Source organism: Alexandromys fortis, unplaced genomic scaffold (assembly GCF_014885135.2).
Source record: "Alexandromys fortis isolate MF-2015 unplaced genomic scaffold, M_Fortis_MF-2015_v1.1 scaffold_87, whole genome shotgun sequence".
Lineage (NCBI taxonomy): Eukaryota > Metazoa > Chordata > Mammalia > Rodentia > Cricetidae > Alexandromys > Alexandromys fortis.
Window position 1 is genome coordinate 8,027,567 of NW_026067971.1, and position 103,527 is coordinate 8,131,093.

The 103,527-nt window shown below is 45.9% G+C and overlaps 3 protein-coding genes across 8 annotated transcripts; 1 reads left to right on the forward strand and 2 right to left on the reverse strand.

Moving 5' to 3' along the window:
• Positions 1–11,808: 11,808 nt before the first annotated feature.
• Gak (cyclin G associated kinase) lies at positions 11,809–66,582 on the reverse strand. Of its 4 annotated transcripts, none has more exons than XM_050155839.1 (28): positions 66,291–66,582; positions 62,129–62,190; positions 61,255–61,314; positions 60,362–60,476; positions 57,668–57,810; positions 56,236–56,361; positions 53,880–53,969; positions 51,904–52,039; positions 51,393–51,505; positions 49,430–49,520; positions 47,991–48,114; positions 44,624–44,673; positions 43,935–44,083; positions 42,822–42,944; positions 41,088–41,221; positions 37,688–37,882; positions 37,132–37,249; positions 36,616–36,695; positions 31,282–31,475; positions 29,608–29,754; positions 28,104–28,502; positions 27,493–27,624; positions 26,309–26,431; positions 23,878–23,994; positions 14,357–14,569; positions 13,893–14,038; positions 12,491–12,667; positions 11,809–12,348 (listed from the first exon to the last, which is right to left on the reverse strand). In XM_050155839.1, the coding sequence occupies exons 1-28, from the start codon at positions 66,433–66,435 to the stop codon at positions 12,247–12,249; spliced, it is 3,804 nt and encodes a 1,267-aa protein (XP_050011796.1). In that variant the 5' UTR covers positions 66,436–66,582; the 3' UTR covers positions 11,809–12,246. The 4 variants fall into 4 exon arrangements, with proteins under 4 accessions (XP_050011796.1, XP_050011795.1, XP_050011797.1 ...); XM_050155838.1 differs by having other exon boundaries at positions 27,493–27,663; positions 66,291–66,576; XM_050155840.1 differs by lacking the exon at positions 29,608–29,754 and having other exon boundaries at positions 27,493–27,663; positions 66,291–66,580.
• A 382-nt stretch (positions 66,583–66,964) lies between these two features.
• On the forward strand, positions 66,965–83,034 carry Tmem175 (transmembrane protein 175). Of its 3 annotated transcripts, XM_050155845.1 has the most exons (13): positions 66,998–67,111; positions 71,605–71,628; positions 72,016–72,051; positions 73,170–73,401; positions 73,568–73,606; positions 76,121–76,218; positions 78,104–78,155; positions 78,426–78,461; positions 79,100–79,183; positions 79,506–79,670; positions 80,591–80,669; positions 80,952–81,087; positions 82,219–83,034. In XM_050155845.1, the coding sequence occupies exons 4-13, from the start codon at positions 73,258–73,260 to the stop codon at positions 82,883–82,885; spliced, it is 1,500 nt and encodes a 499-aa protein (XP_050011802.1). In that variant the 5' UTR covers positions 66,998–67,111; positions 71,605–71,628; positions 72,016–72,051; positions 73,170–73,257; the 3' UTR covers positions 82,886–83,034. The 3 variants fall into 3 exon arrangements, with proteins under 3 accessions (XP_050011801.1, XP_050011802.1, XP_050011803.1); XM_050155844.1 differs by lacking the exon at positions 71,605–71,628 and having other exon boundaries at positions 66,965–67,111; XM_050155846.1 differs by lacking the exons at positions 66,998–67,111; positions 71,605–71,628; positions 72,016–72,051; positions 73,170–73,401; positions 73,568–73,606 and adding an exon at positions 73,412–73,518.
• Positions 83,035–83,422: 388 nt separating this feature from the next.
• Dgkq (diacylglycerol kinase theta) lies at positions 83,423–97,330 on the reverse strand. Its single transcript, XM_050155842.1, has 23 exons — positions 96,952–97,330; positions 94,644–94,723; positions 92,971–93,070; positions 92,602–92,687; positions 92,400–92,525; positions 92,017–92,170; positions 91,866–91,940; positions 91,685–91,785; positions 91,315–91,544; positions 91,143–91,233; positions 90,641–90,695; positions 90,445–90,506; positions 89,989–90,139; positions 89,530–89,568; positions 88,682–88,797; positions 87,045–87,196; positions 86,684–86,832; positions 86,395–86,573; positions 86,036–86,136; positions 85,799–85,945; positions 85,589–85,700; positions 85,352–85,504; positions 83,423–85,076 (listed from the first exon to the last, which is right to left on the reverse strand). The coding sequence occupies exons 1-23, from the start codon at positions 97,202–97,204 to the stop codon at positions 84,978–84,980; spliced, it is 2,811 nt and encodes a 936-aa protein (XP_050011799.1). The 5' UTR covers positions 97,205–97,330; the 3' UTR covers positions 83,423–84,977.
• Between the last annotated feature and the right edge of the window lie 6,197 nt (positions 97,331–103,527).

Genomic DNA, 103,527 nt, shown 5'->3' on the forward strand with positions numbered 1-103,527 from the left:
ATTTAGTGCTGTGGGACAATGGCTTGTATCCTGTCAGTTGTATTTTAATAAAACGCTGATTGGTTGGTACATTTGGCAAATTAAGGAAAACACACTATCATCTATCCTAATTTTGTGAGTCTAAAGTTTTATATCTAATCTATCTTTCATAATTTGAACTATCTTTCTTCAACTCCATCAAAGACTCCAGAAGGACATAATATTACTTTAATAAACAGGAAGTGCATTATAAGCAACTTCCAAAGTTATAGAAATGACAGAGACACCTCACTGCCTGGAGAGTCACCTTAAGTTCCTCTGTAATGTTGGAGCATCATCTTCAGCCTACAGGCCCATAGTATCTGGCAGACTTTTCCATGAAGAAGGAAATCTCAAAGAGAGTTCCACCTATATTGGCAATGAGACACATCTGCTCCTGGCAGCACCAATCTACTTCAAGAGTAAGATGGGCATCAAAAAGGCTCTTCATGGAGTTTGTTAGCCATTTGGGCAAGAAACTGCTCTTGCCTGGACTGCTTGATGGTATGTGGTATGAACTGGATATGCAGGACCCAGAAAAAAAAAATGACTGCTGAAGTTAAAGAAGGTGAGACAGCCCTTCAGGGTTCCTGCTTCATCTTCTGCAGGACACAGAAGAAAATGACTGACAAACTGCCAATATAGGCAGATCTGTCTTTAAAATTTCCTGCTACATGGAAAAGTCTGCCAGATACTATGAGTCTGTAGGCTAAAGATGGATGCCCCAACAGTACAGAAGAACTCTGGGTGACTGCCCAGGCAGTGGGATGTCTCTGTCAATTCTAGAAGTCTGGAAGTTGTTTACAATGCACTTCCTGTTTACTTATGTAATATTATATCCTTCTGGAGTCTTTGATGGAGTTGAAATTATAATTATAGTTTTCCTTAGTTTTGATAAAAGATAATGTAGATATAAATATAGTAACTAACTCTTACTTGATAACTGTTTTGTTATATTTAACTTTACTACATTAAAGTTAAAACCTTTTTTATTTAAACATAAAAGGGGAGATGATTCCCTTCTGTATGCTGTGACTACCATTGGTTAATAAAGAAACTAGCTTGGCCTGATAGAGTAGAACAGAGCTAGGTAGAGAAAACTAAACTGAATGCTGGGAGAAAGAAGGGTGGAGTCAGTGAAAAACCGTGTAGCCCCACCAGAGACAGACACCAGAACTTTAATCGTTAAGCCACAGCCTTATGGCAATACACAGATTAATGGAAATGGGTTAAATTAATATGTAAGAGTTAGCTAATAAGAAGCTAGAGCTAATGGGCCAAGCAGTGTGGTTATTTTGGGGCCGAGAAGCCAGAAACTAATTAGTGGCCTCCTAGAACATCCTGTAGCTTTTCAAGTCTTTCCCCAGGTGTGTGGTCTCAGTACCCTGGCACTTAACACCAATGGTTACTTCTTCAAATCTCCTGAGAAGCTTTAAGCTGCATACTAGGGGCTTCCAAGGAAATGGTTCCAAAGGCCTCCTTACACCCTCTAAGAAGCGTGACCTTCCTTTCCTCCACCCTGAACTACCTTGTCAGCTCAGCCTGTGTGCTTACAGAAGAGCCACTTCTGTCCCTAGACAATTCAGACTCACAGAAATAGCTGAGTGGTTGGCTGAGGATGTCAGTGTGGGGAACTAAGGTTGAATGGATCCAAGCAGCTCCTACCTTTCTGATGCCATGGAAGCCTGGAACAGCCATCATGTTCTAATTTCCCTCTGTTCCCTGAGACCTGAACCTCACTCCCAGGAAGATCCTAAGCTAAAGCAGGATTAAGAGTGAGATGTGGACACATGCTGGTGGGGCGGGGAAGCCTGGAGGGCCTAAGGCATGCTAAGGTTCCCTGTTCCTGGCTGAGGTCTCATCCATTATAGCTAGGACACTTCAGGTCATGCCCCATGACTGTCATTCTTCTAATATTTGGAATTTCCAGTACTCCATTTCCTCCAGGCTCAGGGCTGACTCAAGATCAGCAGCTTGCCTAGGCAGTAAGGCTGGTTCTCTAGCTGCAGGGCAGAGCCCCTGGCTTCTTAACACTTGTCTGGGAGTGTAAGTCAAGTAGCCTCCTTCAATGCTGTGATTGAGCTGGCTCTTGAAGAGCAGGCTTCAGGGAGACTCTCTTCAGATAGGATGTGGGTTGGCCTGACTGTTGAGCCTGGAGAGGAGTCTGCCTGATGGTGACTGCAGTGGATGATGAAACCTCTTATAAAGATGCAGATGAGTGACAGGGTAGGAGAGGTGAGCTAAGACTTTCTGGAAGGCATATACTTCTTTCTGCTGCTTCTTCTCAGGTAACACACAGATTGAGGCCATGTCACATGCAAGTATTTCTGGACTGTCACATAGCAGAGAGGCAGTGTGGGGAGCCATTTTGGCTCTGCTGCAGCAAAGCCTGCTGCACTCATATACTGAAGCTCTGGCTCAGGTCTGGCTTCTCATTGGTGCACATGGGCAGAGATCTCCTGACCATTGGGGCTCAGTCCACGGCATCAGTTTTTGGATCCAAGTCTTGTCATGTTGTATTTGTGGTGTGGCCAAGTCAAAGCAGGGATGAATGGGAGGTATAGAAAAGCAGCTGATGCTGCAGAGGGTGCCTTCCCTAATGAAGGGGGGGGGCATCCAATGTTGAACCTCAGCAACGCAGTAACTTTAAATCAGTCAGGTGGGAGATCTACAGCACCATCCTGGCCTTTCTTTACCCTCATCCCATAAAGCCAGTTGGTGACTGTCACAGCATTCCACTGACACCCAGGAAAGAATATGAAGCCAAGTTGTAGGAATATTTTTCAGTATTGGATATTAACTTCTGTGAAGTAATCACTCTACAAACTGTATCCCCAACCTATGGAACTGGTTAAGAAATGTTTACTTAAGATAACTTTCTGGTAACTTAATAGAAAGACAGGTGCTGAGGGAAAGAATATATATCCAAGTGTGGGTGTGGACTCCTTAAAAGAAAGGCATATTTAAGTTTCTATAGTAACTATATAGATAGATGATTTTGATGACATCTGAAGTTATCTTTAGGGATGGCCAAGGAATCTTTCCCTTTTCATAAATGAGATCATATGGTGGACCCTGTGGGACACTGTATATGATATGGCTGGTAGCTGGTAAAGTAAAAGCATAAGTGACATGCTTAAGCAGATTGTTTTTTATTTTAAATAAAGTTTACGGTCTTGTTTGGGAGATTCCTAAAATCCTGCAGGTTTGTAACTTGGAAATACTACACACTATATGCTTAGGCTTTAAGCATGGATATTATTTTTTTTAATTTTATTATTACAATTTATGTGTATGTATATGTGCCTGCTTATCTGTATGTACATCCTGGAGGCCAGAAGAGGGCATGAGATCCCCTGAAACTGCAGTTACAGTTGGTTGTGAGATGCCTGATATAAGTGCTGGGAAGTGAACTCAGATCTTCGGCAAGAGTGCTATTAACCACTGAGCCATCTTAAACAGCCATAGCCTTTTCATTACCTTTTTAACAAGACAGGATGTCCCTATGTAGCAGGCTGGCCTAGAACTTTCCAAGTAGACCAGACTGTCCTCAAACACAGACATCCTTTTGCTTCCACCCCACACCACACATACAAGTGCTAGGAATTAAGGGTATATACCACCACTCCTGGCTGCTTCATTATTATTTTAATATTCTTGTTTTAGATATCTCTATGTAAAAAGAATATTGGTGCTGGAGAGATGGCTCAGCATGTAAGAGAGATCTATGCTCTTGCAGATGATCTAGATTTAGTTACCCACATAGCAGCTAACAACTATGTGCATCTTCAGTTCCAATGGATCTGATGCCCTGCATGTGTACATGCAAGCAAAACACACATGCAAATTTTTTTAAAAAAATTAAAAACAAAGTAAAATGGACATTTTTTTAATGTAGGCAAACTTCACGGCAAATCTCATTAATTTTCCTGGAATTCTTGACTCTCAGCTCACAAGGATTTCAAGCAGGCTCTGGGGTAAGGGATTTCTTTCTCCTTCTGTGTATCTTAGTTAGGGTTACTGTTGCTGCGAAGAGACACCATGGCCACAGCAACTCTTTAAAAGAAAAAAGCTGGGCTGGAGAGATGGCTCAGTGGTTAAGAGCATTGCCTGCTCTTCCAAAGGTCCTGAGTTCAATTCCCAGCAACCACATGGTGGCTCACAACCATCTGTAATGGGGTCTGGTGCCCTCTTCTGGCCTGCAGGCGTACACACTGACAGAATGTTGTATACATAATAAATAAATATTAAAAAAAATCATCCAAAAAGAAAAAAGCTTTAATTGGAGAGGCTTACAGTTTCAGAGGTTTAGTTCATTATCATCATGGTGGACCATGTCAGCATGCAGCAAGCAGACATGGTGCTGGAGGAGCTGAGAGTTCTACATCTTGATTGACAGACAACAGGAAGTGAACAGTGTCACTGGGCATAGCTTGAACATAGGTGACCTCAAAGCCCACCCCACAGTGACACACTTCTTCCAAAAGGCCATACCTACTCCAACAAAGCTAGACCTCCTAATAGTGCCACTTCCTATGAGCTTATGGGGACCATTTTCTTTCATACCACTACATTCCACTCCCTGCTCCCCAAAAGCTTATAACAATATCATAATGCAAAATGTGTTTAGTTAGTCCAACTTCAAAAGTTCCCAAAGTCTTTCACAGTCTCAACAATTTAAAATCCGAAGTTCAAAGTCTCTTCTGAGATTCATGTATTCTCTTAACTGTAATCCCCTATAAAATAAAAATGAAAAACCAGATCACATACTTCTAATGTATAATGATATACACTACTGTTCCAAAACATAGGAAATGGAGTATACTGAGGAAATACTGGACCAAGACAAGATAAAAAAAAAAAAAAAAAAAAAAAAAAAAAAAACAACCCAGCTCGGAAACGCCAAACTCTGCATCTCCACGTCTGATGTCAAAACACATTTCAGATCTCAATCCTTTCAGCTTTGTTGACTGCAACACACTTCTCTCTCTTGGGCTGACACCACTCCCTGTTAGCAGCTTTTCTCGCCAGGTATCCCATGGCTCAAGCATCCCCAATATCTTGGGGTCTCCAAGGCAAATCCGTGCTTTAACTTCACAGCTTCACACAATATCTTCTCTGGGCTTCCATACAGGTACACCCCTGAAATGCCTGGCCTCTGTGGTTTTCCTTAGTTGTGGAGGGAGATCCCATAACCCCTTTCTTTTACCCTTGACTCTAAAGCCAGAACCATGTGGCTGAAGTTGCCAAGTACTTGCTGGGGCTGAAACATGGCCCCCTCATTCAATTACAGCTTCACCAGCTTTTTGGTTTCCGTAGTTTCCTTCACTACCTAAGCTTGGCTGTCCTAAAATTGGATCTGTAGACTAGGTTGGTCTCAGACTCGGAGATCTATCTACCTGCCTCTGCCTCTGGAGTGCTGGGATTAAAGGCATGCACTGCTGTGGGACAATGCTCTTATACACTATAAAGATTTGTCACTCATATTGGTTTAATGATATGCTGATTGGTCAGTAGCCAGGCAGGAAGTATAGGTGGGGCAAACAGACTAGAAGAATTCTCGGAAGAAGAAAGGCAAGAGACACAGTTGCAAGCCAGACACAGAGGAAGCAAGGTGAGAATGGCTTACTGAGAAAAGGTACCAAGCCATGTGGTTAACCACAGATAAGAATTATGGGTCAATTTAAGTTGTAAGAGGTAGTTAGTTTGGCCTGAGCAATAGACCAACAGTTTATAATTTTTTATAATTAGTGTCAAGTTGGGAGTTAGGGTTTCTATTGCTGTGGAGAGAAACCATGACCACAGCAACTCTTACAAAGAAAAACATTTCATTGGGGGCTGGCTTAGAGTTTCAGAGGTTTAGTTCATTATCATCATGGTGGGACATGGCAGCATGCAGGCAGACATGCTGCTGGAGAAGGAGCTGATTGGCAGGTAACAGGAAGTGAACTGTGTCACTAGGTGGACTTGAGCACAGGAGACCTCAAAGCCCACCCCCACAATGACACACTTCCTCCAACTAGGCCATATCTACTGCAACTAAGTTACACCTTCTAATAGTGCCACTCCCTATGAGTTTGGGGGACCAATTACATTCAAACGACCATACTGTGTTCCCTTAGTTTTCCTTATCTTTCACCCTAACGCACAGACATGCTTGAGAATTGTAACCTTGAAGTGGATTGCTTGGGCCCTACTCCTACTGGGTTGCCTCTTGGATGCAGAATAGTACTCATGTGTCTCCAAAGTCCCTCTAGCAACCTTGAATGATTCAGTAAGATGACAGAAAAATTACCCAACACCAGTCTGGGAATGGGTTCAGGAATCTGCCTGTGGGTAATATCCTTGTAAGACATTAGTACAGAATCAGAAGAATTTGAGGTCCTCCAACAGGTTTTGGCTTCAAGAAGAAAGACAAGTTGGACTAGGGTTCTGGCCCACCCCACCCCTCTGCTATTAGCTCAGGCAGGGCTGGACTTAAGACAAGTTCAAAATACCACTTGTCTATTGGCTGCTGGGAAACATATAGAGCAAAGAACTCCTCAGGAGGTGTGAAACAATGTCTGAGATGGGCATTCCTCAGCTGGGGACAGAGGCCAGTTCTATACTAGGCAGGGGAAAGATGCAACGTTGTTCTCTGCCTGGAGCTAAAGACATGATCTTCAGACATGCTGCCTAAGGCTATTAGGAGGTATGGCTTTGTTGGAATGGGTATGGCCTTATTGGAGAAAATGCATCATTGTTGGAATGGGTATGGCCTTGAGGTTTTCTATGCTCAGCATACTGCCCAGTCAGTCAACATCCTGTTGCCTAAAAGATGTAGGACTCTCCAGCATGTTTGCCTGCATGCTGCCACACTTCCCATTGTGATGATAATGGACTGAACCTCTGAAACTAAGTGAGCCACCCAATTAAATGTATTCTTTATAAGAGTTGCCATGGTCATGTTGCCTCTTTTAAACAATAAAAACCTTAACTAAGACAGATTGCCATTCAACCTTAGGTGATGAGAAGGCCTGAATTCTCTAGCCTAGGGGCAATGACTTTTCCATGTTCTTCCCAAGGACTCAGCTTATTGTCTAGTCACTTTTTTAGTCTGTGTGTTGTACAGAGTAAGGCTCAGTATTCTTGGATCGAGGACTAGGGCCCTAGACTACCTCCACATTGTTGCTCTTAGTACATGGTTTCTTTCATTCCACACATGGTCTCTGTAGGGCTTTGTATGTAGGATCAAGGTCAGAATTCCAATGAGGGGCTCAGGCAATTTTAAGTGAATAGAGAAACGTGCATATGTTAAGCCCAGCAGGGAATTCTCTGGCCCTCCCTCAGCAGGACTGACACTATCAGATGGGCTCAAGTAGCCTATCCCTCTGCTCTGATAGGCATGAGTAGCAAGCCTACCTAGAAACCATTAATTATCACATCTACACAACCTTGGCTGAAGGTAGGGTTGGGTCTGGGGTTCTGGGTTGAACCTTTTAGTCTTAGTCAAAGGCCTGAGGATCAAAGTGGGAGCCTCAGCCAACTGCCCTATGTGAGCCCGAGTTCCCTTTTGGTTAATATAAGAACATCTCACTTGCTTCTCCTACACTTGGCAAGACCTTAGTGATCTTTCTTGTGGACTGGGCACAGCCCTGCAGTGGCTCATACTCAGGGAGGTGGATTCCTTGAATCCCAGCAAGGATGCTGTGAAGGTTGGGCATAGCAAGAGTTTACAGAGCATCAGACTCATCCTTTTGTCACTTACTGGGATCCCTTTGGGCTCTGACCCCTAAGTGCTGTTTGTTGAAGGAGGTGGCAGTCTACCAACCAGAGCATTCGTGGCCCAAGGCCCTACCCTTATCTATTAGCCAATCTGCCTGAACTTGCCCAGCTCCAGTGCTGGTACTAGAATCAAGAGCTCCATCAGGCTGTCATTGGTGAAGGGAGGTTGTGAGTACCATATAAAGGGTTTCTGGGTCTCTGTGGGGGCCAACTCGCATTGTCTTTTAGTCCCCAAATTATCAGCTAGTCTGGATACACTCTACCCACCTCAGGGCTTTTGCTGACTGTTCTCCAGGCCACTTTTGGAGACCTTCCCACCAGATATAGCTATCTATCTACTTTTTAGGTGGGTTTTCTGTTCATCCTTCCTACCTGGAGGCCAGGGCCATAAAAGCAGGCCCATACTTGCACCCTTAGATCCCCTAAAAGTAGTTCCCTCAAAATATGGGGGATTATGAGTGTTTACAGACTAGTGTGAAAGCGCTGGTTCTATCCAGCCATGTGTTAAGGCCTTGCTAGACAGATCTGTCAACCTAGAAAGCACTGGTTTACCCAGCCATGTGCTAGGCGGTGTAAGAGGGTCTTCTATGTGTTGCTTTCATTGGTTAAATAAAGAGACTGTCTTGGCCTTTTGATAAGACAGCAGCTTAGATAGGCAGAGTTGACAGAAGAGAATGCTGGGAGAAAGGAGGCAGAGGCAGAGAGCCGCAGCCATGAAGCTAACATGTCAGACATGCTGAATCTTTCCCGGTAAGCCACGGCCTCGTGGTGACATACAGATTATCAGAAATGGGTTGAATCAAGATGTGAGAGTTATCCAGTAAGAGGCTAGAGCTAACAGGCCAGGCAGTGTTTAAATGAATATAGTTTCCGTGTAATTATTTCGGGGTTAAGCTAGCCAGGTGGCAGAAAGCGGCCTGCGCTCCTCTTACAACAGCTAGGGCCTTGCTAGACAGATCTGTCAACCTAGAAAGCAAAGATAGTTCTTGGCTGGCAATCAGGTAGGTAATCACACCATGCAGGAGTATTTCAAGAACATTAAGTGTCTGGGCTGTGATTTGTTATCTGTATATTTTTCTCCTCCACATGTGGGTGTTTCCGAAAACCCATTTATGAGCCCCAATTCCTTTTGGGTGCCAGTCTCCTTGGGTGAAACTTCCCTGTCTTGCAGTCAGCGTCTTTTCTGTTCCTTTCCTCATTCTGCAATGAATTAATAATCTCTATAACCTCTGGGAGGCTGGGCAGGTGACCTGCTGCCCCTTAGTTACAACCATGGTTCATGCCCCAAATGAGGGCTTCCAAGGGTGTGGCCAAGTACAGTGAGGACTTGGATTTTCCCCAACCCCAGGGAGGGAAGTGTTAAAACCAGTGAACTGTTGAAAGAATTTGAGGTTCAACATTCAGGCCTGGGGTAAGAAAGGTTTGGGAGGCCGGGCGGTGGTGGCGCACGCCTTTAATCCGAGCACTTGGGAGGCAGAGGCAGGCGGATCTCTGTGAGTTCGAGACCAGCCTGGTCTACAAGAGCTAGTTCCAGGACAGGCTCCTAAACCACAGAGAAAATGTCTCGAAAAACAAAAAAAAAAAAAAAAAAAAAAAAAAAAAAAAAGGTTTGGGAGCACTCTACATTGTAGGGTTGGCAGAATGGGAGCTCGGATACTCCAGCAGGGGTGGAACAGAAATGCAGATGGACATAAGGCCTAGCACAACCAATGTCAGTGGGGAACCAGTGAGGTTGGGAACTTCTTTATAGTTCCAAGGACTCCCAGAGTCTACCTTTTCCCTATCACTGGAGGCTGTTTGCTACCTAATGGATCCCACTGAGCCCACTGAATATTCCCCAACATGATCAAGGAGCTTTATAGCACCTGCCTGAGCCCCACCAGGTCCTGAACTGGGAATCCTGAGCAGCTTTGAAGTGAAACATCTCGGCACCTATTCAGGCTGCTCATTATTTTTTAAAAGAGCAGAACACTAAAAATAGCAGCAACACAAAGGAAATAGGAGTCATTAAACAAGGGAACGAAAGAATGAAGCTTGCATATTTCAGGGCCAGATTAAAGGGGAGGGTGCTTGGTGTCAAGCATCACATATGGGGCACCCACCCCAACTCAGATTCTGGGCCTGCACTGGGCTAGGCTAAGTGGCAAGGAGGGAGGGCTAGGTCTGCTGAACTGGGGCTCTGAGCACCAGAGGTGGTCATGGAACCAGGGCCATCATCGTGTTCTGGGCAGTAGTGGCAAACTTCTACCTTCACGGTGCTGGAGCTGGGACCATTTGGTATCCACTCTGGTAGTGGTGCCTAGGATTTCCAACACTATTCTACTAGGACATCATACTTGCTTCCAGGGTTCTGTAAACAGTAATCCCAACTAAAAGAAAAACATATTCCTCTGCAGTGGACCCACAGTGACCGAGGTGACATGAGAGACCTGAAATGGAGCAGCCCGTGGGAACAAAGGATAACCCCTACAACAGACAAGCACTTTAACTGGTCACTAGACTGGCAGGGAATGGCCCCTTCTTAGGCTTCCATCTGGATGGATGTGGGGTTAGACCCCATTGTCTGTATTAACTAGCAGTCACCTTACCACCTCTTATCTGCTCTTGCTTTGTTAGCCCAGTCAAATGTGAACCCTCATTTCTGCAAGTTAAGAGCACCGGGTATTGTTCAGCAGCTAGTGGATCTGAAGCTTCAGCCAAACTTGTACCCATGGAATGTCACTGGGACTCTCACAGACAAGTTATCTTACATACACATTATAACCAAAGGGCTACCATGCACTACAGGACTTGCATATTTATCCAGGCTCCAGCTGGCATCATACTGAATTAATGACTTACATCTAGATAAAGAGGCCACACAGGGACGTGGCAAGTGTTCAGCCAACATAATTCCTTGGGCACCTGTGAAGAGATGCTACTTACAGACTTCCAGGGGAAGATGAATTAGTCACACCTGGCTGAAGTCACCATCCATAGCCCAGAAGCCCTATGATAAAGTCTATGATGGGGGCAGTTGAAGAAATTACATTTAAATTCCCTGAATAATAATGCAAAGTTCTTGCTCTAATCCTGCTCAGATCCAGAACAATCCAATGGGGCAGAGAAATCTCAATCTTGAAGGCAGAAGGGGCTCTGAGTTCTGCATCTGTATGGATCCAAATGGACACAACTGCAGTCATGGTGAGGTGTCTGTGTCATGACTTCCCAAGTGAACCTGGTTGGCTTTCCCTGCAGTTCCCCAACAAATTACAAACAGAACAGATCATCAGAGTGCTTTACAAGTAGACCCAGAATTTTGACATTAACTTAAGGTAAACCTGGAACGTCCAGTCCCGGTCTGGTCAGTGTTGTCTTAATCAATACATATTTAGGTGCTTCAGATTCAAATCATGGGGACTGGGGGTCTTGTTGCATCCTTTTATTTTGTCCCCAATAAATACCACTGCAGTTATGGTTGTCTGCATGCCTATTGGACTGTTTTGAAGCAGTGTTCCTTACTCTAAACTGCACTCTGACCATGGACGGTTAGTCCAAGGGGCAATATCAAGCCACCTGCCCCATGGCTGTGTCTTGTCTACACAGTGACGAAGGCATTTCTTCTGTCAGTGACTTTTAGGCCTGGACCACTGGCTTGAGGTTTCACTAGTCCTTAGAAAATGAGTGAGATCCAGCCAATAAAGCAAGTGTCCGAGAGTAGCATGACCCAACAGCCCTCGGAATGTGGAAGTACACTAAGACCCCTCCAAGAACTCTAGTTATAAGCTGAGATGAAGAACAGCAGCATTTTGGAAGGTGGTGTTAGACTCCAGGCCCTGGGAAAGGTCCAATGCTGTAGACTAGACTCCCATTCGATCTCTTTCTAGAACTTTCCTTTAGCAAAGTGTTTGGAGAAGACAGTATCAATGCTGGTCTTTGCAGGCAATTCTCAGTCGACCTCAAGATCCTATAATATATCCTAGGTGAAAAACTGAGGACAAACAGGTTACCAGGTACTAGGTAAGAAGTGCTTTCCAAGCCAGAGACTGCACCAGCCATCAGAAAATAGTTTAATTATGTACAGATGATTGGTGAACTGATCAGAGTAGGGTGTGAATGCCCCCAGATTTGAAGAAGTGACAGGAGGGCAGTGCCGGCGACATGTGCCATTCAAGAGGTGACAGCCACCAGACACCAAGTAAGTCACAAACCGTGACAGCTGTGGAAGGAGTATAAATCAACACTTTTCCTCTGGGACAAGAAAAAGAAAAACAAAACAACAAACATCAGATCTGAGGAATGCTTTCTCTCCCAGCCATGGAATGGTATTTGTCCATGATGAATGCAGGATGGCTGGGAGTAGATGGTCCAGGCCCCTGGGGCCGCATCACCTGCCACACCTGCTATGGTCCCATCTGTGCATCAGTCAGGCCAGCAGCATTCGGGCGTCATGAGCAGCTCTTGCAGTCACAGCAATCACTGGCCTCAGAAGAGAGGCCTTGAGCCCTGGTTCTCAAACTCAGACCATGCATCATTCAGCTCCATGAAGATCATCTTGGCATACTGCTCGTATGGCTGCCCAGTGGCCTGTGGGCAACAGAGGGAGAGCCAGACTGACCACTCAGCCCACTCCCTACCAGCACCTTTCATGCGATATAGCCAGCAGGGAAAAGGCTCCTACAGGACGAGAGACAAGCACAGGGTCCAGAAGCCCCCTCCATACACTTACTTTATCTGGATGCACTACCAGCACTGCTCGGCGGTACTGCTTCTTCACCTGCTCTGGAGTCACCAGGTCAGCCATACTCACAGGTGTCCAGCGGCTCTCCCCATCCCACAGTACTGTGTGCAGCGTGGACAGCAGTGCACGGATGTTCCTCTCCTTGCCTTCAATCCACTCCAAAAGCTGCAGACACCAGTGCATAAAGAACCTCAGGAAGAAGCTGTAATTTAGGAGACCTCCCTCCCTGCTATGTGGATTGTGGGGTGGGAAAATCAACGTAAGCAGCAAAGCAAGTACTGAGGGATATTCAGATGCTGGAGAGGGTGGGGGCATCATTTCAATGGTCCTGGGTCCTAAAGGGAAAGACAACCTGCAGGCTGGGGAGCAAGCTTCTCTGAAAGCCCCCTGAAAACATGGTTTGGTACCTCTCTCTTTATTCCTATAGGAGAGCAGGGAAGCCATGGCTCCACCCTACTCACCTAGCCCCTCTTTCAGCACTGGGCCCACCCCAGATCATACAGACCAGGTGGGTCAAGCTACACATCTAGGACAGAACTGAGACCCTTTTCAGCCATATACAAAGACAAAACCCTAATCCCTCAATACAGCCGCCTGACCGATGCACAAGGTTCAAAGAGGACAATTGGGTCCCTGGCAACCTTTCAGGTAGTTTGAAAGGAAACGGCTTCACTGTACCCTAAAACTGATCACCACACAAACTTAAATAGTTACATTTAATATGTAGAGTGGAACAACCTGACCACTGTACTATGCTGATTCCTTCTTACTGCACAGTGAGTGCCCCAGGTCAGAACCAAAAACCCAAACAAATCGCAGTCCTTAAAAGCCAAATAAGCAGGGTGGTGGTGGTGCATGCCTTTAATCCCAACACTTGGGAGGCAGAGGCAGGAAGATCTCTATGAGTTTGTGGCTAGCCTGGTCTACAGAGTGAGTTCCTGGACAGTCAGAGAGCTGTTACACAGAGAAACCCTGTTTTGAAAAAACAAACAAACAAACAAAAACAAAAACAAAACCAAACAAAAAAACAAACAAATAAACAACAACAAAAAACCCCAAAACCCACAAAACAAAAGTCAAATAAACCTTGGTTTGGATGGGTACAGGTATGAGCTATGCCCTCTTCAGCTCAAGGCCAAGGTCAAACATGACCAGAGGACTAGAAGTCCTGTGTGGTGCTTGCTTCCCTCCCCTCACTGATCTCAGTACCATGAGTAGCACTATGAAATGCAAATATCAAGTATATATCAGACTGCCCGGGAGTATGGCTACACATGCCACACTCCTCTATGTCCTATTCCAGGGGCCTCCAGGTGCTAGGTTCTCACACAGAGAGTCTGACTGGAGACAATGAACTTCACAGTGTGGTCTGGTCCCTGAGGGTACCCACCTTCAACTTTAATGGGTCTGTGTCTCTGGCTAGGTCCTGTTTCCGCATCTCAGCCATGGTCTTTGGCCCCTTCTTGTCAGATTTGGAGAAACCTTGATTAGGCAGCAGATCTTCAAAATCATTTTCTGAGACTTTTGGCTTTTGGGCTAGGCAAAAAAAAAAAAGACATTTTTATAGACATTCTGCCTGCTTTTACCTTTCTCCTTGAGTATGAGCTGTCCTGATACCTGGACAGAAAAGAAGAAAAACATGGCTTCAAGGCCACTGGTTAAAGGCCAGTGAGAATTAGGAGAAAGGCTAGGTCTGAAGACACTAGCACATAAATCCAAATCTACTTTCTTGGGGCAGTCTCAGTGAGCAATATAAATACAACTGTCTTAGCTGGCTCTGAGGGGAGAAATAGAATGCTCTACTCACAAACCTGTAGGTAGTTGTCTAAATCACCAGACAGACACAGGACTTACCAAAGCTGGGCACACGGACACCTCTCTCCTCTCGAGCTCCAATCACACTAAAGTGAGACCTTAGCTGTTCAGAGGCTCTGGGGGCTGGCTTGGCCTGGGGGGTCCATGAGGTTCCTGGGGCTGTGGGACGACTTGTCTGCCAGGAGCTGCTGCTTTTGGGAATGGAGGCTGATGTGGTAGCAAAGGCCCCTGTAGGAAGTCCAGCAGGCAGGCCTGAGGAAACACCACAGGACACTTATAAGTCACTTAGCCAAATGGTGAGTTGCTTCTTCTGTGGCTGAGGACAAACTGCTGTCACTTAGTTGATCTGCTCTACTCAACAAGTAGATAGCCCTGAGTAACCAGGGATATACACGTGTGTTGCTCAAACACTTCTAGATGCCAGGATACTCTACATGCACACCCACACAAGCTTGATATCCCCATGTGTTGAGTGTTCTATGGAGCTGTCCCATTGTGTGGACACTTCCTCAGAAAGCTTCTCAAATGTGGGGCTGATTTTTTAACTCTCTGTGAAATAACTGAACTCAGAGAAGTCGCTAGACTCCTGCCAAGCCTAGAGCACCTTCAAAGAATGTCCCCAGCTGTGAAGTTCCTCTGTGAAGGTTGTTGTTATTTGTCAGTATCTAATATCACCCAGGAGATGACCCCTGGGCATGTCTGTGGGGGATTATCTCCCCGCCCTGCCCCTGACAGAGTTTCTCTATGTACTCCTAGCTGTCTTGAAAGACTTTCAATTGATGTGTGAAAATCCATCTTAATTGTGAGCTCATTCCGTGGGCAGAGGATCCTGGGCTGCATGGAACAGAAAAGGTAAGCTAAGTATTAGCGTGCATGCATTCATCTTTCTCTGTTTTCTGACTGACTGTTAATGTGATCAGCTGATTCAAACTCCTGCAGCCTTTTTATTGCCAAGGAATATTTCACAGTATGAAAGAGACTGCTGTTTGTTTAACCTTCTTCCATACAAGAACATTTATTCAGAGTTTATTTCCTTGGCTATTACCAACAGCTCTTCTCTGAACACTTGTTTGATTTTTCTTTGTAGAAATATAAGCCCATTTCTCTGGGATAAACATTGGGGTCCTATGGTGTCTGCATGTTTACTCCTGTAAGAAACAGACCAAGAGTAGCTGTATCATTTCACATCCTTACAAGTGTGTATATATATTATAAACCCAGTTTCTATGATCCGTGGTGATGCATGGCTGCTGCCTAAAACTTCTGGCAGCTGACTCAACACTGTCTCATGTGCTTATTGGTGTGCCAGAATTACTGCTGATGGAACCTCCCTACCTCTTCTCATTTCTCCACCGGATTACCTTTTGTTTTTCCATTAGTTATATATTCTATATAAGAGTCCTTTGTCAAATAGTTTTTGAAATGTTTTCTTCCCACATTTTGCTTGGTCTTTCCACAGTTGAAGGTCTCAGGTCTGCGCTGTCTTTTGCTAGTAGAGCCGCTCTGCCTTATATTCCATCTGCAACGGGCTGAGGCTCAGTATATAGCCGAGGCTCCTTTTCTTGCCTGTACAAGTCCAATGACTCTAGTTCCATCTGTAAAAACTTTCACACACCTTTGTCTTCCCTGGGTGTATACCTGGGTCCCCTCTGCCATGCATTGGTGCCTAGCCTTTTGCCAACACCAGTCTTGGTTTCTATGGCCAGACAGTGTACCTCAAAGCCAGGGTGGGGCTTCTAGACTACTCTCAACTACAACAAGCCCCAAGCATTCTTGTCTATCTGCTTTTTCAAATAAATGGCAGCAGTGGCTTACCAGAGGCCGAGGGAGCATACAGCAGGTGACAACTAGTGTTCAGCGAGGCCAACTCACTAGACGAATGACGCTCTGATGGGGAGCCCTGCTGGACTGTAAATGACCAGCCGTTTCTGTCTGTAATTATCTCGTGTGCTGCCACATTCCTCCTAATAGCAGCTATGGGGGTTTCCCCACTGCTTGTGAGTCTGTCTCATCTATCTAGTACATTTACTGGAAACACGTAGCTGTGAATGATCTGGAATATGACTTCTGCCTAAACTGTATAATTTTGATGAATAGAAATACTAAGATATTTTTCATTATTCAGACTGACATAGGAAAGTAATAGTATTCTTAGTCACAATGATATTTAATTTTAGACTTCAGAAAAAAATGCAAAACAGACTAGCTGCCCCTGCAGAGAATACACAAGGATGAATTCCCAGGTGTTTATTGCTTATTCAAGGCCAGAGACTGAAGCAACTTTAGTAGACATGACTTTCTCAGCAATGGGCTTTCTGAGCATACTCTCAGCCTCAGTTTATGTTACAGGACTCAGGGGTCAGACAACTAATTGCTACTGTTAAGTCCTGAATTTTAATGTCATTTTCTGTCTGGGATTCCTAAGTGCTAAGTGCAAGGCCAAGGGTTTCTCACTGGCCAGTCAATGTGACTTCCCCAGCCTGAGAAAGCCGTGTGACTTATCTTGTGTTATGAGACTGGGTCAGGCCCTGAAAATGTAACACAGTTGTGCAGGGTTTGGCTGTGGAGAGAGAAGCTGCTGTGTAGAGCAATGAGGAGCCTATGCAGAGCTTATTAGGGAGCTATATAGAGCTGTGTAGAGGTGCGCGAGAGATTTTGAGAGAATTTTTTCAAGATGAAGACTAAGAGGGGGTTACCACCAGAAAGCGTGTGCTGATTTCCCTTTTAGATAGATAAGTTCAGTTCTCACTGCATTCATGGATTTTGTTGTTGTTGTTGCATACCTTGGTGCTGACGGGAGGCTGACCCCAGTTAGCAATACTAGTCTATTTGCTTTCCCAAGTATATGTGACAATGAACTGGGCTAGTCTACAAAAATCTTTGCTGTGATTTTGGTAGAAAGAACATTAGATGTACAGATCAATTAATATAAGGCAAAGGGGTATCTCTGGTGAGCCAATCTTGTAATCTACAAACATTTGGTATCTCTCTGTCAATCTCAACTGCCATGTTTTTACTGCAGTTCCACCACACTGGCACTGTTTCCTTCTGTTTATATTTAAAGGCTCTTGTATTGCTGTTTTGAGACTTGGTCTCATGTAGCCAAGGTTTGAACTCCAACCCCAACTTCCTGAGTGCTGGGATTACAGCTATAAATAAGCCTCTATCTCTGCCAGGTCTAAAGCTTTACAAAAAATCAACTATACATAGTGTTGTATAGTTATATAATTTTGGTCTCCTTGAGCTGTCCTAGTAAACTTAACAGCAACAGACTACCATTTGGTGATCTTAGGTATTGTGAACTTTTAACTTAAAGTTCTAAGCCTTGTAAATTTCCTCTGATCTGACAAGCAATTATGCTACCTGCAAACAGGAAAAATTTAATTCTTTCCCTTCTATCATATGTAATTTCTACTTCTTGTCTCAGGTTATTAGTTGGGTCTCTTAATAAGTAGACTAGTATGGGGGCATCTGTGCTGCTCCTGGGTTCAAGAGTCCTTCATAGTATGTCATATCTGATACAATTTGTGTGCCTGCTCTGAAGATACTCTCATCATTTGATGCTGTTTTTTTTTTTTGAGACTGGGTCTTTCTGTATAATGACTTGGCTGTTCTGGAACTCACTCTAGACCAGGCTGTCCTTGAACTCACAGAGATCTGCCCTCCTGAGTGCTGGGATTAAAGGTGTGACGTGGGATTCGTGGGATTCTCCTCTGAATACTGTGAATATGTTCTATTACCATTGGTTAATAAAGCTGCTTTGGTGTATGGCAGGGCAGAATAGAGCTAGACAGCGGGGGGTGGGGGGGTGGAGGTGGAGGGTGGGAGGGCGGGAGTAACTAAACTGAATGCAGGGAGAAAGAAGGCAGAGTCAGGGAGATGTCATGTAGCTGCTTAAGACGCTGGAACCTTACTGGTGGGCCACAGCCTCATGGTGATACACAGATTAATAGAAATGGGTTAATTTAAGATGTAAAAGCTAGACAAAAATACGCCTGAGCCACTGATCAACAGTGTTGTAATTAATGTAGTCTGTGTGTGATAATTTGATTCTGAGAGGCTGGAAAACTAAAGTGCAGTCTCCATTTACAAAAGTGCATTACCACCACTTGGCTGCTGCCGGGTTTTAACAATCATCCTATCAGAAGCACTGGTAAGAGCATGGCGTTGTTCTTTGGCTGATAAACATGGTAGATGCTACTCTCTGACTCTGGAAAGGCAGATCAGATTGGTGCTCCCTGAATACGCCCCACTTAGTGGTAGTTGCTGCCCTTTAATCCTCTGAAAAATTCTGTGCCCTAATGTTGTAAGGGTCCATGTCTGTCTTGAAGGAGGTGGCTTGAGGCTTTCTGATGTGGGAGTGTCATATCAATCTGTTGATTTCATTGGCTGAGCAATAAAGAAACTGCTGGCCCTGATAGGTTAAAAGATAGGTGGGCGGAATAAACAGAAAAGAATTCTGGGCGGAAGAGGAAGTGAGGTCAGACTCTGCTCTGCTCCCTGAGACTCAACAGCTCTGCTTTCTGGAGCAGAGACACCATGATGGACGGAGGCTAGAATCTTCCCGGTAAGCGCACCTTGGGGTGCTTACACACATCATTAGAAATGGGCTAGTCCAGGTGCGAGAATTAGCCTGTAAGGGCTAGAGTTCATGGGCCAAGCAGTTCTTAAATGAATACAGTTTGTGTGTTGTTATTTCGGGCATGAGCTAGCCAAGCGGCCGGGGTGTTGGGGACGCAGCCCCGCCGCTCCTATTTCAACAGATGGCGCCCAGACGTGTGGCTAACTGAATCCACAAAAAGCCTGAGAAAGCTTGGGAAAGAATGGAGTGAAGCATGTTTTCTTGGTAGCAGAAATTTCTTGGGTCTGCTCCGCTTGCTAGAGGCAAGCAAGCGCTCTCATCTAAGAGAGGCTTCCTGACTCAGCTTCAGCTGCAAAACCCTGCAGCTCATTAAGAGGTCCTGCCACGAAACACTTAAACGGTGTTGGTGAAAAGCTGAACGCATGCTTTTCGGTTTTCAGCCGTAGCAGGAAAAAAGTTGTGCTGTTTAAAAATGCCGGCTTTCTGGGCCGTCCTGCCAGGGCAAACTCTGACTGAGGCAGGAGGGCCAGCTACAGAGAGAGGACTTGACTGTTGTCTGTTGTAGCTCGCTTGCTGGCAGGGACCTTGAAACGCCATAGAATTGTGCCTATAAACGCGGCTACAGCCTGTATCTCCGCCATGAGGCTGGAAAGCTAAGGAATGGACTGGATCTAGCTGGCAAAGCCACGGCTTTAATCCTACTCATATTGCTCAGTAATTTAAAGGCTCCTGTGGTCAGAAAAACAGAGAGAGATACAGTAAAGAGATTCAAAGATAAAGAAAATGTTTAAATGATTTACAGTGTGTTAAAAATATATGCAAGCTAAAAGTTAAAAGTTCTTAAAAAAAAGTAAGAAAAAGAGAAGTTGTGTGTGGTAGTACACGCCTTTAATCCCAGTGCCTAGAAGGCAGAGACAAACAGATCTCTGTGAGTTCAAGGTGTGGTAGCAAACACCTTTAATCCCAATGCCTGGGAGGCAGAGACAGGCAGATCTCTGAGAGTTCAAGGACAGCCTGGTCTACAGAGTTATTCCAGGACAGAGATACAGAGAATATAAAATGAAAGTAAAAATAAACTTAATAGAGGTTAAAATAAAGCTCACAAAGATGGAAAATACACAGAGAATCTTGATACTGTATGCTATTATGCTCTCTTTGAATTGTTTGAATGCTGAGGAAGGAGCAACAGATGCTAAAAGATATTTGTTTATAAATGCTGCTGAACTAATCCAACGTAGAGATTTTAATGCCTTGGCTTTGATATTTGGATCTAAGGACGTGATGCTTTCAAAAGGAGTTTCTTATTTTGTTTTCACAGAGGATGAGACCCTGTTCATTTCTTCTATTCCGATATGGTATGATGGACCACGCCCTCCTGAACGGTTGCTGTGAATACCTTCAAAAAATTGCTTCGCTCAACTTCCAACTGAGATGAAACTAGCACACAGGTTATACCACAAAAGACCTAATTAACAGCGCCCCCATTCAGCAGGAAGCAGTTTGGAGAGAAAAAACTACGCCCATGTTCCCAAATATTGTTTACAAATGTTCTTTTACATTTAAAGGGGGATATGATATAGATATGAATAATTTGCATTGGTATGGATTTTAAGGTCAATTTTGTTATATGCATTTTTGATCTTGATTAAGGTATTGTGTTGTGTAGTTCATTTTAAAATGTAATGTATAATTAGGAAATATAAGTTGTTAATGAATAATCATTAATAATAGTTAAGTTTGTAGTCATGTTAGTTAAGATTTTCTAGATGTGCATACATATATTTTAGATAGGCATTCTTCATATTTTTCAAAGATTATAGAATATGGCATTTTAAATGTTTTAATAACTTAGGACTTCTCATGACAATGAGACACTCTGCTCCTGGCATCACCAATCTACTTCAAGAGGAAGATGGGCATCGAAGAGGATCCTTATGGAGTTTGATAGCCATTTGGCAAGAAACTGCTCTTGCCTGGACTATTGCATAAACTGGACACAGAGAACCCGCAGAGAGAGGACTGCTGAACTTGCCTAAAGGTGAGATGATCTTTCGGGGTTCCTGCTTCATGAAAGAGTCTGCAAGACATTCTTCAGGACAAGCAGATAGTGACTGCCTTTGAAATTTCCTGCTTTGTGGAAATGTCTGCTGGAAACTATGGGCCTGTAGGCCGAAGATGGATGCCCCAACGGTACAGAGGAACTTTGGGTGACTGTCCAGGCAGCGAGATGTCTCTGTCATTTCTAGAGCTTTGGATGTTAAGTTAAAGCCTTCTTTTTTTTTTTTTTTTTTTAAACAGAAAAAGGGGAAGTGATGTGGGAGTGTCATATATCAATCTGTTGATTTCATTGGTTAAGTTATAATAAACCAACTGCTTGGCCTCAGCTTGGAACATAGATGGGAGGAGTAAACAGAATAGAATTCTGGGCGGAAGAGGAAGTGAGGTCAGACTCTGCTCTGCTCCCGGAGAGACCCGACAGCTCTGCTGGAGCAGAGACGCCATGCTCAGCTCTCCCAGGCAGCTGCAACCCACGATGGACTTAGGCTAGAATCTTTCCGGTAAGCGCACCTTGGGGTGCTTACACACATCATTAGAAATGGGCTAGTCCAGGTACGAGAATTAGCCTGTAAGGGTTAGAGTTCATAAGCCAAGCAGTTCTTAAATGAATACAGTTTGTGTGTTGTTATTTCAGGCATGAGCTAGCCAAGCGGCCGGGGTGTTGGGGACGCAGCCCCGCCGCTCCATATTTCAACAGCTTTCTTTCCTGAACTGTCTAATTTGGCATATGCACTTTGGAAAGTCAGTTTCCTCTCTTCTAAGCTTTCTAAAAGATTATGTGGAACTGGTCATATAAACATTTGGTAAAATTCTCCAGTGAACTCATTGGAGGCTGGGGAGTTCCCTTTTAATTCATTCTTCATAGTGACAAACTATTCAAATGCCCTGCTTCATGCCTGGAGTTTGGCAGTGGCTACCTGTGAGGTACCTGCATATCTGGATGCTGCCAGTTTCCCTCCTAGCACTTGACTTTATTCTTTCACCACCTTCTGGATCCCTACAGATCCTGACCATTCCCGACACTGATGGCGTGTGCTATGGTTCCTTTTTGGTCAGTCTCATAAATTTTTTACTGCTACTTTCAAAGAAGCAACATTTTGTTTCATTGATTCTTTCATTATTGAGCAAGAATCTCAAATAGTTCAGGCTAGCCTTCAACTCATTTATGCAACCAAAGACAACCTTATACTTCTCTGATTCTTCTGCCTCTACTTCCAAGTGTTGGAATTATAAGTGTACCACCACTACACTTGATTTGGTACTAGAGTTTAAAACCAAGGTCTTGTATACCGTAGGCATGCATTTTATTAAGTGACATAAATTCCCAGTCCCTGTTTCATTTATTAAAAACATTTTTTTCCCTTTTCCAGATTGCTATAGATTTTGATCTTCTTTCTCAAACCCCTTGAGGTGTCATTTGTCATGACGACATATTCCATCTTTCTCTGTGTAGTCCTGCAACACTCTCTATAGACCAGGATGGTCTCAAATTCAGAGATCCACCTGCTCCTGCCTCCCAAGTACTGGAATTAAAGCCCACTAGTTCATCTTTTCTAGAGCATGTAACCTACACACTCTAGCACCTCCAGCTGTTATGTGCCAGGTCCCTCTAAGATGCAAGGTATTCCCCTTGTTGCAGTGAAACACGGCTATTTCCTGGGCCTCCCTGCTGACACATGTGGTATTTAAAGCACCGTTTTCCTTTGTATTCTTACCATCACTGATTTTCTGAAGGCCAGAATACACTGTGATTTCAATTCTTTTATCCTGTTGGAGGAACCTGCACTCTGTGCTACCAAGTATGGCCTAGGACAGTCAAGCAGCCATTGTGATGAATGGTATATATTGCATTTTCATTTGTGACTTGGGCTTGCTGAGTTTTCAGCCTGGTTTCCTTTAGGGCTGCTGTTTCCCAGGGTGTAAAAGAGCTGAGGGCTAGCTCTGTACAGGACCAGACAGGTCTCCTTACCTTTCAGAAGGCAAACACTTTTCTTAAGAAGATGCCTACAGCCCTACCCTGTGTTCAGACGCATCAACCCCAAATCCACATAGGGAGAGGAAAAACAAAGATATCAGGCAGAAACTCCTAGAAGATCCAAGAAATATAGTACAATTTGGAAAAAAAAATGGAGACCATTAAGAAAAAAAATAGCACAAAGGATGTTAACAGCATGATTAAGAGAAGAACTCCCCATTCAACCTAAGAACAGAGTGAAGTCAGAGAGGAGGAGAAGGGGCAGACAAGGGTCCACCCAGAACATCAGTTCTGGAAACAATGAGTCACAGGATAAGGAACTAGAAATGAGGATGTCAGGTGCCCAGTGTGGTGCTACAGCTGAGCTATGGCCAGCCATGCTTCAGTCAGTGACATCACTACTACCTGAGACAGAAGCCAGAGCAAGCAAGTGACCTGCCAACAAGCATCCTGACAATATCCTACATGCCTCACCTATATAGCTTAGTGTACTTCCCGTCTCAGAAGCTATGAAGAAGAGGTACTGACCAAGGAGCCAGGAGTCCTAGGGAGATTCACCTGAGAAAGCAAACCTGAGTGAGACATTATCTGTACAATTCAGCTTGTGAAGACAGGAGACACAAATGTGAGTCAGCCCCAAGACAGGCATGGATGCGGCAAGAGGTGACCGACCCTTATCAAGTGCATGCTGATGCTACACCAGTACTCAGCAGAGCCACATCAACTCCTAGACTGTCCTTACTTCCTGGACACACTATAATCCTGAAGTCAGCTGGTGCACTCACTGCATGGCCATGAGGATCATTAGTTCTAGCAACTCCCATTTTTAGTCTTTCAGTCAGTGGGCATTCAGAATGGAAGCAGACACAAGCTCCCAGGGTCCCTGGACACAGTAGTAGAAGGTGAAAATGAGCCTCTTGGCACATAGGGTTGGCCCCTCATTACCTTGGAGGCTAGAGCTGAGATCACTGAGATCAGCAAATGGGTCTAGGCTCTGAGACTTGGTTTGGCTGGGGTGGTGACCTGGTGGGCCTGGGTGACCTCCAGAAGAGAAGAGGGGACCTGGAAAAAGGATTAAGGCCATTAGAATTGCACAGTATAGAATGAATAACAGGGTTCCAAAGTCCCTGATCCCCACTCAAGGTTTGGTAATTCTTTAAGGACAGTGAGCAGAACACACAGGCACACCTGGCACAGTGGCTAGCACCAGCATCCATATTGTTCCTCATGGAAATCACTGAACATTTGGTACCAAGAGCCAGAAAACGTCCTCATTGTTTTGACTTCATAGCACTACTTTTTATAATATATCTAAAATGTGACTTCCTTTATGATATAATAATGTAAATTTGAGACTAGTCTAAGCCTAACATCTTGAAATAATTATTGTGTAACTACTCAAAATATTATCTAGTCATTAAAAATGATGGCTATGGAGATGGACAGATGGCTTGGAGGCTGAAAGCGCTTGTTGAGTAAAGACACATGGATAAAAGGGTATACTGTATAACTCACTGTGGCACACTACAGCTTCCATGACATGACTTTTTTTTTTTAAATCTTAAATTTTAATTTTGGAGGAGTTGCAAGGGCAGAGGGCAGATATGCAGATGTGGAGAGGTAAATGGGATCGAGATGCATGATGTGAAAGACAATAAATAAATAAATCATGAGGACCCAAGTTCAGATCCCAGCACCCATGTAATAACATTTGCACCCATAAAAAATAATCCTTAAAAGAATGAGAGTTATCTCTGAAGAGCAGGCAGATATCTATTGCTTTCGAGGCCAGTCTGGTCTAGTGAGTTCCTGGATAGCCAGAGCTACACAGTAAGATCCTGTCTCAAAACAAAACAAAACTATTGTGGCTCAGTAGGTTTTTACTTGCTATGTAAGCCTGATGACCTGAGACTGATCCCTGTGAAAAAGCTGGATATAGATATATGCATCTGTAATCCTGGCACTTGGTGACCAGGAAGTAGAGTCAGGAAAATTGCTTAGAAGTTTGCAAGCCAGTATGTGCAGCAGAAATGAGAGACCCTGCCTCAACAAGGTGGAAAGAAATGATTCCAAAAAGTTGTTCTCTGATCACCAAATGTGTGCCATGGCATGCACACGTGCTATATAGCAGGTGTAAATCCACACTCACATACAAATACATGCATATAATAATTAAAAAATATGAGCTGGCTAGATGGCATAGTTGGTATAGGCATTTGCTGCCAAGCCTAATATCGTGAGTTCAATCACTAATACATTACAATCCCTGGGGCCTGGATAGTAAAAACAGAGAATGGAGTTACCCAAGTTGTCTTCTGATCTCTGCATGCCTGCCATGACAGGCACACTCTCCCCTGCATTCCCCTAAAAATAAACACCATGTAGAAGCCTTTTTAAAAATTAAATTTAAAATTTTTTTAAAAAATTCCCAATGTAAAAAGGGAGTAATAAAGAACATGAAATAATCCTGTCTAAAACAAAAACAAAAATACCCCACAACCAAAAGCATACAAAGTAATAGTCAACCCCATCTTTAATAAAGAAATGCAAACTGAAAGCACCTACAGGGGCTAACAAGTGGCTCAGCAAGTGAAGAGACTTGTTGCCAATCCTAATGACTTGATTTGATCCCTGGAATTCACATGACAGGAGAGACCTGAGCCCCACAGATTGTCCTGGGATTTCTACAACGGCATTCTGACACACGTGCCAACTCATACACACATTAAAATAAATGTACAACTTTTAAAAGATGCTTACTAAACTAGAAAAATGTTTTAAATTTATAATATAACTCTGATGAGAAACAAAAGATAGAAATTCTTGTTCCTGAGCAAATAAACTGAGGAAATAGTATTCAAAGGGGGATGTGGGTCAAAGACTTTGCAAACAGAACTATTGCATCAGAATGTGTCATGTCAGCAAGGTGCACAAAAAGATCAGATGGATATTCACAAATATGAACTACTCCTTGTAATCCACGTTACCCACAGGGACCGTGGCACACATGACAGTCTTTCTAAGGGTCCTTCAGAGAACACAGAAAAACATGAGGGTAAAGTGTGGGCAAACAAACAGGGCAATCAATTACACACAAGCATGGAAGTATGCTCCGAAACATATTTGCCTTCACGAAAAAGGAACAGCATGGAAGAGCAGGAGGACCAGACACGACTGTACTCAAAAGTATGAAGCAATTATCGAGTGTCTGTGTTCCCATCGAACAAACAACAGAGAATTCTGTGGTCACCACACGTTGGGCTGACTGGAAGGCAAGCAAGCCCTCTTCATCCTCTTCTCAAAAGGGCATGTGGAGACTCCATGTCCACAGTAATCATCTTGAGAGCCCAGCTAACAGTGGGGCCCATGGTCATACCTTCTGGTACTGGCATGGAGGCCGGACCGGGCATAGCAGTCTCAGCCCAGGTATCCCATCCTCCGAGCAGATCTGGGTGGCTTGATGAAGCTATCACCTTGTTGGGCTCTGCTTTGAGATCCCCTGGAAGGAGCCAGAGAAAAGCAAGGTTTGGTGTATGTGCTGTCTCACTTCACATGATGCTTGGCAACCTCTCTCACCTCCAGACACAAGCAGAAGGCAACCTACTGGTCCAGCAAACAACTCAGGGGACCAGTATGGCTAAGCAGTTGAGGCCATGCCTTGCTCAGACACCTGGTAGCTGGTATTGTGAACTCAAAGGATTGGTACTCGGAACTGGCTGGGCTAGATAGTCCTGAGGATGTAGCAGATAGCCACTAGGCTGATCAGACAACATCTTCACAGGGCAGTGATAACAACACTTGTATACTGCCTTTCTGAAAGGGCACTCAGAGCCTTTCTGCCTTTCTCTAAACCTAACATACATAGCCCATGATGAGTAAGGGGCTCACAACCATGTTCAAAAACTCCCTAAAATCTGGAACTGGTCCTTGTGCCCTCTGCTTGTCAAGCATCCACCCCAGCATGGCACAGTCATATGTCACACTTTCCACCACAAGGCATTCAGGGCAGTCAGTTGTCCTCTGGAACATACCCTAGTAGACCATCGACTCTGTGAGGAAAAAGAACTAAGCTTTCTCGTCAAGATTTGGCTAGAGTGAGAGCCTGGCCTCTCCTTTCCCAGACCCCAACTTCTGTCTAAATGGGCCATGCCTGCTGCTCCAACACACACACACACAAGCCTTTATACGTCTTGTTGCCTATTCCTAAAGTCACAGCCACAATTCCAGAGTCAGAGAAATGCCCACTAAGAAGGCCTGTAAACAGCGGTGGAACCTGTCCCAGATTTGAAGAGACAGTTAAAATTTGAAAACACAACTTAAAGAGATGAGAAAAAGACACCAATGTGTCCTGTCAGGCTTTGAGATGCCCTCGACTTTGGGAAAGTCACCAAGGGGTATGCTAGCCCCATTACACCATAGCTGCAGTAGACAGAAGGCCCTGTTGCCCACTGATCTATCCCTGAGCACTATCCCCAGGGGCCTGTAGGAAGTAGGAGTTCCTAGGCCCTTCCAAGCACAAGCCTGTGGCTTCTATGTAATAGTCATCATGGCCATACTCACCTAGGTGCAGGAAAGTAGTGCTGGAGGATGGGGGCGGGGCACTGTGGGTGGATGGGAAGGCAGCTGAGGAAGCTACAGAGTCAGGATTGAGAAATTCTCCAAAAAGATCAGGCTTGGAGCAGGGCTGGGCATCTGAGTTGGATGACAGTAGGAGTTGGTCAAATGGGTCCACTAGGAAACAGAGGGGGGCAGGGACAAGCATTATACCTTAGCCTGTATCCTAGGAGCCCTGCTCTGAGGTCTCTACTTTCCTCAACATATGCACTCAGACCATTCAGCAGCCTACCTGGGGATACATGGCCCCCCGCCCTAATGCCCCACAGCTTAGGACTCTCCCATGGACAGAGCATCACCCCTGAAGCCAAAGCAGGCAATCTTGGCTTATGAGTAGGAACTGATGTAGCCACGAGCAATTTCTCCAGAAGGCAGTTTCCCCCCTCCAGATGTCAATATAAGTGAAGATCCTTTTTCTACATGGCAGGAATGGTTAACCCTGATTCATTACTATGGAACCAATTTTATGCATAACTGAAATGTACACCAGTGTCCTTGTAGGGTGTTCTGTACCCCAAGAAGAAAAACTGGGCTTGCCAGAAGCAGAGGAGCCTCACCACCAAGCAGGTCACCAGGAGTTCCCATTTGAGCAGCATCAGATGGCTCAAGAAGGCAGCTCAACAGGTCAGTGTTGCTGGAGGGGACCCTGCAAGTCTGCAAGGGGGCAGCAGGCACTGAGTCACCCTCAGAGTGCAGGCCCAGGAGATCCACACCCTCTTCCTGCGGTGCAGGGTCCTGTTGGGCAGCAGGCATGCCCACATCAAATATTAAATCTTGCTGTCTGGTCCCAGCTGCCAGCCTTGGTGTGTCTTCTCCAGACCCTGGCTCCCTCTCTTCACTGGGGAATGGAGGCTCTTCTTCATCTGACATTTCACTTCCATCTCTGTCTGCAATCAGGACAGACTGACTCTCCTTAGGAGAGGTATTATCTGCACCAGTCTCTGGTTCTTTTTCCTCTGTGGAAAGAAAACCATCGGTTGATTGACTCACATGCTGGGGTAGCTGTAAGAGAGCAGAAAAAGCTGACATAACCAGAAGCCTCAGTAGGGCCCAGGTTGCAACCACACAGCCAATACCAGGATCTTCATGCCCACCCCTGTGGCCAACCTTGGGCGTCAGAGCACATACCTTGAGGCTTAAAATTCACAGACCACCCACCCTGGAACCACAATACTGGCTTCTATCCAACAGCAAAGAAGCCAAGGTTCTAGGATTTTTCTTCCATTTCCCCAGAGCCCAACTTCAAAGAGGTCCACCTGCTAGCCTCTCCATCTCTATGGATAGCCTTGGTAAATCACAACCTAGCAGGGGACATACCATAGCATTTCTTAGGGGAAATGTCATTTGCTGAGTGAGTGGCAGTGCTACACCCTGGGATATGTCCAGGAGGCGAATGGTCAAGGTGAAGATCCTAGGTATTTAGTTGTAATAACTAGGCTATAAGATATGAAGAAGGGTCTAAGAAGCTCAGCAGAAACTAGAGGCAGTAAAACATAATGTAACTCCCAAATGGAGAAGTGATCAACCACCATGGTTCAGTTTATCCTTCTACTGAGGCCCCTTCTCTGCTTCTTAAGAACCTCTGGGTCTGCTAATAAGACTATGTGTACAGAGACTTGGTCAGTAAATAATTTCAAATCAATAATGAAGTTGATACCTCAGGCTTTATGGGCATATACATGTATGTGTGTCTATTGCTATCATAAAAGAATATACAAACTGTTCTTAATTTATGTGCCAGGCACACAGCTAAATGTGTAGCTCAGTTGTAGAGGATTTTCAGACATGCATGAGGCCTGGGGTTTGGTCCTCACCAACACAATTCCTCCCACAGCAGGCCAAAGTGTAGGATCTGCAGTCCCTCTAAGGATACCTCAACTCTGCTTGTCCCTACGAAGTTTAATCTAAGTACTTGACCTTAGCATATGGCCCTTGCAGAATGCTCAACTGTGTGGTTAATAGAACCTGATGTCAAAAGTTAGTGGTGACAAGTGAGTTCAGGGGCATTGGACAGACTGGTCCCCAAGGAAGGATGAAGGATTAGCTGTGCCCTATGCCTACCCTGCCAATCCAGCGTGTGAAGAAAGTGGTTGGTGTCCGTGCTGCTGCTCTGCGGTGAGTCCGACTCTGTGATCTCAGCCTCCGGAGACCCTGCCTCAGCGTCATACTGAGCTGTGGAGCCCGGCTGCCGGGGTAGCTCTGGCTTCCCTGCCAGGAAAAGGCTGGCATCAGGCTACCTGTGCCAGGCACAACACTGGGCAAGGTACAGCCAGAGCAACAGGGCAGGTAGGCCATAGGGACACCCGTACCAGTTCCTTGAAAACAAGGTCTGGCTGCAGGCAGATTCCCACCATCCTTCTATTCAGATGCTGTGTCACATCCATGAGCACACACAGCATACTCACAGAACACACACACACACACACACACACACACACACACACACACAAACATATATATTCCTTTTAAGAATACTTAGTTGTCTGCAGATTAAAAATACAAAATGTACAAACCCAGATGATAAAGAAGCTGCAAGCAGCAAGTCAAGCCCAGCCTGTCCACTTTTTGTAGAAACTGGGTTGACATAAACAGAGGAGACACCTATGCTGAGTGGAGAGCCATGCCGAAAGCCACAGGTCTTGCTTGTCCCACTCTCAATGGAGCATTTACATTGTCATCCCCAGAGCATATAACCTGAGTCAGCTTATGGTGCGAACTTAACTCTGGAGGGAATCCTGTTGAAATAAGAGCGGCAGCGGGGCTGCATCCCCAACACCCCGGCCGCTTGGCTAGCTCATGCCCGAAATAACAACACACAAACTGTATTCATTTAAAGAACTGCTTGGCCCATGAACTCTAGCCCTTACAGGCTAATTCTCGCACCTGGACTAGCCCATTTCTAATGATGTGTGTAAGCACCCCAAGGTGCACTTACCGGGAAGATTCTAGCCTAAGTCCATCGTGGGTTGGAGTTGCCTGGGAGAGCTGAGCATGGCGTCTCTGCTCCAGCAGAGCTGTCCGGTCTCTCCGTAAGCAGAGCAGAGTCTGACCTCACTTCCTCTTCCGCCCAGAATTCTATTCTGTTTACTCCTCCCATCTATGTTCCAAGCCATGAGGCCAAGCAGCTGGTTTATTATAACTTAACCAATGAAATCAACAGATTGATATATGACACTCCCACATCAGAATCCTTCCAGTCACAGCTCCTGGCTCATGTACCGAGAGAGCAACAGCATCTCACTCTACAGCAGTGATTCTCAACCTTCCTAATGCTGTGACCATTTAATACAGTTCCTCATGTCGTGGTGACCCCTAGTCATAAAATGATTTTTGTCGCTACTTCGTAACTGGAATTTTGCTACTGCTATGAATTGTAATGTGAACATTTCTGGAGACAGATGTTTGCTGGAGGAGTCACGACTGACAGGCTGAGAACAACTGCTCTAGAGTTTGTTTTCGCAGAGCAAGAGAATAGATTTCCCTGCTGGGCCCATGTCAGGCCCAGGTATTTCGTGTGGCTAATGAACCCATGAAAGGCCTCTGGATCACAGTGTTATGTGTCACCTTTCTTGGTACCATAGCTGCACCTTATCAAACAATGAGTTTCTGCTACCTTCAGTAGCACCTAGGAAAGCACAGATCAGGAAGTGGTGCCCAAATCAGGGGGAAAGGACCTGTTCCGGTAAATCTTTCCTAGAAATCTAAGTACACTGAGAGAGTCAGGGCATAGCTTACCAAACTTAGACAGGATGTCCTGCTGCTCTTCCCTGCTTGAAAAGAGAATCTTGGGGTTCAGGCCCCGCAGGCTCGTATTCTCCCAAGGTGGAGCTTCTCGGCTGGGCCTGTCTCTTGATTCCACCTCCACCTCCAGATTTACCTGGAACAGATCTGGGTACTTCTCCTGAATATCACAAGCGTCCAGGTCATACCTACAGGTACCGAGAGGGAGTGTGTGAGTAGTGGCCAGGATGTTTCAGAAGTCCTTCAGCATCCGCAGAAAGGGTAACAGACCGCTGGAGAGGCAGTGGACACATAACCATCCCTACCTGTGGGACACAAGGCACTTACAGCAGGGCTGATGTACTCAGGATCACTCCCCAGGTCCCGTAGTGTCAGGGCAGGGTTTCCCTGGCTGTTAATGTAAAAGACTAATAAGCTAGATTTCTGTGTTCTCCAAGTCTATGGGAGGCTAAGTGCTCAGAGAGACTACAGGACAGCTGCTATGACTCCTACATCCAAGAAGACAGGGAAGCAAGTTCCACAAAGCAGACCCATAGCCCTGACCAGAGGAGAGGCCCTAGGTCTCACTCCTCACCCCTAAGCAGACACATACTACAGATATCTGCATGTTTCAAATCAGGTACTCTGAAATCTTAAATAGATTTTTACAAAAATATGTGCCCCTTGGCAAAAATCCCAAATAGATAATCATAAATCCAGGACCTCAGGGATTCAGTTATTAGAAACTAGGAGTAAGACTTGCTGATGATCCAGGGAGGCCACTTGGGCTGTGAGAAGAGGAACAGGCAGAAAGCAGGAAGCTGGGAGGTCACAGGGTCTTCAGACATCACAGCAGCCACCCTGCAGGCAGCAACCTTAATCATTTTACAAACTGTCCCGACATGGTAGCTCCACCCTGCTCTAAGAAATCCTACATTTTGAACATCCCAGAGTCACAAACATACCCTGGTTTTCACATTTGCCACATAATATCTCTGTATGTTAAAGTAAATTTTGTACCTACTAACACCATTGCCAACAAAATCTAAGAAACGTGACCTATTTTCAGGGGTGTCCTGGGTGCCAAGGGAGGCCATGTATTCCTGGTCCCAAGGGCTTCTCTGAATCTGTGACTGTAGTTATCTATACTACTGTGCAAGGAAAGCTGGGGAGGTGGGGAGGAAAGAGTGGTGACCTGGGTGGCAAAGCAATGGTTCATTTTGTTTCTTACTATTATAAAATAAGCATGCAGGTGAGCCCGCGAAGTTTATGGCCTCCAGTTTATGCTTCCTGCCTGGGATGCAGAGGGCTGCATATTAGAGAGCACAGGCAAGGTGGCTTGGCTCAGTGACAGGGGTTTTCCCTCCAATTGTGTCTTTCAGCTGGGACATAACTCAGTAACTACATGGGGCTAGGCAGAAACAGCTTACATGTAGCTGATGGCTACCGGGAGGAAAGGCTGAAACTTGCCATCAATGAGGATGGAGGGACAAGGCAGGAGAACCCACGTATTCTATGTACTTGGCAGGCTCAGCCTCTAAGACACGTCGATGACACTTCTGGGCACAGCTCATTTCTAACTTCCTTGCCCAACTGACCTTGAGACTGCCCAGCCTAGCCAGCAGGGCAGTGAGGGCACAATGAGGGTGTGTGAGCAGGGGCTAGGAGCTGGGCTTTAAGACACAGCTCACAGGCCCTGGAAGGTGGATACCAGTATGTCTAGGCCCCAATGAGAAGTGAAGGGTATTCTCACACATGTAGTACATTGTAAACAATATTCTGACTTGTGTCGTGACTGTAGTATGATGTACTGAAACTCACCAGGGACCCTCACTCAATCACAGGACAACTCAGAGACTGACCCACTCAAGCTGATCTGATGGTCTTGCAATTCTTTTCTACAGCTACAGTTCAGCTGCTCTGAAGAGCAATCTGCTGCACTTATATGTAGCTTCCCTTGTCAACACCCTTGCCTTACTGCAGGCTTATGTACTCAAAACATACTTCTGTGTTTGGAAGCTCCCCCAAACTCAAACAGCAGTACCATACACTGGATACTTCAAACAAGAGAAATCAAGTTTGTTTTTTCATTTTTTTTTCCCTAGTTACTGAAGTTTGAGAAACTCAAGTCACTGTATTAAAGATCTATATAATGATTTATTTACTTGTTCTGCTGGCCAAAAAAAGACATGACAGCAAATGTAGTTTAACCATTCTGTTAATGGGTGCTCACAAACACATGAATGGTCTGCCGTTGCCTTCACTCCTTTCATCACACCACACTGCTTCCTCTCAAAGCACTGCATCGCACCGTGGTCCACACCAGCTGTTGCTGACAGTGACTAGCTCTTTAGCCTGTGTTTCTGAGGTAGCGGCCATTCTACCACTTTTAGCCTTTTTAGTCATCATTGCATGTATATTTCTAAAACACGGCTCTTGTAAACTACACACATTTGAGGTCTCTTTTTAGTTGAGTTGTTTGTTTAAACAACACGATAGCATCATCTTTCATGTGGCATATTTTGTACATGTGGAATCAGACTGGGGATGGGTTTGCTTATTTTCTGTCCATTTCCTCTGGCTCTGTTTCATTTCTCCATCCTGATCTTACCTAGATTAATCCTATCTGTGTTCCATTTTTCTTCTCCTCTATTTTTATTAAGCTCTTTACTGCTTTCTGTGGAATCATAACATACTTCCTTAGCCTACAATTAGCACACTGCTGACTTTCAGGCCTCAGAGGCTAATGAGGAAACATTTCATTGGTTGTCTCTCCTGACTCTTTGGTGCTGCTGTCATGTATTTTACTACAAACAAATCTTTTTTTTCTTTCTTTCTTGAGGCAGGGTCTCTCTATACAGTCCCACCTATCCTAGAACTGGCTAAGTAGATCAGGCTAGCCTTGAATCCACCTGCTTCTGCCTCCTGAATGCTGGAACTAAACCTGTGGGCCAACATAGCCAGTTCCAAACAAATCTTAAAGCCCACAATAATGCATGGTTTTTTATGGTAATCAATACACAATTTTACCTACTAAAGGGAACATCCCAATTTTCCTCATATCTTATAACTAGTTTCAGGCTTGTTTCCAGTTTGTCTGTCTGCCCTTTGGTAATAACTATTCCTATTTCCCTGAACACATCTGCTAAGCTAATCACACCATCCAAGGGCACTTTCCCTAGATACAGAATTCTCATACTTTCATCACTCCTAAGATGTTACCGCACTGACTTCTGGCCTCTAGTTCTTCAGTTCACTAACAGATGTTAGTCAGCCTGGTCCCCATGACAATCATGACGGCTGCCTACCATGTGCTTGTTATTGTCTAGCTGTTATCAGTTTTACTATGTTCTGAAGCAGGGGTTTCTCTTGCTCTTAGAAAACCCTGTATAATGCAAAGACCTGACACCCCACGGGCTTACATGTCTACTGCTCTCCTAGGAGCTGAATCTGTTCTTCTCCTCTGACTTCAGATTTTCAGGTCCAGCCTTCCTTCATCTCCCCTATGCCCAGTCTCAAGAATTTATTCTTTACAATTCACTGTGCCTGCTCTGCTGCCAGCACATTTCTCAAATTCTTCATGTCAGTTTTGTTTTCAGTTCTGGAATTCACATCTGTCTTGTGTCCATGTTCCTGGTCTGCTAAAATCTTCTTTCCTCTCTGATTTCTTTTTTTTTTAATTCCTTATTATGTTTTAATGTATTTATTTTGTATGGGTGTGTATGTGTACATGCACACAAGTGAGCCTGAATTAGGACAGAGGACAACTTGCAGGAGCTGGTTCTCTCCTTCCACCATTTGGGCCCGTGGAATTAAACTCAAGTCATCAGGCTTGGTGGCAAGTACCTTTACTTTGCTGGTCCTCCCCTTGATTTCCTAAATAGGTTGTCTTGAAACATTTTGTGCTGCTGTAATACTATCAAGACTGATTTAGAGAATAAAAGCTTATGCTTTTCATGGTTCTGAAGGCTGAGAGGTCTGAGACTGGTGGCTGCATCTGGTGAGGGGTCCTAGATGGCACTGGCCAGACAGAGTATCCTAGTCCAGTCCTCTTCCTCTTATAAAAAGCTAATGGACAGGTCCCTACCTTCATGGCCTCATTTAACCTTAACAGCCTCCCAAAAGCCAGACTCCCACACAACATAGTTAGATGAAGTTTTAATCCTCTTAATAATTATAAATGGAGATTAAATTCCAGCATGAATATTTGTGGAGACACTCAAACCATATTAGTATTAGTCAGAACTATTAAAAGTTCCTTCTCATTAACTCTAATACCTAAATCATATAACCTTTCATCTACATTTTCTTTAATCATTTGGTCTTAAAAAATAATTAACCAGGCCTCCACCGTGGCTGAAAATTACAGAAACTACTGTTTGCAAGAAAGAGTGAGGCACCTGTAATTCCAGCACTTTTAAGACTGAGGCAGGAGGATCAACATGAGCTCCAGGCTTGCCTGGGCTACATAGTCGGTATGAGCCTAAGCTTCAGAGTAAGAGACCTTTGCCTCAAACAAATTGAGATTGAAGTATCAATATCAAAGAGACAAATGCAAGAGATTAGCGGGCGCACACACACACACAATCTCTGAAGCTGTGACCTGTGGTACCCTGGTCTAGTGCTCCCCTTGAAGAACACAGCATGGCTGTGGCATTGCCCTTGGAAATCCTCTGCTCGCTCCTGGACCACTCACTTCCTTTCTGCCCAGGCTGGTAAGTGTGCTCAATGGAGCAGAGAGTCCGCTACAAGACCCACACACCTGAATCTGAAAATACATCCTGATGCTTAGAGGCTACACCAACAACCTTCAACTGGTGAGTGATGCCAGCTGCTCACCACAAGCTAGAACCTAGTATATACAACAGCATCCTGCAAGCCCTCTATCAGCCTACAGGGGTATTACTCAGTAGAGTTTGTGCATACATTTGTCTGTAAAAGCAGACCAAGCTTCTAGAAGGTAGGACCAGCATGTTACCTCCAAACTTAGTTCCCAGCAGAGCCCTGTGCACAGAATAAAGAGTCGAAATGTGGAATAAATTTTGCTACTCATTGGTTATGCCACATCAAGACTTAACTAGCTAAACTCTAAAAAGAGATGCATAGGGTCAGTCCAAAGGTATCAGGGTACAAAGTGGAAGCCACCCGGCCCTTTGTAAAGTGTGAGGGGCAGAACACACAAGCACGCAAGGGCCTACGGCCACTTTTGCAGTCAGTATCACGTGGCAGGTCTTTCACCTGCTAGCCTTTTTTTTTTCTTTTTTGGGACTGACCCATATGCATGTGTTCAGCTAGTGGTTCTGGGTACCTGTCCCTCTCCAACAGCAGCACAGTGCAACACCAACATACTTTGCAAATTTCACAGTGGTTGCATTTCGAGGCACGAACCCAGTGTGGAACTGGATCTGGAACATTTTCATGGACGCCATCTACAAAAGACCAGCACAGGAGACCCATTGAGAGTGTATACTAATCCCGGATCAGAGTTCTTCCCCAAGAACACAAGCTGCTAGATGGGGCACGCACAACTTAAAGCACAGGACAGATAGGATAACACTATCTGGAGGCTGGTACTCTCGGCCAAATGCTTGGTGAGAGTGGAGAAGATGCCTGCATAAGGGTCAGAGCAGCTTGGATTGAGGCAGGAGAGGCACCAAAGCTAAGCACAACAGCTCTTCATCAAGACTATAGCTTATGCTCATGGGGAAATTCTTGACCTTTCAGGCTAAAATCCCGTTTGACACATGCCACACAAAGAGCATTGAGGACTGGCCCAAATACTTACGGAACAATGCCTTACAGCTCCCTGGATAAAGGTCAATCAGGAGGCCAAAACACACAGTAAGCAGCTCTAGCAACACTTACCTTGGCCTGCAGTCTCCCTCCTAAAGTGGATCTGGCATGGTAAATGATGATGAGCACATCCCCTTGAACTGTTACGCCCAGGGGGATAACAGCCCTGCCATCCTCAATTTTAAATTCCCTGGAACACATTAAGCCTTATGTAAGCTAAAATAAATAAACAGACAAATAAATAAATAAAACAAGAGTTCTAAGATTTTACCCAACACTTGAATCCACACTTTCTCTAGCTGTTTATATAGGTTGCTAGCAGAATATTTATTACAAGAAATTACTCTTTTTGTTTGCTTTTCAAGACAGGGTTTGTCTATGTATCCCTAGCTATTCTGGCACTTGCCCTGCAGACCAGGCTAGCCTTGAACTCAGAGATCCATTTGATTCTGCCTCCAAAGTGTAAGAAGTCACTCTTGCACATACATCCCTCTCCTCCACCCTTAGCCCAACATGCAGTCATTTGTACCTAGCACATGTCAACCAGAACACATGACAGTTTCTACGTCAGAAGTCTGCAAGAGGACACAAAACATCAAGGGGTGAGTCACCCCAAATCTGTACTCACTTCATCCTGTCGTATTCCTGGGATGTGGTGGTTATGCGTTCCTCCCCAACATAGACCTCACAGAATGGTCGGCAGCCATTCCTTTGCTTGCTGAACAATGGCACAGGGGTCATGACAACAGATTTCACCAGCATTGGCTTGCTATGGGGTGTGATGGGCTCCTCTGCCACCATGTCACATACATATTCAATATACCTAAAGCAGACATGCACTTGTCACTCAAGTATGTGATGTATCCTCAGGGGACAGGACAAACACATCAGTCATTTTTTCTTCTCAAATAAAGTATTTAATGCCATAAATCTCCTTTTGAAGGTTTGTTTTAGTTGCTCTTCAAAAATCTGTTACTATATTTTGAAAGTATTTTAAATCCCTTGAGATTTTTTTACCTTCCTTTTTTACCCATGAGTTGGTTAGAAGTTTTTTTGAAATATTAACCCTTAGGGCCCAAGAACGTATTTTTGTATGTATAATTTCAATTTTTTTTTTTTTTATTTAGGAGCTGGAGAGAAGACTAAGCAGTTAAGACTACTTGCTGCTCTTCAGAGGACCCTAATTGAATTCTCAATACCCATATCAGGCAGCTCACAATGACCTTTATTTTCAGTTCCAGAGGAATTTGAACACACACACACACACACACACACACTTAATGGCTCAAAATGAGGTTGCTTTAATGTTCCACATGTGTTTGAAAGAAATGTTATCTTTGTATTTATGGTGAAACATTCTACAGCAGTGAGTGTTAGGAAGTCGGTGATACTGTGTGTATTTATTCTACTGACTACTGAGAGAATAATGGTAGTCAATCTTAAAAATTTTTATTTTAAAATTAATTTATTTTATTTTATGTGTGTCAGTGCTTGTCTGCATGTATACTGAGCTACTCAGCACTTCAACATCTGGTACCCTGGAGGCCAGAAGAGGGTGCTGGATCCCCTGGGACTAGAGCTATATACAGTTTTGAGTCATCATGTGGGCACTGAGAATTGAACCCACGTCTTTTCTGCAAGAATATCTAAGTGCTCTTAACCACTTAGCCATTTCTTCAGCTTTACCATACTATAAATTTTGATTAAGACAAAGACCACATAAATCAGATTGGCCTCAAATTTCTTACATAATTAAAGCTGGTTTTGAACTTCTTATCTTCTTGCCTCTAACTGCTTCCAAGTACTGGGATTACAGATATGTGCCTCTATGATCAGCTTTGTTGTTGTTTTTGTTTTTTGGAGGTAGAGGTTTGCTATGCAGTCCAGGCTGGCCTCGACTCCTGGTCCTCCTGGTCCTAACTTCCCAGTCTGAGATGACAAGTATATACCACCATGCTCAGCTTGAATCTACTTTGTCTACTGACAATAGAGCTTTTCTGACTTTTTTTTGGGGGGTGTGTGTGTTTTTATGGTTTACTCCTCTAAGAGCCTGAGATTCTCACACTACTGCGGTGCAGCTCTACTAATGTGACTATCCACACCCCTCCATCTTGTCTGTTTTTCTTGCTAGGGTCTTTGGTAGACTCATCAGCTATTTTAAATTTCCTTCTGAATTCCAAAGTGCTCTTTGGTTCTGTTTATTTCCCTAAGAAAGGACTAGACACTGTATATGCTTTCCTGAGACCGTGGAGAACAGTCATCCAGGAAGGGACACTCTGTCACAATGCCCCAAGGCTTTACTCATGCCTACTACAGTATTCTGGGTCTTCCCATGTGGTATCCAGCCAAATACATCCTGACAACAAATGCACCATCTCTTCAGTGCTCTTTACATCTGAAGCGAGTTGATGGCATTTGGGCCCCAGTTTATAAGGGGTTTGTAAAGGGCATCGATGTGAAGTCGTACCAATCACTATTAGGACAAGAGTGGAGGCACCAGGGTTCCTGGTGGAGTCTCAGAGACACTGTCTTGTTTTATGTTCTACTCACCCTCAGCAGTTCTGCTGCCCACATCTCTGACCCAGCAGGCCCCAACATGTGGGAAATAGAAGCACAAAAAACTAAGAGCTGAACATGCTAAAATCCTTCCAGCCACCCCTAACAGAGGCTAGGAAAGGGACAGAGATGTACAGTCACTCTCCTTATATGGCCCGAGGAACACATTGCAGTCATGATGACCAACCCACCAGGCAGTGAGCACCTAATACTACTGCTAAAGTGTAGGGTCCCTTACTGGCCTGGAGTTTTGCCTCACACAGCATCCATGTTGGCTTTTTGTGTTATGCTCCACCCATCCTCACAGCTCTGCTGCTCATATCAAAGCCCACTCTCCTTCTCAGTGAGAAGGCTGATCCATGCCCTTCCAAGTACTCACTAGACAAGAGGACAGCCGGGCGGTGGTGGCACATGCCTTTAATTCCAGCACTCGGGAGGCAGAGACAGGTGGATCTCTGTGAGTTCGAAGCCAGCCTGGTATTCAGAGCAAGTTCCAGGACAGGCTCCAAAGCTACACAGAAACCTTGTTTCAGAGGACATTTATGATGGGCAGTGTCTCTCTAGACCTAGACTTTCAAATGTGACTCTTGTTCTAGGGGAATGGTGAATACTAAACAAGAGTGGACATAGCAAATGAAGTAGTTCCACAGAGAATGAACGAGGTGGCAAAGCCAGGCACAGCCTCAATAATTTGCTTTTTAACCAGACATGACAACTCATGTCTATAATTTCAGCATGAGGGCAGCTAAGACAGGACAGTGGTGCAAGTTTAAGACTAGTCTGGCCTATATAGCAAGATCTAGGTCAGGCTGAGCTTTGTGGGTCCCTATGTTAAAAAAAAAAAAAAAAAAAAGATTCTCAGAAAATTAGGAAATAACCTTCTTCAAGAACCAGCAATACTACTTTTGGGTATATATCCAAAGGAATGCTCAATCGTGCCACAAGGACATGTGCTCAACATAGCCGCATTGTTTGTCATAGCCAGAACCTGGAAACAACCTACATCGCAGGTGAGTGAAAGACCTACTTTATGTCAACAGGAATGTCTCAGTGAGTCTTATATGCATTTTTGTGACCTCAGAACAAGCGGGGTAACATTTCATATTTGAAAGTTTGAAGGTTCACAGTGTATTCCCAAATAACCTTCCGAGTCCACACAAGGCTGGATCCCACAGAAAACATAGCCGCACCAAGTTCACACATTTATTGGAAAACCTGGTACCCAGGCACTCAACAGGAGGCTGCCATCACAAGTCGGAAGCCATCATACCTTGAGAGTTCTAGCTGAAAGTCAACTGTGATCTACACTTGCTGCATACCTGTGGGCACAGGTCTGGGGGCTGAGCTAGAAGCCACAGTGATGCTAATTTGGCCTGGAACAAACTAAAGTACCTGACCTTAGGTCCAACACAGTGAAGGCAGCATCACAAAAGCTGTAGGCATCACTGTCCCCAGCAAGAATCACCTGGTACCTTTTGTGGGACGGCCATATGCCTGGCGGGCAGCGCTTCATGCTGAACATGTACACGGCAGCCTCTGCAGTGCTGAAGAGACGGCAGAAGCACAGGAATGCGCAAACTGCCACAGCAGAGGCAGCTCTCCCATCCTAGAATGGAGAAAGAAATAAATTTCCTTTACGCATAGGCCCTGTATAAAAAAGATGAGGGCCCACAGCAGTTCCTATACACCTCCCAACTGTCTATGGGCCTAAGAGAAGGACCTCATGCTGGGCTTGTTTAGGAACATGTAATATGCTTGGTGCAGTGAGAATTCAGAGCCCAGAAGATAACAGTCAGTAACAAAGTACACAGGCTGGCCTCCCACTCAGGTTGGCCTGCTGGTCTCACTATGTTTAATTCCTTCCCAAGACCTCTCATCAACATCTTTATCTTCATTTGTGTTACTGGGAACTGGACCCAGGCCTTCCTGCATGCTAGGGAAATGCTATATCACTTATTTTGAGACAGGGTCTTGTTAGTTGTTTAGGCTGGCCTTTACCTTGTGATCATTCTGCCTCAGCTTCCCAAGTGGCTGAGATTATATACAGGTCAGTATCACCAGGTTCATCTTACCACTGTTCTTGTTGTAATATTTATTAACAGTTTAGCAGATGTGATGTTACACGCCTTTAATCCCAGAACTTGGGAGGTAGAGAGGTGGATCTCTGTGAGTTAGAGGCCAGCCTTGTTAGGGAATATTATTTCCAGCTGTGTGACTTTTGTTTCCACCACATTTGTTTAACTCTGTGAAGCTGTGTTGCTGTGCCTGTCTAAAACACCCGATGGGCTAAGACAGAGATGAACAGCCAATAGCGAGGCAGAAGCGAGGAAGGACAGGTGGGGCTAGTAGGCAAAGTGTATAAAAGAGAAACAAGGAGGCGAATGGGGAGCAAGAGAACAAGGACAGGAGGACATTAGGGGCCAACCACTCAGCTACACAGCAAGCCACGGAGAAAGAAGAAAGGTATACAGAAATAGAGAAAGATAAAAGCCCAGAGGCAAAAGGTAGTCAGGATAATATAAGTTAAGAAAAGCTGGCAAGAAACAAACCAGCTAAGGCTGGCTGGCTTACAGGTAATAATAATTGTGTGTTTATTTGGGAGTGGTAAGGTGAACCCCTTAAAAAGCCAAAAGTAAAACATCCCACAACACAGTCTGGTCCACATAGTGAGTTCTAGAACAATAAGGGTATGTACAGACCCTGTCTCAAAAAATCAGAACACAGGTGCAGTAAAGCAGGGCTGAGCCCTAAGTGTGTTTCCTGTTGGGTGTCACACTGCATGTAGGTGTCCCAATTTTTCTCCCTCACTCTGTGGTTAGGAAAACCTGAGGTAAAAACTCATTTATCAGGGCTGGAGAGATGGCTCAGTGGTTAAGAGCATTGCCTGCTCTTCCAAAGGTCTTGAGTTCAATTCCCGGCAACCACATGGTAGCTCACAATCATCTATAATGACGTCTGGTGCCCTCTTCTGGCCTTCAAGCATACACACAGACAGAATATTGTATACATAACAAATAAATAAATAAATATTTTAAAAAAACCCTCATTTATCTCAAGATGCATACCCCTCTCCCAGAGGAGTGGCTTATTGCTGCTCAGATCACCATAAAGGGCCCTTATGAGTGCTTCTTATCCCATAGGAGAAGAAAACACCAGGGAGTCTGTGTCCATCAAGCCCAAAGCTGTAAGTAGCCAGCACAACTCACCATGCAGTGCACAACACAGACGTTCCTGTGGTCTTCCCGGAGCCAGGCATGCATGTTCCTGCATAGAGTATACAAACCGTGGAGATGTGGTGCCCGCCTGGCTGCCCAGCCACACTCAGAGACCTGTGGGGGAAAAGTTCACTCAGCTGAGTTTCTGTACCAGCTCCAAAAAACCTGGCTGGCATCTCCACATGGTTACCATGTTCCTGCCTACAAGATAGTCCCTTGTGTGTGAGTGTGTTTGTTTGAGACAGGATTTCTCTGTATAGCCCAGGCAGTCCTGGAACTTGCTCCGTAGACCAGATTGGCCTTAAACTCAAGAGATCTGCCTGCTTCTGCCTCCTGAGTGCTGAGATTAAAGGTATGCACCACCATGGCCCAGCAACACTGTCCTTTCTTAAATAATTTTTTTAACCAGTGTGTGTGTGTCCATGTATGTACATAAACAAAAGTGCCACAGAACATATGTACATGGAGGTTAGAGGGTAACTAGTAAGAGCTGATTTTCTGGTCCAAGAGACTGAACTTTGTTGTCAGGCTTGACAGCAGTCACCTTTATCTGCTGAACCATCTCTCTGGTCCCCCAGAATTGTCCTTTTTTGAATGACTTAATAAATATGGTGGGCTGTGTCTCTGAGCATCTTTCTCAGCTGGGGTTCTCATGTGACATCTCTCTTGGCTATGAGTGACCTATGCCACAAGATTCATTCACTGGTACTGCAAAAAGAGCTACCTTTTCCTGTGCTTTGGGGTCACATTACGTATGTGAAAAGTCCCGTGTTGAATGTCACCAAGTAGATTATATGACTGAACAGTCCTGGAACCCAGGAGCAGTAAAGGGGAGGTCATCCTAGGTTCCTGGAAGTCAACAATCTTCCCAAGGTTTTCATCACATTGTGTGTGTGTGTGTGTTGCAGAATTCCCTTCACACTCTGGCCTAACCCCAGCCCCGGCTACACCTCTAGCCCTAGCCTCCCTGGCAGCTGCCATGTTCTGCTCCTGGCAGCTGGCGAGCACTGTCCATATCAGGCTAGTGCAGATCCATCACTTAGAACTGTACTTCACTGGGGAAAGAATGACTTAAATCATAAAAAATAGTTCAAAGCCACTTACCCGGTTGTGGAATTTGGAAGCCCGGTATATCCTTGGAGACAGGTTGTAAACAGCATAGTGTCCTGGATGCTTGGCATCCAGAAACAACCGCACATCCTCTATGTTGTTTTTGATCGCTGACTCCACACCTTCTGCTGGGAATGACATCACTGAAACAGAGTAGATTCAAGTTAGCTGCTCAAGGATTGCCATCTTGGGCTGTGCTTGCCTCCTAGCCGGGTAGCTAGCAAAACACAAGCTCTTCTCACCCTCTTATGCCCCTCAGCCTGTGCAGTGGGAGGTGTGCAAGCTTACAACACAGGAAATTTTACAAAGCTAATCACAGACATCTGGGAAAAGTTTGCAAGAAACCTGATACATACACATCATGGTCTATAGCAGCTACAGTTAGCTCTTCTGATTATTGTTTTTTGCCTAGATTTTCTAGCTCTAAATATGCATGGCCCTACTATTACATTATTCCCTTTGCACCCTCAGAGTTCTAATCATGCCAGCTACTGGGCTGATACTGGTTCTGCCCTCTTCCTAAGCCAAGAAATAAGCTCAACATAGGCCACCTACCCACCACCAATCTGGGCAGTCTCCAGGTCATACCTCAGATGAATCCATGACTACCAAAGAGGCTAAAGAGGCATACTGGGCCCCTTGTCTAAGTCCCCTATAGATGTTTATCATCCAATTAGACATACCTGCAATTCTGGATGTGATATAAGATATGTCCAGATCACCCTTTGCATAGCTGGAATGAAAAGAACATTCCATCACTACAGAAAACACAGTTGGCAGTTATATCTTAAGAACTTTAAGTGGAGCCCAAGTCCTAGAATGCTGAGGTAACCTTGCTGGCAGGCTGCATCCCATGAGAAGTATGTGTGTGCATGTGCACAAGGTCTTGTGTGTAACTTTGCTGTATGAGCTGACACCCAATGAGAAGTGGCATAAAACACCTCAAAGTGGGAGACAGCAGTCCCAGAAGGGCTTTAGCCATCTTTTGCTTTCTGAAGTATTCTCCAAGGCAAAAACATTGAGGGCTAATCCTGACAGTAATAAAGACAAGGGTGTGTAGACATCAGTCATTGATCCCACTGCTTTAGGGGGCTAGATAGGAGCAGTGATGGGCAACTTGAGTCAAGAGCACACCCTATGCCCTGTACAAGCCTAAAAGGAGACAGCAGACATTGCTGGAGGGAAACAAAGACATCCAAGTGACCAAGACACATCACTGCTCATGGCCACCAAAAACTCTTAGGAACCAATCCCCTAGATCGGTTCGCAAAACTGACAAAAATACAGACCAAATCCTAAACGACTATGCAAGAACTCAACAAACTTATTCTACATACAATTCCTCTTAAAAACCAAAAAGCACATATGCTAGAACAGCCAAGATAAGCTGGAAAGGAGGAGAGAGGAAGATACATGGTGTTGCATAACTATTTTGAGTAGTACACTATAACTGGGCAGAGAGGTCAAGACAGGAAAGTCAGAGACAGCTGAAGAAGGCTCACTTGGTATCAGCAGAGTCAACAAGGGGTCAATACAGAGGGTCAGGTGGGAAAAGGAACAGACATACACTATAATTCACTGACATCATTCACTGATTATGATAATCTTAACAGTTTCAAATGTCATTTGAACCTATTCAAGACAGGCTAACTTAGGGTATAAAGGGCTTTCTGAGACAACAAACAGCATTACTAAATATAGTTTTATCTGGTGTTTAAATTTTGGTGGGAAAAGGCAGTTAAACTAACAGGCCACATATCAGAACTAATTAGTTCCAGTCTTTTTCTTCACAAAAACAATAACCCAATAGTAACCAAGATACCAGGTATTGGTGGTAGATGTCTTTAATCCAGGCATTCTGGAGGCAGAGGCAGACAAATCTCTGATCTCTGTGAATTCAAGGACAACCTGGTCTACATAGTGAGTTTCATATCAATCAGGGCTACAAAGGTAAACAGAGTGAAGTGCAAATATAAAGCAGATGACAGCATTAAAGGAAGACAAACGTGCCTCAGCATTGGTCAGGTACAGGAAAGCACAGGCGAGACACCTAGTGGTGTACAATAGGTACTGCGTATCACTTAGGGCTCCACATACAGTATATCCTACACATAGGTTTGTACCCAACATAGACCAGGGTGGCCCAGATCTTGACTTCTAAAACATCAAGCAGCCTCAAGCAACCAAGAGTGACTGAAGTGGTCACTCTTGCCACCTGTCACCACACTTGGATATTTTCACATATGATATAACCAAAATATGACAGAATTTACTGCTAATTTAAATCAATTTAATAAACACAGGAGTTATGTGACTCTTACCAGTTATGTCTACTTTGTAGCCCACAGGTTTCATACAGCCAAAGGCAGTCATAAATATAGCTCAACAAAAAAAACATAAACTTACTTAAAAATCATGAGTTGTTGTTGCTTTGGTTTTAAAGTTTATTATAAACTCAAAGTTGTAAGAATGAGAGAGAGATGCCATTTGACCTGGGTATGGGGGTCAGCAACATCACAAACAAGCAGCAGTATGGTGAGGAGTGGTGCTTTAGAGAGAGCGAAAAAGCCAAAGTACTAAATAAAGCTCTAGGAAACACCCAAAAGATAAAAAAGGAAAAATCATGCCTGAGATAGACCCAACAGAACCGAATGGGAATACCGGAGTGACTGCCTCACTAGACTTTTGCAGTGTGGACTAAACAACTATTGGATTCTTGGCTTTTCTGTCATGAGACAATCATCACTGGACTACCCAGATTACAGCCTGTAAATCATCTAATAAAACCTGTATAAAATATATAATATTCATTTTATCATTTCTGTTCCTTTAAAGAACCCTAATATAGACAGAGATCATGTTACAGTATCAAAAGGCTGGACATGCCCAGTGGTTTAAGCATATATTCCAGGCAGAAGGCACATGCATCTGTATGCTCAAGTAACTATTTCCACAATGTACCACATCCATGTGCACTCCCTCACTGGCACAAGGCAAACACATGAAACTGCTAAGGCTACGAACATAAAACAGTCTCTCTCTCTCTCTCTCTCTCTCTCTCTCTCTCTCTCTCTCTCTCTCTCTCCCACACACACACACACACACACACACACACACACACACACACACACACAAAACAAAACAAAGAAAAGGATGTTGCATCAACTGTAGAAGTTTGGGGACTGCAAGCACTATGATCCAGTGGTGCTTACTACAGCAGCAGACACCCTTGTAAGGGCCAGTGAGACTACCCGAGCATTTAGTCACAATGCCCTCCAGAAAGCTGATGGAGTAACCTTTAACACAGTGCTGTTCTGGAACGCTCACCAAGGCTCATGGGCTATCATTTGACTTTCCTAAGCACATATTCATACCTACTGTGTCCCAGGTTTCTCAGAGAGACTGCCTTCTAGCAATGGGAGTATGCTGGAGGGTGACACTTTGCCCTGCAACTGCTTCATCTATTTGATGCCAAAGAAAAAGAACAGAGTCATCATGCCAGTTACTGGCAGAGCTAAGGAGATCCTGAGCTGATGGTGCACCAAGTCAGTTCTGTCTCGGGTCCTACAGACAGGGGCTTCAGGTTTGCACTGGTTAGTGTTTTGTCAACTTGACACAAGCTGGGATTATCTGTGAAGAGGAAATCTCAATTGAGAAAAATGTCTCCATAAGACTGGCCTATGCGGTAGGGGGTCCTAGGCTACATAAGAGAACAGGCTGAACAAGCCATAGAAAGAAAGACAGTAAGCAGCATTCCTCCATGGTCTCTGCTTCGGTTCCTATCTCCAGAGTTTCCTGATTGCAGTTCCTATCTTGGCTTCTCTTGATAATAGAATATAACCCTGTAAGCTGAAATAAACACTTTCCCTTCCAGATTGGTTTTGGTCAGTGTTTCATCACATCAACAGAAACCAAACTAAGACAAGGTCCCAGACTCAAATCTGTATCTGGATCAGCGCTGACTTAACAGAGGGTTACAATGTATATAACACTGCCTTGGGGAAATCTCCATACAGGCAAAGAATAGGATAGGACAGCCCTCACACTTACTTAGCCACAGACTGGATGACCTTGGAGGAAGTATCCTTGAGGTTGGTGAAGAGCCGTTCTGTCCCGCCCCGCAGGATGTCGAGAAACCCACCATAGGGCTGGTCATACTCTGCCAGAGTCATAACTACAGGAAAGAGCCACAGTAGGTCAAGAGTATGTCCCCAAGAAGCCTCATTGCTTCCCCAGATTCCCTCAAACCCACCAGTGAGCCATCTTTCCCACTAGCAAGTGATAGCCTGTTGTTTCCAGCAATTTCAGAGACTCAAGGAATGGGTAATGTAGGCACAGAAGGCAATGTGAACACATCAAACCCAGTTTCTACCTGGAACTGTACCAACTATGAGTCACAGTCTCAAAATGGTAACTACAGGACAAAATGGTAACTGCACGATACTCTTTCTAAAGTGAGTGCAGGTAAAGCCAACAAAAATGGACTCTGAGACCAGGGTGACACCCTCAAACTGTGGTGGTAGAGCTAACACAGATGTGACTTAGGCTCTGAACAGCTCCACAAACAGTAAACCCATATAGCATGATGTAAAAGACACCCTGAGACCCACTCTCCATGGTCTACAACTGTACCACACATGCTAGGCACCGTGTAAAAACCTCAAGTACCAGGACACTGCAGTAGCCAATCATTGGAGACAAGAACTTCCTCTCTAGGAAACAAAGATCTAGAGAAGGACACAGTTAGTCCTTGATATCACAAAAGAGAGGTTAGAAAATGACTCATTCCACAGTCAGTTCAAGACCATATCTGTTTCAGAGTCCTCCTCTCCCTCATTGATGCTCTTAAGGTGACCATCCACATGAGATGGAAGACCACTGTTCTGTGGTTCGCCTTCACAAACCAGCAGGAACAGCCCTCAACCCTTCCTACTGCACTCTAGCTCCTAGGACCCCCATCTCTCTCCTTCTCTCCCCCTAGTAGGCAGGCACCTGTAGTACTCTGTGACCATAAGGTATCATCTGCTAACCTTGTCTAAAGCAGGTTTGACCTTGATAATTTCTGAGAGGCACCCTGGAAGGTCTTCTTTTATGAAGGGTTTCCGTAGGTTTTGAACTGTGCAGATGTCCAGGATACAGTGTACCCTCCAGAGGAGCTAGAGACTATGGTCAACCATGCCTGGAAGACTTATTTCATTATATCCTGAATGGCAAGTGAGTTAACCCTTGCTTTATGAAGTGCTAATGTGGCTCCAAATTTGTTTCTCCTGGATCTTGCCCTGAGAACTCTTACCTTGGCTGATTTTGAATACAAATGCCCTGTAAAATTCTGCATTCTACTCTGAACACAAAGGCTCAAAAGAACTATGAGTTCTTTAGAATGGTAGAGCCAATCACCAGCTGAAAAACCCTTGATATCTGCTCTGATGAATACTGGCACCTGGTAAACAACCGGTGAGAAAGGCCAGTGGTTAGGCTGGGGCACTTACCTCCACCGTAACTGCTATTCACAGGGCCCCCAGGAGCAGGTGGTGCTCTTGAAGGCCCTGAATTCCCAAAGCCACCATTCTGTTCCAGCAGCTGTAAGATTCAAAAGCATGGCGTCAGCTTCAAACAAAGCCAGAGCTCGTTTGCACCTGCACTTAGCATCGTGCCCTCAGTTGATGAGCAGACCTCCATCTGCTTTACTCTACACAAGGATAACACACAGGAGTCTTGGCAGGGGTAGAAATAAAACAAAACTTCCACAGCTCTAAAACAACATTCAGGGTAACCTAGGGAGTATCATCAGACAAATGCTAACACCTTTATCCTATGAAGACATATCTAGACCTTTACGGACATAAAATCTATTCTTCCTATTCCATTTCCTCCCAAATCTACTCGACCATTTTCAGTAGATGTATCAGGCATGCAGCCCAGAACACTAATACCTAGTGCTGTGTGGCTCCTTGGACCAAGCTTGCATTATTCTTTGAATTCAGTCCATAGTGCATATTGTCTAAAGAGCTGGCTGGTTCAAAGAAAGTTCATGAGTTCTCTAAGCACTACAATCATAAAACTCTTTGTGTCTTCACTGGCACAGTACTTCTTCCGATACACTATGAGGAACAAGGCCCACAGTCCTGCATCCTACCTTTCAGTGGTCTCCAAGACAGCCATCAAACACTCCTGCAAAGGACCAAAGGTAACAGGACAGGCCCCAGGCAGCCCTGCCACAAAGCAATCCCCCAATGCCTTCTTTGTCCTTCTGACCTATTACCATCAACCTGATCAACCAAAGAAACTTGTCAAAAGCATCCATATCATCAACCTGCCATCCTCAGTACACACTGTTTGTAGTTTTGAGATCCCTCTAGTGCCAATAGAAAGGGTCTTATCAGCAGGTTCTCCTAAAGGAGTCACAGACCTCTTCTCCCCACAACTTCTCTGAGGATCCCTACCCACAGATGAGGACTCAGACCAGTATATCCAAACGTCCTCTCTTCCACATTATACCCTGCCCTTCAGCAGCATAGACCTTAACCACCCTGATAAATAGTTCAATATCAATAGACTTGGGGAAGCTCTGCTTCTAGGGGTGAAGGAACCAACAACAGGAAGCGGACAAAACTATAACCAGGAATTTAGTCTCCTCACTGTAGGAATGAGCTAGAAGGTAGGGCAGCAGAATCAGGCCTCAGCCATGAGCTGTGCATAGGTAGACATGGATGTTGGATTCTTAGAGATGCTCAAGGACCTACCTATATCCTGAGGGTGTAGGCTAGATTTATGGCTGTTTTAGAAAGACTCCTGGTCCACATGCCACAACGTCTTCTCGGACTGCCTGCTTTTCCCAAGTACATTACAGAAGGTGCCTCAGTACAACAATAGGACACAAGGCAGAGGATGGCCAGCAATCATATGCCCTGATCCTGTCTTAAGTATGGGGATGAGTAAAACCACACCCCCAGAAACTGTGAGATATAGATACTAACAAATACCACCTGAACCCAGAAAAAAAACAAACCAAACAAACAAAAAAAAACCTACCAGATGATATGATAGAGCCACTCTTTTGGCTCATCTAAGTGAGCATTCCAGAGTTTGAGACCATCTGAGCCAGGACCCACAGGAGTGCCTGTTGTGAGTCTGTGAGGGCCTGTAACTTCAGTTAGACCAGATAAAGGAGCCTCAGGCTAATGCCAAGAATACACAACACCACTGGGCAGTGGTGACGCACACCTTTAATCCCAGCACTCGGGAGGCAGAGACAGGTGGATCTCTATGAGTTCGAGGCCAGTCTGATCTAGAGAGTGAGTGCTAGGACAGGCTCCAAATTTACACAGAGAGACCCTGTCTCAAAACAAAAAAACGAAACAAAAAACCCACAAAAGATTAGAGAGAGAGAGAATGAATACACAACACCTTCAAGGTCTAGGCATGGACAACAGAGTCTCACGATGTCCTTACCTCTGTGATGGGGGCCTTGGGGTTCACATTCCTGGCTGCTGCAATTTCCTGAAGTTGTCGGACAACTTCAGCAATGGACAGCCTCTCCTCTGGGTTGACCTTTAGCATTGCACCTAAGGCAAAATAATAACACAATTTAGCCCCATATCACCTACAGCCCTGGGCCTCCACAGGACAGCACCACCTGCTATTGCAAAGGCTACAGAACAAAGATCATATACTTTACCCATAGTACTGACTTCAGAAGCAAAGGAGAGAATGACAGAATATCTACAAAAACTAAACAGGTCTATCAGAAGTGGCCACTCAGAATACCGTAAGCTCACCAGAGGGGTGGGCAGGTGGCAGCTCCATGAGAAAGCCCCCCGCCCCCAAGATGCTGTCAGAACATCAGCTATAGAGGCAAATGTGGGACCACATGGCCAAAGGATGAGCAGCTGCACCTAAAACCCAACAGGGAAGCTCATTTCCTCAGGTTTCTAAATCAAGCAAATTCACAACAGGAACTTACGAATAAGGTCATGGAAGACTGTGTAACGAGTGTCATTCACAGGAATGGAGTACTTCCCATTGACTATCCGAAGTTTTGCTCCATCCTCAAAAGGATGCTGCCGGAAACATAGTAGGTATAAGATACAGCCCAGTGCCTGTGGGGAAAACACGGAGAGCAGGGTCTGAGAGGCAGATTAACGATGGAATGAGAACGTGCAGGGAGGACAGAGGCTGAGTGCTGAGGGTGGGAGGACTGTGCAATTACAAAGGGAACGAGAGGCTGTGCAGGGACCCAGGAGCCAAGGTCATCAGCAGAGGGGACAAAAGAACTGCTCTTCCAGAATCCATGTCTGGCACCTTACAACCACCTGTAACTCCAGTTCCAAGGAGATTTAATGCCTCTGGCCTCCTCAGGCACTAGTACTTACACACACACACAACTACCCTCAGACTCACACATACATGTAATTTAAAATTTAAAAAGTCAATCTGGCAAGATGGGCCAGTAACAGCAATTCCGTCCATGGGAATGGTTTGTCCTACTCACTACACCCAACAGTGTGAACGGGGGAAACTGAAGCAGTGGGATTTTATCCAGATGTGTGCTGAGAATACCCTAGGGTGGACTAAGAAATTAATGACGATGTGTCTTCATTAGTGGGGTTAGCACTGGCCCCTATAAACTTCAAATACATAAGTCCTTGACAGTGCCTGGGGGCTGATGATGCCACCACTGTCTGTGTCCCTAGGGAAATAATAGCTCTAGTCACAAGGAGGGTCCAGCTCAGTGTGTAAACAGGGGTCATGCGAAATTATATAATTAGTCTTCTTCTATTTCCTACCATATAACTCCTAAAGTCCTTGATTGCTGGCCATCTGTATGTAGCTTCAAAGTGGGGCATGTCACCAGAAAAGCCAAGACAAAAATCAGGATTAGAGGCCTCAATCTCTGAGAGGACAGAGGAAATGAGGGTTAAACTGACTGACCCTGACCAATGTTGTGATCAACCATAAGGTCTCCACAAAATGCAAATGCCAAGATTCATGGGAGCTCTCAGACAGCTGAGCAGATAGAAGATCTCAGAAGGTGGTACACTTTGGTAGAGTAGTGAGACCCCCACCTACTCTCCTACAGGCTCTATGAATCCCTCCATCATTATCAGTTATGATATCCTCTGTGATAATAAACTAGTAAATGTACACAAGAGTGTTCCTAATCCCAGGAGGGGTTTGTGGAAAGCCAGGCTTCTAGTCAGTCAGTTAGAAGCACGAGAAAACAATCTGTGACTACTGCTGTTGTCCAGAGGGGTGGAAGTGGGCAGTCGGGCTCCTGACACCACAGCTGGCAAACAGCCTAAGAATGCCCCAGGGACATCCTTTTGTAAGTGACTGATTACTATACATGTGGGACAGACCTGAGGTCACAGAGGTCTCTTGTGTCAACTGTACCGGTGTGAAAGAAAAGTAGATGTCTGTGGATGATGACACAGTCCCAGAGGGTATTAGGTACCCTTGCAGAGACATCCCTGGGCCTGGAATTCAAGACTCCAGAAGTAGAACAGCAGTGAAAATTGTCTGTATTGTCTGTCATGAGATGCCTGTGCAGACTCAAAGTCATGCTGTTACTTCAATCGCTCTATTATTTTTTTGAAGATTTATTTATTTTATGTTTATGAATGTTATGTCTTTTGCCCTTGGAAGTCAGAAGAGGGTTTTAGGTCACCTGAACTGGAGTTATAGATGACTGTAAGTCAGCATATGGGCACTGGGAATCGAACCTGGGTTTTCTGCAAGAGGAACAAGTGTTCTTAACCACTAAGCCATCTGTCTTTCCAGCTTCCCCTTCAATTGCTCTGTTAATTCACCTCTGGTAGCAGTCACAACTGATAAGGGCAGGGAAAATAAGAGAGGGGAGCTGATGAGACATGAAGCCTCTGCAGCTCCTGCCATGACCTAACTGACCAGGCACCAGCAAGAGAAGGACTCAGGCCTCACCCAGATATCCTGCTTCTCGCCAATGGGAAAGTTGGAATACAGGTCTACAATTTCTGGCGTTCTGTACATGGGTGTGGTATTCCTCGTGATCTGAAGAAAACAAATATTTCAGGGGAAGTTAGACATAAGCATTATTTTTTTTTAATTTTATTTTACACAGAGACCCTACAACTTTCTAAGATTTCTACTGAAGGCTAACACAGTGACTTTTCCTCTCACTGTGTTCTGGAAGGACCTCTGGCCACTCCTCTGGCAATGCAATGCTGCACCACTACTTTCCTTACAGAAATTGTAATCTCTCATGGCCACCCAGGATTAATGAAAGGAATCAAGTCAAAGTATTAACCCACTGGACTATTTTATTTCCTCAAAGTAAACAAACATACCCGGCATGAGAAACCTCTTCCAGAGTGATCAAAGCTTACACGATGAGCAAAAGGAAATACTAAATACTAAAGAGGCTTCCAGATGAGTTCTAGTTGGGAAATAGCCTGTATAACCTAAGAAATAATGAAGTCTTCTGGTCTTTTTTAGAAAGCCACCAGAATTCAAACACTGGGCTCCATCCTGATGACCTTATCTAACCCTAAATCCTTTCTAAAAGGGTCCATTTCTAAACACCATAGTTGATGTAAGATTCTACACTATGAATACCTCACAATGAGGATTAAGCTCAGTATAAGTTTGGAGAAACAAACCACATTAAAACCATACCAGATGGTAAATGTCAAAAGAATCCAGATGCTTGTGAAGCAAATCTAGGACATTTTCCACCAAAATAGACCTACTGAATCGTGACCATGGGAAAAATGGTATCCAAGACCTTATGAATAACAAATACATAAGCAGGTTCTAGGGCCCCTAACTTCAGAGATGAGCAGAGTACTACAGTCAGTAGCAGACAGCAAAGATGGGTTAAAAAGAGTCATCAGCACTGAAGGAGACTTGCAGGACACCAGAAGCTAGGAGAAAGGAGTTGAACTCTACACACAACAGACGGGCATAATGAAAGGACGCAGGACTGTATCCACATGTCCCAGATAGGCAGGGCACTGGAAAAGGATCACTAAGCAAAAGGAACTAGACTGGACTGATGATCCAAATACAAACTTGCCCTGAATGGTTTTCACTCACAGGGGTGGTGACTGACAACTCTGATATACTGAAAACTGAGACACCACATATACAGTGGGCTGTACAGTGGGACGAATGCTGAGCAGCAAGGGCAGGGCTTTCAAGTATCCTTCTTGGGCTTCAAACTCAACAGGGAAATTCTGCATCATCTTTGCAAAGATAAGGACACACTTGATCCAACAAGCATGGCTCCAAGTAGCCAAGAAATCCTGCCTTTAATAAGGTCTGCATCATGCTAAGCAATAAATACAATTGTCCCTGACAGGCATTATACCAGAGTAGTTATGCCTCTTCTTCCACAGATGCATCCCTAGGAAGCAAGTGTCCTCTCCTGAGAGGCAATCTGGCCTTGAAGTGACTTCACCTGAACTAAGCTGCAGGCCTCTCAAGAAAGAATATTTCTAAATAATTATTTTATACTAGGGATTGAATTTAGGTCCTTGCTTATGCTTTGAGCCACATCTTCAGCCATCCAAATGACATTACATCTTTTTCCTAAGTTTAGAATGACAGAAAAAAACTGGAGATAGCTGCACAATAATGTGAGTATCTTTTTCTTTTTTTAAAGATTTGTTTATTTGAGTTGGGTGGTGGTGGCACATGCCTTTAATCCCAGCACTCAGGAGGCAGAGGCAGGCGGATCTCTGTGAGTTCAAGGCCAGCCTGGTCTATAGGAGCTAGTTCCAGGACAGGCTCCAAAACTACAGAGAAACCCTGTCTCAAAACAAACAAACAAAATTTATTTATTTATGTATATAGTATTCTGCCTTCATGTACGCCTGTACACCAGAAGAGGGTACCATTATAGATGGTTATGAGCAACCATGTAGTTGGGACTGGAACTCAGGACCTCTGGAGGAGCAGCCAGTGCTCCTAATCTCTGAGCCACCTCTCTAGTCCCTAATGTGTGCATCTTAATGCCACTGAAATCTGACTTAAAATATTAAAATAAAACTTGTTGTGTATATTTAAGACAATAAAAATAATTCTAAGAAATCAACAGAATGAAGATATTTAAAGGTAGGTTGATAACAATAGTATGAGATCAAATGAATTATCCATTCTGTTTAAAGCTGTGGCTACAAATTAGCAGAGTAAAGCCAGGAAGATGATCATGCTCCCAGGATACAGTAGCAGGGAATCTGCTAAGAATTTTTAATTATAAAGTCATACTCAGACTTGTACCTGAAGACTCAGAGGGGGACTCAAATGCATGCCTCACCTCTTCCTCCACCATGGCTCGCTTCTGGGCGCTCCAGCTGTAGTCAGGATAATGGGAGATAGTTGTGGCACTGCCAAAGTCACACAGCTTAATGGTCCCCTGGTTACTAAGCAGTAAGTTTTCAACCTGCAAAATGCCAAAGGACGATTATATTCACTTTTTAAACACACATACACCTACCACCACCAACAACCACATTGTCTTCAAGTCTAAAGAAAGAAAAAAAGAAAGAAAGAATGAATGATTTTTTGTGTGTGTAAAGAGGTGTATGCATGCTACAGCATATCTGTGGATGTCAGAGAGAGCAAGTTCTCTCCTTTCGTCACATGGAGCCTAAAAATCAACTCAAAGTTGTCAGGTGTGGTGGTTTAAATGAAACTGGCGGCCGGGAGGTGGTAGTGTAAGCCTTTAATGCCAGCGCTCAGGAGGCAGAGGCAGGTGGATCCTGTGAGCTCTACAAGAACTAGTTCCAGGGCAGGCTCCAAAGGTTTGAAGGCTTGGTCTCTAATTGGTGGAACTGTTTTGGGAAGGGATAGGAGGTGTGGCCTTGTTGGAGGAGGTGTGTCAGAGGGGATGGGCTTTCAGGTTTCAAAATTCTGTTTTTCCCAGTCTTTCCCCACGATTACCTCTGCCTCCAACTTGAGGACCAGGATGTAAATTAAGTTCTTATTCTGTTCTACATCACGCCTGCTTGCCTGTCTGCTGTTATGCTCCTCACCATGATGGTCATGGACTCACCTCTAAAACTACAAGGAACCGAATGTTTTCTTCTCTAAATTGCTTTGGTCATGGCGTCTCTTCACAACAGTAGGAAAGTAGCTAAAACATCAAGCTGGGTAGAAAATGCCTTCACCTGCTGAGCCATCTCAACAACCCAGTTTCAGATTTTTTTTTTTTTAATAGACACAACAGGGGAATGAACACTAGGCTATGGCAATACAACTTTAAAGGTTTTATTCAATAATATACCAGGAATTCTAGTAAGTCAAATATATAAGCAAAGGGAAAAGAATAAGTGGGAAAAAAGCAAAATAAAAAGAAACTAAAGAATAAGGTGCTGGTAGCTATAAATACTCAACTTCATTAATAACAGAAAAAGGTGAAAGAAACTAAAATGACTATACTCCTCAGCCCGGCTACACCAGTTAAAAAAACACAGTAATTCAGACAGGTAGGTGCCACCCTCAGCTAGGCTGTGGTACACTCACACCGCCCATAGCTGGAGATGCACAACAGAAGTTTTTTCATGTAAGTGATTCCCCACCAAGGTCAGAAACGCACCATGGCAGCAATTCTGTGAGCAAAGGCAACTGAGAAGCTTAGAATGACTGGACAATAGCTGAGCAAACAGCTGACCAAGCATGAGGGGCACAAGGACTAGAAGGAGAACAGAGTGTGACGACATACAGCCAGAACGTAACCCAGTTGGTACCTTGAGATCCCTGTGGATGATGGGTGGTTTCTGCCTGTGCATATGCTGCACTGCTCTGCATGTCTGGTAGAAGATCTTCAGAATGCTGTCGCAGGACAGAGGGCCTTTACATTCAACTCTCCTGAGAAACTCCACCAGCTGTCCTAAAGAAGACAAGTGAATTTAGTCACCCTGGGGTTCAGAATGCTATTCTCTACTTGTTTACAGGTTTGGTCTGTCTCTGTGTATGGCAGCCCAGGTGGGAGCGGCATTTCTAAGGCCTTCGTCAGGGTGTATACCCAGTCAGTGCCACTCTGGTCACTCCTTAAACTTCTGTAAGAAGGCAAATAAAAGGGGGTCCTTGTAACTCTGGGTATGAGAACTACCCCTGCTCCAGGGAGGGGAGGGGAAGGAAATGGTTTGAAGCATCACTGGGACAAAATAAGAAGCAAAAACCATCATATGAGAAAGCTTTGAAGGCAGAGGGAAAAGTTCTAGCAGCTAAGACAGAGGCAGTGACCAAGGTCACTGAAAGAATGATCACAAACCAGAAGTTCTAGGCTTATATCCACAGCACAGCAGAGGCAGAGCAGAAACCCTGACCCTCACTACAATTCCTCACTACAGTCCCCTGGTCCAGAACTACACCATGGCTTGCTGGTAGCCCCATGCTGGCTTCTAACTCTTGCAGGATTAAACTATTTCTGCTCCCAACACCCTTGATTTGCAGAATCTATTTACAAATCCAGAGGAACAGTGGACCCTGGTGAAACACGGGCAGGCTCCAAGGGGCAGGAGCGGGTTTGTCCACCTAAGCTCTATGTCAGACTGATCATAATGCAAATTTTAACTGGCGCATTTGATAGCTCATTCTTGGTAAGAATTAAGAGATTTTTATTGTTTTGATACAGAATTACAAAAACTTGCCTTTTTGAAAGCATATACGTATGCCACCAAAATAAGCCACAAGGCTATCTTAAAGTTCATTTATTTTGGGGCTGGAGAGATGGCTCAACAGTTAAGAGCACCTATTACTCTTGAAGAGGACTTGGGTTTGTTTCCTAGGATTCACATAGTGGTTCATAACCATCCATAACTCCAGTTCTAGGGGACCTGATATTCTTCGGACCATCATAGGCACTAACACATATGTGGCACATATACACACAGGCAGGTAAAATCCTCATACACATGCTAAATTTTTTAAAACATTTATTTTTTATTACATCTTTAAAAATTTCACGTGGGTGTGTGGTGACAATGTACACAGGAGGTCGGAGGACAATTTGTGGAAGTTGTCCTCTTCTCTCACCACGTGTGTCTTAAGGACTGATGGACCTCAGATGGTCACGTGTGGCAAGCTCCTTTTCCTCTCTGGGCCTCTTCTGTCCCAACACTCACTGCTCAGGTGGACACATAAGCAGCCAGTTGTACCACAGTTTTCCCTCAGCATAGGCATCACACAGTCCAGACCACACTGGGAATGACAACATTTTGGCAGACATTCAGCAGTGGAGCTCTGTGATGGACTTTGCTATTTTTGAATGGTCAATTCCACTTCATAGCCAGAATATGGGGTTCAACTCCCTACTGTTAGGATTGCAGGAGTGCAATACCACACCCAGCAAGGGAAAGACTAACCTCAGGCATTACCCATAGTCACTTAATGATGGAGGTGGGTCTTGTATCTTATCTGTTGATTTCATTGGTTAATAATAAAGAAGCTGCCTCGGCCCTCATAGGACAGAAAATTAGGTAGGCGAAGTAGACAGAGGAGAATGCTGGGAAAAAGAAGCTGAGTGAGAGAGTCGCCATGATTCTCCCGCTCCAGACAGACGCAGGTTAAGATCCTCCCTGGTAAGCCAGCTTGTGGGCTACACAGAATATTAGAAATGGGTTAGAACAATATGTAAGAGCTAGCCAATAAGAAACTGGGCCTAGCCGGGCCAGGCAGTGTTTGAAAGAATACAGTTTCCGTGTAATTATTTCTGGGTATAAACTAGCCATGCGGGCGGCCGGGTGCCGGGGACGCAGCCCTGCCGCTCCTAATTCAACAACTTAAGCAACCCATTCTGTCCCTACGGATCTATCTGAGGCGTGTCCCATCAGTGGATCAAAGAGTCTTCCTGATGCTTTCTTAGGTTTGACTTGGATAAGGCTGCAAGCCAGCTAAAGGCTTCCTCCATTCCTCAAAAGAAAGCACTATTTGCACTATCTAAGGACATGCCACTTATGGGCCTGTGTATGTGTCCTTTCCAGTTCACATACGAGGACATTGAGGTTCCACTGCATGCCTGCCTAACCTTTTTCAGGAGAAGGACATGATGAGACCCTGCTCTTCAGAATCTAAAGCCTAAGGCCAGGTATGGTAGCACACACCTTTAATCTCAGCTCTTGGGAGGCAGAGGTAGGTAGGCCAGGTATGGCAGCACACACCTTTAATCTCAGCTCTTGGGGGGCAGAGGTAGGTATCTGTGATTTCAAGTCTAGCCTGGCCAACCAGACCTACATAGTAAAACTGTCTCAAAACATACAAACAAACAAAGAACCTATAATCCATGAAGGACACACAAAAGCATATTCCAAACAACACAAACACCAGTGGATAGTTGTTTGCTTCTTTCAGCCAAGACCAACGTATTTTCAGAACGTCTTGGGAGTATTTAACTACCATCCAAACATGTCGGAAAACACTTAAACTTCAAGGCACTTTACCTTTACAGAGCTCTGTAAGCAGGAGGAACTCAGCCTGCCCGGTGTCTGACTCCTCTTTTCCTATGGACGCTGCAGAGCAGAACTGAACAATGTTGGGGTGGCCGGAAAGTTTTTTCTGCATGTCTTGTTAAAGAAGATATCAGTAAGTATGTCCACAACTCTGTGCACTTAAAAATAAGCATTCATAAGTGTTAAGAAACCAAAGTCATGATACTCACATTGCCTTATGCCTCAGCATACGTAGGCTGAACAAAATGATGAGGGAGGGGCAAGTAAGGACAGCGAGAAGGTGAAAATTGTGGCAGGAAGCTAGTGGAAATGCTAAATATGAGCAGGCCAGAGACACAGGCAGAAGCCCTCCATGTTCCACAACAGGAAGATGGTCAGGAGTGACTGTGCCCACTCAAAACTCAGGCAGTCACTGGGGTATCAGATAGCACATCCGAGAAAGAAAAGGAAGCAAATCCTATCTGCAGTAAAGACTATGCCTTAACATGTAGTAGAAGAGAAAAGGCAAGAAAGGTCCCGTCAAGTACCGTATGTACAGGGTGAAAAGAGCAAGTTGGGTATACGCTCATGCCCACTGATATGGTAGCATACACTAGTTCTTGCCCAGGTCATTAGAAGGGCAAAGTGGGACTCTCCTTGTGATAACTGACCCATCTGTGGCATGAAGACTTCAAAGGCAACCCTCTTCCCAACACCTAGGAAACTTCTACTTCAACTGTGAGAATGAGTAATAGAGAAAAATCCTCTGCATGAGAAATCTGGAAATCTGATAAAAGCAAAAGGCTGATTTTTTTTTTTAACTTATCACAGGAGCCTCCCAGGAACTGTGTCAAACCTGACACATTTAGTGACGGCAATAACTCTCAGTCCCAGGAAAAGGATACCAAGAAGCAAACTTCCTGAATGATGGTTCTGTTCTTTTCCTCTTCATTGGATAATAATCTCTGTCAGGGAATAGCACACAAGAAGATTGAGGTCTGTTTACCTTTTGTTTAACAGATAAAACATCCTGGAGATTATGGGCAGTTTCTGAGAGACACTGAGTCTCAGGGAGCATAGTATACCATTTACCTGCATTTGAACATCCGATCTCATAGATGTTTAGAAGACTTGAATGACCTTTATACTCCAAAGACCCAAGAAAAAGTAAAAGGAGGCCAGAGTAAAACAAGACAAACAAGGAGACAGAGTATACACCAGCAAAAATAGGCATACAGTGTGGACTGCCAAAACCAGCCCTGGTCTGGGGGTCCACTGGCTATGCCCCACTTGCCAAGAGAGGACACCCCTGTTTGACTATCAAAGCAGAGCTGGACCTACTGCTATGTCTCAGGGCAAAAAATTCAGAGCTGCCTAATTGGGCATCAAGATCTAGAGACCACTTCCTACCACATTACTTTAAACCTATTTACAGGCAAGTTATGAATGTAAATTTGGTAAGTCGCTTCTGAATTCTTCAAATTCCTGACCCTTGTTTTGAATGTGGAGCAGAACAGATGAAATCTATACAGCGTCACTCCTCCTCCCTCCAAAGTGGACCAGCCCCCCAGGTAGAATAGGAAGCTACCCAGAGAATTCTCAATGTAAGATGGAGTTGTGGGCATAAAGGCAAGCCCTGAGAACATGGAGGAAACAAGGATTAACAGATTGAAACTGATTGATACACACATAATAACAGAGATGCATCCTTGAAAATAGTCTAAGATATCTTTATAAAAAACTAAAATCTCCATAAAATAACCCATCATTAGTTATTACCTTTAATGCATACTCTCTGCCACTTCCCAGATCTTGAGCTTCATAAACAAATGCGAACCCTCCTGAAAAAAAAATTGTCAGTCAGTGCTATGACTTTTTTCCCCCCCAGTGCTATGACTTAAACTTAGAAATACCTTTACTGAATAAAATACAAACCAAATTTTGGCCATAGACAGTAATTGCTTCCTACAAAAAACTGTAGCCCAATTTCTATGCCACAGCCCTTTATACCTTCTGCTCAGAGATAGGGAGGGAAAATGTAAGTCAGATCAGCAAATAGAAAGAAACAGGAAACCAAAAGCAAGTACCCTGAAAACAAGTAATACTGACGAATTCTATCTGGATTATCAACACTAAGGAAAGCTAATGTAAACAGAAAAAATGTCAACACCCAGAGGAAGAAAGTGGACTATGCTCTCCTGACATCCGAAGAGAAAAAACTGGCCAGTATCACTCATAAAGATGGATCAAAGAATTCAGGAAGTTTGTAATATTTTGGCTTTTCAAAACAGGATCTTGCTATGTTGGCTCTGAATTTACATTCTCTACCTCAGCCTCCCCAATGCTTCATTTAAACAGACAATTCCGTCATAAAATTGAAAACTGCCAGCAAACCAAGACTAGAAAGAAACTTCCTCAACCTTATAAAACGAAGTCCCTAAAGGACCAACAGCAGCAGTGTTAGTGGTAAAATGAGAACAGGGAGAAGGCCAAGGTACACATTCACATCGCTGACACTCAGTATTATACAAGTCTTTTGCCAATGAAATCAGACAAAGAACAAAATCAAAGGCATCTACATCACAAAAGTAAAGATGTTTTCACTTGTAGATTAAAGTGATCTTTCATGTAGCAAATTTGGTAAAATCTCAAAAAGAAAATAATAGAGAGAAAAAGAGGGGAGGAAAGAAGTGAAATGAAGAAAATAGAAGAAAAAAGGCAGACTGGCAAGATGGCTCAGTAGATGAAGGAACTTCCCACCTAGCCTGACAACCCAAGCTCAATTCCCAAGAAACTGCATTGTGGAAGCAAAGAAGCAATTGCTCTGACTACATGCTAGCCATGACATGCCAACCCTCCCAGCCCAAAAAAAGAAAGAGAAAAGAAAAATAACTGAACTATAACTAATTTAGGAAGGCTACAAGGTACAAAAACAAGATACAAAAAAATCAGAGGCGAGAGAGATGGTCCAGCAGTTAAAAGCACCCTTGCAGAGGACCCGGGTCCCGTTCCAGGCAGCCACATAGTTGGTCAATCTTTCTTAATTCTAGTTCCTGGGGATTGGCTGCCCTCTTTGGACCTCCATAGGTATCATGGACACATACAGTGCATAAACACAGGCACAGTCATAAACATAAATTAAAAAGAAAAAATCAGTGAAGACTTAGAACAAGTTCCAAAATAAATAGAAAGCTATCCAGCTTTATGGTTTTGCCTAACAATCTATTTCACACTCAAGTATCAAATTGATAAAAAAAAAAACTATGACAACAAAGCGTGGTGTATCATAAACTCCTGTGTGACAAAATCTGACATAAATTGATAGGTGTAATTTGCCAACAATGAGAATATTTATTCATTTACTTAGAGACATAGCAATATATTTGACTATAGAAATTTTTCTCAACCTCTCTGGGAACATCCCTTTCAGAACTCGAAGAATTGTGACGTTAAGAACCTTCATTATGCCAGGTAGTGGTGGTGCACGCCTTTAACCCCAGTACTCGGGAGGCAGAGGTAGGCGGATCTCTGTGAGTTCGAGACCAGCCTGGTCTACAAGAGCTAGTTCAAGACAGCTAGGGCTGTTACACAGAGAAACCTTGTCTCAAAACAAAACAAAACAAAACAAAACAAACAAACAAACAAAACCCTTTCATTATTATATTCTTTTAGCTTGAATCCCAATGGCCCATGGTCTAAGGCTGCTGTTCAGAAAACTCATTTAAATAATCTATGTAAAATACTACAGATTTCTTACTGTCTCAATCCAGAAAAAAACTTAAAATAGCATATTAAGTTTAATAGGAAGAAATCTATGGCTTACAATTTCCCTGATTATTTTTATTCCTGTCTGGGCCAGAGAGCAGAATGAGCTGCTAGGCACAGACAGTGGCTGCCCACACTTCCTGGTTTTTCATCTTGGGTTCTGTGTGGTCTGGGTAAACTTCCTGCTTTACACAAATCTCCCTCTCCTGCCAATCAGGACCACCTCCCACCACAGAGGGCCCGCATGGCTCCCTGACCAGGTATCACAGCAATCTTCTGCCCTCCCACCTGTCCTAGAATTCACATTGTTTACTGCCCCACCACAAACTGTCTCTTCTCTTCCTCTCTCCTTTCTCAGTCCTGGAACAAGCTCTGTAGACCAGGCTGGCTTCAAACCACAGAGACCTACCTGCCTCTACCTCCTGAATGGTGGGACTAAAGGTGTGCGGCGCCACCACCCAGCCCTTTTCAGTTTTTGAAACTAACTAGCCCAGGACAGCCTTGAACTCTGTAGCTCAGGCAGACCCTGAAGTTGAAATTTTCCTGTCTTAGACTCCCAACATGCTAGGATTATAGGTCTATGTCATCAGTCCAGGGCTGAATTTCTTGAAAAATGAAGGTAACTGCCAGGTATCTTCAGAATAACAAACCGATGGTATCATCTTTAACATTCCAACAGATGAAAGGGAACATTGCATACCATCATACCATTAGTGGAGGCATTAAATCCATCTCTGAAGGAAAAAGTGCCAGAGGTCTTCCCACCAAATCACATCCAAATCTGTTTCTATTCACAGTGGAGAATATACGTGACAAAGCTACTGCCAAAGCATCCCGTCTGCTCTTCCACGGTAAAGAACATTAAACAAGGCACAAACGGCATGGATAACTTCAACAGGATGATTCCCCAAACCTGAGAGCTACTTCAGACTGGGACAGGCCAGTTTTCTCCCTGAAGCAATTTGGCAGAACATAACAATGTTTGGCAGGTAAATTTCACAGCTAGTGAGACCTGGCACACTCCAAGGTAATGATGGTGGGCGGGAGGAGGCACAGAAATGGCTCAGAAGTGAAGAGCATTTGCTGCTCTTGCAGAGGAGAGGACAACATTAGATTCCCAGCACCCATGCCGAGCTTAACAACTGTCTATCCAGTTCTAGAAGATCCAATGCCTTCTTCTGGCCTCAGCAGGCAATACATACAGATGTTGCCGAGATACAGGCAGGCGTCCATACACACTAATTTAAAAAAAAAAAGGGGGGGGGGATCACAGAAGAGAGAACAGGATTCCACACATACCAATTGCAGATCCTGTGTGAAGAACAGAGAGGATGTTCAGGAAGCTACAAACTAGACTGACTTCAAGACACATGACTATGGCACTGTCTACCAAGCACAGTTTTTAAAGGTTACACCTACTGGCTTTGCTTCCTGTAACTTATAAGACGTCAAGAGGTGAGGCAAACACTAAGGCTATAAGAGAAAATGAGACTACAAAGCCCTATCTATCCTCTCCCTCACCGAGCAGGGGCGATTGCTATGGACTGTAGAGATCCCCAGTCTCCTTGATGCAAAAGCAACCCTGGATATAATACAAAGAATAATTAACTTATGACCCCAAAGTGACTGGGCTCAACTCCTAACTCCACCTTTCAACCTTTTTAAACTTTTTTTTTTTCAGTCCCAGTCACAGCCTTGGCCCCAGACAGAGGTGGTCCCTCCAGTCCCAGGCCTCCTTTACCGGACAACCACCTGCTAGCATGACCCTTGTACGAACTCTGCCCTCCAGGAAGTGTTTAACCCAGACGCAGCCTACCCTTAGCAATCACCTCCAAAGGCCCTAACAGAGGCCCCAGTGGTCACCCTTCCCTGCCAGGCCCCACCCCGACCTGATTCACACCCCAGTCTCTCCACAGTGATGACCTGGTCCACATCCCAACAGTGACTATTCCCACTGACTCTGCCCACAGAGAGGACTCTCCGCGGCCCTGAGCTGACCCACACTGTATTAGTGATTCTCCCGGACCCAGACTTGATTCATACCCTGGACACGATCCTTCTAGCTGCCCCTGCCCACAGTGGGGACCCTCGCGCGCCCTGACTTGAACCACACCCCAGCAGCGACCCTCCCTGGCTGCTCCAGCCTTCCGCGGCCTGGAGACGCCTTACATCTCACCTTCGGCTAGGACCCGCCGCACCCGCAGACGTAGCTCGCCCAGTTCCACAGTCTGCCCCACGAAGTCACTTTGGTCACGGCCGGCAGCTCCACCAAGAGAACCAGGACCTGCCAGGAAGTCCAGAGCAGACTGCAGCAGTGACATGGCGGCGGCCACTCAGTGGCAGCGGGAGCCAGGCTCCGGCTCCGCACTGCCGGGTCAGCAGCTGCTAGAGAACAACCCGGCCATCTTCCGCCCGCGCCGTGACGTAAACCGAGAGCAGGTTGCGTCGCTACGCCGCGGCCCCGCCCCGACGCAGCAGGCGGAGGGGCGCGTGGACCCGCAGAGCTTGCAGGACGCGCAGGCGCAGAAGCTGCAGTCCCGCGGGTGTCAGGCTCCGGAGAGGAGCGGAGAGGGGCGGATGCCTTCTGGCCCTAACCTCGCCCCGTTGCTTCCGCTGGCCGGAGTTACGACCGCTTTTGCCGGGTCCAGCCTCGGTGGCTGGGGCGTCACGGGACGTTGGGCGCGTGCTGCGGACCGTCCCAGAGCCTGACTCCTCAAGGTAGAAGGGAGGCCTGGAGCTTATCCTAGGGTCCCTTAATGCCCGGTTGAGGAGAGGACATGTCTATCAGACAAGCAGCCAGCCTATAATCCACAGACAAACATTCTTATGTTTTGGCCCACACAGGTTTGGGGGAGGACGAACTAGTTGCTAGCCTTAAGACTGAAAAACGATAAGTTTAAAAGAAAAAAGGCTTCACAACGTGCGTAGAAAACTCACCTGGCGGTACTGGACCCAGAATCCTGTGTGATGTCAACCATCTAAAGCTGTTCACTTCAGGTGAGACTCGTGAGATTCCCCTTACCTCTGGTTTCTGAAGCCACGTGAAGTTGCAGCCCCTGTGTAGATGATGTGTTTTGGAACTAAAAAGTTGGCCCTCAGGCTCAAATCAACATCTTAGCCTTCCCAGGACTGTAGCTATTAAATATTAAACTAGTGCTCTCTTAAAAGTCAAGCTGAAAAGAAAGATGATCGTTAGCCACAGTGAGGTAGGTGGTAGGTGAGGAAGCTCACACGTGGAGGCATAAAGAGCTGATGGAGTAGAGATGGTATCTGGAGGTTACTGAGGAGGTTTGTGGAGAACAGTGTGGGAGCTGAGAGGGCAGTGTGGTGTTGACATTGTTCTTAGATGGGAGACATGAACAGCCCAAGCCAATGGGAATTAAGCCTTCCTAGTACGGCCGAGAAGGGTACTGTCCCTTAGAATAGTAAGACAACCAAGTCACATCCAGATATGGGATATTTAGTTTTGGCATAGAAAAGACTTTTCTATAAGAAAAACACAAGTCGGGCAGTGGTGCACACCTTTCCCAGCACTCGGGAGGCAGAGGCAGGTGGATCTCTCTCTGAGTTCGAGGCCCCCCTGGTCTACAAGAGCTAATTCCAGGACAGACTCCAAAAGCTACAGAGAAACCCTGTCTCAAAAACACAACCACAAGAGGGGGAAAGGAGGAAATAGGGCTTGCAGTTGCAGGTAACTTTATGCATTTATTGAAATGAAGTTGAAGGAATCTTGGTGGATTCAGATTTCACTAAATAGAAGGAAACGAAATCTGAAAGTGAGAAAAAAAAATGGAAACCCAAGGCTTAAACAGTGTTCAGGAGACCTAAAACAGCCATTGTAAGAAACCTCATAAATAATTTGCTGGAATGGATAATGGAATTCAAGGCTGTAAACTCTTGCTAGTATGACCTAGGACAAGTGGAAGTCATGTAAATACTTTAGAAACCAGAGTCTTCTCAGACTAATTATTTCATAAATATACCTATATGGCTTTGTGGTAGATGCCATACTGAGAGCATGTTAACATACTGCATCTTATGGGCTTCTCTCCTGATCTCACTTCATGTATGAACGCATACAAATCTAAAACTCTTTCTCCACCAACACTTTGTCTTGTAGCAGATTTCGTAGTAAAGGTTATTGCCAAAGAGTAAGAGAATTATTTTATACTGATGAAGAAATGAAGTCATCAAAAGGATGTTTCAGGGGGTTTGAGAGTGGCTTGGTGATATAGATTACTTACGCTTGCAGAGTGCAAAGGTTCAATTCTCACCACCTACATGGTGGTTCACAACCATTTGTAACTCCAGGTCTAGGGGATCCATTGCCCTCTTTAAATCTCAGTGTGTAAAGAGCATTTACTAACCTCGAATACCTGGGCAATGAAACAAGTATGTTCTCTGACCACAGTGAATTAAGTTATCTAGAAATTAACTATGTGAAAAATGTTCTGAATATTTGGAAAGTGGATAGCTTACTTTTATGTGTCAATCAATCAAAAGTAGTATTTTTGAACTAGTTGAAAATGAAAATAAAGAATTTCAAAATTGTGGGATACTATTAAGTCATTAGTAGGAAATAGATCACATATCAGTGACTTTAGTGTTCATCTTAAGAAACTAGAAAAAAATGAGGTGGTGGTGGTGCATGCCTTTAATCCCAGCACTTGGCAGGCAGAGGTAGGCCGATCTCTGTGAATTCGAGGCCAGCCTGGTCTACAGAGTGAGTTCCAGGACAGGCTCCAAAACTACAGAGAAACCCTGTCTCAGAAAGAAAGAAAGAAAGAAAGAAAGAAAGAAAGAAAGAAGGAAGGAAGGAAGGAAGGAAGGAAGGAAGGAAGGAAGGAAGGAAGGAAACTAGAAAAATCAGAGAAAATGAAACCCAAAGTAATTAGAAGGAGGGAGATAAATACCAAAATGCAGTGAAATGAGCAACAAGACCTGATTCTTTAAGGTCAATAAAACTTAGAAGTCACTGGGCAAATTAAGTTAGAAAACCAGAAATATCTGAGATCATCACAGATGAAGGAAATGTGTACTGAAAGGGTAACAAAAGCTATTATATTATGAACATTTTCCCAATGAATTCAACTTAGTCTAAATAAATGGATTCATTGAAAGCACAAACTTAACTTACTCAAAAAGAAATAGGCAAATAATTCTATACCTATTAAAAAACAGTCAACTTCTAAATTAAAATCTCTTAAAGATTTCAGACTTACATGGCTCTACTGAAAATCCACTAAACATTTAGAAAAATGATTTTAAAAATCTACATGAACTTATACAGAAAATTGAAGTATTTCTACAGCTCGCTGGAGAGATGGCTCAGTGGTTAACAGCATTGCCTGCTCTTCCAAAGGTCCTGAGTTCAATTCCTGGCAACCACATGGTGGCTCACAACCATCTGTAAAGAGGTCTGGTGCCCTCTTCCGGCCTGCAGGCGTACATACAGACAGAATATTGTATACATAATAAATAAATAAATAAATATTTTAAAAAAATGTATTAGATTAAAAAAAATACCAATCCAATTTTCTACTCCCTTCCCTCCTCCCATTTTCTCCACACACTCTCCCATCTTACCCCCATCCAATCTTCAGAAAGGGTAAGGCACATTGATTTTTGGAAGGTTCAAGGCCCTCCCTACTATATCTAGGCTGAGCAAAGGTATCCATCCAAAAAGCTGGCTTCCCAAAAAGCCAGTACATGCAGTAGGGATAAATCCTGGTGCCCTGCCGGTGCGCCTCAGTCTGCCCCAGCCATGCAACTGTCACCCACACTCTGAGGGACTAGTTTGGTCCTATGCTTTTTTCCGTTTGATATTTTTTGCTTCTTTATTAAAGATCAGGTGTTTGAAGATGTGTGGATTGATATCCAGGTCTTCTATTCGGTTCTATTGATCCTCCTGTCTGTTCTTACGCCAATACCAGGTTGTTCCTCAACTGAACCTGTCTAGCTGCTCCTATTATTGGGTTATAAAGAGTCTTTATATTCTTTAGTTGCTAGATACTTATCAGATAAGACTTACAAATAATGTTTCATATTTTATAGATTGCCTTTTATTTTCTTAATCTTACTCTTTTGAGTCACAAAAGGTATTAATGTTGATGAAGCTCAACTTTAGCATTTTTTAATTTGCTATTTATTTATTTATTTTACTTTTTAAAAATAGGGTCCCTCTACATAGCCCAGGCTATCCTGAAACTCACTATATAAAACAAGCTGGCCTCTACTTGCCTGTATGTTGCCTCCCATGGGACCAAAGGTGTAGGCCACCATGCTAATATTGTTGCTTATGCTTTTTAATGCTGTCTTTAGAAATCTTTGCCTGCAGCAATTTCCCCAAAACTTTCTTCTAAAAGTTTCATGGTTTTGTCTGTTAAATTCAAATCTTTGCTCCGTTTAAATTAATTTGTTGGGGTTCTTTGGCATATGGACACTCAGTTGTCCCTATACTATTCGTTGAAAAGAACATTCTTTTCCCTATTAAATAATCTCTGCTCCCTTGTCGAGAATAAAAAATCAGTTAACCTTAGGTGTTTGAATTTATTTCTGAACTTTATGTCTCTGTGCCTGTCAGTGGATAAGCTGATAGTTCACAGTGAAAGCATGACAGCAGTAAAAAGACGTGTGTTGTGACGTTCTCGGGAACATGGTGAGTCTCAGGTAGCAGAAGCCATACTAAAAAGGTCCCTTAGTGTGTGCCTCATGAACAAGGCATTCTGGAAATGGCAAAGTATCAGTAATAGCAGAAACACCAGTGTCTATCATCAACATCAGCCAAGTCTAAGGTCTAGGCATGGAAAGCTTAGAAGGGCTATCTGAGGATGGAGCACCCTTCAGTCTTTATTTTATGAGTATGGATGTTTTGCCTGAATGTATGTCTGTGTGCCATATGCTTGCAGGGTTACAGATGGTTGTGAACTGCCATGTGGGTGCTGGGTTATGAGCCATGGTCCTCTGAAAGAATAGCTAGTGCTTTCTCTCCAGTCCTCTTTCAGTCTTTGTGGTTGGGGTAACACAACTGTGTGTATTCCTCAGCAGCTCAAGAGACCTGCACAGCAAAGGCATGGTTTTGACTGCATAATCTAAAGCAGTGATTCTCAGCCTGTGGATTGTGACCCCTTGGTGGTTGTTGAACAATCCTTTTGCAGGGGTCACCTAAGACCATCAGAAAACACATATTTACATTACTATTCATAATAATAGCAAAATTATAGTTATGAAATAGCAATGCAAATAATTTTATGGTCAGAGGGTCACCATAATATGAGGAACTATATTAAAGGGTCACAGCATTAGAAAGGTTGAGAACCACCGATCCAAAGAGTGAGCCTTAAGTGACCGTAAACCAGGGATACAACAAAAAACCATGTTGGTACTCATGCCTGCCTTTGCCATCCAGGCACCACCTGCTTATCCTGGAGCTAACAAATCTGTTTCTGTCTGTGTTTTTGTCTTACATATTGCCATTTATCATGAACAAGGAAGATGACAGAACTTGTCTTTTGGTAACTGGTTTTTTTTTTCCTTCTTAGTATTGTGTTTGAATTTTACCTCTGGATTCATGTGTAGGGTCCTCACAACACTGATGGCTTAATAATAAGTCATTTTTTTCCTTTTCTTGTTGAAACGAACCTTGCTTCAGTGCAGACTCCAGTTGTGTCCCCTCAGATTCAGCTGTTTCCCTGTAAGGGTGTTGTTTGCACTTTTAGAGTTGTTACTAACTGCCAGTTCAGATATGGCCCCTGTTTCTCCCTAACATAGCCAAGTGTCCTCCTCATATCCTAGCTAGCTCTTGACTAAGTGTCTTTACTATTCTAATCGGTACCACATTGCTTTCAGTTGTGTTTCCTTGATTACTAGTAAAGTTGAATTTTGTTTTCTTTCTTTTGCAGTGCTGGGGACAGAACCCAGGACATCATACATGTAAGGTAGGCTATCTCCCACTGAGCGGTACTCAGCATGAATGCCTTATATATACTTGTTTGCATCTTGCTTCTTTCCTATCTGAAAATTGATAGTTGTCTTTGTTATCCCTTTGTGTTTTCTGTATCGTCTTGTAAAGGCTTGTGCTTGATTGCTGGAGCAGCATGCCACATCACCCCCTTGCCTCTGATTTTTGTAGTGCCTGATGTTAGATCAACAGCATCCTCTTCAGAGTAAACCCAGTTGTACTTTATGTTAACTTGTTTCAGTACTAAAGGGCTTGGGCTTGTGACCACCCTTCAAGTATCTGGGCTCCTACTTCCCCATCCTCCCAGGGAGTACCACTACCTTTCAGCCTCTTCTCCCCTAACTCTGCCGCCTGAGGCTGGCCTTCCTATGTCTTAGTAAATGTGCCCAAAGCAGGGTACATTTATGTTGTTGGGCTAGTGGGCTTGCCCTTCTAGATCCAATTAACTTTCCTCTTATTGTCTCAGAACCTGCTCTCCCAGAAACACTTCTGTACCCTGCTTGGGCAGACATATTCCACCTTACTCCTGGTCACAGCTTCATCGTTCTGACCAACCTTGCCACACTCCTATTCTCTCTCCCATGATTGCAAGTGGGGACTTGGAAAATACTTCCCAGTGACCCACTCTTCCATATCCTATAACTGCTGAGTGGTTCTCAGAGTTTCTATCACTGGGTCTGGTGTGGATACAGATGGATTCCAAGTCTGTACATTAGCCCTTTGCTCCTGGAGCACAAATACCTCTCTTTCTTAGAGAACATTTCAGCTGGTATTGTTTCTGAACAGCTTAAAAACATCCCATAGCTTGTGAGCTAAGGCCATAACCGCCCTCAGGGACATTATCTTTAGCCAGAAGATGTGCTGAAGCCTGACAAAGCGGCTTGTAGTGGAAACTTGGGGTCAGATTTCAGGCCTTCCGTAGTCCCATAGTTTGCTGAGCATCTACCCTGTATCATCAGTGCTTTCAGAGACAGGCAGTGTATCATCCCAGTCACAGAGCTCACTGATGAGTCTGATGCTGATACTCTTTGCCTGTGGCTGGGAATCTGAAGGGGCTACCTTGTGAAGTGTCTCTTTCTTTGTCTCAATACCTAGTCCGCAGGGTTGGCCACCTGGGACATCCCACTGATAAGAGAGAGCTACACTTCTTCCCAGGCTGCTGTGACAACTCGGTGGCCCCACCATGTCCAGGCCTCAGACCCAGGAGCAGGCAGTGGATTTCGAGGGAGACTCATCCCTACACAGGAGAGACGAGGAGGGGCCCCAGAGCTCCCACCGCATGCTGGGCTTCAGTGATGCACTGCTCTCCATCATTGCCACTGTCATGGTCAGTGCTGGGCCCACCTCAAATCCACCCCTGGTTCCTGCAGCAGCCTCAGATACCCACGCCTTTCATGAAGTTGGGGCTGCTCAGCAATAGCAAAGAGCTCACAAACCTCTGCCTGTGAGTACCCACAGCCCAAGAAGCATCTCTTTTGTCTTTGTTCCTTTAGATCCTGCCTGTGACCCACACAGAGATCTCACCAGAACAGGTAACAGGAGCAGACTGGTTTGTACAGTGGGCCAGTAAGAAAACCCAACCTGGACTTGGGGAGCCAACCCCCCAATCTGCAGGCAGCAGAGCCCAAGGCAGGGTATTTATTGAGAGGGCAGGACACCTGTGTTTCTTCCTGGGAGGATACGTACTTAGAGTTAGGGCTTAAGCACAGGCTCCTTCCTGTAGAGGAGACTTCTAACCAGGTGGACAGTTAGTTATAACATGTCTGCCCCACCAAACTAGCCTGTGGGGGTAGCAAAGAGCATTTTAAAAAGCATTTCCATTTATAGCCAACTTTATGGGATTTTAATTTTTTTTCCGGAGTCAACAACATGCAGCTCTTCAGTGAACTTTGAGACTTGGATAGCACTGAGGTGTCTTCCTTGGTTTCATCCTTGTGACTGGCATGGCACCATACAAGCCTCAAGAGGCAGGTTGCAGCACTACCTCACTGTCCCACAACAATGAGGTGTGATTCTAGCTATACCTGCAAGCTGAGCTAGATCTTTGGGGAGGGCCCAGAACTACTGAGGTTTTTCTTTTGAACTGTGGTTACAACACTAGTGTAGCATCAGACCGCACTTGGACTGTGCTTAACGCTGTTCTGAGAAAATGCCTGCTAGTGGGTGGTCTACATAGCCAGCTCCAGGCCAGTCAGGACACACAGTGAGAACCCGTCTCCAAAAACCCTAAATAAAATTAAAAAGCATAGTGACAGATACAGCTTAGTGGTAGAGTGTTTGCCTAGCCTGCATGAATGAGGCGGTAGTTTTAATTCCTGATACTGAAATTTTAAAATTTCATTTGTTTTTTGTTACTGTTTTTTGAGACGGTTTCTCTGTGTAGCCTTGGCTGTCCTGAAACTTGCTCTGTAGACCAGGCTGGCCTCAAACTCCTAGAGATCCATCTGCTTTTGCCTCTGAGTACAGGGATTAAAGGCTGCACCACCCTCACCTGAAAATGTATTACTGCGAGAGTATAATGTGCATGGGATAGTGCAGGCACACATATCCCACAGCATGTGTGTAGAGATCCAAAGATACTTATGTGACTTTTCTTTTGGTTTGATAGTTTTTTTTTTTTTTGACAAATTGTCTCTGTGTGACGGTTCTGGCTGTATTGGAACTTGCTTTGCAGACCAGGCTGACCTCAAACTTACAGAGAAGATCCGCCTGCCTCTGCACCCTGAGTGCTAAAATTAAAGGTATGTGGCACTATGCCTGGCTTCTGCCCAATTTTTTTAAAAGAAGACTTAACTTATAGGCCTGGTAGCAAATTGCCTATGATCAATATCTGCTCTGGAGGTTGAGACAAAAAGGTTTCCAAGTTCAATGCCAGCGTAGGCAACTTAGACCCTGTCTCAGAATAAAAAGTAAGAGGCCAGGTGTGGGAGTGTGCACCTTTAATCCCTAGCACTTGGGAGGCTGCGGAGACAGGTGGATTTCTGTGAATTCAAGGTCAGTCTGGTCTCCCTAGTGAGTTCCAGAACAGCCAGGGCTATAGAAAGAGACTCTGCCTCAAATACAAACAAAAAGCTGGGCACACCTTTAATCCTAGCACTCACAGAGGCAGGTGAATCTCTTTGAGTTGGAGACCAACTTGGTGTACAAAGAGTTTCAGGACAGCCAGGACTGTTAACACAGAGAAACCCAGTCTCAACAAACAAACAAACAAAAGCAACCCAAATGTGGAAAGATACTTGAGGGTACAGCTCAGTGGTGGAACACAGGAGACAAAAACATACAAACGGATGTTTGTGAGAGCATTTGATAGGATGATTCTGAAATGAAATTTCAAGTCATGATCCAAAGCGATACTTGCACAAGAAGAACTAACGAAGCCAATAAACAAATTGATTTGAGTATGTTTAAAAATATAAAGCTTCCTTCTCATGATTTCTGAGGTAAGTGTTCTCGCCTTTGAAAATTGAGGTTTCTTTTCAGTACAGTGGTCTCTGTTCAAGCCACAACCCCTTGAGTGGTATCTATAGCAGACCCATTCTGCTTGTAATCTCATTGGGGACTTTTAAAGGTGTCCTGCCCGTGACTATGCTAGGTAGACCTTGCTATAGCTTAGACATGTATGTCTCCAGAATCCACATGTTGGAACTTAAACCCCAAAGTGAACACTTTAGAAGGCAACTAATTACCTTATAAAAGGACTGGATGCCTTTTGTCCCTTGTATCCCTTACTGTTGAGGTGCTTGGACTCCCTGATAAGAAGCCTGCTGACAGCCAGGACTCTTTTCCACTTGAGGTGATGGTATCAGACTGTGACATCCAGGAATCTCTTGCCTTAGAACTGCCTGTAAAAGACACGTTTGAGGGTGGGTATGGGATAAGTGTGGCAGATGTGAGCGTAGACTGGGAGCAGACGTAGACTGTGTGCACTATGAGGCTGGGGACCTTCCTAAATGTCTCACTCTGCATTAATGGAGGTCTTGTTGAAATGACCACTGTTGGGTCACATATGTTACTTTGTTCTAATAGCAGTGTTCTTTTTCATACAGCGATTTGACAAAAGTATACAGAAACTTCTAGCAACTAGGATTGCTGTCTACCTGATGACATTTCTAATTGTAACTGTGGCGTGGGCAGCACATACCAGGTAGGGAGTCAGACCTATATACAAGGTCCTCATTGTCATGAGTTACTCAGGGTAGGCAAAGGAGGAACAGGAAGCTTCCTTAGGCAGAGCTGGGCATGTAGATGTTGCATTCCTGGCTGTAGATCAGCATGTTCAAAGGAAATACTCTTCAGAGAATGCTTAGTGTGCAGAAAAATCCAGATCCTAGTAAATATTTCACCGCTGTGTGTGTGTGTGTGTGTGTGTGTGTGTGTGTGTGTGTGTGTGTGTGTGAAAGAGACAGAGACAGACGGAGGAGAGAGAAAGAAACTATGTAGTAGACCAGCCTGCCTCTGCCTCCTAAATGCTGGGATTAAAGGCATGCATCCAGCTCACTGCTCTTTAAAAGTACATTGAAAAGTACAGAAAAATGCTTCATGTTATATACTTGTCCTTGGCAAGATGATGCTGACAGATCCCTTCCTGTTGGAAGAATTGGGCAGGCTTTATCTTTTTCATCTCCCTTGTTTATAGAATGTCCAGGAGGCTCACAGCCTGGTGGGTGACTTTAGCCAACCTTCCCTATACCTGCATCATGATTCATTCATTAGGGGCCACACCCATTGTGAAAAACATCAACAGCAGGGTTCTGAGGCCCAGGGAGCCAGTGAGGAACTTCATGGCTCTAGTCTGCATCCTGCTTTGGGTACTCACTTACACGCATGGTCTTAGTACCAGCAAGTAGGCAGCAGAATGGCCATCTCTGGGACTGCAGCGACTTGAGCCCAAATGAGCCTGTGCCACTGCCGTGAGCTGGAGGCAGCTCCTAGAGCGAGAGTGACAGCTCAGCTGAGTCCAGTCCAGAGAAGGACGTGCTCAGACTTGGAAGGGTGGCATCTTTAGCCACAGTCAGACTATTGGGAGCAATCCTATTGTAGGGCCCAGGCATTGGAGGAAGCTTCATGATTCCTGGCAGTCTGTGCTTCTATTTACGTTGTAGTATCTCCATATAAAACCATTTCTCTGTTAAATACCAACTTCCAGCAGGTGCAGTGTATGAAATCTTTGAGGGGAAATTGAGAAAGAAATGGATTTTAGATATAATGAATAAAAACACAAGTGTACTGCACAATAGAGCTCTAGCTTCACATCCCCAGAGCCTGATTCCCAGTAAGTGTGGCTGGACAGGCAGCTCACAGCTGCCCTGCTAGTCCTGCCCTTAGCAGGACCTCTCCGGAGAGTTAAAAGTCCCCTATGTTTGTGCAGAAGTCTTCTTCAGGACTTTCTCCGAAAAGACTGTTTCTAAGAGCTACAAACTGTACAGGTGATTTCTATAAGCTATTCCTGCAAAATAATGGGAAGAATTTATGGAAAAGATACATGCTTCCCTGCATAAGCTATGTTTTCTTTGAATTTTCTGACTTTCACACACTAGGTAGTATTTACATTTTTTAAAAGTTAAATTTTAGCCCGGTGGTGGTGGCGCACGCCTTTAATCCCAGCACTTGGGAGGCAGAAGCAAGCAGATCTCTGTGAGTTCCAGGCCAGCCTGGACTACAAGAGCTAGTTCCAGGACAGGCTCCAAAGCCACAAAGACACCCTGTCTTGAAAAACCAAAAAAAAAAAAAAAAAAAAGTTAAATTTTATTTTATGTGTGTGCCAAAATCAGAGGATAGCTTGTAGGATTTGGTTCTCTCCTCCTGCCATGTGAGTCCAGGGATCAAACTCAGGTTCTCAGGATTAATAGCAACCTAAATAGCAACCTAGTCTTCTCATTAGTCCCACTAGGTAGTATCTTAAATTTGATCAAAAGTGACATCTTTAGTGATGCCTTAGCTAGAAAATACTGTGGGAGGTGCATTTTAATTTTAATATTATCGGAGCCATATTTGAATGATGGCCCATCTTCTCTTTTTTCTAACTTTAGATTGTTCCAGGTTGTTGGGAAAATAGATGATACACTTGCCTTGCTTAACCTGGTGAGTTATTGTTGTTTTGAAAAATGAGTTTAAGGTATGATTTAGCCCTCTTGAAAGATAGGAAAGGTATGGGGGTCCCCACAACCTGGATTCTGTCCATTCCTGGAAGTTCCTCAGATAGCTCGTGGGGTCAGTCTGTCCAGGACAGGGGCACAGGCTTCTTGGATCCAGTGCCACAATTCCTGTAGATATATTGCTGCCTTCCTGGAGTGTCCCTTACTCTCTAGGCTTTCTGGTGACTGTGACCTCCCTCCTTTCCTTTCACTACAGGCCTGCATGATGACCATCACCCTTCTACCCTACACAGTGAGTAAAAAGATCTCCCTGCACGCCTCACTGAGCACATCTGTGTGTGGCAGTCCTTAGAAGTGGCAGGTTCAAGCCAGGTGGTAGCACATGCTTTTAACCCCAGCACTCGGGAGGCAGAGGCAGGTGGATCTCTTTGAGTTTGAGGCCAGCCTGGTCTACAAGAGCTAGTTTCGGGACAGGCCTCAAAGCTACAGAGAAACCCAGTCTCAAAAAACCAAAAGGGGGGGGGGGGAGTGCAGGTTCAAGTCCTGGAGTACAAATTACAAAGAGAGTTCCAGGGAACTAGTGGTTGGGGCTGAATAAAGAGGAAGGAATTTAGGACTCCTAAAGGCAGAGGCCACTGAGAATGTCCCTAATGCCCCTTCCTCCCACCTGCCTCTCTCCATCATCGCCACAAGCATTTAAAATTCTAATATAGGCATTATAGCTATACAAAACTATAACAGATAATTCAGACCTGAAGGATTTTACATGAGGTTAGTGATACTGGCTTTAAAGGCCTGAAACAGTGGTTTGCAGAGCTGAATATACCCATGCCCAGCCCCATACCCTCGTCCTCACACTAGGACAGTTTTCTTCTCAGGGCAACCTAGCTCTGATAGCCTTTTGGGGGTTTGTGGGGGTTCTTTTGACAGTTTTCTCTAATGGTGACGTTTCCTGATGTGCCCCTGGGCATCTTCCTGTTCTGCATGTGTGTGATTGCCATTGGATCTGTGCAGGTAGGGACATGGGATATGATGTGTGTTTGCCATGGGGTGTGCAGGTCAGGTGCTAACATCCTGATCTACATCTCAAGTAGGGGTCTTCTCCATAATTGCACCTGGGATGTGGCATACCCAGGGCCTCACAGTCTCAGAATAGGATGAAAATTTCTACCTTCTTGATCCCAACCTCTCAGAACTTCCCAGGGTAGGAGGCCATCAAGGAGAGACCTTCTTGCTTCTAACCCCTAAAAATGTGTTGGCCCAGGGGTTAACTAGTACTTCTCTACCTGCTGATGGTGCCCTCTAGCCTGTTTTGTTTGTTTTGTTTTGACTACAGGCACTGATTGTGGGGTATGCTTTCCACTTCCCACACCTGCTGAGTCCACAGATCCAGCACTCTGCACACAGGGCCCAGTCCCGACGGCACATCCTGCGCCTAGTCCTCCGTGGCCCAGCTCTGTGTTTTGTTGCAGCCATCTTTTCTCTCTTCTTCTTCCCTTTGGTGAGCACTGAGAATCTCAGAGGAAGACTTAGCACAGGCCATGCTGTAGAAGCTGTCTTGAACAGGGTCCACTTAAGTACTATGAAAGTACATTGAATTTTAAACCAAAGTATCCTAAGAATTGTGGAAAAAGCAAATACTGGTTATTTTTAAATGTTTGGTAATAGGCACGAGCATCCTCACACATGCATACAAACAAAAAATAATAATTAAATGTAGTTAAAATTAAATAAGTAAAAATTAATGAATTTTGGTAAGCATTTCAAGACCTTGACAGGTCATCTTCTTGTGAGGGGATAAGGTTCCAGCTGAGTGGGTAGGAGCCAGGGAGCCCAGAGACTTTTAAACTACAACAGAACCGTATATAGGAAGCATCTAGCCAAGCAGCCCTTGACTGGAGAGGTCACAGGTAAAGTGTCTTTTCAAGCCCATCCCCTTTAACTTCTTTTTTTTTTTTTTAAATATTTATTTATTATGTATACAATATTCTGTCTGTATGCCTGAAGGCCAGAAGAGGTTTACAGGTGGTTGTGAGCCACCATGTGGTTGCTGGGAATTGAACTCAGGACCTTTGGAAGAGCAGGCAATGCTCTTGACCACTGAGCCATCTCTCCAGCCCCGCCCCTTTAACTTCTTAGTTGGAATGCATACCTTCTGTTGTTGCGCTGTTTCCATTCTTTATGTATTCTGGATACTAAATTCTCAGAAAGCACAGGACTGGTATGCAAAAGGAAGGTAGCTCTTCCTTTTGGGATTAAGCCTTTATACACAGTTCGTTTCCATAAAGGACAGTTCTCTGGATTTTCCTTTGTTGCTCCTGCTGTCCCTCCATCTGTGGCAGAAGAATGGGACCAGACTTCAGGTGTGAGCAGTTGAGATTCCCAGGGAAACACCCTGACCTGTTTTCTTTCTTTCTGTAGTCATATGTGCTGATGGTGACTGTCATCTTCCTCCCTCATATCAGCAAGGCTACCACCTGGTGCAAAGACAAGCTCACGGGTAGGTGACCGTGCACAGTAAACTGCATGTTGGAAAGTTCTCTGATTGGGAGAACTTTCTAATTGGGAATAAGAGACATCAGTATGTGACGGCCCTTCTGGCCTGAGCCTTGGTCTGGTGGCGGGTTTGCTGGGCCCTGGCTGCTTCTTGCCCCTTCAAATCTCTGCATCATTTCACCTCCTGACCTGTTTATTCCTGTCCCCTTGGAGAAGAGGGCAGTGATAGCCACACTGGTCTGACAGTCCCCCACCTAGGCTGTTTCCTTCCCTTGGCATGTCACAGGCCACAGGGAGTCTCCAGCTCACAATGTGGAGCCCTTCAGTATTGATCTGCACGCACCTCTCAGCAAAGAGCGGGTGGAAGCTTTCAGTGACGGTGTCTATGCCATTGTGGCCACACTCCTCATCCTGGACATCTGGTGAGGACCCCAACTCTGCTACTTTGGCCCATCTTCCAGGTGGTAGTATGTCTTTCAGTGTCTTGTGAGTACCTGCAGATTTATGTAGGCGCCCTCTTCCCCCTCAACCTGAAAGCACAGGTGCTAGGGAGAGTGACCTTGTGCTCTCTGTCCCAGGAGTATTCAGGCAGCTCCCTCAGACCTTCTCCTCTTCCATACCTCTACGGCTTCTGTCTGACCTGGCTCTGATACAGTACTGTTGGAGCTCTGGTTTGGGTGTTCACTCTTATTCCCAAGTGTCTCTCACATCCCACCCCCCCTTTTTTTTTATGCCCCTTGACCTCATCTAGTCTATGGTTCCTCAGTCATATTCCATTGCATTCTTATTTTATTAAACATGTTACAACTCTGGTTTTAGATTCTGCATCTGACACTATGATTCTCCTGATACTTTTGAGTAGGTTTTCCTATTATAATTTGTGAATTCTTATTAGCTAGAAGTAAATATTCATTAGTACCTGATATCCTCAGGTCTTAGATTTAAAGACTATTCCAGAACAATCTCCTTTTGCTTCCATTGCCAGGGCTGAAGGACTCACAGCTAAGAAGCCGTTAGGGCAGGAAATTGAAGCCAATAGAAGGCTGCCATCTCCTGCCTGGAGTCTTACATCATTTGACAGCCCTCAGGCTCTTCTCTTTTGCCCTCACTCATGTCCCTCCTTCTGGCTGATTTGGAGAAAGCAGTGGGCACTTGGGCGTCCTGTCGTACACATCCAGGTGATGGGTTCCCATCGCTAGACTCTATGCTTTAATACAAGCTGCAAGGTTCAGGATAGCTGTGGAGGCTGTCTTTTATAGGCACCCTACCCTCAGAAGGCTGTCCCTGGCCAATGAACCAGAACTATCTGTCAATTCCTGGCTGTCAGATAGGGCCACCAGTTGGCAGAGAATATACAGGACTGGTTAAATTTGCGTTTTTGAGTGAAGAAGAGTGGTAACTGATTAGTATGCTAAATATAAGTAGACATAGGGAACATTTGTGTACTAAAGATCACGTCATTAATCTCAAATTCACTTATATTGCTTGTCTATCCCGGGGGTCCGGCCATTTTTGGGAGGCTATTACAAATGCCATCTGTTCATACTTCCCAGTGAGGACAACGTTCCGGATCCCAAGGATGTCCGAGAGAAATTCAGTGGCAGCCTTGTGACTGCTCTGGGTGCATATGGGCCACAATTCCTGGCGTACTTTGGCTCCTTCGCCACAGTGGGTCTGCTTTGGTTTGCCCATCATTCACTCTTCCTGCATGTCCGGAAGGCTACACAGACCATGGGGTTACTCAACATACTGTCACTGGCCTTTGTGGGTGGCCTCCCTCTGGCCTACCAGCAGACCTCAGCTTTTGCCCGACAACCCCATGATGAACTTGAGCGTGTGCGGGTCAGCTGCGCCATCATCTTCTTTGCCAGTATCTTCCAGTTTGCCATCTGGACTGCAGCCCTGCTGCATCAGACAGAAACACTGCAGCCAGCTGTGCGATTTGGTGGGCAGGAGCATGCTTTCATGTTTGCCAAGCTTGCACTGTACCCCTGTGCCAGCCTGTTGGCGTTTGCTGCCACCTGCCTGCTGAGCCGGTTCAGCACAGCCATCTTCCACCTCATGCAGATTGCAGTGCCCTTTGCCTTCCTACTGCTCCGTCTCCTTGTGCGCCTTGCCCTGGCAGGCCTTCAAGTCCTGTGGAACCTCCGGCCAGAGCACCCTCAATCAGGCCAGGGTGAACCTGAGGCACAGTCTCAGCTCTTGCCTGCCCCCTGCTAATGCCAAGGAAGCTACATCTGCCCATTCCAGGCGTACTGTAAGGGGTTCTATGAAGATGGCTCAGTAGAAGTCTGTGACCTTGGGGCTGTGGTTTTATTGGCTTGAGTATTTGTGTACATTGTGAAATATCAAGATCTATTTCAAGATTACGAACATTGTTCACATTTTGCAGTAAGGGGTTTCATGGGAACTAATTTTGTTGCTTTTACCCATTTACTTTCCTCCCTTTCCCAACACTGCCATGGGAAGTTACCTTCTGCCTAACCTGAATAAGCTCTTGAGGCTGTCACTGAGGTCTTGTTTGAGGCAGTGGCACCCAGCCAAGATCAGAGGTCCATCCCTTTTACTTGCTATGTCCTGCATGTGGCCACACAAGCCATCCTTATGCGCAGAACCTTCAGGCAGTTGAGTCTGGGCTAAGTCAGGCTGTGAAGTTGCTGTCTGGCTTACTCCTCACAAGTGCAGGGCTTCCCTGGGGGGACTGACAGTTTCTCTGCCCATTCCCATACCAGTTGTTAGACAGAGACAAGAGGCAACTACAGGACAGCAAAGCCCACAATGTATTTGGCCCAGATATAAGTTAGATCACATTCAGGTAGTGATAAATTACACACAGAGACAGGACACACTCCACAAAGTGACAGCCTCACCTAATACAGAGGACATGCTACACTGACCTTAATTTACAAACAATTCCTATAGATTGAAATAAAAGTGAAAAACTACATCACAATTTCTTTCGGACGTGGAAAATGATGTAAACATGAGGAACATCTGTACTGAGAACACAAATGGCTATCTGATGCACTTGTATGCACTTTTGGCAAAAGCAGGTGAGGGGATGGCACAGTGGGCCTATGAAGCTGCCAGCCAGGTCCATACCATAGCCACTTCTGAGAGTGGTACACGCCCAGGATCTAGACCTACTTACTTGTCTATGGGGGTAAGCATCACAGGCTACTTCCCCATCTAGGGCTGGGGCTGGCCCACTGGCATCTTTGGCCCCTGTTTCCCCCATCTTTTTACTTTTTGGGAGGGGTTTTAATTCTACAGCCCAGTCAGTTCTTGAGCGTGCTATTCTCTTGCTTTAGTCCCCAAGAAATGAATTACAGACATTTACCACCAGGCTTAGCTAGACAGCTCATTCTGGGGTACACTCCTCTGGGGTCCGAGGTGTGACAACTGAATTCTTGGGTGCATGGAAGAGACAGCTTTGTCTCATTCTGTGAGCCTGATGCCCCCAGCAAGGTCTGGCCATCAGAGCTACCTTGGTTTGTAGGAGCCAGAGTAGCAGCTCTGCATCTACAAGGAAGGGCTGCAGGCTGACAAACAGCATGTGTATAAAGTGCTATAAGTTGAGTCTAAGGGAGCTTTAGCCACTCCACAACAACAGATGTTATTTACACATTCCTCAGCCAGGTTCCACCTGGCCCTGTTCTGATCCCTTCTTGGCACTAGGTGCCCACTTGAGGGCCGAGGAGGGACACTCAGGCCCTGGCACACACTCCAGCTCTGACACATGGGTGACACCAGAACTTGACTAGCCTCCCCTTCCTAGGTATAGCTTTTCAGCTCAGGGCCACCAGCTGGGGGAGCCAAGAGGACTTGAGGATACCACACCCACCCGGTGGGTGCAGGAGGAACAAGCAGCATTCTGTATCTACTAGGCCAGGGCCTAACAGGGCTACTAGCTGCTTTGAAAGAACACAAAATAAGATCAGAGGGCCCACCTGGATGGCCCGCATCCAGAGGCTCAACAGGCTCTAAGAGAGGTTTTAAAGGAAGAAGTGTGACTAACAGGACCAGCTTCACTGATCCTATAAGGACCAGTCGTGTGCAGAAGACAGACTAGCCAGAGCCTCATGCCCATGCCATATAGACCAGTACTGTGGCAGTGGCCAATACCTACCCACTCCTAGGTTTGCACATGACATTGGATAAGGATGAGGTATGGTAACATCCCAAGACCCATGAAGATGTTATGGTCAGTGGTATAGCTAAGTCCACCTGTTGGCCAGCCAATATGTGACTTGGAACAGAACCAAAGACGAGAAAGGCTGGGTAGTTGAGACCCTTCATCTTGGCTCCTCTATTAAGGATTGCTCTCAGGAGCAGGCAAGGTGTCCACTCGGGTTTCCCTGATGTTGCCAGCCTTCCTGGGCTTCTGCTTGGCCTTCCTCAGCATGTGGACCTGTTCCAAGGCAGGGATGGAGGGTCAGAGGACCAGAGTAACATTACAAGTGATAGCTCTGGGACCTCTGGGCCAGTGAATACTTCTTGGCTCCATTCCACAAAAGAGGGGCAATGACTTCAAAGAGCTGGCTGCTTTCTCCAGGGTCTCATGACACCTGGAGTCTGGGAAGGCCAAAGCTTAGACCCACCTGGCCTTAGCTACTGTACCGCATCAGCCTACAGTGGCCCTAACCCTGACCCATCTTACCTCTGCTCTCAGCCTTGCCAACATACCTTCGGGGCTGTAGCGGAGATGATCATGTGCCCTGGGGCCTGAACCCAGGGCTCCCCATCCACTTGTACTGGAGTAGCCTTTAGGAGTGTAACACGGAAGTAGGAGCCCTGGGCAATGCGGATTCCAGAGCGCAGCCCACCCTGGACTTGGCCCTGGGCAAGACAAAAGCTGAGCTAGCTAGTGGGACCCAAGGGGTACCACAGGGTCTGCCCACCAGCCTGCCAGTGAGTGCTCACCATGTGCACGACACCTGTCACACCCACCACCTCCAACAGCCCGTCGTCTATGCGTGGCTTCTCAAACCTTGAGTCGTTGTCAGAGCCCCAGAGGTCAGCCCCTGAGCCCCAGCTGCCCCCAAAAGATGAAAAATACAAAGTTAAGCATGGACCAGACACAGACCTAGCGCCTGGCCCAAACTGCAGTCTCTGAGAGCCCAGCCCCAGCACCTGGGGATGTTGATAAAGATGAGACCCTCAATGCTGGGTAGCTCCACCTCCTGCTGTTCCACCTGCAGCCGGATCTCCCTGTGTAGACTTCGAGAGTGGCTAATCTTCTGCAGCCCGACCCGCACATATACACCCTTGTTGTGGAACCTGCCACGGGAGGCAAACACCCTGCATTACCAGGTAAAAGTTGCTGGCTGCTGTGAGTGACCTGGTCCCCCAGTCCTGCCCTACTAGTACCTGCTTGTGAATTTGCCAGGCTCCTCCTCACGTGCCTGGTGGAAATCTAGGCTGAGCTCCGCATCGATACCAATGCCACAGTAGTTACTCATCTGAACAATCTGGAGACAGGGCATAATAACCAGGATGCTGGCCAGCCACTCCCAAGTGTCCCAAATTGTGACAGCCATCCCTAACTGTTGTCACCAATGCCCTTTCCTAATAACCTCTGCTTAAATGCCACAACATCCCCAGAGAAGGCAAAACCCTACAGCCCCACAGGCTTGAGTCAGCAAGCTCCTGGTCTGCCTCAGGAGAAAAGATGAGCATCAGCAAAGGGGGAGTCAAATGTAAGATCCTAGCAGGTACGACACTGGTACCTTGGGTAGCTCCGTGTCTACCACACTGTTCTCTGTACTATTGGTCTCATGAGCATCCAGGAGGATTGTCCAGCGATCCATGAGCACAGCATCAGCCTCATCCACAGACACCAGCACAGAGAATGGGTCCTCACCACTATAGCCTGCCCCCCAACGGAGGACCCGGCCAAGGTCATTCCCTAGGAAACAGGAAAGGCAGCATAATCCACATACCGCGATAAATCTCTAGCAAAACCCATAGTAGGGGCAGCCCTGAAATCCCATCTTTCAAGTTGATGGCTAAGCCCACCTGTACCCAGGGGCAGGATGGCCACAGATGGCTCTGGGCAGGCCAGATGGCGCCTTGTCTCCTCCAGGGCAGCGAGCACCCAGCCCACGGTGCCATCTCCACCACACACCAGTACCCGAAAACAGGGCACTTGAGAGAAAAGGTGGAACCTGTGTGGGAGACAGTGTTCTGCCACTACCTCCTGGCTGCCCAGGCCAGGACCTGGCCACTCATTCTTGTCCTGGGCAGCCCTTTCCTTTTCAGATGTCCATCTCTGGCCACACAGAGAATTTAATGAGTCCAGCAGTGCCATTTGGAGTTCCTACTAGCTAGAGACAGGTAGGGGTTGCTCTTTCCACAAGCCAGAAAACTCCAGACTCACCCAGGAAGAGGTCCCCCGTTGGTCAGCTCAAAGACCTGGTGTGGATTCAGTAGCTTCCGGAAACTGTAGAGCAGCTCTCGGCCTTTGAGGCCCCCGCTCTTTGGGTTCACAAACACGAGGAGGGGGCAGCAGTCAGGAGGCAGCTTCGTGTGCTGAGAAGTGGGGGGCTGAATTATGTTGCGGTCAAGGTCCCACATAGGAATTGCTTAAACAATGTCCAGCCTCAGATTCCAAGCGTACTAAGCCATAGCCAGACCTTCCTGAGGCTAAGCAGACCACATACTTATCTCTAACTCAGAATATCTTTTCCCTTGAGAGCAACACCATGGCTGCTTGGAGCTCTAAGCATAAATGCCAGGGACATACTATGACATATGTCAAGGGGCCATTCCTACTCTGCTAGCCATGAAGCCACAGGCCCGAGATGGAAATCCATAGATCCTGGGGTGAGAGGCCTGGCTCTTGCAAAGCTACCAACATAACCTTTGGAAGTCAACAGCTTCCAGATCCCATTTGCCACATGGCAGCCAAAGGACTCAATTTACAGGAGTAACCACACATCTCTTGCTGGCCATGGGGACAAAATTATTTTCCCCATACATAATAACAAGAGATAGTCCCTAGACACAGTAGGCTGGTTCAGGTCCCTACACTGGTGTTGGATAACAGGAGACATACAAGCCAGGTACAGACACGGGATGGACAAGGACACACTGAGATGGGTGCCTGCACTCGACTCTTACTCACTTGCTGCAGGGCAGGCAGCTGACAGGAAACAAACTGAGTATGGCTTCATGCTTAACTGCCACAGAGCTAGTTAGGACAGTGCCTGGGTAAACATACAGGGGACCCTATATCCTTGGACACTGATGACAGCTACTTTCAGGGCAGAACCAGTAGGCAGGGGCAGGAGGGATTGGTAGGCACCACCCGAGCTCATACCACTTGAATTCTGTTCCTCTTAAACTTGAGTCTGAAGTAAGGATCAGAATTCAGGATACAAGCAGGCCATGGACACCTGCAGGTACTTTGTGGGGCACAGGCATAAATCCTTCGGGCACTCCTCATATGCAATTCCTCTGCCCTCTGTTGCCTTCTGAGTTTATCTCTTCCCAGCCATTGACAGGTCATAAGAGTGGTATCTGAAGATGGGAAGCTCCACCTATTGGCCAGAAAAACCCTAGGCACAGGACCACCTGGGTTGGGGCCAGCATCAGACTCTAAAGGGCGGGGCTTGGCAGGATGTAGGCACATGGTCACAACACAACCTGGCCTTCAGTGGGGGTGGAGCTGTGTCCTGATTATGTGTATAGTGTTCTGCCTGCATGTATGCTTGCACACCAGAAGAGAGCACCAGATCTCATGTGGCTGCTGGGAATTGAACTCAGGACCTCTGGAAGAGCACCCAGTGCTCTTAACCTCTGAGCCATTTCTCCAGTCTACCAGCTTTGGTCCTAAGCATTATCTCACTTGTTCAGAAACCATGGACGAGCACTGACTCTCTGACCTCTGACCCTCCAATGTAAATTGTCCAACCTTGTCCCTTTTTGGCTGTTATAAGGGTAAGCCAAAGTGGCACATAGCAGCCACCTGGCAATGAGGACATGGTCTTGGGTATCAGAGTCCTAAGCACTTACCAGCACGTCTGGAAGCACTAGTGCAGTCAGGGGCCGGCCATGCACTGCTGTGTCTCTGGCCAGCATGTATAGCCGCTCAGCCTCCGCGAAGCAGGTGACATCCAGAATTACCGCACCTGCCACAGGTGGGCCAATGCTCAGGGTGGGTGTCCCATGCATCCTGCCCCCAGGTGTCCAGGGAAGGGTGTATTGTGCATCCTACCCAAATGGTACTCATGGCAGGGTCTGTCTTATGAAATCCACCCCCGAGATGTCACACCCACAAAATCTCTCCTGTGTACCATGCCAACCAGGCACGTAGGCAGAGCCTCAGCTACCGGTCTCAGCCTAAGCTCTGACCACAGCTGGCTCATGTCAGCTGACTATAGGTCGCATCCACAGCAAGGGGCCACTCTTTCAGCAAAGTACTCCCACAGAGGGCAGACTGAATTTAGAATCCAGCAGTGGGTAAAGTGGTTCATCTCCCTGACCAACCATACTCATACCCAAATCTAGTCTCTGAGTGCCCTGGGGTCACCCACCAAGAAGGATGGCAGTGCATCTGAAACCTTCCTTTCCGAGTGAAATATGACGGCCCATAAAGGTGACAGATTTGGGGAAACAGCTAATCTCAGCCACATTGTAACAAAAGCAACAGATGTAAACCAGAAAAAAAAAAAAAAAAAAAAAAAAAAAAAAAAAAAAAAAAAAAAAAAAAAAAAAAAAAAAAAAAAAAAAAAAAAAAAAAAAAAAAAAAAAAAAAAAAAAACGAACCCAAGGGATGAATTTAGACATGTGCATCTAGAGAAGGGAGTAAAGTTCGGGCTCTTCTACCCCACTCCAAGAACATCCACCAGACATCAGCTCACCTTGTAAGGAGTAGACGTGACTCACAGACACCACAGCAGCTGCATAGACAGTTTGCAGTCAGAGTGGCATATTGAGACCTGGACCTGACCTCCCAATCTAGGGCCAGCCTCCCTTCCAAGGACATCTATATACAGCCCACCCAAGCAGCCTTGACCCATCCTTTGGGGTCAGCCCCCTGGGAATTACCCATACCCTATTCCCAAACAAAGTCCTCGACGCCTGAATGTACAGGGACCCCCCACCCCACCCCCAATAAGAAGCATAGTCTAAATTAAGAAACAAGAGGGGGAAACCAGAAGCCTCTCCATAAGAACCATATTGACTGGCCTGGAGTGGGAACTGAGCAAGGGCTTCAGATGGTGCATGAGGAGGCAAAAGAACTTGGGTTTAGCACCATAGCCCCACTGCCCAGTCAGGACCCTCTCCCAGCCAGAGCCCTGAATAGCCCAAGGTCACACCTTTGGTGGCCATGGCCTCATGCAGCAGGTTGCTGTAATCCTGGGGGGACAAGCCAGGTGGCAGGCCACCCACGAACAGGGAGACATGTGGGGTCATGGCCCTGCTCTCGGCCACGTAGAACCGCGTCTGGCTCACCTGGCGCACAGATGTCTGTAGGAAGAATAGGAATGGGGAAGGCTGGGCAGCAGTGCCCACAACGCTTCTCCATCCCCCCCTCAGCTCTTGAGGGAACTAACTTGGATATTCTTGAGACTCAAAGCCTCTCAGCTCGAAATTGGTGCCATGTTATAGAGTGTACTGCCAGCCGGGGAGATCAGCTGGCTGGGAAGGATATGGTATCTGAGAAGAAATGCCCCTCTGCAAGCGGCAGGTGGGGGACAGCCTCAGTGGCGTTCTTCTGGAGGCCATGGCTAAGGGCTGGCAGTCCCCTGGAAGTACTGTCTATATCCACTGACCTGTCGGATGTCCCAGAGTCGGTCTAGCAGAGGTTCCTCATCCATCAGCACTGTCCTCTGGACTGTAGGATAGAGGGATATGGCGTGTTAGCACTGGGTTCTGCCCTTCGCAGTCTCCGGGCAGATGGGGATGCAAGCGAATCTAGGTGGCCCAAGGCTGTTACATAAAAAGATCTGAAAAATGCAGCTTACTTACCTTGTCTGCTGCTCATGAGCACCTCAGTCAGCTGGAATTTCTCCTGATCCTCAACCTACACAGTATGGGCCAAACATCAGGCCTAGAACAGGGCTCCTGCCACGCACGGCGGGCCCCGGTCTGCACTCTATGTGCTAGACCCCAGTTCACGAGCTTCGGGCAAGGGACTGGAGGGGAGGTTGAGAACACAGACGCAGAGACAGACCGGACACACAGACCTTCAAACACTGATACCAAAAGCCCCTCTTTATTAGCACCATGTAGGCTTAAATACACGGCAGTCAATGGCCAACAGGTGAAAATCCCATCCTCTGATCCTCTAAGCTAGACACAGCTTCTAGTAACTTTAATTAGAAGGTTCTAGCAGGGAAAAGCAGCTGAAAGCCAGGACTCAATTAGTCCCAACAGCTCCCACAACCACAGGACATGCATGGGAATAGTAGTAGCCTGGCCCACTGGGCGGGTGACCCCAAAGTTGGGTGGGAATGGTCAGTGTACATACCTGCCGTCCAAGTAGTGGGAGAACCTCCTGAACCACGGACCGTGCTGTACTCTGTGAGTTCACACGGATGGACACGTAGGCCACACCCACCCTGCGGGGGACAGGCTCAAAGTTTGGGCTTTGGATCCTCACCCTAACCCTCCCTCATCAGATCCTGTGCTTTGAGTCTTACTTGAGCCAGGCAGGGTAGATCTTCAGGATCTCCTGGGCACGAGGCAGAGACCTGATGACCCAGGCCTCAGGCATGGAATCTCGGGGCCCAGGGCCTTTGCTAGCCTCTTCCTCAGTGGTCCCAGTCTTCCCCAGGGCCTGGGCATTGCTGGAGAGTGTGGTTAGGGGCAGTGCCTGCAGCTGGAAGTCCCTAGGGTCCTCGTTGATATAGAAAGCCCGAAGTGCTGCCTCCTGTAGAGGGCAGAGCCAAGTGTGTGGGGCCAGGTGAACAGTGGACCAGATAGGTATGGAGAAGCCAACCGAGAAGGGTAAGCAGGGGGCTCCAGGCATGGCAGTGTGTACCATACTTCTGTGCGAAGGCCCACTCTTACCATCACCTCCTCACTCTGAGCCAGGCGGGAAACTGTAACCAGGCGAAACTGATTTCTCCTCACGGAGTCGTTGCCATCAAAGATCTTGAGGGTCTGTTTGGCTAGGCCAGAGGGGAGCAGCTGAGAATCTTGGGGGCCTGGAACTAGGCGGGACAGAGTGACAGCTAAGTGGGATACTTACTGGATTCTGTAGCTGTTGGCATCTCTCTGCCCACACCCGTCGCGGCACTTCCATCCAGGCCATCATCCCCATCACCTGCAGGACGGACAAAACCGTGTGCTCAGTACCTGGCCCAGCCAGGGTACATCCCAGTCCCCCTTCTCTGTCTCACCAAGCTCCAGGGTCATGGCCTCAGGGATACGGAAGCAGTGCATCTTGCTGAAGTTTCGGGACAACAGGCGCACACACGAGGGAGGCAGTACCATGGAGCGTAGACGCCCAAACGTACACTCGGGAGTGAGTGCTGTGGAGCACACTGAGTGGGCCTGGCAGGACAAAGGTATAAGTCTGGCATCCTGGGCAGAAAGCGGGCCAATTCCACATCCACCTGGCTACACACCCATCTAGACGGTGCACAAAACCAGAGGGGCTACTCCATAACCCAGAGTAGGATGTAGACAACTTAAAGAAAGGAGCTTTCCCCCTCCCTCCTCATTCACCCTGTCACGGAGCCCACCCCTATCAGGGCCCCATCCATCCCGTTCCCATGCCCACCTGCACACCACACCACTCGCAGCGTACACCAGCCAGCACATCTGAGGAACCACATGTCTTCCTACAGACCTCACACCGTGCGCCAGAAGGCAGGTTCCCCTCCCGCCAGTGGTGGTGATATGTGTCCTGGGGACGGGGGAGGCAGTCAGAAGCTCAGCCAGCCAAACCCCTACCAAACCTACCCCAGTATTTGTACACTCACATAACCCTGCTGTCCGTCCTGGTGGCACTGACGACAGTCGCTGCAGGCGAAGGGCACACAGTCGGGGTGAACGTGCAGCTCACACACTGGGGGGCGGGCAAGGTTAGGGGCCTCTTGCCATCCTCACTGACCTCATGGCTTGGGCCGGCTCCAACCCCAACCCTTGCCATCCTGAATCAGCTTCTTTTAGACTGATTGCTTCTTGCCTGGTAGGCTCCTACTGTTGGAGCCCCCCCAAATTAGCCTGATCCTACTACCCATCCACTTAACAAACCACGTATAGAGGAGGGCTGAGCTACCCAGGGCAGCAGAGACCAAGCCCCTTGAGCAGTGAGCTTAGTTCCAAGGGAACCACAGGCCCAATGGTACCTTCACAGCGGAGTGCAGGAACCTCCAGGCTCTTGCGGCAGACCACACAGAACTTGCGCTTGTAGAGCCCAAGGGAGCCAAAGCAGTGGGCTACAGGGACCTATAGGGGCAGAATAATCCTCAGATTTGGGCCTGCCTGGTCCTGCTGCCTTATCCCTGGTAGCCCCGTGAATTGGCCCAGCATCACCTGCTGGTAACTGCTTGAACAGAGGGGATCATCTCTCTTCCTTCTTCACCTTCACAGATCTATAGCTCAGGTCCTGGTTGGGAGTACCTACCTCACTCAGCTGTACTACCATGAGATCTGGACTGGGACTAGCCTGGCTGACTGTTGGACAGGTGAGCAGAGAAAGGACTCAGTAACTTGACATCTGTAGTACTGTAAACACATGTAATAGAAGTCCACCTGACATCCATTCCTCACTCCACAGGCCAGCAAGATTGTCAACTCCCAGACATCTGTCTTGGTAGGTTCAGGAGCTTCCAACAAACCCCAGATCTGCCCTTTGGGAGGCAGTTACAGTGACTGTAAACATGTGATAATAAATAGCTTTCCCATGAACACAGATTGGAAGGGTCAGGTCTTAACTTGACTGGTCCTTAGCCCAAGACTTAAAGAACACTTAAAGACTTCGGAAGATGATTTTTATTTTCTTTTTAAATAGCTACATCCTCTGAAAATATTTACAATCTTACTAGTTTTTATTTTAATTCTCAAGTAAGATTAAGAATACATTGAGATCATTTAAGTAGCTATGGCCTCAACATGGTCACGAGGGCACCACTCTGGCAAGCACAGCACCCTGAGAGGACAGCAGCCAGCATCTCTGGATTTTTGTGCTCACACCTAGTAATTAAGTATCCACCAAGTAGCAATGTTAAGGGAAAGCTGACAGCTTTACAGACACTGTCAGCTTCAACTTCTGCTTACTGTGGTGCCCTACCACACCCCTTATTTTCTTGTGTCCTCTCTCCCACGGCTGGAAGGCAGGACCCACATGCAAGCTCGGGGCAGCAGAGGTGCCAGTGAAGTGGCCTTGTGCATGCAGCTGATGGGAAGTGAGGCCGTCATGCTCGCCTGCTTGAACGATGTCTAGCTATGCTGCTGCCACTACTACTCACAGAAAGGAAGTCTGTGCCCTGTTGGGAGCCTTACTGCCCTCTCTGGGGCTCTGCAGAGGAAGGTCAACAGCCAGAACAAACTCCAAGGCTCTGAGGCTTTTTACATAAAAATGTTACACCCTCTAAGGGTTTAAGTGTATTTGTGAAAAAATATCCAGAGATCCCCTGTTGTCTTTGCCCATTTTCCAATGTTAACATCTTGCAAAACTGGTCATTGTCACAGCCAGAGCACCAAGAGTGCATGCAGCCTAAGCAAAGTACCCAGCCTCCTGGACCCTTCATTTGGTCCTTTTGCAGCCACATCCACTTCCTCACCTTGAACCTCTGATCTGTGTTCCATAGACAAATATGTGCCCTTTGACACTGACTTTCCTCAGTTCCCTAGAGATCCACTCAGGGTGCTCAGCTCATTGATGGCTCCTTCCTTCTGACTGTGAGCAGGACTCTGCCCTTTGCTTCCTAACTGTGATGTGGCTAAACTTACAATCAAAGGACAGCTACAGGTCAGCACTTAACCCCACGAAAGCCATGTGCGCTGCCCCCACACTCACCCGGACTAGACTTGGAGCAATGCTTGTGCACGGGGTCTTCACCTGCTTCAGGCACTTCTCGTGGGACATGAAGTTGCATACTGCAGGGAGGAGAACTGTGTGAATCAGGCCACCTTGCTACGCAGCCCCACGGGTGCTCAGGAAGTGCGAGGTCCCAAGACACAGCCTTTGTCAGCATACCAGTCAGCGTGGTACCCTAGCCCTGTGCCACTTAGTGTCAGGGACATTATTCCTGTGACCTCTGTCATTATGTAACAGGCAGTAATACCATCCTCAAGAGCACAAGGGCCAGATGCTACAGTGGGACCATGGTGGGAGATGAGTGTGCCCTGCTGTCTTGGGAGTGGCCCATGCCCCTCACACTAACTCGGAACTCCCATGTCTCTGAGGCCAATAGAAGAGCAGAGAGATGAGTTTCCAAAGGAAGAGTGCACATGAAGAGCTGTGGGAGGGGCACAGGGCTTACAAAACACACGGGGGCAGAGGGGGGCTTGTTTCCAGGCCTCAGTACAGATAGAGCTTCAGCGGTGAAACAAACGTGGAGATATACAAGAGCAATATAAGCCTGTTTAACATTATCAAAGCCAGGCCAGGACAAGAGAGTGAGGGTCTGGCCCTCCGCAGATGGGAGGAGGTTGTAGGAACAAAAGGGCATGACCACTAAGACAGCCTAAGGAGCCAGAACCTATCCAGAGGTTCCCCAGCCTATCCTTCCCTTCTGCTGAGACCCCAGATACCTCCCTCCTAGGAAGGGACAAACACTGGAAGGAGACTAGGGCTTGTGAGAAGAGCAGACGAGAAAGCAGTGACCCAGCAGGAGTCTTTCCCAGGCACTCCATTTACTCTGGAAGGTCTTGCCAGTTGGCTCCTTTGTAGGCTGAGGCAGTGCCTGCTGTGTGCAGAACACCTTACATGCTCCTCAGGTGGAAGGGCTCTGCCCACACCACTGTGAGGACATCTGCTGGAGCCCCAGCCCATTTCCCCACAACGCTGCCTAGAAGGGGCTCTGCACCCTTGCCTGAGGACCAAACTCTAGGGCCATTATACCCAAGGATTTTGCTTGGGTTTCCTGACTCCATAGATCTAGTTTCAGGGGTCATGTCTATAAGGGGTACCTGGAGTCCACCCTTAGACTTCAAGTCCTACTCCATTCTACAGAGATCCTAGGTCTAGACTCTGACCTGCAGGCCTACTTCCACTAACCGCGTTAGACTTAGACTGGAAGCTTTGCTTTCTGTGGCTTTCAGCCATAAAGCGAGTCAGGGAACAACCCTTCTACCTGAAACCCTGCCTCTGCTACCCTTGTAGGTCCTGGAGTATAGCTGCAGGACTGCAGCTAAGTCAGTAAACGAATCACAGCCTTCATCTTCGAGGGACTCTTATGTTACAAACGGGCAAAGTAGGGCAGTATAATATGTCTGATCTGACAGAAAAACCAAGTGACAACTCCTATCACTGGTAGCCCTGAGGTGCCATGACAACTAGACATCCCCACTAGCAGAAGACACTCCTGTGTGAGGACCTATGGCCTCAGTGATCTCCCTGAGCAGGACAGGTGCTCCTTAACCAGCTCCACCTTCAGTCCCTGGTCAGGACACTCTGTCAAAGGCTCAGATGCCTCTCTCAGTCTTGGGCTGTGGGTCTCAGGGCCTGCCTCCTCACAGGAGGAAGAACACGAGGGCCAGCCACAGAATTACAGAGGTGCTATCCTCTGCCCTGCCCAGCCGGCTTGGCAGCTGGGTGGGAACTGTGTTTGGACATGCCACATCTGTAAAAAAAAAGTCTGGGCCTGGCTCTCCAAGCAGTTGAGCCGGAGCAAAGCAGCACTTAGTCCCTCTGTGCACCAGCCTGCACTTGGGAGAAGAATGACCAGGCCTATGGTTCAGGCCAGCCCTGCTTGTCACTCCTAGTGTACCAATTGCTTAGAAAGCCAGACACGAACACGAGAGGGACCCCCATTGCTTAAGGCCTCAGTCCTGCCTTCATATCTCCATGCCCAGGCCCAGCAACTGACTCAACACACACCTTGCCTCTTGCAGCCACGTTGGATTCCAGCCACAGCATTGCACTATGGCGACTCTGTCTCCACCTTCCACTAGGAAATCCTGAGATCCCAGACCAAGAGGGGTCAGACCTGGGACACCCCTCCTTCCTACCCCTAAAAGCAGGCGTCACCTCCAAAGGGACGTCCTATTCAAACAAGAGACTGTCTCTAAGGTCACTGCCGAGAGGGACAGGGCTCAAAGGTTAGGGCAGTGTCTCCGGGAGGAGGCTGGGAGCGGCCTCAGCAAGCAGGGTGGACTCTCACCATCGCACAGGAAACCGGCTAGCCCCCAGATGAAGTCCGAGCAGAGATGGCAAAAGGTGGGCTTGGTGAGTGTCACCTTGCGGAAGCTGTGGCCGGGCGCTGCAGGGCCAATAGCTCTGCCGGTCCGCTCTGGCCCTGACCCCGGGCGTGCGCGGCCTGAGATGCCCAGTACAGGGCTGCCGGCAGGGCTGCCGAGACGTGGGGAACCGCTGCCGGGCCAAGTCCGGGCCCCAGGTTCGGCTGCCGCCTCCATCCGCCACCCGACCACCACAGCTCCAGCAGCGCGCTAAAGCCAGGTAGGCGGTGTAGAGGGCCCTCGGCTGTGCCCGCTCCCAGCTTCCGACTGCGCTACAGAACGCGCAGGCTCGCGTGGGAGGGGCCCGAACGGAGAGACTGGCCAGGGCCTCCAGAGGGGCGGTGCCACCCTGCTGAAGGCGGGACCTTTGCACTAGGAGGAGGGACGAGGTGGCCCACGAGGATTCGATACGTCCTCCAGCGCCAGTTGAGCAAAACAAGGAATGGGCCAGATATCCCACACAGGGTCTCAGGACACCTTTGCTTGTACAAGCAGGAGAGAATCTATGGGAACATTCATAGCTAGCTGGAAACTTCAGTGGGGTTTCCACAAGTTCCCTTACCCCATGGCAATGAGTTCCCAGGTCTTTGAGGACCTGCGTGCAAGGGAAGGGCATCCACAGTAACCACAGTTTTGTGCTGTCTACATAATGCCTGTGAGTTTAGACCTGCAATCGCTCTGCCCCCATCGTTAGCGGTCCTCAAGGGCCTTGCTTCTGTAGGTCCTGGTTTGGAGTTGGGGAGACCCTACTGGCATTGATGGTCCAAGGAACTCCTGGCCTCTAGCCCAGTTCCCAGAGACCACAGTGGGGACCTGCAGGATCAGTGCTTTAGGGGTTAGGGGAAGGAAACTGCGGTAAGAATACTATCAGCACAGGTTAACAACTCCTGGATAGAGCCACTGTGGAAGAAAAGCCTGAAGATAAGCCAGAAACTCTTGAGATCAAAACAAGGAAGCCTGGCTTGAAGAGCTTTGCTTGCCCAAGAGAAAAATATAATCCAAGAATGGCCAAAAGGCCGAGGGAAGACCCCTGTGAAACTGGGAGAGCCTTGAACCTCCATTGCTTCAGGACTCACTCCCCACTCTGGGCAGGCCCAGATACTGGGGATGCAGCGTATTTTCCTGAAGCTGTGTCTGGGGCAGACAGACCACAGTTGATTAACAGGCCAGGAGCAGTCACTGGCCAATGGAGAACCTAGGACCAGGTAAGGAGAGTTCAGGAAAAGACGGGTGGTGGTGGCTCAGGCCTTTAACCCCAGCACTTGGAGGCAGAGGCAGGTCAGTCAGTTTGAGGTCAGCCTGGTGTTGACAGTCCTCTCGTTTTGCTGGTGAGTTCCATGAATCTTTTTTTTTATACTAGTGCAAATTGAATTGTGCAATAAGTGCTGGTAGCTCAGGTTCATAACCAGATTTTTACTTTTTTTTTTTTTTTTTTTTTGGAGACAGGGTTTCTCTCTATAGCTCTGGCTGTTCTGGAACTCACTCTGTAGACCAGGCTGACCTTGAACTCAGAGATTCCCACGCCTCTGCCTTCTGAGTGCTAGGATTAAAAGCATGTGCCACCACCATCCTGCTCAGATTTTTACCTTTATGAATAACATTTCTTGAACATTCCATTCTTGTACCTGCATGGCCCATGCCCAGATACTCATATGTCTGGAGTTACACAAGAGGTAGCAGGGCACATTTCATTCACGTTAAAAAATAATACTTGTTAGGCCCAAACAGAGGAGACCGAGCCCCATATGTAAAAGCAAAGAGCCTTTATTTTAATCAAGTTTTCAAACTCAGTCTCTCCACAAGTCAATGTATCAGAAAAAATGGAGAGCCCCGAGCTCAATTAGAATTGGGTTTTTATAGTAGTAGAGGTGGGGGGTGAGGGCGCTCTGAGGTTCAGGACTCCTGATTGGCTGACATTTGTCTAGGGTGTTGTCTGGCAGGTGATTCTATAGTCTGGCAGGCGACCCTACCTACAGCTCTACAGCGTTGGAATGGTCTGCCCTTGGGTGGGGGTCAGGTTACCTCAGCTTGTGTTTCTTTACTGCTACCAGGTTCAGGGTAAACTGCTGAGACTCAGGCCTCTTATTTAAATTTATCGACGGCCAGAGTCCCAGGTGATAATGGTTGGAAGTAAAGAACTTCGTTTGGGTGACCTGCCCAGACTTAGACTTATTGTGGCTGGCCCCCAACTATACTAAACTGCCAGGCATTGTGGCACACACCTTTAATCCCAGAGGCGGAGATGGGAGAAGGGGGGGTGAGGGGGGGAAATCTCTGTGAGTTCAAGATCATCCTGGTCTAATGACGTGGAGCTACACAAGGAGACACTGTCTCAAAAGATAAAAATACTAAACTGGTTCTACCAGTTGTGTGGAAGACTCTCTAGGCTGCAAACTCTGCTGACTGTGGACCCTCAAATTTGTATTCTTTGGTCTCTGGTCATATTGCAGGGGTATCTCTGATGTCAGAGGACCTTTACCCATCTTATTTGCTTGCCATTTCTGGCTATACTATGAAGCCTTCACACATCTTACTGTCTTCTGCTGAGCCTTTTGTTCTCACTGGCAGGGATCTCAGGAACTCAGGTACTTGTTATCTGCATTAGTTCTGGTCCTAAAAAGTCTCTGGAAGGAGCACTGCAGATCCTGAAAGGAATGCTGTATCGCTGCCCTCAGGGGATAGAAAGGTTCTGCTAGCTGGGGCACTTGATTGACACAAGACCTTTTATCCTACGTGGCTCTGCTTACAGATACCTTGTTTAATAAGTAACATATATATAGCGATTCTGCTATCACTTGAAAGAAGCTTCTCTAAAATATCTTTCTCTGTAAGAATACCACAACCTAGGGAACAGGAGTCAGCACTCAACCCTGCACTAAGACCATTTCTGTGACTAACAGAAGCAGGAAAGTGTGGTGATGCAGGTGAACAGGGAGTGGGAATCTGCATGTCAGGAGCTCAGACCGGTATGTCCCCAATGACATAAAAGTACAGTAATATTGATTTGGATAACACAAACACATTTAGGGAATTTGCAGATTCAGAATCTGTGGACATAGTCCTTGAGGCCACACCTCCCTTATAGCAGGGCAGTCCTTCATAGTCTTGAGGGCAAGAAGCCCTTCACTGTCACCAGTATGAGTGGCTCATGATGTTTCTGGCTCTATCCATGTCTGAGTGACCACACTTCCTTTTCTCCTGAGGACCCATGGGTCGTTCTGCAGGTCACTTCATGCTCCTGTTTGTAGGAGAATGTGGTTAACCACACACAAACAGAATGGTGGGAGCACCAGCCATTCAGTGACCAAGTCCTGTTAAATGACAGTTCCCACAAAAAAGATGGCTAGGCCAGTACCATAGAACTCGTCCACTTGAGCAGCCTAAAGTGAATGCTCCTCCATGAAAAAAATTATTATTACAAAATTTGGTATATATTTACTTGGTGTGGGAAGTCCTTCTGTTTATGTGTTGCTTGTATTGGCTAATGAATAAAAAACTGCCCTAGCCTGTGGATAAGGCAGAACTTGGGTAGGTGGGGAAAACTAAATGGTGTGCTGGGAGGAAGGAAGCAGAGTCAGGGAGACGCCATGGATCCTCAGCCTGAGATAGACGTGTTGGAACTTTGCTGGTAGGCCAAGACCTCGTGGAGATACACAGATTACTAGAAATGGGTTAAATTAAGATGTAAGAGTTAGCCACTAAGAAGTAAGAGCTAATGGGTCAAGCAGTGATTTAATTAATACAATTTCTGTGTGGTTATTTCAGTTTTGGGCGGCCTGGATAAACAAGCAACGCTTCCTGCAACATTTACTCAGAAATAGACTTGGGAGTGGCACTATTTAGAGGTGTGGCCCTGTTGGAGTAGGTGTGACTGTGTTGGAGGGAGTGTGTCCCTGGGGGTGGGCTTTGAGGTTTCAGAAGCTCAAGAGAGGCCCAGTGACTCACTTGCTCTTCCTGCTGCCTGCTGACCCAAATGTGGAACTCTTAGCTACCTCTCCAGCACCATGTCTGCCTGTGTGCTGCCTTGCTTTCTGCCATGACGATAATGGACTAAACCTCTGAACTGTAAGCCACCCCGATTAAATGTTTTCTTTTGTAAGAGTTGCCGTGGAGAATCTCTGAGTTCAAGGTCAGCCAGGTCTACAGAGTGAGTTCCAGAACAGCCAGGGATAGACACACACACACACACACACACACACAGAGAGAGAGAGAGAGAGAGAGAGAGAGAGAGAGAGAGAGAGAGAAACCCTGTCTCACCCCCCTTCAAAAAAAAAGGAGTTGCCATGGTATCTCATCACATCTATAAAACCCTAAGTCAGGGACAAAAATCACAAAAATAAAGCATTTTAAAAAGAGATTAAAAGCACAAACATCACAAAAGCTATAACTAGGATTTTTATTCTTTACTGATGAGTAAATTGATAGTTTTTAAAAATTTAATTCAATCTTATGTGTATGACTGTTTTGTCTGCATGTATGTCTGGGTATGCATGTGCCTGGTGGCCGTAGATGCCAGAAGATCTCCCTGAAACTGGAGCTATAGAAGGTTATGAGCTGCTGTGAATTACTGGGAATGAAACCCAGTCTTTTGTAAGAGAGCAAGTTTTCTTAACCACGGAGCCATCTCTCCAGTCTCCATGTTGCTACTTTTAAATTGTCTCTTCTAATAAGAAGAAGATAACTTAGCCCCTCCATGGCTGAGTGAACCCCAAAAGTTCAGTTCAACAGAACTTGGTCTGCTATCGCCTCATTAGTGATAGAGAAGTGTCTTGTGAAGAATGCTACTGAGGGGGCTGGAGAGATGGCTTGGGGCGTTTGTTGTTCTTGCAGAGGTCCCTGGTTCTAGTCCCGCATGTACATGCCAGCTCACAAACATCCCTAACTCCAGTTCCAGGACAACCAGTGTCTTCTGACCTCCTCAGGCAGCAGGCACAGACATATAGTGTGAGCGAACACTCATACAGATAAAATAAACCTTTTTGCTTTTAAGACAGGTTCTCTCTACACATTCCTGTAGGCCAGGTGGCCCTGGACTCACAGGGTTCCACCAGCTTCTGCCTCCGGAGGGCTGGTATTAAAGGCATGCTCCACCGCATCTGGCAAAATAAATCTTTTATTAAAAAAAAAAAAAAAAAAAAAAAAAACCAGAAGAAAGAAAGTCTGCTGCTAAGGAGCTGGAGAGTTGATTTGGTAGTTAAGAGCCACTGGTCACTCTCAGAGGATCTGGGTTCAGTTCTCGGCACCCACGTGGTGGCTTGCAACCAACTGTAACTCCAGCTCCAGGGGTCTCTGAAGGCACTAGGCACATGCACGATGCACATACATACATGCAAGCAAGTAGAAGGGCTGCTGTTGAAGTTGGGATAACACTGCCCAGTGTTGACACAAAAACCAGAATTGTCGGCCGGGCGGTGGTGGCGCACGCCTTTAATCCCAGCACTTGGGAGGCAGAAGCAAGCGGATCTCTGTGAGTTCGAGACCAGCCTGGTCTACTACAAGAGCTAGTTCCAGGACAGGCTCCAAAACCACAGAGAAATCCTGTCTCGAAAAAAAAAAAAAACAAAAAAAAAAAAAAAAANAAAAAAAAAAAAACAAAAAAAAAACCAGAATTGTCTTCTTAAAAAGGATAAGAGTTTATGCTGGAGCCATTTTGAGTGACCTTGGTCCAGAGACACAGATTTAAGTTACCCCAAATTCCATATTCTAACATGGAAACAATTTCATGAAATTATATAATTTTATAGAACGAGGAAGCCATAAATAAAGGAAATTTGAAATATATTGATGGTTACATCAGAGAGGAGGTTTAAAAACACGGGGTCAGTTTTCTCTAGGCTTCAGATGTTATACAATGACATTCTTAGCATGTGGGTTTGTGGAAACTAGTGGTCTGATAAATTAATAGATTTAATAAGCTTTCATGTATCACACAGGATGGCTATCCATGGGGTTAGAGCTAGCCCAGGTTAAGTTAATTAGCCTCTGGACCCTCCACATCCCATCTCTTCACCTCGCTGCAGCTTTAGTCAGTCCGTCAGCCTTGGTAGACAGAGAGTCTTTCCAGAAATTCTTGTTCACGCTGGAAGGTTTGGAAATTGGCTGCTTCTGAGGTAACCAATGTAAAAGCCCTCTGATGCACACTGTGGGAGCTTTGAGTGCTAGGACCCTGTCCTGCTTTGTCCATCAGCATTTTCTGTGGAACCAGGAAGCCCCTGGAAGCAGCCATAGCTTCCTGGAAGCTGTTTTCTACTCCAGAATGCCCAGCCCTCAGTCTGTTAAGAAAAGAAGTGACTAGAAGAATGTAATCTCCGCTAAGCTTCAACTGATACCTCTAAAACTTAATTTCCTTTTGGTCAAGCCCCAAAGTGCTTACTTCCCCAGCCGCAGACCAGCCAGAGAGAAGTTGGAGATGATACGGACCGTGCACTTTATTGAGTCTTACAAGATGTTAATATGCAAACACCTTTTAGAACATTGAAAGGGACTACCTTAGCTTCTTA

Excerpts from the sequence above, each read along its gene's own strand:
- Gak (XM_050155838.1), bottom strand. The coding sequence starts at position 66,435 with ATGTCACTGCTGCAGTCTGCTCTGGACTTCCTGGCAGGTCCTGGTTCT. Across the intron at positions 57,811-60,361 it reads GCTTACAGAGCTCTGTAAAG|GACAGCTGGTGGAGTTTCTC; the intron begins GTAAAGTGCCTT and ends TGTCTTCTTTAG. Across the intron at positions 51,506-51,903 it reads AGTCTTCCATGACCTTATTC|GTGCAATGCTAAAGGTCAAC; the intron begins GTAAGTTCCTGT and ends ATTTTGCCTTAG.
- Tmem175 (XM_050155844.1), top strand. The coding sequence starts at position 73,258 with ATGTCCAGGCCTCAGACCCAGGAGCAGGCAGTGGATTTCGAGGGAGAC. Across the intron at positions 76,219-78,103 it reads GCGTGGGCAGCACATACCAG|ATTGTTCCAGGTTGTTGGGA; the intron begins GTAGGGAGTCAG and ends TTCTAACTTTAG. Across the intron at positions 79,671-80,590 it reads CTCTCTTCTTCTTCCCTTTG|TCATATGTGCTGATGGTGAC; the intron begins GTGAGCACTGAG and ends TTCTTTCTGTAG.
- Dgkq (XM_050155842.1), bottom strand. The coding sequence starts at position 97,204 with ATGGAGGCGGCAGCCGAACCTGGGGCCCGGACTTGGCCCGGCAGCGGT. Across the intron at positions 85,946-86,035 it reads CCTGGCAAATTCACAAGCAG|GTTCCACAACAAGGGTGTAT; the intron begins GTACTAGTAGGG and ends CTCCCGTGGCAG. Across the intron at positions 85,077-85,351 it reads TCTCCGCTACAGCCCCGAAG|GTCCACATGCTGAGGAAGGC; the intron begins GTATGTTGGCAA and ends GCCTTGGAACAG.